The sequence below is a fragment of the Lipotes vexillifer genome, unplaced genomic scaffold (genome assembly GCF_000442215.2).
Source record: "Lipotes vexillifer unplaced genomic scaffold, Lipotes_vexillifer_v1.1 scaffold263, whole genome shotgun sequence".
Classification (NCBI taxonomy): domain Eukaryota; kingdom Metazoa; phylum Chordata; class Mammalia; order Artiodactyla; family Lipotidae; genus Lipotes; species Lipotes vexillifer.
This window is the reverse complement of record NW_006796752.1, coordinates 2,293,180-2,397,738: the sequence shown is the minus strand read 5'-3', so window position 1 is coordinate 2,397,738 and position 104,559 is coordinate 2,293,180. Positions and strand designations below refer to the sequence as shown.

General features: G+C 40.5%; 2 protein-coding genes and 1 non-coding gene across 3 annotated transcripts in view; all 3 read left to right on the top strand.

Annotated features, from left to right (window-relative positions):
- Positions 1-30,349, top strand: part of LAMP3 (lysosome associated membrane protein 3) — a 33,898-nt gene extending 3,549 nt beyond the window's left edge. Inside the window, exons 2-6 of the mRNA XM_007468925.1 lie at positions 3,953-4,683; positions 5,563-5,691; positions 15,355-15,412; positions 18,509-18,679; positions 30,216-30,349. Coding sequence (XP_007468987.1) covers positions 3,953-4,683; positions 5,563-5,691; positions 15,355-15,412; positions 18,509-18,679; positions 30,216-30,349 — 1,223 coding nt within the window. The remainder of the gene's footprint in view (positions 1-3,952; positions 4,684-5,562; positions 5,692-15,354; positions 15,413-18,508; positions 18,680-30,215) is intronic.
- Positions 30,350-38,682: 8,333 nt separating this feature from the next.
- On the top strand, positions 38,683-101,894 carry MCCC1 (methylcrotonyl-CoA carboxylase subunit 1). Its single transcript, XM_007468924.1, has 19 exons — positions 38,683-38,867; positions 41,228-41,274; positions 44,098-44,234; positions 47,240-47,335; positions 59,395-59,516; positions 60,149-60,296; positions 60,384-60,505; positions 68,850-68,961; positions 70,510-70,591; positions 78,438-78,565; positions 81,837-82,020; positions 84,239-84,348; positions 85,792-86,008; positions 88,063-88,149; positions 93,752-93,801; positions 96,759-96,896; positions 98,195-98,302; positions 100,675-100,746; positions 101,532-101,894. The coding sequence occupies exons 1-19, from the start codon at positions 38,779-38,781 to the stop codon at positions 101,658-101,660; spliced, it is 2,178 nt and encodes a 725-aa protein (XP_007468986.1). The 5' UTR covers positions 38,683-38,778; the 3' UTR covers positions 101,661-101,894.
- Positions 54,767-54,839, top strand: TRNAL-UAA (transfer RNA leucine (anticodon UAA)). The gene has a single exon. It is a non-coding gene; the product is annotated as a tRNA-Leu (tRNA).
- Positions 101,895-104,559: the final 2,665 nt, after the last annotated feature.

Sequence of the window (104,559 nt, the reverse complement as noted above, 5' to 3'; positions counted from 1 at the left end):
GGAAACCAAAACCTTCTCACGCCCCTTCCTGCAGTTCACCATCTAGAGGAATACAAACAAGGGGTTAAGGCTCTGGGGTACTCATTTGCTGAGTCTCTTGAATCCTGGAGAGGAGATGCTGAGGTTCTGGGAGTGGGAGCTTCGCAAATCAGTGTGTGGACTTCAGGCTGTGCTCTTCTGAGTAGAAGGAGAACTGAGAGAGTCTGAGCTGTGCCCCACCCTTGCTTCTGTCCACTGCCCACTTTGTGGTTTTCAGACAGACCAGTGAACTTGACTAAACCTGTAGGCCAAAGATCCCATTGAAAAACTATGACCCAGTTTTGACCAAGATTGGTCATATGTGTGTGGTCATAAACATAGATTTTGTAAAACAGAGTATTTTTCACAGTATTATTTCCATTGAGTACCTAACAAGCATATGAACTTTCTGGGATGTATTTCAATGCACAGCATAGCTACCTCTGTCAAATTTCCATCTAACTGCCTGCCCATCTTTTATACCCCACACTCCTACAGGGAGATGAGGAGAGGAGGGGAGGGACCAGAGTGGCGAAGGACAAGAATATTAGAACAATATTTCCCAGACTTGTTTAATTGTAACACACTCTGTTACTTTCAGTCACTTTTGATCCTGCCACCTACCAGCCCAGGCTCCTGTCCACTTCAAGGTCACATACCATATGGAGACACCATCACCTCCAGGCACCTCACAAAGACTTCCTATATACCAAGCACACTTGACAGTGTACCATGAGTCATCTTGTCCTGTTTGGGGTGCTGTGCATTCATGAATGGCCAATGTGCTTGTTTCCCTTACTTGAGTTCATTCATCACTGCTGAGGGAGGAGTTCTAATTGCATTATGAGGAAGGCTCCCCCTTTGAAAGGGTGTGCTACTCAGTTGAGGAAATTCTACTCAGTTGAGAAGGTTTGCTTTAGTTCATAAGCATAAGCTGTACACAGTGGGATTTTATCAAGGACCTAATCTTCCAGGAGAGCAAAAGTCAGGTGGTTCCCAGTCTCCCAGAGTTCTCTGCAGCAATCTTTGCATTTTACTACAAGATGTTCCTAGATACCACATCTGGGAGTGAATTCTATTTCTTCATAGTAATACTATGACCCTAACTGGGTTCCCGTCGGGTTCTTGACCCAGGAAACAGCAACTCAGGTTCAGCCCAGATGAATTATGCAAATAAATCTTCAACAACTGTCAACCTTCATAACAATCTTGAAAGAAAAAATCTTGCTCCAGGCTCTACAGTATGGGCATAAAGGCTCCACGTATGATTTTACAAAGATTTGTGAAGTAAATCTATAGCCCATAAAATCTGCAACTCTCAAATATCATACATTTCAATTGTCCAAGTAAACATTTTAGATACAAGAAGAGACTCTTTAGTAATAGTCTCAAGTAACTTAATGTCATTTAATAATGTCTTCTTTAAAGGTTATCAAAGGCATTTTGAACTGTCACTTTTGTCTTTCCCATTTTGCAAACCAGCTGTGCAGAAATAATTTATAAGTGTTACTACTGGGCTTAAAGTTAGCCTTTTCTTCTGGAAAATAATCACTGTTTTAACATGTGGGCCTTTGAAAGACTCTCTGAGGACGACCATTATGAGGGTTTAGTGAACTGGGGTCACTGGAGGGGCACCCTACGCTTCTCTCCTCTGCTTTTGTCTCTTCTCTTACCATTCTTCCCAGTGACACGCACCACCTCCACCCATGCCCAGATCCAAGGGCAGGCTTTGGTTCAGACAGGGGCTTGAGTCTCAGCTTCAAAATTTACTAGTTGTGTGATTACGGTCAAGTTAATAGAATTTTCTAAACCTGAGTTTCCTCATCTGAAAGACAGATAAAGATTGGTAGCCGTCAGAGGGTTTTTGAGGAGAGCTGGTGAAAGAAGACCCTTGACCTGAGGCCTGCCATGTAGTAAGTGTTCAGTAACTTGGAATTTTTATTGCTATGGGGAAAGTACCCACCTAGAAATGTGTTGGATGAAAGGGAGAGATAGTAAAGGTGTTTATGGATGACTTTAATTAGATATGAAATTCAGGACTCTATAAACACCAGCATAGAGTAATCTTCTTTCCCTTTTCCCCGTGTTTTTCCAAGTCACTGCCCAGCACCGGGCAGTAACAGCTCCAATGAGTGAATATACAATGTGTAAACATAGTGAAACCATAGCATTGAAGAGACAGTGCCATCTCTCAGTGTACCTGATCGTAAGCTCCCAAAGGACATCATCTGCAGTTGTCTACTTTCTGGCTTGCTCTGTGCTTGGAAGGAGACAAGGATAGAACTATTCTGGCTGAAAAAGATTCAGAGGCCTTCGGCCCTAAAGGGATGACCCAGGAGACAACCTATGACAATAATACACACTCTAGGTATGCTTAATAGTCCAGGAAGGCTTTCACTCAAACCACCTTGTTTGAGCCTGTTAATAACCCTAGGAAGTCTACAATGCTATAACCATCATTTACACATTCAGTTATTTATTCATTCATTCTGTATCCACTGAATACCTTCTATGCACAGACACTGGTGGTGAAAAAAATTACCCACAGTTCCCACCTTGAGGTTGCTTTTCATCTAGTGGGAGAGAGGCACAATTAATAAATAAACATATAATCAGGGCTGATATTCTGCTGGTACACACTGTCTGGACAGGCTTATTGTTAAATATTTGAATACCATCTCCTTATATAATTACAAGCTGTGATTAGTGCAGTGAAGCTGTGATGGAGAATTGTGGGGATGGGGAGCTGTTTCATGTGGGAAGGTTGGGGAAGACTCTTTGAGGAGCTGACATTTAAGCCAAACCATGAAGGATGGCACACCACATATATCAGAGCACTTATGGGTTAATTTAATTCCTTAGTTGGAAAAGTCTGTGCCACTCTAACGGTTAAGTAAGGGAATGACAGAAACTGGGGTACATTTTGAAAACTGATGGCGGGGCTTCGCTGGTGGCTCAGTGGTTAAGAATCCACCTGCCAATGCAGGGGACATGGGTTCGAGCCCTGGTCCAGGAAGATCCCACATGCCACGGAGCAACTAAGCCCGTGCGCCACAACTTCTGAGCCTGCGCTCTACAGCCCGTGAGCCACAAGTACTGAGCCCATACACCACAACTGCTGAAGCCCAAGCGCCTAGAGCCCGTGCTCCACAACAAGAGAAGCCACCACAATGAGAAGCCCGCGCACCGCAAGGAAGAGTAGCCCCCGCTCGCCGCAACTAGAGAAAGCCCACACACAGCAACAAAGACCCAATGCAGGCATAAATATATAAATTTATTAAAAGAAAAGAAAAGAAAACTGATGGTGAAATAAAAAATGGAAGGTAACTGAATCTCTTGTCATTGGAGGTAATTATGCATAGATTGGCGGAACACATGGCAAATATCCAACAGTACAATTCACACATCAGATTAGGGCTTGTACTAGATAATCTTTAAGGTCCCTTTCGAACCTGGGATTATATGATTCTCTGAAAACTATACAAGTCTGTGTAAATCTTTATTACTGTTATTCATGCTGCCCTAGCTCTATCAGGTCATCACAGCAGCACCCTACCCAGGAGCACACTCTATCCAGGAACTGTCTGGATTCACATTTGAAGACGGAAAATGAAGAGGCATTGGCACTTAGATATCTAGCTGAGCACGCTCGCTGGGGTGATAGTACCACACCACACACAGAGAAAGGGGAAGAATATCTCCAGTATGCTCACAACCCTGTAAAAACATGGGTGCAACTAAAACGTTAAAATTGTGGCCTTGTGGTAGAATTTTGAGTGACCTTCACTTCACTGTTATTTCCTTGTAAATTTCCCCCAAATCTGAAAAACACATGTTAATTTTTAATGAAGAAATCTTAAAGTGGAGTGGAGGAGGGCTTCACTCATGTGAGCCATTGGTTGGTGCATTAACATTTTTGTTTCCTAATTTGCAGTGATTTTGCATTATGGCGGTCATGTGAGAGCAAAAGCGTTTCCAGAGATCACAGGCTATTCTCCGCCTGCAACAGTACAGGCCACAGCAAAACCTTCTGTCCTGCAGCCAACAAACCGTGTGCCTCAGAAAACTTTAGCAGCAAGGTCAACAGATGGGCATGTCACCTCTCAGATAGCTGTCACAACATCCACCTCTGAGACCCTAACCACACACACAACCATAAAAATTCTAGCAACAGCTTCCCTGGTAACTGCAGACAGCACCCCCTCCACCAGCCCGACAGCCCACACCCTAGTCACGGCCCTGGCCACACCCAACAAGTCACACGCAGCTGCCCCAGTCACTGAGGCTACAATCAACCTCAGCACAGGTCCCAGTCCACCACCATCCACCGTCACCCCGCCAGCCCACAGAACTGGAGCCAGGCCGTCGACTGTCAGCCACACAACTGGGAAAGCCACCCAATTCAGTAACCAGACCACCCTTCCAGCAACGTTGTCCACCACACCACACAACAGCACAACCAGTCAGAAGCCTACTCAACCTACCCACACCCCAGGGCCCACCAATACAACCCACAGAGCCTCACCTGCCACCATAGCTCCCAGGCCCACCCTCGCACCCCAGCCATCGTCAGCCAAGACTGGAATTTATCAAGTTCTGAACGGAAGCGAGCTCTGTATCAAAGCAGAGATGGGGATACAGCTGACGGTTCAAGACACAGAGTCGGTAAGTCTGGCACAGGACTATAGCACTGCTTCAAAAAGTTTGAGTGGGGAGTGCCTTGCTGAAAATGAACGTTCCCCTGCATCCTGTGTCTTGGAATGAAATAGGTATCTGCGGGCTCCTCTTTCTCCAAGGTGCTCTGTTACGAGGTGGATCTGTTTTAGAACACATACAAAAATAGACACTGATAGCAACTGTATGAATGAAGAAAGGCACACACCAAAATTTTAAATATGCACACCCTCCACTTTTAGCCACCATGGGCAGAGTGTTGGATGTGGCCCGCATTGACCCCAGCCTGGCCCTGCTCCTCTGGATGACTTCCAAGCCTCAGCAACTTTCCTGTGAAATGAGAGGTTTGCATTAGACGGTCTTTGTGGTTCCAGCCAGCTGTGACATTAATATGAAAAATCCAGGTTAATGAGAAGATTGGAGGGGGTGGGAGTGGGGCTTAGATTATTTGATTTACTGAAAGAATCACTATAAAAGTTCTTCCTTTTTTTGCACAGTTTTTATGATTTCAAGTAAAACTTCCACATTTGGTTTTTATTTGAAACAGAAGTACATTAGATAGCAAAACATTTCCTGTAGCACCCAACATGTTTGCTTGAACAAAAATTAAATTCTACACGGTTTTTCAAGAATATACCTGCCATGGATTATCTATCAAGGAACTCCTCTCTGTGAGAGCACTCCTTCTTTAAAAAAAATCTTTTAAACAACAGTTTGGAAATGAGAGGTGTCTTCCAGGGACTTTGAAATTCTCCAGTGAACACCCACTAGCCTGGAGTTTCAGGCTCAATTACCAGCCTGTGCTTCTGGTGTCCCAGCTAGAGTTTTCTTCGACCTTCCATTGAGCCAAATCTATTTTATTTGGTTTAGGTTTTTTCACCTCAGAAATACTTCAACATCGACCCCAATGCAACCCAATCCTCTGGGAACTGTGGCTTCCGAAAATCCAACCTTCTCTTGAATTTCCAGGGCGGATTTGTGAATCTGACATTTACCAAGGTGAGGCTGAACTCCTTACACTAACCTGCTCTAGCATGGCTTTCCCTGTCCCTCACCCTGGGGCCCGGTAGTGCAATCCCACACTTTAAGTTCCAGGGGAAACAGACCTCAGAGCCGTTTGAGATATTCTCTGATAAGAATGAGGGTCATGGAGATGGAGAGGAGGCAAGTGTCAACATCTTCTGTTTGCTTTCTTCCCTCTTCAGCCTTCTCTGTGCGGCCCAAGAAGGGCTTTGATGCCTCTTGAGAGAGATGTGGCTTTGGGGAACCTGGCCGAAGTGCCATTTGCAAACCACCCCAAGGAGGAAGCTGTACCGATGAACAGACCCATGGAAATACCCAGTGGGCAAAAAGAAACAGGATTACTCTGAGACCAAAGTCAAATGTCACAATAGGTTCTTTCCAAGCACGGAAGGCAAAATTCAGGGACTAACCAGGGGCTGGGTTTTCCAGGCCATATCCTGGAGGGGGGTAGACAACTGAGTAGAGTGGAAAAGCATGGTCATGAGATCAGAGTCTTGGCTACAAATTTGACTCTGTCACTTGTTCTCCTTTTGACATCAGGCAGGCAACTTAATCTTTTTGAGGTTTGTTTATTTGTTTGTTTATCATTTGAAAAATGGGGAAAAGAATGAAAGATCACTTCCGTAAAGAGCTTTGTTCGATACATGGAAAGTGGATGCTCAATAGCCCGTAGCTGTGATTACAGTGACTGAAAAGGACAAATGTCTTGGGAACACACTGATGGTCAACCCCCTCTCAAAGGAGGCTCGCCCCTGCTTGGCCCAAAGTGTCTTTCAAATAAGCCAAGAGGACCCTTGCAGCTGGGACTCGGCGTGGCCCTCCTTCTTACCTGTCTAACGTGACCCCTGAAGTTAGAGGGTCTTGGTTAGCAGATCTTGGAGAGCAATGAGCACAGACTTTGGGATCAGACAAATCAAGATTAACTCACAGCCATAATACTTACTAGCTGCATGACCTTGGACTAGTTGGGGCATATTTCCTCATCTACAAAAAGGAACTAGTTATAGCTACTTAGTGGGACCCTTGGGAGAATTAGAAATGGTATATGTAAACCATCTAGCACAGTGTGTGATACATGCAATGGTCTTTATTGCATGGAGTTATTATTATTGTTAATGTTATTGACTTGGTCTCATAAGCTTTTTTTTTTTAACTGGAGTATAATTGCTTTACAATGTTGTGTTAGTTTCTGCTGTACAGTGAAGTGAATCAGCTATATGTATACCTATATCCCCTCCCTCTTGGACCTCCCTCTCACCCCACACCCCCATCCCATCCCATCTAGGTCTTCACAGAACACTGAACTGAGCTTCCTGGTCTCGTAGCCTTTATCCTTCTCATGATACTTTTCTCCTTAAGGTAGAAATGCCCCTGAGAAGTTGGTGGTTTCCTTTCAGTACTAAATGGAAACAAGCATAGTCCTTCACCAGAAGAACGTTCAGGGCAGAATAAACGCTCTATTCCTGCACAGCTGAAGTTAATCTAAAAAGGTGTCAGGGATTTTTTGAAAGTCACTTTGGCAAAATGGCAGAGGATAGGCATAAGCATTTATGCTTTAGTCTAGGGCTTGATCCCACCTAGCCCACTGCCCCTGTGAATGATTGCCTACAGAAAGGCGTCAGGAACCTCCAGTGTCTGTGTGGGGCACACAGTGGCCACTGCTGCCAGGCCGCAGGCAGAACTGCAGGCAGGAGTGTCTTGGCACCTTTCCATGTCTTTCTTTGCTCCTTTCCTCTGTCTCCTGGAACGATGCCTTCAGGCTGGGCTCTGTTTGACCAAGCTCCACCCAAGTGCCGAATCCCAGCCGTTCTGGAAATCCTCTGTGCCTCCAGAGGGTGGACAGGAAATGAGTGTCCAGTAGAGCTGGAAGGACCAGCAGGGCTCCCTGCCCCCGACATCTTCGGGAAGGAGCAAGGCGAGCCGCTCTCAGATCACGGCCCCAGGTGTTGCAACAACTGCTTTGCCTGGGTCTCACCAACCAAACTCACCCTATTCATTCCACTGCCAGCACCAAAACCCGGAGCAGGCAACCTTAGCTATGCCCCAAGAGAAAGCAGAAAGGCTCATAGAAAGTAAAAGTTCCCACCAGCCTTAGCCCTTCTGGGGAATTTATGCATTTTAAAAGAGAAGTTGTTTAAGCCAGAGCAGTGGCCACAAATCCAAAGATTACAGGGGCTAAGCATAGAACTTAATGAGTAAAGTAGTGAAAAAGTAGAAACGTCTTTTTCCTTGAAACGGGCAGCCCTTATTTTCTATTTTGACACCTTTGGGGAAGACTTTATTTCCCCATTAAATCTGCATAAGCAAAATGTTAGAGTAAGTGTGAGGTGACAAGTGGCAGCCTCAGTAGTGACGGGACAAGAGGGAGGGGCTGGGAGTGCCCGTCCTCCCTACCAGCCACTCCTCAGCTCCAGCTGGCGGGGTTGGTGGCGGGGCTGGCATCTAGCCCTGGGGACTGTCACTGTCCTTTATGGTAGGTGTTCATTCTGGACGGTGGGGTGTCCTGCATGGCCACTGCCCTACTGTGCCTATTAAATATTTACATATCACCTCTATCAGGTGGTAATAAGAGACCAGTGTTTGTCAACCTATTGTTCAAGAGAAGGTAGAAATCCCAATCTTTTTCTGAAAGCACATGACTTTTTAGTGTTGGCAACACATTTTTTAGACATTTGAACACTCCATTGGTCAAACAAAACGAAACACAGCTGTAGGCCCGCTTTGGCCTGTGGGTCCTGGCACTGTGCTTTCTGCCCTAACGGGGGAACTATGTGAAATGCATTTAGGCAGGAAAGATGTCTAGATCCTTCCACAAGAGAAGTGTGCTCAACAATTCAGTCAACCACTTTTCACATGTTGCTACCTTCTACACCAGTGCTTCTCAACAGCAACAGTATTAACACTTGAGTTTAAACAGATAAGTCTTTGCAGCAGGTGCTGTCCTGAGCCTTGTGGGATGTTGAGCAGCATCCCTGGCTGCTGCCTGCTAGATGCCAGTAGCAACACCCAACCTCATCTGTGACAACCCAAAATGTCTCCAGACATTGCTAAATGTCCCCTGAGGGGCAAAGTCACCCTCGGTTGAGAACCAGTGCTCTAGAGAAAAAGAGAGCCTTAGAAAATAGGAATACATGTTAGTTATAACATAATAGATGTTATAAAGAGAACCAAGTTGTAGAATGATAAATGGATGCTGGTTAGCAAGACTAATTTGTCAGCCAATTTACCAATAAGAATTTACTGAGCACCTACTTTGTCGCCAACACTGAGCTAGACATAATGGGAGAAATAAAAGAAATATAGGCTATAGTTTTAGGTTTCAAATCATGTACAATAATTTGTCATTTTTAATATTGAAATACTGCCAATGACAGAAACGTAAAGAAAAACTTGCCTCCTAAATTGTCACTAGATGTTGTCAGTCAAGACTTCACTTATCCATATTATTACTGTGTGACCATGGACAAGTCACTAGCTCTCTCTCTGAGCCTTAGTTTCCTCCACTATAAGATGGGACCAACCAGGACCTATTTTGTTGGGCCACTGTGAGGGTGAACTGGGCTGGCGTATGTGAAAGTGCTGAGCACGGCGTCTGGAGAGGTGGGTTTCTTGTCTCATTCCTCTCAGTTTCATTTTTTAAAGAACCAAAATCGTTTCCATATCAATGTCTCATTTGGTTAGGGTGACAGTGCTGAAAGCTGTTCAGACCCTTCAGCTGCAAGATAAATATATCTCCTTTCCCCCTACTCCCCACAACTTCCTTGTTTTAAAGCATAGTTTGTTTTAAAAACATCTTTCAGTAACTTTGTATAGAGTTTATGTTTCTGTTCTCAACACTATCCCTTTCTCATCCACCTGGTTGGAAGGGCAGTGCAAGCCTCCAGCGCCAGCTCTGGGACCTGGGAGAAATCAGTCACCAGGAGAGAGGAGCACCAGGGCAAGGCAATGAGTTGGAGTCGACGAGGTCTGGAAGTCGAATAGTGCCCACCTACCTGGTGTTTCTCCAGAGCCTTTCAGGGGCATTCGGAGCCCTCTTAGCTTATAGGCTCCTGAGGTCTGTTATCAGTGTTCAAATGTTAACACACTCAGAGTGCGCTGTTTAGAACTTGCCAAGTGTGCAGCACCATTTCCTGCCCTGTTTTCCCTTGTGGGGTTCCCTCTGCCTGGAATGCCCCTCCCACCCCTCATTCATCCTTTGAGATGAATTATCAATTCATCTTCACTCTGTGAAGTCTCCCCACCCCTATCCCCACCTCCATCCCAGGTAAAACTGGGACACTTTCTTCTCTTGGTTTCCTGACCCTCCATATATTCCCTGACCTCCATAAATGCACTTACCACACATTTTGCCATCTTGAAGGCAAGTCTTGACTTATTCACATTCCTCTCTCTAGTGCCCAGCCCTGACTTTATACATAGTATATCTTTAGCAAATGAATCCATAAAGGAGCAAATCTAAATTTCACAGAGAACTCTGGGGCAAGTTGCCAAAAAGTAGACCAGCAGCTCTAAGGAAATAGCCTCTTTGGCCTCTTTTTGTGACATTCAGAGCTGAGGTTTCTTTCTTTCTTTCTTTCCTTCTTTTTTTTTTAACTTTTTATTTTATATTGGAGTATAGTTGATTAACAATGTTGTGTTAGTTTCAGGTGTATAGCAAAGAGATTCAGTTATACATATCCCTGTGTCTATCCTTTTCCAAATTCTTTTCCCATCTAGGTTGTTACATAACATTGAGCAGAATTCCCTGTGCTGTACAGTACGTCCTTGTTTGTGATCCTTTTTTTTTTTTTTTTTTTTGCGGTATGCGGGCCTCTCACTGTTGTGGCCTCTCCCGTTGCAGAGCACAGGCTCTGGACGCGCAGGCTCAGCGGCCATGGCTCATGGGCCCAGCCGCTCCGCGGCATGTGGGATCTTCCCGGACTGGGGCACGAACCCGTGTCCCCTGCATCGGCAGGTGGACTCTCAATCACTGTGCCACCAGGGAAGCCCTGTGATCCATTTTTAATACAGTAGTGTGTATATGTTAATCCCAAACTCCCTAACTATCCTTCCCACCCCGCAACACACTTAGAGTTCATTCTCTAAGTCTGTGAGTCTGTTTCCAGAGCAGAGGTTTCTTGATGAAGTCGACAACATTGAACAAAAAAGGCCTGATTGATGTCCACATCCTGAACATCTGTGACTGTGAAACTCCCACGATACATTTTGCAGAAGTTGAGGAGAGGACCCTGGGCCTCACAGTCTTTGGCAAGCTGCATTCCTGGGCAGGCTTGACTGGCTGCTTGCTCTGGACCCTGTCCTTTGCTAAGGAGAGTGTTTAAGTTCCTTGAATTAAGACCTTTTGATGAGATATTGCAGAGTTCTCTTTAGACACTGGCGGTGAGGAGCCATGTTGTCAGCAGCCATTGGTTCAGTAGTGAGATGGTACTTCCGCAAATGGTCCCTTCACATGGACATGCTATAAGTGCTAAAGTACCATATTCAGCTCTTAGGAGTCCTTGGCCCCCTTTTGTCACTCTCCAACCTCAACCCCAAGTGAGAAAAACATCTGGCAGAGAGTAACCCCGTGGGTGTCAAAGGAGAACGCACTATAAATTGCAGAATATAAATTGCAGAATGTGTGGCATGTAATTTCCCTTGGGCTTTGGGTTAAATCTGACACCTGCTTGAAGCTCTCAACCTCCCCACCACTGCCTTCCTCTGCATCCACCCCATTCCCATCCCTGAGAGCTAAGGTTTCAGCCTAGTTCTTTAATCCATAGGGCTAGCTAAGCTTAGCTCACTGGTTTGCTCTCTCTTCCTTTCTGTTTGTGGTGGATCTGAGCTCTAGGATATAGATTAAAAATTATCATTTGAGGGCTTCCCTGGTGGCACAGTGGTTGAGAGTCTGCCTGCCGATGCAGGGAACACGGGTTCGAGCCCCGGTCCAGGAGGATCCCACATGCTGCGGAGCGGCTGGGCCCGTGAGCCATGGCCACTGGGCCTGCGCATCCGGAGCCTGCGCTCCGCACCAGGAGAGGCCACAGCAGTGAGAGGCCCGCGTACCACAAAACAAAACAAACAAACAAAATTATCATTTGATCTCAATGAGAGAGGTTTACTGGGAAGGGGAAATCTTTTTATTACTGTTGTTAACAACACTAGTTAAAATTTGAGCAAAGACTTTGTGATACGTTTTTTACATGATTCCTTCATTTAATACTCACATCAACCTAAGAGGCAAGTCTTGTTACTATTGTCCCCATTCTGCTACTGAATAAGAAAAAAAATTAAATTTTTGCAATGTTCACCAAGATTCAACAACTTAACCTAGGTTACATGGGAACAGAGACATATTTTTAAAATAGTGTTTAAAAATTCTTAGCAACACTTTATTCTCCCAAATAGGAGGTTAACCACTCTCTTTATAACATTTCATAACCAACTGATTTGCTCAGCAACTTTGTTCTTTATGGATGGTGTAGCCCAGGAGTCAACAAGCTATGCCCCCCCAAGCCCCGACCAAATCCAGCCCGCCACCAAAAAAATGTACAGTCTATAAGCTAAGAATGGCTTTTACATTTTTTAATGGTTGGAAAAAAAAAAAGAATATTCTGTGACACAGGAAATCATATAAATTCAAATTTCAGTGCCCATAAATGAAGTTCTTTTGGAATATGGTCACACTTATTTGCATATGTGTCATCTGTGGCTGCTTTTGTGCTAGAATGGTGGAGTTGAGTGGTTGCTACAGAGATCCACAAAGCCTAAAATATTTACCATATGGCTCTTTACAGCAAAAACTTGCCAACCCCTCATATAGAATAAACTTCAGCCCTGTTACCATTCAAATTAGGCCAAATTCTGAATTTCTGAGTCTAAAAAAAAAATGCTTTGCTCTAGTTTAAATAAAAGACAACTTTATTTTCTTTAACACAACTCCACAGAAAAACTGGGTACCATGGTCTAAATAAGACTCATTTGATATCAGCAGCATACATTATGTAAAACTTGGAATCTCAAGGAAACTAAACATTCCACTGACCTCTTGTTTACAAAAGTTCACCTAACAAATGCTCTTCCTTCACCATGAAGATAGACAGCAGTTCAGTCCCAGTCAACATCTGGTTAATTTTCACTCAGTCAAAACAGAAGGAAACCTGGATACAGGCTCTGGACTCAGCCCTGTTACATTATGAGATAAACTTGCAGTGAGTATGATCACTGCCATCTGCTTTGGAAGGCCTCACCTTGGGCATTAGCCCTATAAAGCACCAGTTCTGGTAGAGCAGGAACAGCCCTTCCTGTCAGGGCATGCAGCTGGGAGGGCCCATGCTTGCTTTAATGCTTTACCTCCCTCTTGGAATTCTTAATAATTTTTGATATTGCACTTTTATTTTGAACTAGGTCCACAAATTATGTAGCTGGTCTTGCTTCCTATAGATGATTATATATAGGCAAATATATTCCAGGGAATGTGAAAGAAAGTTCTTGCACGACAAATTTTTTCTCTATAACCACCCGTCCCATGAAGGAAAGTGTAGAGCAAGATCCCATAGACAAGATCATGCTTTGCCTCACCTACAAACAATGTGAATCAGTGGTAGAGGCCTACCTCCTCTGAGCTCTTTGTTCTCAGCTGTAAAATGGGCTGAGAATATTTATTCTGCCTCAAGGGGGTTGTGAGGATCAAAGAAGGCAGAAAAATGCACTTTAGTAAAGAAATACAAAGCACCCATTCCTTACAGCGAGGATAGCTCTAGGAGATGCCACAGGAGAGGGAAGACTTCAGGAGGTATCCCATGGAGCTCAGAGCTGGCCCATCACTGGTCTCCTGCTGCTCTTTAATCAATCTCTTGCTGCAGCCCAAGCAATTTCCAAAAACAAAGCCCTCATATCACTGCCCTGCTTAAAACCCTTCAATGGATTCTCTCTGCCCTTAGGATGGGGCAGGGTTTTTATAACAGTGACTGTGGGCCCTGACATACAAGTCTCTTATGCTAAAAGGGATCCCAAGTAAAGAATATCCTGGGAATTCCCTGGCGGTCCAGTGGTTAGGACTCTGCACTTTCACTGCTAAGGGCCTGGGTTACTGGTTGGGGAACTAAGGTTCCACAAGCCGCGCGGTGTGGCAAAAAAAAAAAAAAAAAAGAATAACTTGAATAAACTGTATGTAAAAGCAACCCAAGGGCCTGGGTCACAGTTGTTTTTCTCTAAAACAAATGGATGGTCCAAGCACATCATCCAACTTGCCTTTGAGACCCAAGACTGAGCACCTTGAATGAAGCATCTGGGTCTTATTCTTCCCCCAGGACCCTAGAGCAATGCCTGGTCTGGAGTGGATATAAGAGAAGTTAAAGGCTAGCCAGGTGGCTTGGGGTCATATCTTCCCCTGCCAACTATGAGGACTGTGACCTTGGGCAAGTCACTGAGCCTCCATTTCTTCTCCTAGTGGTTGTGGGGATTAAATAAGGTGAAGCACAGAGGTGCCTGCCACACAAGGTAAGAAGTGCCTGGCATGAGGTGAGAAGCCAGTGTGTGGAGCTGCTTCGGTGAACTGTAGGATCTAGAGTTCAGTGCATCGATAGCAGTCACCTCACTGGAACAGTTTGTATTTCTGGAACACTTATTGTGTAAGCAATCATCATTTCACCTACAAACAATATATAAATGGACTAGAATGTGGTCAAGATTATTATTGCTAAGTTCCTTTAATGACTACTAAAAGTAATTCAATTTCAGATTCTGATTTTGGTTGCTCTACCGTTTTTGGCAACTCGCAGATAGTTTTCTAATGAATGTTTAAAAGCAATAACATTGTAAATCACCTACTTTAAAAAGTAAAAACTCCTTTTCCAGCTTAACTTTCATATCTCAATTCAATTCGTTTTAATGTTCCATACCCTGATTCTCTCAGGAAGTTATAGGGCTGTTTTGTAGGGTTTTTTGGTTTGTTTTTTTTTTCCCAAAAGGACAGTCCCTGGATAAAACGTGGAGCACTGCTTTATAATTCTGAACACAACAACCTGGGGTCTTCTTCTAGAGAACAGCCAGTAATCTCAAGGTTAACCTTTTCTTTCCAGAATCCTTCATGGCCCCTTGTAACCATTTTGGAGACATGAACCCATTAATCTGTTTACAGTAATTGATACCCTATCCAGGAAAATCCACACACAATTTTGCATACACTGTTTTTCCCAGGGGGGTTTATGGACCCCATCAAATCCACCCACAGTAGCCTTAAGGATGAGTGGTCTCAGCTTGAATCCCTACCCTAAGATATTAATTACTAATAAGGGCTTAATGTATGCCCCCCCAGCCCATCCACCTTCCAGATGTATTTGCATTATAACAGGGGGAAACTTGGCCCAGCTGAAGGGACTCAAATAGTACCAGTGGAATTTGAATTTCAGGCTCTAGCAACAAGTATGCAATAGAGAAATTTTCAGCCAGCGGCAAGCCATTACTTATTATCTATTTATTGTATGATGTATTTACTTCTTTGGAAAATTTCAAACACAGTTGTGGCTCCATACAAACTAACCCAAACCCCCATATCAATGATTTAATAGCTGGAATCCTGCCTAAACAGTCTGTAAACTAGGATCATAAACATAAAAACAGAGATTACCCAAAAGTTGACACACTGCTGTTTTACAGGATGAAAACTCGTATTATATCAGTGAGGTGGAAGCCTATTTGACCATCTCAAATCCAGGTAAGTAGCTGGAGAAGCCTGTTCTACCAGCGATGATGCTATGTTTCTGATTAGCTCAGTTTTCACCTCGCTAATATGTGATGCTGCCTTTGAGAAACAGACTGAGAGAGCAGCCAGCAATGTAACTTTGAGGGAACTTATTATTGATGCATCTCTGTGTGCTTCAGTCTGCTTGTCTGCTCATGCAGCAAGTTGGCTACATTGTGTCAAATCAGCAACAATAGAGTTGAGTGACTTTTGGACAGATTTGCTGTTAATGGTGAGGTTTATTTTACACTCTCGGAATCATGCATTCATTCTACGGAAGTGTAGCTAGTTCCTGCTAGGTTCCAAGCCCTATAGTATATGTACTTGGTATCCCTAATTATCTAAACATATAGTCCCTGACCTCATGGAGCTTACATTATAGAAGTGGGGAGAGGACCGTAAACAGATGCATTAAATTACAATATACAGTTAAATAGTGCTAAATTCTATGAGCAAAAAAAGCAGGATGAGGATGGAGAGGTCTGGAAGGGGTAGTAGGGAAGCCCTCTGAGAAGAAAGCCCTCTCTGAAGAGGTGAGGTTTGAGCAAAGAGCTGTCCCCATTTGGGGACATCTGGGTCTGGGGAAGCTCTCTCCATGCGGCAGGAACTACAGGTACCCAGGCTCTAAGGAGTGAGCTTGCTGGGGCACTCAAGGACCAGCAGGAACCAGTGTGTCCAAGAGAGCAAGCAAAGCAGCCAATGAGGTCTGAGGGGCAGCCAGGCCAGAGCACAGACAGCCTGTGAGTAAGACAGGGTGAGGACTTTGGATTTTATTCTAAAGTGTGAAAAGATGCCATTGGAGGGCTTGGCGTAGGGAAATGATATATCAAATTTATATTTATAAAGGTTCACTTTGGTTTGCTATATGAAAAATTACCCAAAGTAGAGCAAGTTGAAAGAACTCCTACAATGTTCACTTCTAGGAAAGTAATGCTCCCAGTCAAGTTGAGGGAGTTTCTCAGAGGCCTCAGATGTTTCTCCAGAAAGCCTAGACTTCGATAACACACTGCTAGTGAGCACCTCCTCTGTGCCAGTTCGTGTACTAAGAGTTTTCATGTCTCTTTTATCCTCTTCAAAATTCTTTTGGACTGGCTTAAACTTATTCTTTTATTAATTAAGGAACTTATACTAAAGAAACTTGCAGAGAAGTGAAAATGTGAAGAAATATCTATTTTAAATATTAGCAATATTACATTGGTATTTTGCTCAAAAAATTGTTGTCAATGATTATCGGTTAAATGTAAGTAAGATGTCACAGTTGACCTTTTCATATGCATTATCTCAAATGAGTCTCCTCATGTCGACTGGGGAATAAATATTGTGCATGCTAACATAAAGCAGCTAATGTTATCACTGGATAAGGACCAAATTTTAGCTACTAATAGGGTAGTAACGTCTCAAGGGGCAGGAGAAGGGAAAGTCAGACCAGAAACTGATTGAGAGGCTGAGGGAGGGGAAAAAACAACTCTAGGTCCGCATGCTCAAGGCTCAGCAGTGGCAGAGGAACTGTCATACTCATAGTAATGATAATTTTCATATCGATGGTGGCAGTGGTGGTGGTGTGAGTACAGTAGTTAGTTGTAGTTACAGGGGTAGTGACCGTGGTGACGTTAGCACGAGCAGTGGTAGTAGACTACTCCAGGATATAACACAAGATACAGCAGCGTACATGGATAATTCAGTACATCAAGTAGGACATTTTCACGTATAAATGCAGGAGTCTGCAGTGAATACGACAGTAACAGGCAGGAGACACAACAGCACAGTAGTTAAGATAACAAGCTCAAGAATCAGACGGCTTGAGTCCGAATACCACTTACTAGATGTATGTTCTTAGACGAATGTTTTCAACTCCGTCTTCTCATCTGTAAAATGGTGACAGTAGTACCTATCTCAAAAAATTTTTGTGGGAATTAAACAGGAAAATGCACGTCAAGTACTTGCACAGCACCTGAAACACAGTGAGCCGACCCTCCGTGTGAGATGTTATGTCAGATGCAAGTGAACACACCCACAGCAGCAGGAGAGGAGGGAACTTCCGGACTCCCTCACTAACAGCCCATGGATGAATTCACTGAGGTCCATAGTCTGGTCCTCAGCCCCAGAAGCCCTCAGCGGCTGTTTCTTCAAGGAACCTGATGTTAAACCAAGGTTATAAAACTGGTGTATAAAATCAGAATGCCAGTTTGTTCATTCATCATGCTACTGCTTCTTATTGTAACTGCAAGGGGACCAAGACAGTTGGGTACTCTGCCAATGAACTTTCTCCCATTCAGGAAACCAAACTATATTCAGAAGGGTGCCTGGTGGAGGTGGAATTAGAGCAAATGGAGTTATTAAATTTTTTAAAACATCTTTATTGGAGTATAATTGCTTTACAATGGTGTAAATATTCTAAATGTTTAACCCCATGGGCCTTGAAGCACTCACCTCCTTGAAACGCCTGTTGCCTCTCATGAGACAGGGGCAGTCCTTGAGCAGGTTCTTCCCCCCCAGCAGCACTCAGATGGATGCAGATGGGCCTCTCCCTTCTCTACGCTTCCATGAATGATGCGACAACCCCTCCCAATGATGGGCTTAGTCCTTCCTTTTGCTATATTAATTCATTCAGTGTGGTGACATGCAAATACTCTACTTGGTAACTTTGCATGTCTCTGCTCTGATGCATTATGAGTTCATGTGATTTTTGTCTCAGAGAACAATCTTACTTCTTTTATTTCTGAAGTTTTCGTGGGCACTTTTTTGTGCACAAGCACTGACAATAGTCCCCATTGACTCTGCCCCCAGTGACTTAAAATAACTGAAGAAAAGATTCCGAAGAGTTTTTATTTCAATGTTATCATATTCTAATTTATGTGAGATTGCCCCCATATATGGCGAACAGAGCATCAGGAAAAAGTCCCCAGACAGCACCAGGGTGATGTTTCATGAGGCGAAGGTGTCAGAACTCTGGAGAACCACATCTAAGGAAGGCCATTTAACTGCACATGGGCCACCCAGCAACAGCTGGGGCTCAATGGATATTTGCCAGGACTCTTACATGTCGATATTTCACCTTTGTGTTTCCAGAGAAAGTTTACCAAGGAATGAAAAGTGCAATGGTGATGTTTGAGACTGTGGCCGGGCATTCCTTCAAGTGTGTGAGCGAACAGAGCATCCAGCTCTCAACCCACCTTCAGCTGAAAACAATGAATATCCAACTTCAAGCCTTTGATTTTGAAGGCAACCACTTTGGAAATGGTAAGTTAAGGGATCATCATGTCACAAACCTAAACTTCTGAGACCCAGGAGTAGTTTCAAGTCGTTTTTTGTTTGAAGCTTTCAAAGGGACAAGAATCACATGAACTTCCTAGAAGAGTATGATTCCACTAAGCTCTCAGGGTCAAGTTTCTCTGGCCAACCCTCCCTCCCACCATTGTCTGAGTCAATACCACCCTCAAAATCAGACACTTTAAACCCACTCATGTCCACCGCCCTCCCACAGCAGAATACATTCTTCTTGTCTGGCCAAGATACACATTCTGACTCACTTAAACACACACACACAGTCAATCAAAGAGTCAGAAAACGCCATCAGTAACCTCCCCTGAACAAGCTGTTGAATACTGGTAAACTCAGGTGTCTTTGGAGAACACCTTAAAAATCTTGAGTATTAGTGATGTCTAAAATTCAAGATTTCAGAATAGATTCTTTCCCACTTATGGAGGGAAAAGAGAAAGTTGTGATCATTCTAGACAGAAATACACTGTTGAATCCCCTCTTCTCAAATCCAAGCTGTTCCACCCAACTTGTGCTTCCTCATAGTTAGTCTTAGTTTCCATGCAACTCTACTTTGGGTTTTTACCACCACAGAGGGAAGCAGGTTCTAACAAGAAGGCCAGGGGCAGCCCAGGGTGACTTTCCAAAAAAGCCCTTTTCTCCCCACCAGGAAAACAGTACTACAAGGGTTTCTACGTATGGGCAAGAATTGAACTTCGGTTTCTAAAACATCTCTCTCATAATAAGTCAATGACATTATGAGTACTTCTCAGCTATCAAAAATAGATTTAGCTAGAGGTGTAGCTGTAAGTTAACTTTCTATAACATGAGTCTTATTTCTACTTGAATTCCACTGTAAAGCTGAAAATGTGTCTGGCAGAAAACTTCTGATATACCTGGTGGAAAGCAAATGTGTCACTTGCCTTGGATCTCCTGATATCTGTAGGTTTGGTCTGAGTCCTACAATCTCTATCTTAATTTTGGACCTTTACCAGAGTCCTAAGATTAAATATTAGAATTTGCTAGTAGGTATTTCCCCCATTCTGTCATCTTGTCTCAAAATACCCAATTTGGGAAACTCTTTTAAAAATTTATTATGAAGCCTTGAAAAACCTCTGTATTTAATCATGTGGTCTTACAAATAAGGCACACACTTTCTCTTCCTCCCCCTCAGAACCTGTATATAGAAGGAAGTAAGCAGGTCTGGGAAACCTTTTGGTGGCAGAGATGAGAAATAAAAACCTTTTAGCAGCACACCTGGCGGCTATTAAGCAGTGCTCACGAGGAGATGTAGGAAGCTATCTCTTCATTTTTTCCTCTCCTTCCTTCACCCTCTCATATACATAGTCACAAAACCCTATCAATTCTACCTCCAAAATATTTCTCTTGTTCATTCCACTGTCCCTGCTTCAGCTCAGCTCCTCATTCCCAGTCTTTGCACCTCAAATTTCACTAAAGGTACTCAAATGTGAAGTTGTATGTCATTCTGTAAATAATATTTTCTACCAGAGAGCAAGAGAAGACAGAAAAAGGAGCAAGTTAAAAAATAGAAGTTACCATACAATATGGCATTATAAAAGGCATAAGTACAAAAGACCATGGGAGTGCAGAGGAAGGCATGAGGAACACAGCGTTGCAGGAAGGGGGTCAGAGAAGTCCTGACAGATGGGTGACCCTTCAACAGGGGCTCAGAGAACTGGAGAGGAATCCAGCAAGTGTAACGCTCAGCCTTGTCAAAGAGAACGGTCATCCCAAACAGTAGGCCCCGTCAGGGGCTTTCTAAACCCCTTTCTAAACCCCAGGGCCCTTTCTAAACCCCTTCTCTCTAAAATCTCAGAGCCTGCAAAAGCTCTCTCTGGTACCAGGAGCCCAGGGTGTCCAGCAGTCCCTTCAAGAAGCACAGAGTTTAAATAGAAAGCTTTGGCCAGGTGATATGGTCCAGGTCTGTGTTTCCAACGTTGGGAAACAAGGCTACCGTGCTTACCCTGGCTTGAGAGTCAAGACACAATTCTGATCCTGACCCTCTGGACCTAACCAGTGTTCCTCAAAGTTGGATCTGCCTCCCAGCCGTATCACAATCACCTGGGTCCCACCTCCGACCCGCTGAATCAAAACTGCTTGGGTGCAGGGCCCGGGGATCTGCAGTTTAAGACACCCCTTAAGTGATCACAGGCACTGCAAGTTTCAGCCCACTGCAGTGACCCCTTCCCTTCTCATCTTCACCTGTCCATATGTCTGAGGCAGCAGGGACAGGTCCCGCAGCTCCATCTCCGCTCAGTTTCCTTCTCTGTGAAGCTGAGGCAGGCAGGGGCAGTATCACTTCCCAGCATTGTGGCCAGCCTGTAACACCTGTTACTCTGACTTCAATTACAGCGGACGAATGCTTCAGTGACAGAAACAGGAGAGAAATCCCTGTGGCCGTGGGCCTGAGTATCTCAGGATTGCTTGGCGTTTTGCTAACAGCATGCCTGGTGACCAGAAAGAGGCCCAGGAGAGGATATGAACGCATGTAAAGCCCCACCTTCCTCAAAATGTGCAAGGTTAAAGGCCTTGGGAATGCTGGCTGTATATTTAGCCTGAAGTGAAGGGATCAACTTTTCTAGTTGCCAACCCCACCCTCCAAATCCGATTAGGAAATTAGCATTCCACCAAAAGCCATCAGACTAGCTACAAGACAGCTCCCACCCCACTTCTTCCTGGGTCATATGGGGTTGAGTTCCACCACCCACACCTGATAATACAGGCCTGGCTGTGAGAATTAGGGACGAGAGGCAGGGATGTCAGCAGGGTCCTGTGAGAAGGAAAAAGCAAACACCCAGAGGGAAGATTGTGTGAAAGACATTTTCAAACTGCACTGATTTTTCGTATACATTTTAAGAGTCTCAATATCTAGATTTTTTAAAAAACTTTTAAAAAACCTATCCATTTCAAAATAAATTCTAAAGTGATTTTAAACTCCTGGATTTTGCCCAACTCCTGGTTTACTTAAATGATAGTCTTGATAGACTATCTTTTTTTTTTTTAGGTTGACTGAAGGTCTTTTTATTTTTTTAATAAATTTATTTATTTTATTTATTTATTTTTGGCTGCATTGGGTCTGCTGCTGCATGTGGGCTTTCTCTAGTGGCGACAAGCGGGGGCTCCTCTTCCTTGCAGCGCACAGGCTTCTCATTGCAGTGGCTTCTCTTGTTGTGGAGCACAGTCTCTAGGTGCGTGGGCTCAGTAGTTGTGGCTGGCAGGTTCTAGAGTGCAGGCTCAGTAGTTGTGGCACACAGGCCCAGCTGTTCCACAGCATGTGGAATCTTCCTGGACCAGGGCTCGAATCCACTTCCCCTGCAATGGCAGGGGTGCTCTCAACCACTGCGCCACCAAGGAAGCCCTGGAGGTCTTTTTAGACCATCATTTTTAAAAGGACGTATTCTACACTGTTATAATGTATTATTAGTAAAAAAAAAAAAAAAAACAAAAAAAAAAAACTAGAAAACTTCCCAACATTCCTTTTTTTTTTTTTTTGGCCGTACACCGGCCTCTCACTGTTGTGGCCTCTCCCGTTGCGGAGCACAGGCTCCAGACGCGCAGGCTCAGCGGCCATGGCTCACGGGCCCAGCCGCTCCACGGCATGTGGGATCTTCCCAGACCGGGGCACGAACCCGTGTCGCCTGCATTGGCAGGCGGACTCTCAACCACTGCGCCACCAGGGAAGCCCCCAACATTCCATTTTTTAATGTAAAGGATATACCAAAGATCTTAGCAAACAAAAGAGGCTTCATAAATGTTAGTTCTCCAGTCCTTCACCTTAATTTGTTGTCTGCCTTCTTAATACCTTTTTTCTGCTCTGTCTCTATTTTTCTTTGATTTTAGTGTATCCTTGTAGATTTGTTAACTTGGGCCATCGTGGGGGGCGGAGGTAGGCAAAGCATCTCAACAGTCAGAAATGGCAAAGAGAAGAGGTAGATCTACCCAGATTATTATCCACTTTCCTTTTTTAGCAAACATTTACCAAAAACAAAACAGAAAACAAAAAAAAACATAAACCAGAAAATTCCTGATTGGGAGTGATTGGTGTCTGGAGGAAAAGTTCTATTAAAATATGGCTTAGAATGTTATTCATGGTTTTCTACTACGTTGACTGTTTAAATAGCAGAACTGGGGTTGGTCTTTCAGAGAAAGGGGAGAATAATGGACTTCTAGATGTTTTTAACTGTTTTTACTAACAGAAACTGTTCTTGTGTTTCTGTATTTTCCAGAGGTGTTATTCATTATTTTTAAGAGGAAGTTTATGAAAGTTGGCAACCACTCTATAACCACTGCTTATCTAGGACGTGTACTGCTTTCCTTTGAGGTATTTTAGCTCTCTCCACTTTCTCAGAAGTGAGGGGGTGGGGAGAGCACACAGCAGTTCCAAGAGAGCTTCAAGAGCCCTTGAAGATGGCAGGAGGGTGAGGACGTTCCTGTTTCCTCCTTACACCAGGAGGTGTTGATGCAAATCTGGGATATGAGGACCCAGTGTTCCCAAAAGTGACTCGGGTTGAGCAGCAAGGGCTTGGCATTGGAGAGACGCCATCTGTCTCCATCTCCTTCCTCCAGTGGGTGTCAGCCAGTACCCACACTAGACTCCCATTTCCAGTTCAACCTCAAGTGTGCTTGTTAGGTTCTATACCACAGAGCACGGGTTGTTTATTCACCGTGTCACTAACCACCCTGTAGAATGACTAAAGGGAGGTTCTAGTATAGAAATTTCTCCCACAGCAGAGGAAAATGAAGTCGAATTAAAATCAAGAAGAGAGGGATAAGGCAGTTCGCTTGAGTTTAATTTTCCTTTCTACCATCTTCAATGAGTTCTTTGGAGTGACGGCTGCTGCTTAGACTCCTGTGATCTACCCCTCCCCACACACACCAATTATCTTTAAAATTGCTTTGAATTAACATTCTAGTAACCGAAAAGAACAAAGGTTTCCTTGGAGTGATTAGTAAATAAATGCCTGGATGCATTATTGCCTTACAGTTCTGCCCACTGTTGCAGTGATGCCCCAGGAGGGTCCTAGAGGGGAAAGTGCTGGGATTGGGACTGTGGTAGACTAGGCATCTGGAAGTGGCCTCCTCCGTGTCCTGGAGTTCCCCCCCCCACCGCCCCCCGCCAGCCCCGCGCTGTGCTGCCTCCAAGTGGTCTCTTAGGGCTGCAAGGCTTACTGAAGAGCACTGCTTGTCCCTTTCTGAGGTCGGGGCAGGAGGCTGCTGTGTAGGACTCCAGGAAGCCTCACAAGGGGCCTCTGATCCTCTCTGGCGGCACTGGGCCCTGACCTTTGGCTCTCTTGCTGCTTGCCCTTCCAGCAGGTTTCAACTCAGTTTCTCCCTTCTGCTGACAGTAGAACGCCTGAATTTACCCCTCTCTCTGCAACCTACCTAGAGACAGTAGAAACCTTCACTAATGCCCACGTGGAGATAACCTATCCATTGTTCATTTTGGTGTACAGTTGACCCTTGAATGATGCTGGGGGTCAGGGCACCCACCCTCCCACGGTTGAAAATCTGTGTGTATAACAGAGTTGGCCCTCCGTTTAGGTGGTTCCCTCTGTACCTGTCTTCCTCAACCACCTGCGGATAAAGTAGTACTGTAGTATTTAATGTTGAAAAATATCTGCCTATAAATAGACCCGTGCAGTTCAAACTGGTGCCCTTCAAGGGTCAACTGTATTTCCTTCTCAAGAATATTGTTTTACAAACTGAAAGCACACAGAGGACACAGTTTGGTATCCTTGTTCCATAAGCATTTCTCCATGCTGCTAGAGGTACAAAGTGTCATTACTATGGCTGCTATCCTGAATATGCTATCAACATTACACAATAATTTACTTAACTATTCTGTTATTATTGGGAATTTTTATTGTTTCTAGGTTCTCACAACGATAACGTGAATAAAGAATTATGTATGAATTACATACAAAACAGACATTGATTAACAAATGTGTATCAATGTGTGCCCGAATTTTGGGTTTGCTTCATAAACTGTTTAAAATGGTTATAATTTATACTTCACTACTAATTCTTACTTTTTAAGAAACAAATGGGAACAAAAACACATAGGTTGTGAAAAAAGTTTTTAAGCACTACAGAAATATATGAAATGAAAAATTGGAGTTAAAATAGTGACTAGAGGGGCTTCCCTGGTGGCGCAGTGGTTGAGAGTCCGCCTGCCGATGCAGAGGACACGGGTTCGTGCCCCGGTCCGGGAAGATCCCACATGTCGCGGAGCGGCTGGGCCTGTGAGCCATGGCCGCTGAGCCTGCGCGTCCGGAGCCTGTGCTCCGCAGCGGGAGAGGCCACAACAGTGAGAGGCCTGCATACCGCAAAAAAAAAAATAAATAAGTAAATAATAATAATGACTAGAATTTTCCTCACAGAATTTTTCTCCCTCATTGTCTAATAGATTGAGGGGGGAAAATTTTTTTTTAAAATCACCAGTAGCAGTCAAAAAGACATAACCTAATGCAATAAACATTTTAAACTGCTGAACAACAAAGATACAAGACTGAGAGGAAGAATGGAGAGGCGCAGCTGAGTGGGCTCCTAACCCTCCCCAGTACACCTACCCCAAGGAGCCATACTGTGAAAAAAAAACATCCTGTGAATGCTGACTACTCTTCCTAAAACTGGAGAGAAAAAGAGCAGCCACTTGGGACTTCCCTGGCGGTCCATGATTAAAACTCTACGCTCCCAATACAGGGGGCCCAGGTTCGATCCCTGGTTGGGGAACTAGGATCCCACAGTTCTTCAAGCTAGGTAGGAGTAGTGAAAATGGCTACTGCGGAGACAAGGCAGAATAAACACAGACTGCTGGAAATGAACTGGGGAGCCAGCCCCAAACCAGAGGACACCCCAGTCTGTAGCTAGTTCCCAAGGTATAGAAAAGAAAATAGAATCCAATTAGTTAGCTCAAGAGGAAACGAGTAAGATGAAAACAAATTACAAGACTACAGTGCAAAATTACTGCAGGAAAAAATAATATAAGATTAAACTAAATTATAGATTCAGAGTTTTCATTTTGCAAGATGAAAAAAGTTCTGGAGATGGATAGTGGTGATAGTTGCACAAAAATGAATGTACTTAATGTCACTGAAGTGTACACTTTAAAACAATTAAAATGGTAAATTTTATGTTATGTATATTTTACCACAATTTTTAAAAATTAAAGGAGCGAGGGTTAGAAAGGAATATAGTTGATAAAATACAAAGAAAACCTAACTCAAGGAACAGAGAGAAATACCTGTCAATTGTTTTTTTGACAATTAATAAGAACGTGAATTCCATATAACCAGAGCTCATAGAGGAGAAGTTATAATGAAAGAGTGAGATAAATAGGACATTTCACTCCTAAGAAAACAAATTGAGCATCAAAGCAACACACTTCCATAATAAATGGAAATAGTAAAAGGCAGAACAGATAGAGCTGAAAACTGAATTATCTTCATAGAGAAAAAGACTGAGTTAACCAGTTAATGAAAATTAAGATTATAATATTATAGGTAAGCTGCTAGGTATGAAAGCTATTCAGATCATCTAAAATAAGGATAACTGGTGCCTCTGAAGTACAGAGTTAAAAAATAAAAAGAAGATATATTTGATGATTTAAGAGGTTTTCCTTAAAATAAATAATTGAAGTTGCAGACTGAAAGTGCACAGTGTATCTATCCCAGGGTGGGAGGGAAAAAAAAACCTGACACAGAAAGCTTAACATTAAAATATATCCAAAGTAAGCCATAGAACTTTAAAGCTAAAGAATTCTTTACACATACAAACTCTCCCTTCCCCTAAAAAAAGCAAATCACCTATAAAGGGGGAAGGTTAAAATTGGCCTCAGATTTCTTTACAATAACATTTAAAGCCAGAAAACAATAGACCAATGTCTGCAAAATCCTAAGGGTAAGTGTGACCCCAAAATATAATCTGACTAAAAAGGTAATAGACCGATATCCTCAAACATGAAATAATTCAAGGGATACAGCACAAATGAGCTCTTCTTAAAGATACAGCTTGAAAACGAAATTTGATCAGAGAGAAGCCACATTACAAACAAGGATATCAGCAAACATCTTTCAGGAATAGAGAAAGCTCAGTTTTGTTTTGTTTTTTAAGGCATTTAATCTATTTGAAGAGTTAACTATAAAAAGCATTAAACAATTATGGATCTGAGATTTTATCATTCCTTCTCATATATAAAATGATATATGTGCATGCTTATTCATCACAGAATTATTTGTAATATCAAAAGATTAAAAACAAACCAAGGGTCCATCAATCTGGGACAGATACATTCCACAACAGAATACTATACAGTTATAAGAAAAGAATGAGAACATACATGTTTGTGTATGTATAAGGAAAGTTATCCAAAATATATTGTTAAAAAATGTGTAATGCATAATAGTGAAGAAAATGGGAAATAAAGTATATTTTCACTTTTGCTTATATCTGAAACATTGGAAATATATAAGAAATTAAGTAGTTGTCTAATATTGGCAGGGGGAGCTAAGAAGATGGCACAAGGGTAGAAATGAAACTTCTCAGTGTACAGCATTTTATATTATTTTGACTTTAAATAGTGAATGTGTTCTAAATTTGAAACGAATTTTTAGAAATTATAGGAATTAGGGCTTCCCTGGTGGCCCAGTGGTTGAGAGTCCGCCTGCCAATGCAGGCGACACGGGTTTGTGCCCTGGTCCGGGAAGATCCCACATGTCGCAGAGTGGCTGGGCCTGTGAGCCATGGCCGCTGAGCCTGCGCATCTGGAGCCTGTGCTCTGCAATGGGAAAGGCCACAGCAGTAAGAGGCCCGCGTACCGCAAAAAAAAAAAAAAAAAAAAAAGAGAGAGAAAGAAATTATAGGAATTACATTTATCAAATAGAATTGAAATATTGTAAACCTGAACAATGTTTCTAAAAATATGTATAGCTATTCAGAATTTGAGTTGGGAAGACCAGAAATAGAAGGGAATCTGTTAATGTTAATCTTTCAAAACAGAATCAATAGATGATGTCTAACTGGAAACAGAGTTTCGAAAACACGTCTCTATTTTATAACCTCAATGCATTTCATAATCATTTATTTATTTTCTACTTGTGTATTTTTGTCTCTTCTTTGAACCTTAAAGAGATCTTTTATGCAACAATATTTCCCATGGCAAAGACACGTTTATTTGAAGTGCAGTAATTCCTCTAGTTTTGTTTTAGTTTTTTTCTTCTGTGAAATTCAAGTAACATTAAAATGAACAATTTTGGTTAAAATAGCATTTGTATGATTCCATTTTGATAAAACCACTTCTATTTATTTTTCTACCCATCTATTCTTACAGTTGTAAAGAAAGATGCCTGAAATAATGTTTGTCCATGTTTTAACAATGATAATTTCTGGGTAGGTGGTTTTCAGGAGATTTATAATGAGCATATATCATTTTTAAAAATACAATGATTTTTCTTTAAGCATACACATGAGCACACACACACTCATACACACATATATGTACAGAGGAAACAAATGCCTCAAAGATTTATGGTGATTAATTCAAGTGGAAGAAACATGGTGGTTGGATAACTATTTTCTTTGTTTACTTTTCTGCATTTTGAAGATGTTTAAACAATGTCATATTAAATAGTATATAACTATATAGAAAGTAAAAGTTGCCTCTATTCCCATCCCAGTCTTCCCCCAGCTTCTTGTGTATTTTTTTGCTCTAGGCACCCATGCAGTGCTTCACAGATCTTAGGTAACTTCCCTGTCAGCACATGGAAATCTACCACATTCCTTTTGATGGCTACATCATAGTCTATTGTATGAATATACAACTGTAAATTTTTGATGGATATTTAGATTGTCAATTTTCCTCTCATAAAAGGAGATTATTATTACATATTTTTGTGTACTTTATGAATATATCTTCAGTCTAAATTCCTAGTGGTGGAATTGCTGGATTGATAGATATGTGCTTTACATTTTGTTTTGACAATTCTGTATTTTTTTTCCAAATTATTTTAACTTCTTAGATTATGTTCTTTCCTATCTAAGAAATATATATAAATATTTACATGTAATATTTAATATAACAAAATTATATATAATTTTAACAAATATGTAAATAACAAAATTATCATATACTCTAAAAGGATTCATGAAAAGCAACATTTCCCTGTCCCTCCTCTAAGAGACAAAGCACTTTAACTAGTTTTAACAGTTTCTTATGGTAACTATCTCCATAATTCTCTAAAAAATAATAAAAAGCTTATCCTACTTTTTCTTATTTATCAGCTTTAAACCTCTTGCTATGGAAGATAAAGATTTAATACTTCTTACACCATCCTTTTTATGGTTATATCACTGTTTTTTTTGTTAAATCAATAAGGTATGCATCATTATAATGTAAATATTGTCCACTGCCAAATCAAATAGTGGACTACAAGCACAGTTCCTGTCTTGTATAGATTTAGTTTTTTTCCCAGGAGTCTCTAATTACCATTCCCTCTTCCCTGGCCCCTCCTGATTCTTTTTACTTGGACCTCAGGTGAGAATTGGATTAATGGTGATTCTTGGTTCAGGACATAATTTCAATATTGGTTCATGGAAGACCTCAAGGGTATATCCTCTCATCTGTTCTTGAATAAGATATCGATATAGTTCTCCACTTATTTGTATTCAGTTAAGGTCCCTTTTTTTTTTTTTTTTTTTTTTTTTTTTGTTTTATGCGGGCCTCTCACTGTTGTGGCCTCTCCCGCTGCGGAGCACAGGCTCCGGACGCGCAGGCCCAGCGGCCATGGCTCACGGGCCCAGCCGCTCCGCGGCACGCGGGACCCTCCCAGACCGGGGCACGAACCCGCATCCCCTGCATCGGCAGGCGGACTCTCAACCACTGCACCACCAGGGAAGCCCCCAGTTAAGGTCCCTTTTATTCCCAGGGCCTTGCATCTTTCTCCAGTCAAGACTGATTACATTTTAAATGAACTGAATAAATAATCTCTAACAGAATAAAGAAAAAAGAATTTTGACAAATTTGCAAACTTTCACTTTTAAGCTATCATAAATAATTAGGTCTATTTTCTAATATTTTTGGCTAACTAAAAGCAATAAAACAGAACTGTAAGTGTGACAAAAATGAATGTTTTAAAAAGTGGAGAAACATCACATGTTTTCAAGAGATAAGGTTTACAGTGACGCAGTCTGTTTTACATAAGCACATCCCACTTTACAGAGAGCAACACCTGGAAGAAAACAGGACTAACAATTATTAAATATTAATTTCTGAGAAAAGAAAGTTATCTTATTTCATCCTCCAACAATTTTATATATTATTTGCTTCCTTTATAAATGAGAAAATTGCAGGGTTAAATAACCCTCCCAGGTTCACACAGTTAGTGGTGGAAGCAAAAGTCAAGCACAGGTCTGACTCCAAAGCTCATATTCTCCCCACTCTAGCCTGCTTTCTGGTCTGTCCTCACTAAACCTTAGTGGCTGTATTTGTTTTTTCTCTTAGTGGACGAATGTTCATCTGACTACACAATTGTGCTTCCCGTGATTGGGGCCATCGTGATTGGTCTGTTCGCAGTGGGTTTGATTGTCTATGGAATCCGCTTAAGGCGTGAATCTTCTGGATACCAGAGAATCTAACTGGTGCCACAAGGGAAAAGAAAAAGGTGGAGTTTAGAGAATTCTTTCATTGTTTCCAGGATGTTGAAGACTTCCTTGGAGTGTGGGTCCTTCCAACTGTGTAAACTACTATCTTTCACAAAAACCAAATTTCTGACGTAAGTTCAAGCAGTACATCAATTTCAAAATATTTTCTGTTCATTTTATGAAAGATCTAGTGAGCTGTTTAAGAATATTTTCTAGTTTCCTTGAAAATATTTTAACCAAGGTCAACATTTGAGATACATTAAATTAACACAATGTATGTAAAGTGGTATATGCTCCACATTATAAACCAAAGCATCATTTGTAATTAATGTTACCTGTGTTCACATTGGGGATTTTATTTTATCCTTGATCTTTTCCACTTTTAAAAATACTTCTGCTTTGCCTGTAAAATGTATTTTCTGTGCTTTTACTATCCATGTTTTGTAAGATGTATGTGTCTGTCAATTGACCTACCTCCTTTTCCACTTTAAATGTTTTCTAAAACTCATCAAAAAGAGCAACATATCATAGGTTGTCTAGATATTTGACGTGACACCAAGAGGAATAGATCAGCTTATATTTTAATCTTGATGACTCCTCCAGAATCACTAAAACTAAGAATTAGGTGGCTACAGACAACAGAATTAAATAATAAGCAAGAAACGATAATAATGGGCTTTCACTATTGAACAGATATGTGTCAGACACTAGGCTAAGCAGTTTATATACATCTCATTTAATTTGCACAACTTACATGTGAGTAAACTCAGACTTAAAGAAATTAATCACTTAAATGTCACCCAGCTAACAAGTGGCAGAGCCTGAATTTGACTTCCTGTTGGTCTGGTACCAAGGTCTCTGGTCTTTTCACTACACCAAATTGCCTACAAGAACAATGACAATAAGTGCTGCCTGACTGGCATATGCTCCCTTTTACAGAGGAAATTATTTTGTCCAGAATCACGAGAGATTATGGTACATGAAAGGAGGGCTTAATGGGAAATAAAATAGCCTATCTTTTTTTTTTTTTTTTTTTTTTCCCATATGTGGGCCTCTCGCTGTCGTAGCCTCTCCCGTTGCCGGACGCGCAGGCTCAGCGGCCATGGCTCACGGGCCCAGCCGCTCCGCGGCACGTGGGATCCTCCCGGACCGGGGCACGAACCCGTATCCCCTGCATCGGCAGGCGGACTCTCAACCACTGCGCCACCAGGGAGGCCCAAAATAGCCTATCTTTAATGAAGTTCTCTACTCCCTCGAAGAAAACTGAGAGGCTCTGTAAAACATTCGTTTCTCATTTTTATGGGATTGTTAAGCTGTGAGTCTAAGGATAAAGGAATGGAGTAAATTTCTCAAGGCATTTTTTATTTCTTTGAAAGAGAAATTAACTGCTAACCAACTTTTCTTTCTTGAATGTAGATCCCCCTCTTGTGGTAACTTGCTTCTTCTGCAGTTTTATGGCCACATTTTCACTCTAGTTCACGTTTTTCTGTAGAGCAGCCAAGAATTTTATTCCTCCTTGTTTTTACTACCAAAGAAATGTTAACAGAAAAGACCACACACCCCTAGCATTCATTAGTAAAGGAATAATTCGAGTCACCCTGGAGAACATATTCACTTTCCTGACTTGTTCTCTTATGGCTCAGTAGGGTTGGCAAGGACCTGCCTTTAGTCTTAATAGAATATTGAATTGTATTAAAAGTTTTTGTAATAAAAACTTACCTTGCAGATTTATGTCATTCGTTCCTTATAATTCAGTTTTTGTGCTATTAAAAATTTTGTTTACCACCTTAGTGGAGGTTGTTGCTTGAATCAGTAAGTTAAATCATCTTCCTAGAAATAATTTATTTTGTTCTATTCTCCACTCCCACATTATTACTAGGTAGGAAGACCTATTTGAGAGAAACTGAATTTCTGAGAAGATAAACCATGTTAAAGTTATAAATTAAATTTCTCAACTCTCAGTCCAGACCTACCTGACTGGGTTACTGGTTTATTTAAGTGCTGTCACAATTACCCATTCATTCATTCATCCAACCAACATCGATTAAGGACTTCCTAAACACCAGACAGTCTGGTAGGGGCTGAGATAAATCAGAAGAGGTCCTGTGTTAGTTATCTATAGCTGTGTAACAAATTGCCCTGAAACCTAGCAGCTTAAAACAACATTTATTATCTCACACAGTCTCTGAGGATCAGAAATCTGGGAGCAGCTTAGCTGGGTGGCTCTGGCTCAGGGTCTCTCACCAGGTGGCAGTTCGGCTGTTAGCCAGAGCTGCAGTCATCTGAAGGTTCAAATGCGGCTGAAGGATCTACTTCCAAGTTCACACCATGTGGCATATCCAAAGGGGTGCTCATAACATGGCAACTGGCTTTCCCCAGAGCAAGTGATCCAAGAGAGAGAGACGACCACCTAATCACAGAAGTGGCATGCCATCACTTCTGCTGTATCCTGTTGGTCACATTGACCATCCCTGGTACAATGTAGGAGCGAATACCAGGAGAGGTAGAAATCAAGGGGGGCTGTCTTGGATGCTGTCTACCCCACGTCCACTGTTAAGGTAGAATTACTGGTTTACTTCTGTGGGGAAACTCGGGTATAGAAATTCCAGTGCATACACAAAGAAAAGTGGTTTAATAGGAACCTATACAAAAGGTAATAGGGGCAGGGCTGATTCCAGCCTGCTTCCAACTCTGCCCCAGATGTAGCACACCCCCAGGAGAACAGCCTCTCAAGCCCTGGCACTGACAGTCTATGGACCAGCCACGGCTCGGGCTGACTTGCCTTTCTATGAAGGCTAGTTCTTGGCCCATGCTCTGTAATATTCATTTATAGCTTTGCCCCAGGAATTTGTCAACTCTCCTGTCCTCTGTCATGATGTAATCCAAAGCGATCTGGATTGCACAGACATCCCATGGAATATCATTGAACCACTACATTGATGACATCATGCTAATTATACAGGACAAGCATGGAGCAATTATTATGCTGGACACCTTGGTTAAACACATGTGTTCCAGGAGGTATGAAGATTCAGGGACTGACTACTTCATTGAAGTATTTAAGGACACAGAGGATCAAGGACATGCCAGAATATCCCCTCCAAAATAAAAATGATGTTTTTCATCTTGCATCCTTTCCACAAAGAAGGAAACACAGAGCCAGTTAGGCCTCTTTGGGTTCTGGTGACAACATTCTACAGCTAGGAAAATTCCTCTGTTCCATTTACCAGGTGACATAGAAAGCAATCAGTTTTGAGTGGGGCCAGATCAGGAAAGGGCAGTACAGCAACTCCAGGCCACAATGCAATCAGCCCTGCTGCTTGAGCCAGACACTCAGACAGACCTTACGGTGTTGGAGGTTTCAGCAGTGGGCAAAGGTACAGCACGAAATTTTTGGCAAACTCTAGTGGGAGAATCATAATAGGCCCTGGGCATTCTGGAGCAAGGCCACAGCCATGCCATTTGCAGCAGAGAAATATATACCCTTTGAGAAACAGCTCTTGGCATGTTACTGGGTCCTGGAACACTTGACCTTGGGACACTAAGTGACCATATATCCGGAATTGACCATTTTTGAGCTGGATTCTGTCAAATCCACTAAGTAATGAAGCTGGATGGGTCTAAGAGTAATCAATCGCAAGATGGAAATGGTACATCCACGATCAAACCCAAGCAGGTTCAGAGAGCATGTATAGGTAAGAGAATCTCTTTGTTTTAGGAAATACACATTAAAGTAGTTAGGAGTAAAAAAGGGCATCATGTCTGCAACTTACTTGCAAATGCTTCAGAAAAAAAAGTATGAGTATATGAGTGAGTGTGTGTGTGTGTGTATAGGTACATGGAGAGCAAAAGATAAAGCAAATGTGGTAAAATATAAACACTTGGGATTTATAGGTGAAGGGTACTATTCTTGTAGCTTTTCTGTAAGTCTGAAGTTATGTCAAAACAAATCCAAAGTATGTAAAAGGGTGTATAATAAAAAGCTGTCACTATCCTGCTATCCTGTCCCTGTCTTGGAGCCAACAACTTTTCTTTCCTAGAGGCCTTTGCTACATACATAAGCATGTATGTTTTTTCTTTCTCCTATTTTTACACAAATGATAAAATAATAACTACAGTTCTGCACATTGCTTTTTTCACTCATCAATGAATCTTAATATATGAGTACATATAGTGCTGTCTCATTCTTTTTTTAGTGGCTGCACAGTAATCCATTAAATGTATACCCGTACATTTATTTAACCAGTCTCTTTTAATTAGTTTGTTATTTCCAACAATGAAACAATAAGTTTCCTTAATCAGGCATCATTTCAAATATCTGTGAGTATATCTTGGGTGATTTCTAAGAAATAGCTTTGCTAGTTTCAAAACTTTGTGAATTTGCAATTTTGATAACTATTACCAAAGTACTCTGCATAATGGTACCAGTTTTCACTCAATAATGATAACACTCTCATGCCCCTAACTAATTACAGTGTTATTAAACGTTTGATATATGCTAATGTGACAGGTGAAACATGGTATATCATTATAGTTTTATTTTTTATTTTTTTGTATAAATTTATTTATTTATTTATTTATTTTTGGCTGCATTGGGTCTTCATTGCTGCGCGCGGGCTTTCTCTAGTTGCGGCGAGCGGGGGCTACTCTTCATTGCGGTGTGCGGGCTTCTCCTTGTGGTGGCTTCTCTTGTTGCGGAGCATGGGCTCTAGGCGTGTGGGCTTCAGTAGTTGTGGTGTGAGGGCTCAGTAGTTGTGGCTCATGGGCTCTAGAGCGTAGGCTCAGTAGTTGTGGTGCACGGGCTTAGTTGATCCGCGGCATGTGGGATCTTCCCGGACCAGGGCTCGAACCTGTGTCCCCTGCATTGGCAGGCGGATTCTTAACCACTGCGCCACCAGTGAAGCCCTATAGTTTTAATTTGTATTTCTTTGATTTGTAATAAGGTCAAGTGCCTTTTACATTTATTTACATTTCCTATTCTGTGAACTCCTCATATTCTTTTTTTTTCTTTATACTTGTTAGTTTCCCCCTTAGCTTTATTGAGGTATAACTGACAAACAAAATTGTATATATTTAACATGTACAATGTGATGAGTTGGTATATGTATACATTGTGAAATTATTACCACAGTCAGGTGATGAGAATACTTAAGACCTACTCTCTTAACAAATGTCAAATATACAATACAGTATCATAATTAGAGTCACCATGCTATACATTAGATCCCCAGAACTTATTCATCTTATAACTGAAAGTTTGTTCCCTTTGACCAGCATCTCCCCTTTTTCCCCCACCCCTCAGCTCCTGGTAACCACCATTTTACTCTCTGTTTCTATATGTTTGACTTTTTTTTTTTTAATTCCAAATATAAGTGAGATCATACAGTATTTATCTTTATCTGGCTCATTTCACTTAGCATAATGTCCTCCAGGTTCATCCACGTTGTTGCAAATGGCAGAATTTCTTTCTCATGGTTGAATTATATCCCACTGTGGTGTGTTTGTGTGTGTATAAACTTCATTCATTCAGTCAGTCAACAGATACTTATGTTGTTTCTATATCTTGGCTCCTGTGAACAATGCTGCAATAAAGGTGGTAATGCATATATCTCTTCAAGATACTGATTTTGTTTCCTTCAGATATATGTCCAGAAGTGGGATTGCTGAATCATATAGTAGTTCTATTTTTAATTTTCTGAGGACTCTGAATAATGATGTTTTCCATAATGACTGTCCAATTTCCATTCCCACCAACAGTGTACAAGGGTTCCCTTTTCTCCACATCCTCACCAACACTTGTTATCTTTGTCTTTTTGATAATAGCCATCCTAACAGGTGATATCTCATTGTGGTTTTGATTTGCATTTCCCTGATGACTAGTGGTGTTGAGCACCTTTTCATGTAGGTGTTAGCTGTTTGTATGTCTTCTTTGGGAAAATGTCTATTTGGATCCTTTGCCCATTTTTAATTGGATTATTTGTTTTTTGCTATTGAGTTGTATAAAGTCTCTCTACATTTTAGATATTAACCCCTTTTCAGACATATGGTTTGTAAATATTTACTCCTATTCAGCAGATTCCCTTTTCATTTGTTGATTGTTTCCTTTGCTGATGAAGCTTTTTAGCTTGATGTTGTCCCAACTTTATTTTTGCTTTTTTTGCCTTTGCTTTTGGTGTCATATCTAAAAAATAAAAAACCAATGTCAAGAAGCATTTTCCCTATGTTTTCTTCTAGTGGTGTAAGGCAGGGTACACTTTCATTCTTTCGTATGTGGATGTCCAGTTTTCCCAACAGTACTTATTGAAGGGACTATTCTTTCCCCATTGGGTGTACTTGGCACCCTTGTCAAAGCTTAGTTGATCATATATGCATGGGTTTACTTCTGGGCTCTCTATTCTGTTCCCTTGGTCTTTTCATATTCTTTGAAGCTTTTCTCTTGCATTATAGATCTTTTTTCTTATTGATTTGTAGGAGTTATTTATATATTAAGGAAAGTAGACCTTCGTCTGTGATAAGAGTTATAAAATTATTCCTAGTTTACTTTTTTTCTCTATATATTTTTAGTTGTGCAGATTTTCAAAAAAAATTATGTAGTTGAATTTATCAATTCTTTTTCTGTTATAGTTTCTGAGTATTGTGTTACACTTAGAAAAACCTTTTCTTCTTTAAGATATCCTATGATATATTCTAGCACTCTTATGATTTCATCTTATATATTTAATCTTTTATCCATTTGGAACTTATTTTGGTGTTAGGTATGAGGAGTGAGTAGGGATTCAACTTTTTTTTCCCCCAGAGGGCTTGCCACTTGTCCCAATACCACTCTTGAATTATTGAGTCTTAAAATCTAGAATGAATGTTGAATTTTATCAAAGACCTATTAAGCATCTATGAACATGATACAATTTTTTATCTTTTAAACTATTAATAAGATTAATTAGTTATATTAATATTGAATCTTCTTACATTTCTGTAATAAACCTTAATCATGGTGTATTACTCTTTCCATATGCTACCAGATACTTTAGTTAGTAATATTCTTGGGATTTTTCCATTAATATTCATAAGTGAAGAAATTGGACTATAGTTGTGTGTGTGTGTGTGTGTGTGTGTGTGTGTGTGCTATCTTTGTTAGATTTTGGCACCAATGTTATGCTCACCTCATAAGATTTTGGAGGACTTCCAATTTTTTCTGTGCTCTGGGTCAGAATTAATAGCATTGGGGTCAACTACTATTTACCATTTTGGTGGAGTTTCCTTGTGAAACAAGGTAAGTCACGTGCTTTGGGGATGGGGGTGAAGGTGGAAATGAAGGCAGTAGGAATGATAGGTCTTTGATAATATTCTCTCGTTCTTCTGTGGTAATGGTTTAATTAGATTTTCTATCTCAGGATCTATTTGGGTAAACTGTATTTTCTTATCTTGAACAGCATCCATTTCATCCAGGTTTTCAAAGTTTATTTGCTTAAAGTTGAGCAAAATAGTCTCTTACAAATTTATAATTTTTTCTATACCTGCACCTTTTCCCCACTTACCTTTTCTTTTTAATCATAACAAGTGTGCATTTCTCCCCTTTACTTCTGATTAGATTAGTCACTATTTTTTTTATTGATTTATTTTCTGAACTCCTGGACTTATTAGTGCTTCTATATTAGTTTTCTTAATTCATTTATTTCTTTTAAAAAATCTTTACTACTTTATTATGCTTTATTTATGTATTTTTTTTCTAACCTTTAAATTGGATGATTAATTTACGTTCACTATAGTTTTCCTATAAGCCCGGCTTTAGTTAAATCAAATAAGCATCTATATGTAGTGTTTTCAGTACTTTTGTTTTCTAGATGTTCTGCAATTCGGTTTTGACTTCCTCTTTTCCTCCAGTCCGTTAAAACACTTTTTTAAAAGCTCAGGGTGGTTTTAAATTTAATTTTAGTTATTTATTTTATTTCATCCATTCTTGAGGTCACTAGAGAATTTTATCTTGCTCTCCACTCCATTTGACTTTTTCCCCATGACTCTGCCTCGCCCACTTCCTTGCGGCTTTAATAATAATGGTCAGGAGCAGTGTTCCAGAACGAAGGAACGCCGAGGACCAAGGGAAGGAAACAGCGATCCGAGTCCAAGGAAGGCTGAGGACGTAGCCGACCCCTCCTCCGGTTGGCGCACGGGGCGGAGGGATCGAGGACCGCACCTCCGCGGCACGCGGACAGACTGGCCAATCGCCGCAACCCAAGCCCTGCTCTGTTCTTTGATTGGTTTTGGTGGAGACGCCCCCACCACCCTTCGGTTCATCTATTGCTTGGCTCTGACCTGGACGGTGGCCGGTGGAGGACAACAGGCTAGCAGAGCGGAGGCAAGGTTTTGCAGTGAGTGGGTCACAGCTGCTGTGTCTAAGCGTCGGAGAGTGACGGGGCTGCAGGGACATGGCGGCGGCCTCTGCGTTGTCGGTCCTGCTGGTGGCGGCGGAGAGGAACCGATGGCAGCGAGTCCCGAGTTTGCTGCTGCCGCCGAGGTAACGGCGGGTGGAGGGGCGGTGGATCAGTGTCGGGGCCGGGGGTGAATGGACTCGTGCGGCGTGTGAGAGGCGTAGAGGGACCGAGGGTAGAGAGGGAGGAGGGGAGGAGGGAAGAAAAACTCCAGCCCAGTCCGGGGGAGGTTCTGCTTTCAGTCTCGGCATCGGGAGGGAGACACACACTTTCTTCTCCCTTCCACACATCCAGCCTTCAGCATTCTGCCCATTTTTGTGGAGTGGGGGAGGGGTGGAGCTGAGCCTGCCGTCTCCATGCTCCCCTCGCCATAGGGGCAAGAATAACGCTTGAACAGCTCCTAATCATTAACACTGTGTTTTCACTGCATTCCCTCTTTGGGGAGCGTTGTTATGATCCCGCTTCTGGTGAAGTCCGAAGGGGTCAAAGACTTGCCCTAGTTTACACTAGTGGTAAGAAATGACGCCAGGATGCTAAAGACTCGGAGTTCTTTACCTTTGCTGAAATGAATCAAGTTAACAAAAGCAAATTTGTCTCCGGAGAGCTAAGAGGTTTTGTCAAAAGCTTTGTACACACAATTGAACAAAGCTATCAGATGGCTCACTCTAACTAACCTGACTCCAGATCAGTTTCAGATTTTAAGCTTCGGAGACAATTACTGGCAGTGAAGACACCCTCAGGTTTCCAGGTAGCAAGCTTCTTTAGCTTCCTTTGCCTTCTCTTCCCTCCTCCTCCATCATTCTGGAAACATAGTATAGCTTAGTGCTGAAGGGCACAGACTCTGCACTCAGAAGGCAGGGGTCTCAGCTTTGCTACTCTGGGTGTGTGAGTAACCTTGAGAAAGTTACTTATTATCCTCAGTGCTTCAATTTCTTTACCTAGGAGGAAGTGATGATACTATTCCTAGAAGAGATAATACTAGTGCCTTAGACTGTGTGTAAATTAAATGAATTAATATTAATGTGAAGAGGCTTAAACAGAATCTGTTGCATATGAATCAATCCATAGATGTAGCCTTTGCAGACTCAATGATTTTTCTTAAGTTTTTTTTTATTGCTTTTATTGTCCAAAAGTTATTGTATGGATGTAGATTTTCAGTTACTTAATTGTAGGACTAGCCCCAGAGAAAAATATGACAGTTGATGAAAGCAATGTTAGTGCTCTTCTTTTTCTCCTGATTTTTCTTTTCTTAGGTTTCCAGGGATCTTCAGGATATTACACAGACCCATTTTCAAATCTCCCTCTCAAATCTTAGCTATTATGTATAGAACCATTCTCAAGTGGTTGTCACCCTGGAAAATGTTAGAGTTGTTAATGGCATGTAGAATTAAAATCTTATCAGTATACAGTGTGTTTACATGTCTTTTTGTGTCATGATTTTTTAGTAACTCAGCAAAGAAATCTAGTCTAGTGGTGGAATTTTAAAAACGAGGAGAAACTGGTATAGAAATTCTTGAATCAGGGTGGAATAATCGCATGGAAGCAACTTCTTAATGTTTCTTAAGCCATTTTAATTTGTAGTGTAGATAATGGTGAAAAATGGAATAGACCAATCAGAACATTGCTGGGATAGAAGATTATAGTTAAGTGGTGTGTGTGGGGGAGGTGGTTGTCTCTTGGTTTTCACTGGAAAATGGCAGAAGAAAACTTTAGTTCAGCAGTGTCCTTAAAACTGAATCAGAGTCTTAAGCTGGATTTACCAAGAAGCAGCCATTTTATAGACACATTGCCCAGGACAGGCCTTGAATCTTATTGGTAAGCGTATCTGAAGATTGTGATGGGAAGATGCTGTGATTCCCCACCTACACATTGAAGATCAAGAAAGCGAGGTCAGTTGATTGGAAAGATGTGGGAAAGCAGTAGCCTCCTGAGAAAACTATCTTGTGGAACTCAAGTACCAAAGCTGTGGGTCTTCCCAGGACATTTTATTTAATAAAATGGAATAGAACAGGAACTATCGAAGCATAGGGGAAATTTTCTTTCATGAAACTTCTGTGTGTGTACTGGCTTGTGAAGTCAAACATAGTTTTTACTTTGGGTTCTGGTGAAAAAAGTTTGAAAACAAGCTGAGCTGGATGATCTTGAAGTACCTTGGCTTTCTAATTGTTTCTGACTCCGTGGTCATTTGCCAGCCTCAGGGATGATCTGCTCAAGGACACTTAGTACCAGGGAGAACAGCCAGAACTGTAACTTTTGATTTCTAGATTCGTTTTCTTCCCACAAAGTAAATCTTATTGAATCACTCTGTAGGCTTAAGGTTTAAATGTAACTAAAGTCATATCTAGACTTGGTTGCAAGTTTCTAAAAATTGAGATTCTTTTGAGAGAACAATGACAGATCTTACATATCCTGTTTAATCATAATTCCATTTGGATTCATTTTATAGGGGATGGACTTGGAAGCAAAGAGCCATGAAGCATGCAACTACCACAGGTACTGACACCCTCTTCTATTTGGCCTTGTTTCAGGTTATGAAGTAAGAAAGGGAAATGTTTAATTATTTAATGTGTGCATAATAGAATTCGTTTTTATATACTTTTGAAGTTTTGAATTTTCATGATTACTTTCTTAGTATTGAGTCAATGGTTTTCACCTCTTATGTTAAATCTCTCTTGCTTTTCAGTCTAAAATATATAGGTAAATAGTTAAGGACATTTTATGTTTATGTTGTTATTTGTTTGACCCTCTTTTGTGTATTGAATTGAAAAAGCATAAATATGATGGTCTAAATCAGTGCTTGAAAACAGTTCTTTCAAGTAGCAGGAATTTTTTTTAATTTCAAAAAAAGTGTTACGTGGAGTTCCCAACTGTAAACATTTAAAAGTGTAACTTCCGGTTGACTGAGAGTAGCCCCCTCCTCCAACATATACATGCATGCTTCACCCTAGCACCCCTTGTGACAGCTTGGGCTCTATAGATCCCTGTTGAAAAACATAGTTTTTTGTTTGTTGTTTGTTTGTTTTTTATAATGATGCTGAGCTTTTTCTCTTTTTAAAAAAAATATTTATTTTTTGGCTGCGTTGGGTCTTAGTTGCGGCACGCAGGATCCTTCATTGCGGTGCGTGGGCTCTTTGTTGTTGTGCACAGGCTTCTCTCTAGTTGTGTCACGCGGGCTGCAGAGCACACAGGCTCAGCAGTTGTGGCACGCGGGCTTAGTTGCCCCATGCCATGTGGGATCTTAGTTCCCCGACCAGGGATCGAACTGGCGTCCCCTGCATTGTAAGACCGATTCTTAACCACTGGACCACGAGGGAAGTCCCAAAAAACATACTTTGAAATTATATAAAACTTGATTTTTTGAGAAAAATAAATATTATAAACGTCAAAAACATTTATTTCATGGGTGATGATGGAAGTGTATTTTATTTATTAATACAATAACATGTCATATGACACTGATGCCAGTGAACTGGTGCAGTATTCATTTATATTGCAAGAACCACACACCCCTGTGTACAGAGGGATAGAGGCAGTGGAGCAGAGAGCTCACATTCTGGAGTGAAGCTAACCTGGGTTCAAATCCTGGAGCTACCATTCTTTTTAGCTCTGTGATTTCAGGAAAGCAGTATCTCTTTCAATCTTAATATCTTCATTTTTAAAATTGAGATAATAATAATAGCCTGTACTTCATAGGATGATTGTGAGGATTTAAGTCCAAGTTGAGTGTTTAGCAGAGGACCTGGGACATAGAAAATAGATATTAAAGTTTAGTTATTATTAACTGTGCTTTTTTTTTTTAGCTATTGTAATTTGACCTTTGACATAACAAAGCATCTTTTAATTTTATTTTAAATTGAAAAAGCTGAGTAAGAATTTATGTTAATAAGAGTATCTTGAATTTCATGACTTCTAAAGGCTTTTTAACAGCTCTCCTTGATCTGATCACACTGGCATTGATTCTAATCGAGGTCAAAATGGAAAGGCAGCAGAAACTAACACACCATTGTAAAGCAATTATACTCCAATAAAGATGTTAAAAAAAAAAAACCCACAATGAGGGGGTACTTCCCTGGTGGTCCAGTGGTTAAGACTCCACACTCCCAATGCAGGGGGCCCGGGTTCAATCCCTGGTCCAGGAGCTAGATCCTGCATGCATGCCACAGCTAAGAGTGCGCATGCTGCACCTAAAGGTCTCGCACATCGCAACAAAGGATCCCGCATGCCACAGCAAAGATCCTGAGTCCCGTAGCTAAACCTGGTGCAGCCAAAGCAAACAAAAAAAAAAAAAGGAAAGGCAAAGAAGATAACTTGGTTTACCCAGAGAGACAATCTGCAATAAAGACAATAGAGACATTATAAGTTAAAGTGACCCTATCTCTGCAAAGGTCTAACTTTACCCTACACAAGTAGCAACATCTACAAATATTGGACATTGAAAAGAAATGCACTGATATTAGCTAAAATAGTTATTTGAGGCTTTGTTATTCTGATTTTACCAAAACAAATGTTTATAACCTAGTTAATATGATAGAATATTTACATTTGGCCCTCTAGTATCCACAGGTCCCGCATCTGCAGGTTCAACCAGCCAAGGATCAAAAATATTTGAAAATTCCAGGAAGTTTCCAAAGCAAATCTTGAATTTGCTGTGCACTGGCAACTATTTATATAGCATTTACATTGTACTTACAACTGTTTAAGTAGCATTTTTTAAAATTAATTAATTTATTTATTTATTTTTGGCTGCGTTGGGTCTTCATTGCTGTGCGCGGGCTTTCTCCAGTTGCGGCGAGCAGGGGCTCTTCCTTGCAGCACACGGGCTTCTCATTGCAGTGGCTTCTCTTTGTTGCGGAGCGTGGGCTCTAGGCATACAGGCTTCAGTAGTTGTGGCACATGGGCTGAGTAGTTGTGGCTTGCGAGCTCTAGAGCACAGGCTCAGTAGTTGTGGTGCATGGACTTAGTTGCTCTGCGGCATGTGGGATCTTCCCAGACCAGGGCTCGAAGCCATGTCCCCTGCACTGGCAGGGAGATTCTTAACCACTGTGCCATCAGGGAAGTCCCTGTAGCATTTATATTATATTAGGTATTATAAGTAATCTAGAGATGATTTGAAGTAAACCGGAGGGTGTGGGTAGGTTATATGCAAATACTACACCGTTTTATATAGTATTAGTATTTATGCATCTGCAGGTTTTGGTATCTGCAGGGGTCCTGGAACCAGTCCCCCATGGATATTGAGGGACAACTGTATTTTGCATTCTCATTCCTTAATTCCCCGGTAACATTTGTATATGGTTTTCATGGTACTTTAAACAGGACGAAACATTACCAAGGTCGTCGTTGCAAACAGAGGAGAAATTGCCTGCAGGGTGATACGAACAGCCAAAAAAATGGGTGTACAGTCTGTGGCTGTTTATAGTGAGGCCGACAGGAATTCCATGCATGTTGACATGGTACGTTGTTAAAAACTGGAAGTCAAATTTTGTAAGTGATTGTATTTGTTTATCGTGTCAGTATTTTACTTCTTTGTTGACGGTTTATATTTGCTAGTATTAACAGTGTCTAAGTAGGTAAGTTCAAACTGTTCACTAAAAATTTATCTTGGGAACCTTTTCCAAACGTAACACCAGTGGAACTACACTGTGTGCCTAGTGGTGTAGTTGACTTCTAGGCAAGGTCCTGTCTCATCAAGGATTGGTTAAAACGGTTCAGAGAATGTGGCTGACCCACAGATCACACTGTCAGTGGTGCACATCCAGATCCCTGATGTACCAGGAGAAGGATCGAGGTCAGTCTTAGCAACTACCAGTTACTGGCCAAGGGATCTTAGACAAGTCATTTAATGTTTCTGAGCCTTGGCTTAACTGTAAAATTATGACCAGCTTCACCTGGGCTTTCCACACTGCCACTTTTCCCTTGAATTCTGTGCAGGGACTATCTCAAACCAATTTTGCTCCATTCCAACCTCTGAATCTCCCTGTACCACCTATTCTCAGCAGATGATCTTGAGTCACAGAGGATGTAGAATTGAGCTTCCTGCCACAGAATCTGCTCGCTGCTTCTGCATCTTTCCTCTTCCCGTCCAAGGCTAGTTGTCTTCCTGTGCTGTGGATTCCTTCTCCTCTCCCCTGTTAAGAATCTTCCATTTTCTTCTTTTCTCACTGTATACTGTCATTCTAGATCATATCATCAAGTCCTGTGGCTTTGCTAAAAACTTCCAAATGTCTATTTCTAGCCCAGACTTTCTTTTGAACATGATACATGTCTATCTAGCCTCCCACTCAACACCTCCACCTGGATGGACACCAAATCAGTATGTCTGAAATTGAACTCATCACCTTTCATCTGTACTGAGCATGCTTTTCTTGCAGACTTCCCTAACCCAGTAGGTGGCAACACCATCGCTCATAAAAATAATAATGCCAGAGATCTGGGAGTCTTTGAATATCTCTCATCTTCCTCCCCTGTCTACATCCTTCCCTTCCCCATCTAGACAATCTCCAATTGCTGTTAATTCTGCTTAAACGTTTCTTGCCACTTCTTTCTGCCCTCTTCCACCTGCACCTTAAGTCAAAGCCGCTGTCATCTTTGCCTGGTCAAATGCTGTATGTAGCCTTGTATGTGGTCTCCCTACTTTACCCTTGACCCCCTCCCACAATATTTTCTACACTTCAGCCAGACTGATAGCTTAAAAATCAGATTTTTTCATGTTACTCATATGCTTTAAATGCTTTAAACCTTTTTAACATCCTCCAGATTATCAATAATTTAAAAGATGGATAGTATTCAGTGTTAATGTGGTTAGAAATTAAGTTATTGATGGAAATGTATATTAGTGACACCATTTCAAGGGATGATTAACCAGGAGCGATTAAAATGTCATATCTTTCACCCAGCCCTGCAAACACTCCTCTAGATCTCTGTCTAGAGACATACACATATGTGCACCTAGAGGCATGCACAAGATGCTGCCGGCATCCTTTTGCCATTACAGCTTAAATGTCCATTTAGAGGTACCTGATTAAATGAACTATGGTACCTTCATACTGTGGAACATTATGCAATTGTTATAAAAAAACGAGGTAGACGTGTGTACTAGCAAGGAAAGAGCTCTCAAGACATGCTGTTAGTGAAAAAAGCAATTGCAGAAGATGACTCTAGAGTTTGATCCTAAAACTGTTGTATGTTTATATAAATATATTCAAATAAATAGGAATGTGGATATGGAAAGGTATGTCCCAAATTGATCATAGAGGTTATATCTGGAAGGAGTTTAGAATGAGGGGGAGGGGCAATGCCAAAGGACTCCTTTGCTTCTGTATTATTGTTCACAGTCTTTAGAATGAGAATGGATTTGTGTATTGTGGAATTAAAAGTTTAAATTAAAAACACAAAAAGTCTCATCATGTGTCCCCTTGGGAGACAATCCAAAGCTTTAACCTCCCACAAGGCCCCCTGAAATCTGCATCCCCCTGTCTTCCAGTCACATGTCTGGTCCCTGACCCCTTATTCATTGCTCCAGCCACAAAAGCCTCCTTCAGTCCCTCAAATGAGCCAGGTTTCTTCCCACCCCAGGACCTTCGTATGTGTTGTTTTCTCTGCCAGTGAGGCTTGCCCCCATCTCCATTCTTGTTCCGAACTCCACCCCCTCCTCCTGTTTGCCTGGCCAGGTCCCAGGTCAAGGAGCCCCTTGACCTTCCCTCCCAGCCTTTCCCTGACCAGACTAAACCTGATCCTCTTCCTCTTACCTGCATTGTGTCCTCTGTTTTTCCTTCTTGGCCTTTATCACAGCTGTCATTAAGTGTGTAAATGTATGTTTGATGTTTGTCTCTTCCTCTAGATAGAGACACTTGTCCTATTTACTGATGTAGAGGCAGCTTCACCTCAAAGCATGGCACATAGTGGGCATTCAGTAAGTCTTTGAATGAATGAATGAATGATATTGTGTATCTGGTCTGCCTCAAGGGGTGCTATGATTATATGAAAGTTTTAAGGGACAATATAAAAATAGTTCATAAATGTATAGAAGGGGTATTATCATACTCTAATAATTATATAAGGAAACTTTTATTTCTTACTGTATACATCTGTTGTATATTTTGTCTCTGTTGTCAAATTGTACATTTTTGGCATTAACTACATTTAAGGTTACTATTGTTGCTAACAATAATACTGTGACTAATGCCTCTTGCCTTCTAACCCAAGGCACTTTAATTTCACTCTGTGTGTTTTATACATAAAAGTCAAGTTTTGGTACCCTCCTCCTGCGAAAGATTCCAAACTGGCTTATTTTTATAACATAGACATGAGCTGCTGCTTCTGTTTCTCAATTCTTGCATTGTTCTTAGGAGCCAGCATTTTTATTTATAATAATAAGATGACCCAGCAGCAGTTCTGTATAGTGTACTAGTGTGTTCCAGCTGTGTGGTCTTTTAAGCATGTAATATTCCTTCAACAGGCAGATGAAGCACATTCCATCGGCCCCGCTCCCTCACAGCAGAGCTACCTTTCTATGGAGAAAATCATTCAAGTGGCCAAGATCTCCGCTGCACAGGTAAAAGAGTCATGAAGAAATTTGCATTGCAGGGACTTCCCTGGCAGTCCATTGGTTAGGATTCTGCGCTTCTAATGCAGGGGCCGCAGGTTCCATCCCTGGTTGGGGAGCTAGGATCCCACATGCCACGTAGTATGGCCAAAAAAAAGAAGAAATTTGCATTGCAAAAGAAATAAGTTTTGTTTTTGTTTTTGTTTTTGTTTTTTTTGTGGTATGCGGGCCTCTCACTGTTGTGGCCCCTCCTGCCGCGGAGCACAGGCTCCCGACGCGCAGGCTCAGCGGCCACGGCTGGAAGGCCCAGCCGCTCCGTGGCATGTGGGATCCTCCCGGACTGGGGCACGAACCTGCATCCCCTGCATCGGCAGGCGGACTCTCAACCACTGCACCACCAGGGAAGCCCCAAGGAATAAGTTTTGTACAGGTTACACAAAATTGCTTATTATTTACAGAACTCGTTCTCTATGTTTAGCTGTTTCCAAGATTTTTCCATTTGATTATGGGATTGTTATTGTAAAGTAGGCGTGTCGCTTCTCACTCCTCAGCCACGCTACCATCTTACTGAGTCCTGTGCACTTTAGATCTTTGGGGAAACAGGTGGAGGGAGGGTTTAATTACAAATTTAAATTAAGAGGGAATTCAGCTCTTCTACCTTCAAGGCTAGATCCTAGGAACATCAGATTCTTTGGGAGAAATAGATGGTGCTCTAAATTACAAGGAAAAATAGAATCAAGAAAGAAATCCTTTTCCCTCTTGACTTCCCAGTCTCATTCTAAGGCCCCGCTCCCTGTTTTTCCAATATCCCAGACTCAAAAGTTTGCTGTTACTGTATCTGTCATCCTTCAAAATAAGATAGGAACCAAGTTGTGTTGAATCTTTCTTTGAAATGTCTCCAGAAGTTGTTCTTTTTAATCACACAGCCAGACCTTATGATCTCTTACCTGGATTTCTGATTCTCAGCTGGTTTCCCCACTTCTAAATCCCTTGCCCATCCAATGAGTTGTGCTAGATAGATAACTGCTAGCAGTTGTTTTTACTGCAAGACAGATGTTTCTTAAACTCTTGTTTCATTATTACCACCTGCTCTTTTTATTTTTTCCTCAATAACTTCACCCCTTTCTCATCCTATTCCCCAGTGAGTAAACCTTTTGTGGTTACAAGATAAAGTTCAAACTCTTCAGCCTAGCCTTTAAGAGTTTCCAGTATTTGTCAAAACTTATTTCTCATCGCCACTTGTTTCTAATGGTTGCAATGAACTTTTCTCTGTCTTTACACATCATGCTTATTTCTCTAGGCATCTGCTTATATTGTTCCGTGTACCAGAAATGCTCTTTTCCTCCTTCTCATATCATTCATGCATTTATTCACTCAGCAAACGTTACTTGGTCTCCTTTGTGCCAGCTTCTAAGCATGTATGCAGGGACTTCCAGTGGTAAAGTATCCGCCTTCAAGTGCAGGGGACATGGGTTCGATTCCTGGTTGGGGAACTAAGATACCACATGCCATGGGGCAACTAAGCCCATGCGCTCTAGAGCCCATGTGCCGCAACTATTGAGTCCACGTACGCTGGAGCCTGCACACCACAACTAGACAGAAGCCTGAGCACCGCAACGAAAGATCCCGCATGCCGCAGCGAAGATCCCGCGTGCCGTAACTAAGACCTGATGCAGCCAAATAAATAAATATTCTTTTAAAAAGCATGTATGCAGCAATGACTAACACGGTTTATACCCTATGTCTGAAGCTACACTCTTGTAGGTGAGGCAGAAAATAAATATTGGGTTGGCCCAAAAGTTTGTTCGTAAGATGTTACGGAAAAACCTGAACGAACTTTTGGGCCAACCCAATATTTAAACGAGTAAAGAACTAATATAACTAGGAATGTTATAAGTGGTGGGAAGAAAGTAAAGCCAGATAAGGGGGTAAAGACTGGTTAGGAAATGCTTTTAAATAGGGTGATCAGTGGAGGCCTCTTTGAAGAGGTGACACTTGAACAGGAACCTGCCTGATGAGAAGGATCCAGCCATATGAAGCACTTGACGAGAAAGGTTCAGTCACATGGGACTGCCAGGACACTGAGATGAGTATAAGCTTGTGTTCAAGGGACAAAAATATTCAGTGTGGATGGAGTGAAGGCAATGAGGGGCTGTGTCATTTAGGATCCAGTTAGTAAAACTGAAATTCCATTAGATATTTCAACAGAGGGAGATTAATTTAGGGATTAGTTCCACCAGTGTTAGAGGACTAGAAGAGAAAACAGTATGTTGAAATTACCTAATGATAAAACTACAGATACTGATAACGACCCCTTGGGCTGAGGAAGATGTTGGAGGAAGGACCTTCTGCAGCTCTTGCTCAGTTCTCTATGGAGGGGCCCTACCTGGCTGCAGGGAGCATAATGAGGCTGGTTCTGGAAGTTCCAAGAGAGACTAAACACAGGAACTGCTGCTGCCCAGGGTGGAAGAACAGGAAGCTTCCCTGGCTTCCAGTTTCCCTGCAGTGACCCCTGCTGGTGGAACCTGATAGGAAACCAACTGGCAAGAACAGTAATTTGCAGGGCCCTGTCACTAAACTCAGTATGGAAGGTTGGGTTTTGAGCTGGAAAACCAACTGACACAGGAGGAAAGTGGTAGATGATGAAGCTGAGAGTGGTAGAGGCAGAATCATTTAGAGCATTATAGGCCTTAGTAAGGAGTTTGCATTTCATTCTAAGTAGCTATTGGAGGATTTTAAGCAGGGGAGGGAGGTGATTTGATTTATATTTTACTAAGATCATGTGGCTGCCCGTGGGGAATAGGCTGGTGGCATGGGGCAAAGGTGGGGTGGTAACAAACACAGCAGGCAGAATAATTAGGAGTCAATTGCAGTAGTCTTACCCTTCACTGGCACTAGAATTCCTGCCTCTTACAATTAGTTTCTTGACTCTAGTCACACTGGTGTCTCCCTTTTCCTTTAGCATTTGCTTTCCTGTTCCAGTCATCTTTATACTTAATTAGCCATTTTCTTGTTTAACAATTTTAATGCATATCATGACTCCTCAACTCAATTGTGCTCCGTTTAAGAGAAGAACCCACAACTGAGACTTATTTTCTCTACCTCCTAACATTCCCATGACCTAGCACAGAGGGTCATTAATTTGAATTAATGAATATATGCGGTTGTTTTGTATTTATGTGTTTCTGCATCTGTGTTCTCTTCTTTAGGATCAGAGTTTCTAGACTGAACAATGTAGGCACTAATTTATACACACAGGTATTTAAATGATGCTTGTTTCTAAAGCTTTTTAGTTATCATTTGGAGTAAAAGGCCCTGAGGAATCCAGGGACTTTAACATAATTGTCACTTTGTACTTATCGCATGTTTGAGCTTACATTAGACAGTATTATTACCGCCATTTTACAAATATAAACTGCACAGGATACGTGATACCCAAAATCATCTAGTCTCACTACTCAAAGTGTGGTCCATGGCATCATTTGGTAGAAATGCAGCTTCTTAGGCCACACTCCAAGCCCACTGTAATTTACATTTTTATGCATAATTTGCATTTTTTCAAGGTCCTCAGGTGCTTTGAAAGCAAAACTCGTCTCATCATTGAAAGAGAAAGAATTAAACAAAAGTATCCTGACTCTCAGCCCTATTACCTATGTCTTTAAGAACGACTCTATAGCAAATTTATGATATGTTAATTCTGGAGAATTTGTGAACTCTGTCTATCTGGATTAGTATTATGTTAGATGTTATGTTAATAATACAAACAATGAGAAAAGAGTAAATAATTTTCACACATTTTGCCTGGATATTCAGGATTTGAGGTGACTTGCAACATTACAGATAGTGGTTAAGACTAAGATAAAAGCAAAAAATAAGTAATATGGGACTATTATTGGGGCATAGTGGTTGGAATTAAGTCAGAAAACTTAGGCCAAGGAAAGCTTCTTTAGTTCTTCCTGGCAGCCCTGATCAAAAAGGAAATTTGGTGGGTTACAATTTACAGGGCTCTTTAATAAGAGGATATTTATCAATTAAGGGAGCAAATCTTGCCCTCACTTTGACTTGGAAGAAGAATCATATTGATCTTTCTAATAAAGCAGCGGTCCCCAGCCTTTTCTGACACCAGGGACTGGTTTCGTGGAAGACTATTTTTCCACAGACCTGGTGCAGGGTAGGGGGATGGTTTGGGGATGATTCAAGCACATTACATTTATTGTGTACTTTATTTCTATTATTATTACATTGTAATATATAATAAAATAATTATACAACTCACCATAATACAAAATCAGTGGGAGTCCTGAGCTTGTTTTCACTTGCCACTCACCAATAGGGGTTTTTTGGTTTTTTGGGGTTTTTAAAAATTTATTTATTTAGTTTTGGCTGCGTTGGGTCTTCGTTGCTGTGTGGGCCTTCTCTAGTTGTGGTGAACGGGGGCTACTCTTTCATTGCGGTGGCTTCTCTTGTTGTGGAGCACGGGCTCTAGGTGCAAGGGCTTCAGTAGTTGTGGCTCACGGGTTCTAGAGCGCAGGCTCAGTAGTTGTGGCGCATGGGCTTAGTTAATCCGCGGCACGTGGGATCTTCCCGGACCAGGGCTCGAACCTGCGTCCCCTGCATAGGCAGGTGGATTCTTAACCACTGTGCCACAAGGGAAGCCCACTGATAAGGTTTTAATATGAGTCTGCAAGCAATTGATTTATTATGGTCTCTGTACATCAGTCCACTGATGATAATCTGTATTTGCAGCCACTCCCCAGCTAGATCCCTCGCATGCACAGTTCACAGTAGACTCTAATGCCTGCGCTGATCTGACAGGAGGTGGAGCTCAGGCAGTAACACGAGCAATGGGGAGTGACTGTAAATACAGATGAAGCTTTGCTTGCTGGCGCCCCCCCCCCCCGCTCACCTCCTGCTGTGCAGCCTGGTTCCTAACAGGCCATGGACTGGTACCAGTCTGTGACCCAGGGGTTGAGGACCCCAGTAATAAAGGACATTGAATGACATGTGCATAGTGATTTTGAAAGAAGTTTGCCAAAAACGTAGAATTCTTTTTTTATATACAAATACAATTTTTAAAGGGTATGTTCCATTTACAGTTATTACAAAATATTGGCTATATTCTCCATGTTGTACAATATATTCTTATAGCTTATTTTATACATAATGGTTTATACCTCTTAATCTCCTACCCCAATTTTGCCCCTTCTGTTTTCCCTCTCCCCACTGGTAACCACTAGTTTGTTCTCTATATCTGTGAGTCTGCTTGGTTTTTTGGGGGCCGTTCAGCACGGCTTATGGGATCTTAGTTGCCCAATCAGGGATCGAACCCGGGCTCCTGGCAGTGAGAGCACCAAGTCCTAACCACTGGACCACCAGGGAATTCCCTGCTTCTTTTTTGTTATATTTGCTAGTTTCTTGTATTTTTTAGATTTCCTCATATAAGTGATATCATAAAGTATTTGTCTTTCTCTGTCTGACTTATTTCACTTAACATAACGCTCTCCAAGTCCATCCATGTTGCTGCAGATGGCAAAATTTCATTCTTTTTTTATGGCCGAGTAGTATTCCATTGTATACATATACCACATCTTCTGTATCCAGTCATATATTGATGGGCACTTACGTTGCTTCCAGATCTTGGCAATTGTAAATAATGCTGCTATGAACATTGGGGTGCATGTACCTTTTCAAATTAGTGTCTTTATTTTTTTCAGATATATACCTGGGAGTGGAATTGCTGGGTCATATGGTAGTTCAATTTTTAGTTTTTTGAGAAACCTCCACAGTGGCTGCACCAATTTACATTCCCACCAACAGTGTACAAGTGTTCCCTTTTCTACATATCCTCGCCAATATTTGTTATTTCTGTTCTTTTTGATGGTAGCCATTCTGACAGTTGTGAGGTGATATCTCATTGTGGTTTTGATTTGCATTTCCCTGATGATTAGTGATGTTGAGCATCTTTTCATGTGCCTGTTGGCCATCTGCATTTCCTCTTTGGAAAAATGTCTATTGAGTTCTTCTGCCCATTTTTTAATCGGGTTGTTTGTTTTTTTGATGTTGAGTTGTATGAGCTGTTTATATATGTTGGATATTCATCGCTTATCAGTCATATCATTTGCAAACATTTTCTCCCATTCAATAGGTTGTCTTTTAGTTTTGGCAATGGTTTCCTTTGCTGTGCAAAAGCTTTTACGTTTAATATGGTTCCATTTGTTTATTTTTGATTTTATTTCCTTTACTTTAGGAAATGAATCAAAAAAAATATTGCTGCAATTTATGTCAAAGAGTGTACTGCCTGTGTTTTCCTCTAGGAGTTTTATAGTATCTGGTCTTACATTTAGGTCTTTAATCTGTTTTGAGTTTATTTTTGTATGTGGTGTTAGAGAATGTTCTAATTTTATTCTTTTACATGTAGGTGTCCAGTTTTCCCACCACTTATTGAAGAGACTGTCTTTTCTCCATTGCATATTCTTGCCTCTTTGTCGTAGATTGATTGACAAGTGTGTGGGTATTTTTTCTGGGCTCTCTATCCTGTTCCATTGATTTGTGTGTCTCTTTTTGTGCCAGTACCATACTGCTTTGACTACTGTAGCTCTGTAGTGTAGTCTGAAGTCAGGGAGCATGATTCCTCCAGCTCTGTTCTTTCTCAAGTTTGTTTTGGCTATTTGGGGTCTTTTGTGTTTCCATGTAGACTTCTAAATGTGGCCATTTTAATGTAGGCATTTTTATAGATGCTAGAGTAAAATTTACACTTGAGCTAAATTTCTGGTGATTGCCTGGTAACATGGCTGTATTGAGAGAATCTAAAAGATGTAATGGTAAGCACACTCATTAGGCTAGTCCTCTTGACAGTCAGTTTTCTCAGGCCTTCTCTGGCTGGGAAAAAGGTAGTAGTAGTAATTGCTGGCTGAAGATTAGAATCACTGAGGAGCCTTTTAAAGAGAATGTTGATACAGTACTGTGGGAGGGGCCTAAAGTCACCTGGAAGGGAGCTTTATGCTCTCTGGTGGAAAGCTAGTGATTATTTTTTGAACTGAGTGTTGTCTACACAGGTGTATTCAGTTTATGAAAACTATGTTTATAAAAGCTGTATACTTATAATGTGCACTTTTTTGTAAGTATATATTCTTTAGTGAAAAGCTTTTGCCAGACCTCACTTATTCCCTTAGTTATCTGGATTAGCTTCTGAACATGAACGTTTTGTAAAAGTGCTCCAGTTTCTTTTAATGTGCCACCAGGAATGAATAACTTTGTTTGAGATGTTTCAAAATCACTGACAAATAACTTTAATGAATGTAGCAAGTTATTTAACTAAATACTGGTCATCTGTGTGGTTGACCAAAAGGAAATCCAAATGTCATAAGAATCACAGATTGGGGTAGGAAGTTCTTGGTAATAAGAATTTGAAAAAAAAAAAAAAAGAATTTTTGAGGGAGTTCCCCGGTGGTCCAGTGGTTAGGATTCCAGACTTAAACTGCCGGGGGCCCAGGTTTGATCCCTGGTCGGGGAACTAAGATCTTGCAAGCCACGCAACATGGCCAAAAATAAAAAACTGTTAAAAAAAAAAAAAAGAATTTGAAGAGTATGGCTTGTCCCCTCCACCACAGAAAGGACACATCTCATTTTTGCTGAAGACAGAGCTAATAACAACAACAACTTTGGACCTGTGCATGTGCTTGAACAAACACAGAGCAGAATAGACACAAACTAAAAACATGGAAGAAATTATTTTGGCAGAGATTTAAGGGTAGGAGATGATGCCAGTTTTCTGTCTTTATTGTTAAAGGCATATTAGTCCTATGGGATGAACAATCTAAACAGGCTTACGATCCTGTGATCCACTAGGGTGATTTGGCAGCTAGATACATGCCTGATGGCTTGGAATTAGCCTGCTGGTAATAGTAGTATTGTTAGATTTCCTTTTTTTTTTTTTTTTTTTTTTGCCATACGCAGGCCTCTCACTGTTGTGGCCTCTCCCGTTGCGGAGCACAGGCTCCAGACGCACAGGCTCAGCGGCCATGGCTCACGGGCCTAACCGCTCCGCGGCACGTGGGATCTTCCCAGACCGGGGCATGAACCCGTGTCCCCTGCATTGGCGGGCGGACTCTCAACCACTGTGCCACCAGGGAAGCCCTAGATTTCCTTTTTAATCCATTCAAATGCTCGAGGATACTGTGGTTTGGATATATTAAAGTGTTCACCCTAAGAGAAATTAGTTAAACTTCTTGAGGCCATTCCCATAATGTGTTTGAATATTATTTTTTGCAAGGAGACAGCTGTTTTTCTTCTTAGTAATGAAGGGAGAGTATTTATCTAGTTAATCAGGGTTCTGTCAAATTAAGTATCTGTTCCAAAAGAAAGGAGGCTAGCAACCAACACTTTGAAAATGAAATTAAGGAAACAGTTACATTTGTAATAACATCAAAGAAAATCAAATACTTAGTAATAAAGTTAGCAAAAGCAGTTCAAGACCTATGTACTGAAAACTATAAAACATTGCTGAGAAAAATTAATGAAGACTTGTACATGCATGTTTATAACAGCATTACTCATAATAGCCAGAAACTGGGAAAAATCCAAATTAATAAAAAACAAAATATGATATATCCATACAATCTGTAAACAAATGTGCTATATTCATCCATGTTGTGGCATGCATCAGTATGTCATTTTTCGTTTGTGGGTGAGCCACAGAAAATTATGCTAAGTTTAAGAAGCCATACATATAAGGCTATGGACTATAGGGTTCCATTGTTTGAGACTTCTAAAAGAGGCAAAATTATAGAGAGAAAAAGCAGGTCAGTAGTTGCCTGGTTCTGTGAGCAAGGATTGACCATTTATGCACATGGGTACGTAGGAACTTCTGGTAGAAGTGTTCTAAAACCGGATTATATTTGTAGTCCAGTTATAGTACAATTGTATAAATTTGCTAAATTCATCAAACTGGAAATGAGTGAATGTTATGCATTGTAAAGCATACCTTTAAAAAAGCTGTTAAAAAAACAGGGAGGGCTGGGATGTAGACCTGTTTTACTTTGCCTAATATAAATAGTATTTGACATTTCATGAAAAATGACTAAAATTAAACTTTGGTTTAAAAGGAGCAAAACTCCAGGCTGACATCAAACTGTGATTATTTAGCATTTTATTCACTATCTAGCATTTTGCTGTTTGCTGTCACTAAGATGTGGGTTTTTCTATTCACATGAGTTTCCCAGACATCTGAAGCTTACTGATTTTATTTTGAAATGTTCTTTGGATATAACTATTTTGAAATAGGGTTGGATACGCTTTTTATTTTTACATTCTCTTGGTTATAATTAAACATACTTAATTATTATTTTAAAAGAACAAAAATGCCCTCAGAACTATTGAAGTTGGAGAGTTGCCTTATTCCTCACTAAACCATTTAAGCCTTTTTGCTTTCCTCTGTTTCCTCCCTTTTCACTGTCAGCATGTTTCTCTTAGCAGTCTTGCTGTCATTCAGTTACTGATTTTCCTCTTCTGTGGCCTAGAAAGCCTACTAAATAAATTCCTTAAAACTCTGAGTAAGCTGCAAGTGATTAGGTTAAAATATGAGGGGGGTCCTCTTTCACTGAAGTATATATAGACTTTAGTACTCTATGAATTTTTGTTTGCTTCTTAGCTTTTTTTCTGGAAAGGTAACATCGGCAGATAGTGACCTGAAGCTAAATGAGTTAATATTATGCTAGGGTGCTCTTTTCAGCTTTTGGATATGTGGTTTCAGTTCTAGGCCAGCTTTATATGGAGACATTGCAAACAGCCACCCACTCCCCTTACCACTCTGAAGCCCTTTACTCCTGCTTGCTGATATTACTTGACATTTCGTGTATATTGGGCTGGCCAAAAGTTTCATTCGGTTTTTTCTGTAAGGTGGCTCTAGTAGCACTGAGTTGTCTTTAACTTCATTTGAAACAATTTTGTTAGATTGTATGTGACAGCTGTCAAATCACCGTGCATTTAAAAAAGATTTATCGGGCTTCCCTGGTGGCGCAGTGGTTGAGAACCTGCCTGCCGATGCAGGGGACACGGGTTCATGCCCCAGTCTGGGAAGATCCCACATGCCGTGGAGTGGCTAGGCCCGTGAGCCATGGCCGCTGGGCCTGCACGTCCAGAGCCTGTGCTTCGCAACGGGAGAGGCCACAACAGTGAGAGGCCTGCATACCGCAAAAAAATAAATAAATAAATAAAATAATAAATAAAAAAGACTTATCAAAATTGCTGAATTTTTGTGTAGCCATTTTAATACTGAAGGTGGAAGAAAAATAGCAACATTTTCGGCATATTATGCTTTATTATTTCAAGAAAGGTAAAAACGCAACTGAAACGCAAAAAAAAGATTTGTGCAGTTTATGGAGAAGGTGCTGTGACAGATCGAACATGTCAAAAGTGGTTTGCCAAACTTTGTGCTGGAGATTTCTCGCTGGACGATGCTCCACTGTCGGGTAGACCAGTTGAAGTTGATAGTGATCAAATCGAGAAATTAATTGAGAATAATTAACATTATACCATGCGGGAGATAGCTGACATACTCAAAATATCCTAATGAAGCGCTGAAAATCATTTGCACCAGCTTGCTTATGTCAATCGCTTTGATGTTTGGGTTCCACATAAGTTAAGCAAAAAAAAATATTTTCGCATGTGATTCTCTATCTAAACGTAACGAAAATGTTCAGTTTTTAAAACAAATTGTGACGGGTGATAAAAAGTGGATACTCTACAATAATGTGGAACAGAAGAGATCGTGGGGCAAGTGAAATGAACCACCACCAACCACACCAAAGGCCAGTCTTCATCCAAAGAAGGTGATGCTGTATATATGATGGGGTTGGAAGAGAGTCCTCTATTATGAGCTCCTTCTGGAAAACCAAACGAGTAATTCCAACAAGTACTGCTCCCAATTAGACCAACTAAATGCAGCACTCAATGAAAAGCATCCAGAATTAGTCAACAGAAAACGCATAATCTTCCATCAGAATAACGCAAGACCACATGTTTCTTTGTTGACCAGGCAAAAACTGTTACATCTTGGCTGGGAAGTTCTGATTTATCCACCATATTCACCAGACATTGCACCTTTGGATTTCCATTTATTTTAGTCTTTACAAAATTCTCTTAATGGAAAAAATTTCAATTCCCTGGAAGACTATAAAAGGCACCTGGAACAGTTCTTTGCTCAAAAAGATAAAAAGTTTTGGGAAGATGGAATTATGAAGTTGTCTGAAAAATGGCAGAAGGTAGTGGAACAAAAGGGTGAATACGTTGTTCAATGAAGTTCATGGTGAAAATGAAAAATGTGTCTTTTATTTTTACTTAAAAACCAAAGGCACTTTCTGGCCAACCCAATACCTAAAAGAATTTAAAGCAGGAACTCAAACAGGTATTTGAACACCAGTGTTCATAGTGGTATTATTCACAATAGCCAAAAGATGGAAACAATCCACACGTCCATCAACAGGTGAATGGATGAACAAAATGTGGAATATACCTGCAGTGGATCATTATTCAGCCATAAAAAGTAATGAAATTGTGATACATGGATCAACCTTGAAAAACATCATGCTAAATAAAATAAGCCAGAGACAAATGGACAAATATTGTATGATTCCACTTTTATCAGGTATGGAGAATAGGCAGATTCATAGAGATGGCAAGTAAAATAGAGGTTATCAGGGAATGGGGAATTACTATTTAATAGGTATAGAGTTTCTTTGGGGGATGATGGCTGATGGTAATGGTTGCACAACATTGTGAATGTACTTAATGCCACCGAGCTATACACTGAACAGTGGTTAAAATGGTAAATTTGATGTGTGTGTTACCATAATGAAAAGAAATATAGATATTTCTGGTTTGGGTAAGGCTTTAGAACTTTAGTATTAAAGTTCTAAAGAAACCTCTCTTTAGAAACATATTCTGATAGAGACCATAGTATACCTATCACCAGTATAGGGAGAGGCCTCCCCAGAGGAAGCTTCCATCACCTGCATCAGAGTCTGCCAGTGGAGCACTAGAAGGTTTATCCTTTCATTTCTCCTTTCTAGGCTATCCATCCAGGATATGGTTTTCTCTCAGAAAACATGGAATTTGCCGAACTGTGTAAGCAAGAAGGAATTATTTTTATAGGTCCTCCTTCATCAGCAATTAGAGACATGGGTATAAAGAGGTATGAATTTATATCTTTTTTTTTTTTTAATTGTGGTATGCAGGCCTCTCACTGTTGTGGCCTCTCCCGTTGCGGAGCACAGGCTCCGGTCACGCAGGCTCAGCCGCCATGGCTCACGGGCCCAGCCGCTACGCGGCATGTGGGATCTTCCCAGACCAGGGCACGAACCTGTGTCCCCTGCATCGGCAGGCGGACTCTCAACCACTGCGCCACCTGGGAAGCCTGAGTTTATATCTTTTAAATACAGCCATAGGAAGACTAATTGAAATGGTTTAACTATAATAGACATGTTAATTATACCCTTTTGTCATCATAAGCAAAAGTTATTTATTTGCCACTACAGTGAGTTACAGAAAATATTCAACTAATTAGTGTTTCTAATCAATATGTTAATCAGTTTTGGGGGATTAAAAACAAGGTGGGATGAGCTACCACATGAAAACTGGATTGAGAAAACTAATAGATATTTTAACATTTGTATTAATATTTGTTGTCTCAGACTGTAGTCCTTTTACCTATGGAATGTTTTATTTTTAAAGTTCCATTGTATTTTATAGACTAGGAAGTATTTGTGTTTCTCTTGTATGAAATAATTCATAGATTTAGGACATCTTGGTTTTTTTATTCTAAAGCACAGCCAAATCCATCATGGCTGCCGCTGGAGTGCCTGTTGTGGAAGGTTATCACGGTGAGGACCAATCAGACCAATGCCTGAAAGAGCATGCTAGGAGAATCGGTTACCCCGTCATGATTAAAGCCATCCGTGGTGGAGGAGGAAAAGTAAGATTGCGCATGCTTGTGTTTTCCATTTTGGGCTATCTAATTTGTGTTACTTATGTTGTAGTCGTAACTATCGTTCCATATTAGGGTATGAGGATCATTAGATCCAAAGAAGAATTTCAAGAGCAGTTAGAATCAGCGCGGAGAGAAGCTAAGAAGTCTTTCAATGATGATGCGATGCTGATTGAGAAGTTTGTGGACACACCAAGGTGGGTTTAGCTTTTTTTTCCTGACTCAAAAATCTTTTAATTAATTAATTAATTTTTGGCTGCGTTGGGTCTTCGTTGCCGTGCGTGGGCTTTTCTCTAGTTGTGGCGAGCGGGGGCTACCCTTCGTTGTGGTGCGCGGGCTTCTCGTTGCAGTGGCTTCTCTTGTTGCAGAGCACGGGCTCCAGGCGCCCGGGCTTCAGTAGTGGTGGCACGTGGGCTCAGTAGTTGTGGCTTGCGGGCTCCAGAGCTCAGGCTCAGTAGTTGTGGCACACAGGCGTAGTTGCTCTGCGACCTATGAGATCTTCTCGGACCAGAGATCGAACCCGTGTCCCCTGCACTGGCAGGCGGATTCTTAACCACTGCGCCACCAGGGAAGTCCTCAATTCATTTCTTGTTGATGGAATTTAGAGTCTTTTCAAATTAAAAAAAAATTCTTGTAAGAAACTAAGCTTTATCTTACAGATAAAGCATCACTTGAGATGCTAAGAAAATGGTAATCGTTAGCCAAATTGAATTATAAGTGATATGTTAACAAATATACTAATAGCTCACCCTTATATTGCACTTAACCATGTGCCAGGTTCTAAGTATTTTACATATACTAAGTAATAATCTTGCTATCCTTCTATTTCTAGTCTAATTCCTGCAACAATCCCATTAGGTGGACCCTGTTCCCATTTTTCCGGTGAAAATACTGAGCAACAGAGTGGTCATCTGACTTGCCTGATGTCTCCCAGCTGGGAAGTGGTGAAGCTGGGATTTGAATCCAGGCAGTTTGACTCCAGAATTCACACTCTAAGTGACCACACCGAACTGCTTCTCTGGGTACCACTATAGCAGATACTATGTGGATTTCTAATTTATTTTATTATCAGGAATTTTATTTTCATGTGTATTGCTTAAAATAAGATATTGATTATAAAAGCTTCTTGTTTCATAGATTTTGTGTTAAATACACACACACACACACACACACACACACACACACCTGTAAGTCAAGTGACTTTACAGAGAAAAATTCATTTGGGGACCATGACCAGAGAGAGATTTACCTTGAAGGTAATGAACTAAAGCTTCAGGCCCTTCTCTTGCATGAACCTCTTTGAAGAACCTGTACCCAATTTTGTACTCATCTTAAAGTGGGCTCCCAAGTTGTTTTTGTTTCAAGCCCTACAAAACTTAGAACTGTTCCTGAGCATGGCACAGTAATTAAATTCATTTAGAATGTGATAGTTAAAAAAAACAAAAAAGTCAGTCTCAAAATAGGCCAGTTGGTTAGGAGAGCACAACGTATGCCACCTATTAGCGGGAAATAAGGCAAAAACGGAGGAAGTTCTAAGGTAAATTGAAGGTTCCTTTCCACAGTAGCTTTCAGAAAAGGATAGGCTAACTATCCGCATTGGCATGCTCTTGAGTTAAAATTGTCGTGGAGACATCAGCTAGCTATTTCAGTGACTGTAACTCAATGCCTGCAACATTTTTGAAGATGTAGATTCTTTACTTGTGAAATGTTAGCTAAATATTACCTCACATTGTAATTTATACTCTCAGTACCTGGGAAGCTCCTGGGAATCAAGGACCTGGTAGTTTCTTTCTTTTTATTTTCCCATATATATTACCTGGCATTACTTTCTTCATGATAGGCATCAGTAATATTTTTTTTAATATAGAAATAATATGAATACATTACAAACTTGGAAAATACAAGAGATGGGAAACCAAGTCAGTCATAAGCTCATTCTCCTAATATAAGTATTAGCATTTCTACATATTTCTCTTCTGTGTTTTCTAGTAATAACATTTCAATATCATGATAATCACTATTTTATATTCTGCTAAATAATTATCTGTTGAGTTAATGGAGTACCAGAAGATTGTCAGGGTGGTGCTGATAACTGACAAAAGTAGAAATCAAGATGTATTATATAATAAATCTGATCAGAACTATTGAGCTTATCTGAAAGGTTGGGATAGATAACAATCTTCAAAGTGTACTACTTTAGAGAATTTTTAAAAAATCAGATTCCTTCCTCACTTCATATTCAGTGCACATTCTAGAGGGATTAAAAATGTGGGAGGGTATCATGATCCCTGTTACAGATGGAGAAGCAGGGCCAGAAGGTGGAGTATCGACCAGTTCTCAGAGGCACGTCTGCCTGCCGTTGCCTGTCTGGCTGCTCCAGGGCCTCCAGTAACTGACCTTGTATAGCACCTTCATGAGCAGAAGACTCAGATCCAGCTCCTGACCTAACACACATGAATCATGAGACCAGGACCCATTTCCCAGGCATGTGACCTGGGCAGTTGCACAGGGCCCTGAGCTCAGAAGGGTCCATACTTGGTTTAATACCCCGTGGAGGCATCTTTTAAAATTCTTAATAACATTTTAAAAGGGGCCCTGCATTTTCATTTTGCAATGGATCCATAAATTATGTAATGGGTCCTGCATGTGACTTTGGACGAGAAAAGGAACAGATGAGATGAGGAGATCTGGCTGGGGCAGCCACAGAGGAAGCAGAGGCCAGGGGTTGTGAGGGCCCTCTCTTCTCAGTTCTCAGCAGATCCCTCCATCCCCTGCTTTGGAAGGAAACAATGGCTCCTGCTTAAGAGGCTTAACCTCCCCAGCCTTTTGGGTAAAGCAGATTCTGCATATGAGTCATATCATATGATATTTGTCTTTCTCTGTCTGACTTCACTTAATATGATGGTCTCTGGATTCATCCATGTTGCTGCAGATGGCATTGTTTCATTCTTTTTGGCGGCTGAGTGATATTCCATTGATATATGTACCACATCTTCTTTGTCCATTCGTCTGTTGATGGACATTTGGGTTGCTTCCATGTCCTGGCTATTGTAAACAGCACTACGGTGAACACTGGGGTGCATGTATCCTTTTGAACCATGTTTTTCTCTGGATATATGCCCAAGAGTAGGATTGGTGGATCGTATGGTAGCTCCATTTTTAGCTGCTTGGGGAGCCTCCATGCTGTTCTCCCTAGTGGTTGTGCCAGTTTACATTCCCACCAGTAGTGCAGGAGGGCTCCCTTTCCTCCACACCTTCTCTAGCAGTTACTGTTTGTGGATTTTTTGATGATGGCCGCTCTGACCGGGGTGAGGTGATGCCTCATTGTAGTTTTGATTTGCATTTCTCAATTGCACTGTTTTTATGTGAAAAAGAAGTGGGACTTTTTTTTTTTTTTTAACCTTTGGGTAAAACCTATAGGGAGGTCTATTTTAGTTAGATCTTTGTAACACAGCAGGTGAGGGAAAGTTTTGCGAACGTTTTTAAAGACAGTTGAGAGGGGGAGATGTTTCCAGAGGGTTGTGGAGTCTCCTCTGGGCTGAACCCTGGCAGCCACACAGGCCACTCCTGCTCTGTCCAGTGGAAGACTGGCTACTGCACGTCTCTTCATCTTACTGATAAAGCTTCTAGGAGGCAAATATTTGTCAAAGCCAATGCCATCAATGCCATGGGGCTTCCCTGGTGAAGAATCCGTCTGCCAATGCGCAGGACACGGGTTCAAGCCCTGGTCCGGGAAGATCCCACATGTCGTGGAGCAACTAAGCCCGTGTGCCACAACTACTGAGCCTGCACTCTAGAGCCCACAAGCCACAAATACTGAGCCCATGTGCCACGACTACTGAAGCCCACATGCCTAGAGCCCGTGCTCCACAGCAAGAGAAGCCACCGCAATGAGAAGCCCACGCACCTCAACGAAGCGTAGCCCCGACTCGCGGCAACTAGAGAAAAGCCCATGCACAGCAGCAAAGACCCAACGCAGCCAATAAATAAATAAATAAATAAAATCTATTTTAAAAAACTGTGAATAGGAAAATAAAAACTTCAGAACTCTTAGAAAATATCAAGGCATTCCTACTAGAAACCAGCTCCATCTGTCTATCTAGCCAGACCCCAGCAGTGGCTGAATTGGAGTGACTGGGATTTGATGTACTTCTTGGTTCTCAGACACTGAGAATCTCTAAGTTAGATAAAGCAACACAGAAAAGGATCATCAGAAAAAGGAAAATAACAAGAGTGATTTGACAACCGCAGAAATCCTAACAGAACACAGATCCTCAATGAGCTTCCCTTGTAAACAACCAAAGGAAAAGTGTTTCCAACTTCTGAGAAGTCAGGAAAGAGCTATGTTGTGCTCCTGGTGTGGCCCCCATATGTTCACTTCAGAACCTAGAGTTCCTGCTCTAGTTCCTCCTTCCCTGGAGCAGCTAAAGGATAAGGGAGAGTCAGTGGATGTGGTAAAGTTTTACAATTGGAATTTGAAAAACAAACAGCTCAGCTCCAACATGCAAAGAGCATAGAAGTTGTTACTCACACCCAAAAAGCAAGTAAAAATCTGAACAAAATAAAAATCAATGAATTTTAGACCCATCAGAGAACTGAGGCCACAAGGCAAACCACCACCCTGAAATCTGGGCAGGCAAGTGAAGACAGCAAATCACAGCCAAGATCAGCTAACCTGGAGCAGAAGCTGCGGGAGCCATAAACTGATAGGGACACTTAAATGGGAATTTTGACAAATTACTAGAGGCTGCATGTGGACTAGCTTGATGGTGAGGGCCCAGTGTTAGGGGGAACCCCAAATTTTCATAGGTTTTTCCTCCAAGGACACCACCAAGTTCTCAAAGTGAAAATCCAAGAAAAATTCCCTCACATTTTGGGGCAGGAGGAGGAAAAAAGAAACCATTCTGAAATAGGCCCAGGGCTGTCTGTTCTCCCTACCAAAGGCCAGCACTCTAAGGGAAACTTTGCCAGAGCCTTTTCTGTTCCAGGGGAAGGGCAGTTATAGCCAACTCTAGTCTTCCTGTTTCACGTAAGGGAAGAAAAAAAAAAAAGCTAAGAAACAATTCTGAGGCACACAGGGACACAGTCCCACTGAAAGACCGAGATTTAATCCTAAGATTATAGAATGCTTTCCCTCGCCCACACCCTACTGCCATGTCACCAGGGCTCCTGTATAATAACCAGGTTACAACTGAAAGAGCTGCAAGACACAGACTCTGATTAAGGAGTTCTTAGGGAAACCCGAAGACAAAAGGAGAAAAAACAAAACAAGGACACTAGAGGGAACCGAAGCCTCTGGCACCTGTAGCTACTGCAGACATTAAACACAGCCTGCCTCCTAGCCAGGCGAACATAAAATCTCACATGAAAGTTTTGTTCACCTCAGTTCCTGTTCTGTGACACATTATGCCTGGCATTTAACCAAAAAAAATTACAGGGCGTGCTAAAAGACAAGAAAAGCATGGTCTGAAGAGAAAAAGCAAGCATCAGAACCAGACTGAAATATGACACAAATTTTGGAGTTATCAGGTTTAGAATTTAAAGTAACTAATATGTTAAGGGCCCTAATGGAGCAGCAGGTGACATGCAAGAACATATGGGTAATGTAAGCAGAGAGATGGAAACTCTTAAGAAAAAGAATCAAAAGAAAATGCCAGGAATCAAAAACATTGTAACAGAAATGAGGAATGCATTTGATGGACTCAGGGTAGACTGGACACAGCTGAGAAAAGAAACAGTGACCTTGAACTTATGTCAGTGGAAACTTCCCAAATTGAAATGCAAAGAGAAATAATGAAAACAAACAAACAGAACATAATATCTGAGAATTGTGGGACAATTTTAAAAGGTGTAATATATGCATCATTTGAATACTACAAGGGGAAGAAAGAAAGAGGCAGGAGAAATATTTGAAGTAATAATGGCCAAGATATTTCCAAAATTAATGACATACACCAAATTATAGAACCAGGAAGTTCAGGGTATACCAAAAGCAGGATAAATGTCAAAATTTTTTTGAATCATATTAAAACTGCAGGAAACCAAAGACAAAGTCTTGAAAAAAGCTACAAGGGAAAAACACCTTATCTATAGAGGTGCAAGGATAAGAAATACATCAGACATAGCTAGTAGGAAGCAGCCACATAGCACAGTGAGATCAGCTCAGTGCTTTGTGACCACCTAGAGAGGTGGTATAGGGAGGGTGGGATGGAGAAGCAAGAGGGAGGAGATATGGGGATATATGTATACGTATAGCTGATTCACTTTGTTGTACAGCAGAAACCTACACACCATTGTAAAGCAATTATACTCCAATAGAGATGTTTAAAAAAAAAAGAAGAAGAAGAAGAGGGCTTCCGTGGTGGCGCAGTGGTTGGGAGTCCGCCTGCCGATGCAGGGGACATGGGTTCATGCCCCGGTCCAGGAAGATCCCACATGCCGCGGAGCGGCTGGGCCCGTGAGCCATGGCCGCTGAGCCTGCACGTCCGGAGCCTGTGCTCCGCAACAGGAGAGGCCACAGCAGTGAGAGGCCCACATACCGCAAAAAATAAAAAAATAAAATAAAATAAAGAAGAAGAATAGTGGGTCGTGAACAAATTTTTTAAAAAAAGAAATACATCAGACTTAAGAATAGAGTGGACTGTTAAAATAAACACTGCATATTTTCAAGAAAAAAAAAGAGTAGAGTGGAGTAAAATATTTATAAAGGGTTGAAAGAAAAAAAATCAACCTATAAATTCTGTGTCCAGTGAAATTATCCTTCACACTTGAAGGAGAAATAAGGACTTCCTCAGACAAGCAAAAATTGAGGGAATTTGTCACCAGTAGACTTGCTTTACAAGAAATGGTTAAGTTCTTCAGGGAGAAGGAAAATGATGCAGGTCAGAAACTTGGATCTCTTTAAAGAAAGGAAGAGGGATAGAGAAAGAATAAACAAAGGCAAAATAAAATCTCTTGGTTTTTTTATTCTTAATTGATCTCACTGATAAGTTTATTCAAAATAATAATAGCAAGAATGTGTTTGGTGTTAGTAGCTTAAGGGTAAGTAAAAATAGGAGGGAAGATCAAGGAAGCACATCCAAAAGGAAGAAATCAGCTTCTATTATTTTGTCAAGAGAATATGTTGGACAAGTTGGGAAATTTTTAAATGGAACATTCAGTAGAAATGATATATCAAGAAAAAAAATTCTTCCAAGTGGTTTAATGAAGTGTTTCATGAGATAAACAGAAAGGAAGAGAAATGAGCCACTGTGCTGAAATAGGACATTTATAAGACTTTCTGGCTTTTAAAAAATTTCTTCTATGTTTGACAATTTTTATTTTAAAAACTCAACAGAAAAAAATGTTTGCTGGTCACTCATTTCTGTATTATGGTGGTGAATGTGTGAGGTGAACTACAGTGTGAACATATCAGAATGAATCTCCTGAGAAGAATGCTTTCATGTTCACCAAATGGTCTGTGTTACCCTTATTTTCTTAAGTGTTATGCGCATTTACTCTTTTTTTAAAAAATAAAGTTATTTATTTATTTATTTTTGGCTGTGTTGGGTCTTCATTGCTGTACACAGGCTTTTCCCTAGTTGCAGTGAGCAGGCTTCTCATTGCGGTGGCTTCTCTTGTGGAGCATGGGCTCTAGGCACACGGGCTTCAGTAGTTGTGGCATGAGGGCTCAGTAGTTGTGGCGCACAGGCTCTAGAGCACAGGCTCAGTAGTTGTGGCGCATGGGCTTAGTTGCTCCGCGGCATGTGGGATCTTCCTGGACCAGGGCTCGAACCCACGTCCCCTGCATTGGCAGGCAGATTCTTAACTACTCCGCCACCAGGGAAGTCCTGCATTTACTCTTAATATGATTTCTGATCATTTTACTATTTTATACTCAACGTTAAAGTTCTTTATTTAGTTTTTTATGATTTAATGTTAGTATATTCTTAAAAAACGAATGATCCATATAAATTTATTTCTTAACCTTTCTATGGATGAGCCATTATAATTTCCAGTCTACCTTAGTTTATAAAATCTGACTGTAAGAGTTGGTGTTTTTTTTGTTTGTTTTGTTTTGTTTTTCCTTCGGTACGCGGGGCTCTCACTGTTGTGGCCTCTCCCGTTGTGGAGCACAGGCTCCAGACGCGCAGGCTCAGCGGCCATGGCTCACGGGCCCAGCCACTCCGCGGCATGTGGGATCTTCCCAGACCAGGGCATGAACCCGTGTCGCCTGCATTGGCAGGCGGGCTCTCAACCACTGCGCCACCAGGGAATCCCCCAAGAGTTGCTTTTTTAAAGTCCCCTGATCATTAAAAATATGTTTTCATTGACTTTTTGAGGATACATGAATTGTGACTGTAACTTGTAATTCTGATATATTCAGAGTTATCAGTCTTTTCCTTGGCAGTTTGTACTTGTGACTTGCCCCTACTGTGAGGTCATAAATATGGTCTCCAGTGTTTTCTGTCTTTTCTTATTTCTCACTCATTTCATATATATAATTTTTTTTCTTGAATGTTCAACCTACAAATGGAAACTTCTCATTGGGTTTTTAAATAGGCATGTGGAAGTCCAGGTGTTTGGTGACCACCATGGCAATGCTGTGTACTTGTTTGAAAGAGACTGTAGTGTACAGAGGAGACATCAGAAGATCATTGAGGAGGCCCCAGGGGTAAGGATCTTGTAAAGAAATTTGTCACCTTCTGTATATTGTAAATCTCAGTCACTGACTTTTGGGTCAGGAATCTGTGAAGCTAGTATTCCCCCAAAGTCCTGCTGCACAACCATTCCCCAGTAGTAATACAGCCTCACTGCAGTGTTGGGGATGAGGAAGGGTTGATATTCTGGGGCTGCCATACTGAGGGCGCACTAAGACCATGATCCTTCTGGGTGGTATCTGATCCAAGTAGTATCTGACTTACAGTGAACAGCTACCATTTCCATGCAGATTTTAAATTGTAATTAACTAGCGTGTTTGAGGAATGGAATGGTCTTGTTAATTGAATGTATTTTTTATGAAGAACATTCTTTTAACTGATATTTCAGATGTTCCTAAAATATATTAGTCATCTTCCCAACTTAAAGGTTATGTTGTATAGAGGAGAGATTTGGATTTGCTCTCATTTGGCCACTTTTGCCCCCTTATAATTGTTTACATCTGAGTCTACCTCTTGATTGACTCAGGTTGTCACCCGGGTCAAGGCCTACTCCTAGGATTACCTATTTTCAGATTTACATTTCTTTGGAATCTGCTACTGCCGTAGGCCTCTTGTCCAAAGTTATATGCATGTTTTTTTCAATATGTATTTCTAAAAGGTCAGAGATCTAAGTTTTCTGATTAATCAGTTAGTTATTCTCATATTGTATTCAAAATTCAATTTCTGTTGCAGAGTATATTATACCGTCTGAAGTAAATGTCAACAATAATTTCAATAAAGCCTTATTTTCAAGCAGTGATTGCTTCAATAAAAATCTGTAGAGAGCCATTTAACAATGTTAAAAGGCTTTGCCTACTTATTGATATACATTTTATGAACCTTTTTTTTTTGGCCGCGCCATGCATGGCACGCGGGATCTTATTTCCCTGCGCCCCCTGCAGTGGAAGTGCGAGATCTTAACCACTGGACCGCCAGGGAAGTCCCTGAACCTTTCTTATTAACTTGTAATCTCAACGTTTACCATTATTCCAAGATAATTATTTGGCATATGACCCAGATTGCTTTATCATCTTGAAACAAATAGAGATTATTCAAAGTTTTTGTATTGATATACGTAATTTTAAGTGGACATATGATCATGAGAGTTATTTGGGGGAATTCTGTGGCAGTCCAGTGGTTAGGACTAAGTGCTTTCACTGTTGTGGGCCTGGGTTCCATCCCCAGTTGGGGATCTAAGATCCTGCAAGCCGCACAGCACGGCCAAAAAAAAAAAAGAAAAGAAAAGATAGTTATTTTGTAGGTTCAAGGGACAGAGATATGTCATTATGCTAAGTAATATCTGCAATTCATAGAAATTACTAACAGAATCATTAAACTTTGGTATAGGGACAGTTGAACTGTGGTATAAGACAGTATTTCATGATGAAATGTACAACATTAGATATTTATCCTTATCTCTTTAATGCAATATTTGATACATAGAAATATACTATTGAATCTTAATGGAAACTTCTAGTAGAACAAAGTACTAATGGAAATTTATTTCAAATATTTTTTCATAGCCTGGTATTAAACCTGAAGTAAGAAAAAAGCTCGGAGAAGCTGCAGTCAGAGCTGCTAAAGCTGTAAATTATGTTGGCGCAGGTATGTCAACATTGGCTTCTAACAGAGGAGGAGGAAAATTCATTTGTGTTTTGAAAGGCAAATGAAACATACAGCTTTGAAATCATTGGCTTTCAAACTTTTTTGACTATATCCACATTAAGAAGTACATTTTACGTTGAGAACCAGTATGTAAACGTGTTTATGTTTATATACATGTATATTGGAGGAAAAATGTCACTAAACAGTACTTAGCCTAATTCTGTATAATGCTATTTGATATTTTCTATCCTATTTTGAAATAAAATCGCTAAAATGATTTTTTTGCATTTTTCAAAATTAGTAAACTTAAATGTTTTAGAGCAGTTTTAGGTTCACAGCACAATTGAGCAGCAAGTTCAAAGAGTTCCCACACCCCGTGTCCCCCCACAACATAGCCTCCCCCACTGTCGACATCCTGCACCAGAGCAGTGCTTTTGTTACAACTGATGAACCTACATGGACACATCATTATCACCCAGGGTTCATTACATTAGGGTTCACTCTTGATGTTGTACATTCTGTGAGTTTGGAGAAATGTATAATGACACATGTCCAACATGTAAACACCATTGTAATATCTTACAGAATAGTCTCAGTGCCCTAAATATGCTCTTCATTTCTCCCTGCCTCCAACCCCTGACAACCACTGATCTTTTTATTGCTTCTATAGTTTTGTCTTTTCTAAAATGTTACATAGTTGGAATCATACAGTATGTAGCCTTTTCAGGATGGCTTCTTTCACTTAGTAATATGTATTTAAGTTTCCTCCATATCTTTTCATGGCTTGATAGCTCATTTCTGTTTAGTGTTGAATAATATTCCATTGTCTGGATGTACCACAGTTTACTTATCTTCTGACCTACTGAAGGACATCCAAGTTTGGTAATTATAAATAAAGCTACTATAAACATCTGTGTACAGGGTTTTGTGTAGACACAGCTTCAATTCATTTGGGTAAATACGAAGAAGTATGATTGCTGGATCACATGGTAAGAGTATGTTTAATTTTGTAAGAAACTGCCAAAGTGTTCCAAAGTGGCTGTGCCATTTTGCATTTCCACCAGCAGAGTATGAGAGTTCCTGTTGCTCCACATCCTCACCAGCATTTTGTATTGTCAGTGTTCCAGATTATGGCTATTCTAATGCGTGTGTAGTGGTATCTCAGTGTTTTAATTTGCATTTTCCTGATAACATATGATATGGAGCATCTTCTCATATGCTTACTTGCCATCTGTATGTCTTTGGTGAGGTGTCTCTTCAGGTCTTTGCCCATATATTTTTTTTTAATTAATTAATTAATTTATTTATTCTTGGCTGTGTTGGGTCTTCGTTTCTGTGCGAGGGCTTTCTCTAGTTGCAGTGAGCGGGGGCCACTCTTCATCGCGGTGCGCGGGCCTCTCACTGTTGCGGCCTCTCTTGTTGCGGAGCACAGGCTCCAGACGCGCAGACTCAGTAGTTGTGGCTCACGGGCCTAGTTGCTCCGCGGCATGTGGGATCTTCCCAGACCAGGGCTCTAACCCGTGTCCCTTGCATTGGCAGGCAGATTCTCAACCACTGCGCCACCAGGGAAGCCCTGCCCATTTTTTAATTGGGTTGTTTGCTTTCTTATTTTCGAGCTTTAAGGTTTCTTTATATATTAGATAACAGTCCTTCATCAGATGTACCTTTTGCAAATATTTCCTCTCAGTCTGTGGCTAGTTTTTGCATTCTGTTGACATTGTCTTTCGCCAAGCAGAAGTTTTTAATTTTAGTGAAGTCCAGTTTATCAATTATTTTTTTCATGGATCATGCCTTTGCTGTTGTATCTAAAAGGACATCACCGTGCTCGAGGTCAATTAGGTTTTTTCCTGTGTCGTCTTCTAGGAGTTTTATGGTTTTGTGTTTTACATTTAGGTCTTTGAACCATTTTGAGTTAAGTTTTGTAAGGTCTGTGTTGAGATTTTTTTTGCATGTAGTTGCCCAGTTGTTCCAGCACCGTTTCTTGAAAAGACTGTTTTTTCTCCATTGTATTGCCTTTGCTCCTTTGTCAAAGATCTGTTGTCTATATTTATGTGGGTCTATTTCTGGACTCTCTATTCTGTTGCACTGATCTATTTGTTCTCTCACTGGTACTTCACTGTTTTGATTACTGTAGCTTTACAGTAAGTCTTGAATTCAGATAGTGTCAGTCTTCCCATTTTGTCATTTTGTCAGACTGAGTTGGTTATTCGGGTCTCTTGCCTCTCTGTATAACCATTAGAATCAGTTTTCTGATATCCACAAAATAACTTGCTGGGATTTTGATTGGGGTTGCATTGACTCTATATAACAAGTTGGGAAGAACTGACGTCTTGACAATGTTGAGTCTTCCTACCCATGAACATGGAATATTTCTCCATTTATTTAATTCTTCTTTGACTTCTTTTACCAGAATTTTATAGTTTCCTCATGTAGATCTTATACATATTCTGTTAGATTTATACCTATTTCATGGGGGAGTGTGCCAATGTAAATAGTATTGTGTTTTTAATTTCAAATTCAACTTGTTTGCTGGTATGTCGGAAAACAATTGACTTTTGTATATTAACCTTGTACCCTGCAACTATGATATGGTCACTTATTAGTTCCAGGAGGTTTTTTTGTCAACTTTTTTGAATTTTTTATAAAGATGATCAAGTCATCTGTGAACAGTCAGTTTTATTTCTTCTTTCCCAATCTATATACCATTTATTTCCTTTTCTTGTCTTACTGTATTAGATAGGACTTCTGGTATGATGTTGAAAAGGAGTGGTGAGAGTGGACATCCTTGCCTTATTTCTGATCTTAGGGGGAAGGCTTCTAGTTTCTCACCATTAAGTATGATGGTAGCTGTAGGTTTTTGTAAATCTTCTTTATCAAATTGAGGAAGTTCCCCTCTGTCCCTGGTTTGTTGAGAGTTTTTATTATAATTGGGTACTAGATTTCATCACATGCTTTTTCTGCATTTCTTGATATGATCACATGGTTTTTCTTTAGCCTGTTGATGTGATAGATTATGTTAATTGATTTTCTAATGTTGAACCAGCTTGCATACCTGGGATAAATCCTACCTGGTCATGGTGGGATTTTTATACATTGTTGGATTTGATTTGCTAATATTTTCCTGAGGATTACTTCATCAGTGTTCTTAAGAGATATTGTTCTGTAGTTTTCTTGTAGCATCTTTGGTTTTGGTATTAAGGTAATGCTGGCCTCATAGAATGAGTTAGGAAAAATTCTGTGTTCTGGAAGAGATTGTAGAAAATTGGTATAAATTCTGCCTTCAGTGTTTGGTAGAATTTACCAGTGAACCAATCTGGGCCTGCTGCTTTCTGTTTTGAAGGTTATTAGTGATTTATCAGTTTCTTTAATAGATATAGGCCTATTTAAATTGTCTGTTTTTTGCTTGTGTGAGTTTTGGCAGATTGTGTCTTTCAAGGGATTGGCCCATTTCATCTAGGTTATTAAATTTGTGAGCATAATGTTGTTAATAATATTCCCTTATTATCCTTTTAATGTTCATAAGGTCTGTAGTGATGTTCCCTTCCTTCATGTCTGATATTAGTAATTTCTGTCCTCTTTTTTTCTTAGATAGCCTGTCTAGAGGCTTATCACTTTTATTGATCTTTTCAAAGAACCAACTTTTGGTTTTGTTGATTTTTTTTCTATTTTCTGTCTTCAGTTTCATGAATTTCTACTCTATTATTTATTTTCTTCTGTTTTCCTTGGAATTAATTTGCTTTTCCTTTTTTAGTTTCCTAAAATAGAAGCTTAGATTAATTTTAGATCTTTCTTCTCTTCAAATATATGGATTCAATGCTATACTTTGCCATCTAAGTACTGCTTTCTATGCATCTCACAAATTTTGAAAAGTTGTATCCTCATTTTCATCTAGTTTAAACAATTTTTAGATTTCTTTTGAGATTTCTTCTTTGACACGTGTTATTTAGTAGTGTGTTGTTTAATCTGCAAGTATTTGGGGATTTTTTTCCAGCTATCTTTCTGTTATGATTTCTAGTTCAATTTATTGATTTTTAGTTTAATTGTGGTCTGAGAGCAGACATTATATATTATCTATTCTTTTAAATTTGTTAAGGTCTTTTTTTATGGCCCTGAATGTGGTCTGTCATGGTGATTGTTTCATGCAAGTATGACAATATGTAATCTGCTGTTGTTGGATGAATTAGTCTATAGATGTCAATTATTCCATTTTATTGACTGTGCTATTGAGTTCATCTATGTCCTTACTAATATTCTGCCTGCTGGGTTTATCCATTTCTAATAGAGGGGTATTAAAGTCTCCAATTGATTAGTGGATTCATCTATTTATTCTTGCAGTTCTTAGTCTTTACCTGATGTATTTTGACACCCTGTTTTCAGATGCGTAAACATTAAATATTGTTACGTCTTGGATTATTGACCCTATTTCATTTCCTTCTCTACGAAGAACTTCTTTTAACATTTCTTGCAGGGCAAGTCTACTGCCAATAATTTCTCTCAATTTTTGTTTATCTAAGATAGTCTTTATTTCTCCTTCACTTTGGAAGGATAACTTAACAAGGTACAGAATTATAGGTTGATGATTTTTTTTTTATACTTGGCTGACTTTATAGATTTTTGAAATTTATTTATTTATTCATTTATTTATTTATTTTTGGCTGTGTTGGGTCTTCATTGCTGCACATGGGCTTCCTCTAGTTGGGGCGAACAGGGGCTACTCTTCGTTGCGGTGCGCGGGCTTCTCATTGTGGTGGCTTCTCGTTGCGGAGCACGGGCTCTAAGCACACAGGCTTCAGTGGTTGTGGCTTGCGGGCTCTAGAGTGCAGGCTCAGTAGTTGTGGTGCACGGGCCCAGCCGCTCTGCGGCATGTGGGATCTTCCCGGACCAGGGCTCGAACCCGTGTCCCCTGCATTGGCAGGCGGATTCTTCCATTGCAGAGCACAGGCTCCGGACATGCAGGCTCAGTGGCCATGGCTCATGGGCCCAGCCACTCCGCGGCATGTGGGATCTTCCCAGACTGGGGCACAATGCAGGCTCAGCAGCCATGGCTCACGGGCCCAGATGCTCCACAGCATGTGGGATCTTCCCAGACTGGGGCACAACCCCGTGTCCCCTGCATCGGCAGGCGGACTCTCAACCACTGCGCCACCAGGGAAGCCCTTGATGGTTTTTTTAGACAACACTTTAAATAGTTCACTCTGCTGTCCTTGGATGCACGGTTTCTGAGAAGTCAGATGTAATTCTTATCTTTTCTCCTTTATTAGTAAGGTGTTGTTTTTCCTTGGGTTCTTTCAGGATTTTTGATTTTCTGTACTTTGAAAATGATATTATAGGTATAGTTTGCCTAGGTGTAGTTTTTCTGGCATTTATCCTGCTTTGTGTTCTCTGACCTGCCTGGATCAGTGATTCAGTGTCCAACATTAATTTTTAGTCATTATTGCTTCCGATACTGCTTTTGTTCCTTTCTTTACTTATCTAATGGTATTCCCATTATGCATATGTTACACCTTTTCTAGTTCTCCACAGTTCTTGGATATTCTATTCTGGTTTTTTTCAGTCTTTTTTCTCTTTGATTTTAATTTTGGAAGTTTCTGTTGTCATATCCTCAAGCTCAGAGATTCTTTCCTTGGCTGTGTGCAATCTACTGATAAGTCCATCAAAGGCATTCTTCATTTCTCTTATGGTATGTTTGATCTTTAGAAGTTTTTTTTTCTTTCTTAAAATTTCCATGTCTGGGCTTCCCTGGTGGCGCAGTGGTTGGGAGTCCACCTGCCGGTGCAGGGGACACGGGCTCGTGCCCCGGTCCGGGAAGATCCCACATGCCGCGGAGCGGCTGGGCCCGTGAGCCATGGCCACTAAGCCTGCGTGTCCGGAGCCTGTGCTCCGCAATGGGAGAGGCCATGACAGTGAGAGGCCTGCGTACCGCAGAAAAAAAAAAAAAAAAAAAATTCCATGTCTACTTATATTTAACTGTTCTTACATGTTGTGTACTTTTCCATTAAAACCCTTAACATATTAATTAAAGGGTTTTAAAATTCTTGTTCTGATAATTCTATCAGATAATTATGATAATTATAATTCTATCATATCTGAGTCTGGTTATGATGCTTTTTCAGTCTCTCTAAACTGTGTTTTTTGCCTCTTAGGTTGCCATGTAATTTGTTCTTGATAGCCAGACGTTGATGTACCAGGTAAAAGGAACTGTGGTAAATAGGTCTTTAGTAGTGTAGTGGTTAGGTACAGGGAAGGTGAAATGTTCTGCAGACCTGTGATTCAGTCTAAGTCTTTTGGTGAGCTTGTGCTCTGGACTGTGAACTTCATCAGTGTTTTTCAGTTGGTTTTTGTTTATTTGTTTTTTATTTATTCCCTTCTGTGGGACAGAATGGCTGGAGTTGTGTATTTCTCTTCCCTCAGTTACATTAATTAGGCCCTGATAAAATCCCAATAGTTTAGGCTCTAATAAAATAGTTTCTCTTAAGGACGGATCTTGTTCAGAAGAACAGAACTCTGGCATACTTCATATGGTTCGTTTTCCCCTCCCACTGCTGGGAACTCAAGGGGTTTTTTCTCCAGTGTTCACTGTGAGGACCTGGTAGAGCTTCTGGAGGTAAAACTTATAAAAGTGTTTGGAGCTCCCTATAACTTGGTCCCCCCTGGAGTTTTTAACTCTTGGAACTGTCCACACTGAGCCTCCAGCAATTTGTCGATTACAGTCCAGGTTTTCCTTCTCCAGTATGTGTTCCCACAGAGGGTTTTGCTCATGGGTTTCTGTTCCAATAAGTTGTGAATCTCTGTTTTCACCTTTCTGTCTCTCTAATTTGGGGGGCAGCAGTTTGCCTTGTAACCTCATGTCTGTGATGCATCTAAGAAGAGTTGTTGATTTTTCATCTTATTCAGCATTTTCTTGTTGTCAGAATGGAATGGCAACTTCTAAGTTCCTTCCATGCTGGGCCAGAAACTGGAAGTCTTCACTAAATTTTTACAATCCACTAATAGGTTGTGATCCACAGTTTGAAAAGCAAAGTTTTAAATTATATGGAATTAGCCTTAGGCTAAGTGAAAAAAATTCAAACACAAAAGACTGTAGACTATATGATTTCATTTATGTGACATTCTAGAAAAAAACTGTGATAGAAAGCAGACCAGTGATTGCCTGGAGCTGGGGCCTGGGGAAGGGACTGACTGCAAAGGGAACAAGGGAATGTTTTAGATGATGGAAGTATGTTGTATTTTCATTGTGGTGGTGGTTATATGACTGTATTCAATTGCTGAAACTCAGCACACAATATTTAAAATAGATAAATTTTACTGTCTGGAATTATACCTTAATAAAGTTGGGGGAAGTGTAGTACTTAATAGAATGTCACTAGATAAGACATTAACATAGTGTTTAGTTACTAAGTAATCTCCCAGTGGGTGACTAGAAAAAGGACTTTTAAAGACACTTCCAAAGCGCATAGTCAGGAGAAAAAAATGTTGTGTTTTCCTCCACAGAGTTAGAGTGAGAGGGGATGTCACAGTGAGGTTTCCAGGGATCTTGGTACACAGAAGCAGTAACACATGGTCCAACCATGTTCTAACTGCTACAACAGTTGAGACTGATTCATAACCTGGGCTTACCATTTGCTTAAAACCCCAAATATACTTTTCTACTGTTAAATTTCATGTGGCTCCATATTTCTGATTGAGAATCATTTGCTGCTGCAAAATGTGAGATGTTTTCTTCATGAAATGCAAAATGTTTACCATTGAATGAAGGCAGCTGTAAAACGATATAATCTATCAAGAAAGATTTTGATTCCTACTGATTATATATTGTTGAAATGTGACCACTGTATTTTGTATTTAGGAACCGTGGAGTTTATTATGGACTCAAAGCACAATTTCTACTTCATGGAGATGAATACAAGGCTGCAAGTGGAACATCCTGTTACTGAGATGATCACAGGAACTGACTTGGTGGAATGGCAGCTTAGGGTGGGAGTATTTTTTCTGTCAAAAATCAGTGTCGAGGGCTTCCCTGGTGGCGCGGTGGTTGGGAGCCCGCCTGCCGATGCAGGGGACGCGAGTTCGTGCCCCGGTCCGGGAGGGTCCCGCGTGCCGCGGAGCGGCTGGGCCCGTGGGCCGTGGCCGCTGGGCCTGCGCGTCCGGAGCCTGTGCTCCGCGGCGGGAGAGGCCACAGCGGTGAGAGGCCCGCGTACTGCAAAAAAAAAAAAAAAAAATCAGGGTCGAGGGGCTTCCCTGGGGGGGCAGGGGGTGAGAGTCCGCCTGCCAATGCAGGGGACACGGGTTCCTGCCCCAGTCTGGGAAGATCCCAGATGCCGCAGAGTGGCTGGGCCCGTGAGCCATGGCCGCTGAGCCTGCGCATCTGGAGCCTGTGCTTCACAACGGGAGAGGCCACAACAGTGAGGGGCCCGCGTACCGGAAAAAAAAAAAAAAAAAAAAGTCAGTGTCAAGAATACATTCCCTTCTTAAAACCTCTTAAAAGGAGGCATCGCTTTGGACAAGGGTTCAATTCTTAGTGGTTGTCATGAGGATAGGAAAATGGGAGGTTAAAGGTGGCATTACATTTGATGCACTTTATGAACCCAGATTCCTAATCTGTCACTTACCATCTTTCCCCCTTAGACATGGGGCAGCCAGCAGGCGAACTGCTGTCACTGAGGCTTGCTTGTGACCACTCTGTCTCAACACAAAGCCTTGTGCCCTGAGACCACATCATTCAGGTCCAGGCCATCATGAGATTTTAGAGGTAGGACAGATGCTAGCCAAGGTGAAATAAGCTAAGGAAAAGGTGGGAATGAAGAGCCAAGGGAAGGGTCTAGATTAACAGAGGGGTCCACGTGCAAGTGCTGACAGACTGTTGATGGCCCATGAAGGGATAAATGTAGCCATTCAGAGTAAATGTTTAGAAAATTTTAAAGCACTTAACATTTCTGTGACACATCTACTGAATTTTACTGAAGTCTTTAGTCTACAGCTTTTCGTCAGTGGCCTGAATCTGAATTCTACAAGCTTATTCCTTCAAATATTAATGATAATAACTTAGTCTGTTTTGTTCTCTTTATTGAAAACAGTAGATTTTTACCACCTGTTGTTTAATATAAAAAATGTTTTTAGGTAGTATGAATATTCTTGATCTCTGTAGGATTCTTGGTTCTTTATATATCCTGAAACGAAATTATTTTTTCCACGTTGTGATGCTAAAGTCGTGATTATTTTGATAATTTTGTCTTTGCAGAACTTCTGTGGACAATAATATAATGTTCCTTTTGCTGGTTCATTGGGGATGATTGGTGGTTTTAATTAAGCCATAAGATTCTTATGGGCCTTCTGGGCATTGGGAGCTAATGAAAACCAGGCACATCAGGCTAGTAAGTGTTAGTAGAAAGAGTGCTTATGTTTCCAGAATTCAAGGAAAAGAATATTTTTTTCTGAAGTGGTAACCATGAGAGTCCAGAATTTTGAAATCATGAAGGATAAAGGGTTTCCAAGGATTAAAGAGAAGAAAGCTTTTGGACATTAGGGGGACCAGCAGACATTTATTTCTGCAAGTCAAGAAACTGTAAGAGCTTTAGAAAGAGAAATAGGCTTTTATCATCTGGGGAGGGTTTCTAGAACTTAGGGATGCCATTGGACCTTGTTTACAGTGTTCAAGGTACTTTGGAGTCTGGCTTCCAAACAGAGGTAAAACAAGGGGTCTCTCCATGTGGTGAGGCAAGAGTTCAAGCTCCAGGACCTGTCTCTGGGGTCACCAGCGTCTTAGAGCAAGGGTGCAATGATGTGAGTTCCCAGGCTGCAGGTTCAGATGGTTAGTAGTTTCAGGAGACGCTGGTGAAATATCCAAGGTCCAGGGCTTCCAAAGAGTCAATGTCTAAGCCCCAGAAAACTCAGATGGTACAAATTTCTAAGTACCCAGAGGCATGGTTGGGCTAGTCTCTTCTGGGCCCATATAGAAGCCAACTTCAGAGGAAAACAGATAGGCAAAGATAGCCAGGTTGAAATTGCGCTATATAGTCAGCAATAAGATCACATCTTAGAATACGGACATATGGTCATTCTTTTCCTTTTTTATACTAAAACAAATAGAATTCTATTTTTTTTTGAAATAGAATTCTTTATTAGAACATTAAAGAGTATTTTATTATAAAGGATAAGAATGAAATAATAATAGCTAACACTTACATAGTGCTTACTTTATGCCAGGCATTTTTCTCTGAAGCATTAAGAGGTTACAGAAACTTACCCAGAATATGAGTACGCCCAGAACGGAATAAGTATAGAGACAGAATTTGAACCCAGGCAATACGGCTGCAGAGTCTGTGGTTCCAAACACCATGGCATAAAGCCATTCAATTTAGTCCATTTTCCTTTCATTTTCACTGTTGTGGTTGCTGATTTTTCTTATCTACAGATTTAAAGAGATGAGACTTTTGCTTGTTTTACACTTGTTTTACACCTGTCTAGTTCAGTGTGCTGCTAAGTTAGAGATTTTCCCTGTATCTTTTGCCATCTCAGTTTGTTATTTTCTCATCTTGGAGGAAAACTTAAGGGAAGAGAGAAGAGAGTGACAGTGTGCCCTCTAATAGCCTTTTCCAAGTTATATTAGTTGAAGAGAGAGATTTGTTGTATTAGTATATAAGAGCCAAAATAATAATAATTACAGTAGTGGTAAACAATGCTGATCATCCTGTTTATAATCTGGTATCTTGCAATATACATAAACATAACAAAATTTTAAAAACATCATGTTCCACTCTTTGTTTTGCTTGATCACTTGGTGATGAAGATGACAAAGATGACTAATGCCACGCTTTAGGCATAGCTGTGAAAATAGTCCTAAACACCATCTAATAATTTACTATAAAAAAGCTTGATTTGGTAACAGTGCTAATGTTTTAAATGAAAACTGAGAATATCTTGCCAGTAAGAAATTTCAGTTTTCATTATATTAAAAAAGCACTGATACTTATATTTGTGATTTAGTCATTGGTTTGCCTGTTTTCTCTATTTAAAAATTCTAGAAACCCATTGTAATTAGTACAGTATTTTCAAGCTGCATCTGTTTTTTAATCTACTTTTGCTTTTGCCCAATACTCGAGTAGGTGGATAAAATAAGAGTTTTTATTTGGCTTCACTATAAAGTCCTGATGTACATTTTACATAGAAAAGGATAAGACCGTCGACTAAGTCTCATAGCTGCTAGAAGGTGGATATTCATAAGAAGCACATACTCTTCTTTTACCAGATTGCAGCAGGAGAGAAGATTCCTTTGAGCCAGGAAGAGATAACTCTGCGAGGCCATGCCTTTGAAGCTAGAATATATGCAGAAGATCCTAACAATAACTTCATGCCAGGGGCTGGACCATTAGTGCATCTCTCCACCCCTCGAGCAGACCTTGCCACTAGGATTGAAACTGGAGTACGGCAAGGTAAAGTGAAATAAAGCAAAAAGTCTCAGTGTTTAAAAATTGTTAGTACATTATTGGCTTTGTATGGGGTCTTTTCCCTGTCTTGTGGATATATCTAGTGTGCTTTAAAAATAAAGGATTTAATTGATTTCTCTGTAATCTTTACTTTTCCTTCTGGAATAGTCATTTTTAAATAATAGTATTTTTAAGCAGTACTACTCTCTTTTTTGAAATGCAGCAGCACTTAGTGAAGCCTAAGCAACAAATATTTTGTGGGTACTGTTTTATATTTTTTACTTTGCCTAGTTCCAAATATAATTTAAGGTGACTGATAACTGCTATGTCCAAGGCACTCTGCCTTCAAGGTACTGAAAGTCAAGCTGAAAAATTAATAAATGAATTTAGTGCAAGCTAAACAGTAATAACTAAAAGAAAGAAAAGAAAAAAATGACAGTGCAAGAACTATCACGATTCACATATGATGAATAATGATGGTCATAACAGTTATTTAGTACTTACTATGCACAGGCACTGTTCTAGGTGATTTTTCTACCTGGGCTCCTTTAACTATGAGAACTACCCTATGAATAGATGTTATTATCACTCCATTTTCCAGATGAGGAAGCCAGGGCACAGAGAAGTGACTTGTCCAAGGTCACTCTTGGAGCCAAGATTCAGACCCAGGCTTCTGGCTCCAGGTTTTATGCTCTGAGCCACCACTGTCTACTGCCACCTTAACTTTAGTTGCCAGAGAAGTTATACAGATGGTGAGTGATAAAATACAGCAATTCTCAGGAATAACAGGTTATGTTAGGCTGGTATAATCAGGACACGCTTCTAAGAGGAAGTCTGGAGTGGATTTGAGTAGGCAGATTTAACAGCCTACAGAAAGGTAAAGAAAAGAGGATTTAACTAAAGATGTGTTTGAAGAACTGTGAGAAAATATGTGGCTGGAGAAAAGGGTTCAGGACAGTGAGTAGTTGGAGATATGGCTGGAGATACATAATGAAAGCAAATTGTATAGGGTCTGGAAAGCCAAAATGAATGAGGACTTCTTAATGATAAACTGGCAGCATTTTGAGAATTCTGGCTAACCCACAGCAAAATTTGGTAGTCAGAAAATTTTTTCATATCAGCGTCTCATCATAGAGAGAAGAGGGAACTTGCAATAGAAAAAAAAGAATCTGTGAGGCAAGCAAAGCTTGCAATATACTTTAATAAAGGTGCTCAAAGGATAACAGAGATATAATTCTAAAACAGACTCCCAGATTCACATCCTGGCACTGAGGAGGATAATCTAGTCTAAGAAGCTTTCCCCAACCCTGCTCTTTTGTGTTCCCTGAGTCCCTTGTGTATTCCTTGGGCATTGCCCTTTTATATTATCTTATGATGATCTTTTACTCGTTGTCTAGCTTCTCCATTAGACTATAAGAGTCTTAAGAGAGGGACTATGTCTTCTATGTTATAATTTCAGGACTTTACTCAACCCTAGGCCTAGAAGGTGTTCAATATGTGTTGGTAGGTGGGTGGGTGGATGGATGGGTGGATAAAGGAGTGTGATCTAACCCCTTGATTCTACAGATGAAGACTCTGGGGTTCAGAGGGGTCCAGTGGCCTGTCAAAATCACAGAAAGGTCCTAGAACAGTATTCTATGTAATACACCACATCCTTTTGTCTTGAACCATTCTAACCAGTGAGATGTGCATGGTTCACATTCTTGTTCTCTGAGACTCTGGTCACAGTAATGTCAGCTGCTATTTGTTTATCAGCTCTGCCAGGTATGGCATTTGGCACTTGATTGTCAATCCTCCCAACAAGCATATAGGATAGAGGAATTGTCCTTTTTTTCTGATGAGGAAACTGAGGGGGTGGAGGGAAGGAAATGCCAAAGACAGAAGTGATTGTGATATGAGAGGGTAGAAGGAGTTTGTACTGACTTCCTAAAATGAGAAGGGAAAAGAAGCTTCAGACGAAGATAAGATGAGGAAAACCAGCCTATGTGTCATTGAATGACTGTTTGGGGCGTGGTGCTCTTGGATGGCCACACCCTCCTTAACAACTTCTGTTTTTAAACCCCCAGTGAGCCTCAGTTCCTAATGAATAAAATGGTGGTAAGGATATCTGTGGTGCAGGAGTTTGTGAGGATTAAGTGTGAAATGTACATAAAGCCCCAGGAGAATGCCTTACTTAACATATTTTCTCTCTTTAACTTTGGTTACTGTGGTTTTTCAATTTCAGGAGATGAAGTTTCAGTGCATTATGACCCCATGATTGCAAAGCTGGTTGTGTGGGCTGAAGATCGCCAGGCAGCCTTGACGAAACTGCGGTACAGCCTTCGACAGTACAGTGTGAGTGACCTGGGGCTGTGTCAGTGGCCCTGTTGTTCTCTGCATCTCTACAGCCAAGCGTGACTGTCACGATTGGTCAACTTTGTCCTTGTCAACTTATTTCCTCCAATTACCCATATGTCACGAACAGAATAATTTCACATGGGAGAATTTCCCATGGGTCAGAATAGAGTTTGAGGACTTCTTAATTTCAGCTAGAAAAGAAAGATTGCAAGACTAAAACTATTAGCATCAGCGTTAACCTCAGTATGAAATTTCTATTCATCCTGTAGATGAGGCCAAGACACGCGTGTGGCCTATCGTCTGGTGTTATTTTCTGTGAAGGAAGATCAGTCTTATCCATTTGAAAGAGTTTGTTGCTTTTCTGTAGCCATTCATTTCCTTGGTGCAGTAAGTCCCATACCACATTGATTTAGCTTCATAGAAGGACTTCTTATTAACCCATGATATTCAAATTATTATATATTGTGAATTTGATCAAACCTCTTTTTTTCTGTGGCTCCACCCACACTGGCCTCTTTGCTACTCCTTAGACACCCCAGCATGGAGCCATGTGTTCCCGTTCTCCCTTCCAGAATATTCTTCCCCCACATGACTGCCTCCTCACCATCCTGAGCCCTGCTCACTGTGACCCTCAGAGTCCTTCCAGGCCACCCCACAGAACCCTTTGCTGTTCTCTCTTCCTTTAGCCAGCCTTCTTTTTCTTCATATCACCTGCCATTATATTAGATATTTGTTTATAGATATTGCTGTCATCTGTCCCTTGAATGTGGAGGCAAGGACTGTGTTTTGTTCCTCACTGTGTTTTGTTCCTCACTGTGTCTGCAGTATCCAGGTCAGGGCCTGGCACCTAAAAGGCACTCAGTAAATGGCTATAAAATAAATGAATGAATGGATGAATGAGTGAATGAATGAATGAACCCAAGTCTTAGATAGCAGTTTTGCCTGGGATCCTATTTATTGGGTGGATTTGGGTTAATTTTATACCTTTTTAACTTTTTATATCAGTGTCAAAGTTGGATTTTAGTGTTGGAAGGAAGCTCTTTTCAGGTCGTATAATCCTACCCATCCCCAGCGCAGCAATCTTACTCTGTTTGCGGTATTCCTATTTCGTGGGTGTGTTCTGAGCAGCAAGTCTTTGATATCTTGCAAGTAAATCTCATTTAAGTTTCTTAACGTTTACTGGCTTTCCTAACCTGAGTCAATTAAACATCTCCACACTACCTACCCAACCCCATTTCCTACATTGTCTTTATCATAGTAAATTACATAGTGTTATGTGCAGATGTATAGTGATGGTGAAGTGGGTTTTTTCGTTTTGTTTTTTCTGAGGGTTATTCATAGTAGAAAATACTTAGTAGAAAGAGCAGATGCCATAGAAACGTTTTTCTGAATATGTTGTTTTCCCCACTCACTGGGGACATTGGCTTTTTTTTCCCCTAGATTGTTGGGCTGAACACCAACATTGACTTCCTCCTCAAACTGTCTGGCCACCCAGAGTTTGAAGCTGGGAACGTGCACACCGATTTCATCCCTCAGCACCACAAAGAACTGTTGCCCCAACGGAAGACCACAGCCAAAGAATTTTTATGCCAGGCAGCTCTGGGGCTCATCCTCAAGGAGAAAGCTAGGACTGATGTTTTCAAAATCCAGACACAAGGTATGGAATGCTTTTCTCTTTCTTCTGCTTATCAAGATTTTATGAATAATCATTGAATATGCTTTTTTTTTTTTTTTTTTTTTTTTGGCTGTGCCACACGGCTTATGGGATCTCAGTTCCCAACCAGGGATTGAACCCAGGCCACAGTAGTGAATGCCCAGAATGCTAACCACTAGGCCACCAGGGAACTCCCACTTTTCTTTCTTTATGCCACTCCTACCTCCCTTTTCTTCTGTCAGTGATTGACACCTTCCTCTGCTAGTGTTTTTTAGTGTGAAATAGAGCTCCTCACGTAACATGGATGCGCCCATCAACACCCTTTAACCCATTAAATATAACTTATCACCTAACAGCGTAATGTAAAGAAGGAATTATTTTCAGGCAAACACCAGTTCTCCCCGCATCCCTTGCTGATATCCCTTCCAACTTTTTTTTTTTTATTTATTTTTCATTTCCTTCCAACTTCTTTTATTCACCACTCCTTGTGGCCTACTTTGTTGTATCCTCTGTACCTGCAGCAACTTCCTTGGTCCTGGAGACTAAAGACAGAGTGCCAGAGATGCTCAGATCCCCTTGGGTTACCCATGATTTATTGTTGAGTTAGTTCCTCCTCTCTTTTTCTATTCTGTGATCAAATTTCTGACTAGCTAAACACCTAGGTACTTCATTGTATCATAGAATCTGGGCACGGGGGGTGCCTATGACAGATTCCTCCTGGCTGCCACACGCGTGCATCCCTGCTTCAGCATCCCTGCTGAGTTGTTGCCCAGCCTCCTAACACCTCAGGAAGCTGGAAATTCATAATGAAAATTCGTTAGTTAATTACAGTTTCAGTCAGTTCTCCATTAAGAAGTTCTTCCCTCTAAATTGGCAAAATCTGAGCTCTCCCAAATTTGCTCCATAATGTTTCCTCAGGCTGTCTCTGATCTTTGGAGCAAACAGAAAAAAAAAAATTTGAATCCATTTATCCCTTCATTGTTATTAGGATTATTATTATAGGATCCTGTTATTGGGATCTTTAATTTCTAGATTCATTCAAAAAGGTTACATTGAAAGCTTAAAATATAAAACTATATTTGGAGATTTGTGCTCTGTCCTCATTTGGTCCTTTTACATTAAATAAATGCATCTAACTATACCCCATCTGGTATTCCTAAGCCTGGACTTAGCATTTTTAGAATGGAGTGTCCTCTTACTCTCACTTTCCTTTTTAAAATTTATAACCAGCACAGTGAGGAGTTTCAGAATAAATTGCTTCAATTTAGCTACTCTGTAGCTCCTGGATATTGTCTAACAGAGGGTGAACACACAGATGTCTGGGGCAGACCAGTAACAGAGATGAGTAAAAGAGGCCAGGTAAAAGAAAAATAGTGAGTGGTGAGGATTTGGGTGACCTGGAATGCATTTGTCCTGTCAAAAAAGTGACCACTGTGCAGTTTACGTAACCAGAGGATGAGAGTTGAGGCTGCAAATATTCTGATTTTCAAGAGAAACTGGGATATTTTTCATATAAAATTTCCTGAGCTGTAAATGAAAGTGTCTAATTTAAATTTAAAGCAATGAGGGGGCTTCCCTGGTGGTCCAGTGGTTAAGAATCTGCCTTCCAATTTGGGGATATGGGTTCGATCCCTGGTCAGGGGACTAAGATCCCACATGCCACGGGGCAACTAAGCCCACGTGCTGCAACTACTGAGCCCACGCGCCACAACTAGAGAGCCCGCATACTGCAACTACAGAACCTATGCACTCTGGAGCCCACGAGCCACAACTACTGAGCCCGCACGCTCTGGAGCCCACGTGCCACAGCTAGAGAGAAGCCCGCGTGCTGCAACGAAGGATCCCACGTGCTGCCACTAAGACCCAAGGCAGGCAAAAATAAATAAATATTTAAAAAAGGAAAAATAGCTTTTAAAAAAAATTTTTTTAATAAATTTAAAGCAATGAATAGAACAAAGAAAACACATTTCAGCTGCCAATATAGGACCTCTTACATTTTCTTTTGTTAGTAAGCTTGATGTTCATTAATTTGTTGTTGAATTTTAAATTTTTTCTAGATCAATACTCTCCTTTTGTATCCAGCAGTGGAAGAAGACTGAATATCTGTTATACCAGAAGCATGACTCTTAGGGATGGTAAAAACAGTAAGTAATGTTTTATTAAAAGAGGAATGTGCTTCGTAGAAATATAGCATATTTACCTGAAAAAATAGGATTCAGTCTGGCCACTATCAATTACATATTTTAAGATCCCTAGCCTAAACATTGGAAGGAAGCATGCTAAAATAATAGAATTGATTGGCTCTGGGTGGTAGAGTTAATGATTTTTTTTTTTTACACTTTTTCTATATTTGGAAAATATTTTTAAAATACGTCATAAAACGTACATAGCAAAATGACAAATGAAATATGACAAAACATTAGTGAGATTACCGTTGGATGGTGGGATTTGAAGCAGTCTTTTTTCCACCTCTTCTTTGTACTTTCTTTGCTTTGCAGTTTTTCTTCAGTGAGCATGTGTGACTTTTAAAGAAGAAAAACAATAACCAAAACTACTCCAGGGAAGAAGGATTGCCCAATGTTCAAACAGCGTTAATGAAGGGGAGCCACTGTTTTACCCACCTAATGATGGTGAAACTTAGGCATAGGAGGTGCAGTAAAACTTACTCAAGGCTAGTAAGTGGCAGAGCCAAGATTGATACCCAGTCTTTCTGACCTTGGCCCCTGTGCTATTTCCACCACTTTTCCAGTGGAAACTTGAGTTTTGATTGCAAACTAATTTGAATAGGCTCAGGAGGGGGCCTGATTTCTTGTAACTTAAGTCAGGAAGGGCTGACACCTAAGCCAGAAGGTGGTTTATAAACTTATGGCTGGAACAGTGTACCAGAGGAGCCAGAATCCTGTGATAGCAGGTGGCTGCATCCCTCTTGCTGCAGGACAGTTTGCCTGGCAAGCCAGATGTGCAGAGTCAGGGCTGGGAGGACCGGATGACCTTAAATGTGAGGTGTCAGTGAACTGTGATAACTCCGTTATCAGAATGTGCCTACCAGGTAGAACAGAATGCTCCTGCCAGCTCATCACAGCACCCTCTGCCCCAAACAGAGTGGGATTTTCTGTACCTCAACTCTGTGTAGATATCCAGTCACTTACTAAAAGATTCTTTGTTCACAGAAGTTGATTGGGTTATAGCTCTTTAGGTATTTTTTCATTCTGAACCTAGATGGTCATTGCCCTAAGTGCCTTGAGTACATGGAAAGAAAGTTTGCAAACATCCCTTATAAAGTAGCATTCTGCAAATGGTCAACCTATCCATTTTATACTGGTGTATTAATTCATTTAGTCCTAAAAAACAGCCTCCAAAATCTGGGAATATCTTACTCTAGACTCCTGTATGCTGAGCACAAGTATCAGCAGCAAAGTTTCAGTGACCTCTTCAACCTAAATTAAACAGAAAAATCACATGTGTGATTGTAATTCAGATGAGCCAACTGTGTTATTTGGCATGGATCTTCACTAAGGCTCTGAGCAGTGTTTTGAGTTATGCTGCATTTTTGGGGATTTTGTTTTTTTAATTTTTAAAGTAAATAAATATATAATTGAAAAGCCAATATGCATGCTGTTCACTACATCCTTTTGGTAGTATTTTTCAACAATAATCCAGGTCTGAATATAATAGCTTTCAGAACGTTATGGTGAGTCTCTAATATAATCAGTAGTGACCATGGTTGAATAAGAGAGTGCTCCAAACAGGAAGTCTAAGAGCCCAGAAGCATTTGTGAATCTAAAGTAGAACCAGAGCTTCCCTGGTGGCGCAGTGGTTGAGAGTCCGCCTGCCGATGCAGGGAACATGGGTTCATGCCCCGGTCCAGGAAGATCCCACATGCCGCGGAGCGGCTGGGCCCGTGAGCCATGGCCTCTGAGCTGCGTGTCCGGAGCCTGTGCTCCGCAACGGGAGAGGCCACAACAGTGAGAGGCCCGCGTACCGCAAAAAAAAAAAAAAAAAAAAAAAAAAAAAAAAAAAGGCATAAAGTAGAACCAACTCCTAATGATCTCAGTAAGAATGACCCAGCATTTTAAATATTCAGGGCTTGATAAATAATCTTCCTTTGTTACTATGGCCATGTTTCACAGAACCCTGCCCTACCCTCAATAATAATGGCTAAGATTTATTGAGTGTTTGGTATATATCAGACACTTTGTTAAGCTCGTTCCATGGATTATTTCATTTGCATTTTCAGAATAGGCCAATGAGATCAGTGTTATTATTAGTGTCAACTTTATAAATTGAGAACCAAGTCTTAGAGAGATTAATAGTTTTCTTGAAGTCACACCAAAACTAATTGGTGGAGCCAGAATTTGAACCCATGCTCCAGGATACATGTGCTTACCTAACACTGCACCATGCTAAACTTATATACTTTATTAGAGGATATTAAACATATATTAAATTTATAAGAGGATGTTTAAGGTTCTCTCGTGGGGGTCAAGAGATACCTAGAGGAGGGAGAAACAAATTCAGCTACCCTATAATATATAAAAGAATTTAGAGTTTTCCTGGCAATGTCTTTACTATGATTCTTTTTTTTAATTTTTAAAAAATTTATTTATTTTATTTTTTTATTTTTGGCTGCATTGGGTCTTTGTTGCTGCGCGCAGGCTTTCTCTAGTTGCGGCAAGCAGGGGCTACTCTTCGTTGTGGTGCATGGGCTTCTCATTGCGGTGACTTCTCTTGTTGCAGAGCATGGGCTCTAGGTGCGCAGGCTTCAGTAGTTGCAGCATGTGGACTCAGTATTTGCGGCACTTGGGCCCTAGAGCGCAGAGGCTTTGGTAGTTGTGGTGCGTGGCTCAGTAGTTGCAGCGCCCAGACTCTACGGTGCGTGGGCTCAGTAATTGTGGCTCCTGGGCTCTAGAGTGCAGGCTCAGTAGTTGTGGCACACAGGCTTAGGTGCTCCACAGCGTGTGGGATCTTCCCGGACCAGCAATCAAACCCGTGTCTCCTGCATTGGCAGGCGGATTCTTAACCACTGAGCCACCAGGGAAGTCCTTTACTATGATTCATTCGGCATTCGTGTCAGTTAAATACTTTTCATATCTTATAAATTGAAAGAAAACTGATGTGGCATAATTGGATGTATTTTCTTATAAGAAAGTTTAGAGATATTGGTAAGATATATGGGGAAAGTTTCATTCATTCATACATTCAGTACAAAGTTTTTGAAAAAACAGATATTCTGAGTAATGTGAAGAAGAGAAAAAAAGATGTAAGAAATTTACCATTTGGCAAAGGAGAAGTGTATATGTTGGCAAGACGGGTGGTGTAGTGGTTAATAATGCAGGCCCTGGAGTCAGACTGTATGGGTTGAATTCCGCTCCCCTCTTGTCTGTGACCCTTGGGCAAGTCACACTCTCTAAGCATCTAGTGTCCTCAGCCGTAAATGGGGATGGTGATGGCAGTTACTTCCTTGGGTTGTTGAGTGTATTAAATGCGGCAACACCTATAAAGCATTTAGCTCATTGAATGACCTAGAGCAAGCAGTCAATAAACAGCTATCATCATCATCATCATTATTAAATTATCCCCTTGCTACTATGAAAAGAAAAAAATAGATATGTATGTCACATGTTAATTTTTAAAAGTTGGTTGCAGAACAATATTATAACAATATCCTATTTTTATAAAAGAAAAATATAAATTTGTGCATTTGAAAAAATCTAAAAGCATTCACACATTAAATATTTAATAGTACTACATCTGGGCAGTAGAGGGAATTTTTAGTTTATGAACTTCAGTATTTAACTTTTGTGAATATTTTTATTTTTGCAATTTTTAAAAAATATATTTTTAAATTTATTTATTATTTTTGGCTGCATTGGGTCTTCATTGCTACACACAAGCTTTTCTCTACTTGTGGTGAGCGGGCTTCTCATTGCAGTGACTTGTTGCAGAGCATGGGCTCCAGGTGCCTGGGCTTCAATAGTTGTGGTGCACGGGCTTAGTTGCTTTGCGGCATGTGGGATCTTCCTGGACCAGGACTCGAACCCGTGTCCCCTCCATTGGCAGGCAGATTCTTAACCACTGTGCCACCAGGGAAGTCCTATTTTTGCAATTTTTAAAAACAACTGATAAAGAGAAAAAACACTGTCATATAAAACTGGATGAGGGGAGAATCATAATGGTATTTTATATGCCGAAGTCTTAATGTTCAGAGGAGAGAGAATTCATTCCACCTAGGCAGACTCCTCCCAAGGACAGTGAGTGAGTGTGATGTGTCAGTTGGTGTGGCTGAGGACCAGCAAAGTGTGAAGGAGGAGCATGAGCAAAGAGGCACAATTGTGGGCAAGGCTAGAGGCATATATGGAGAATATTAATTGGCCCATTTTTCCCATTTGTTTGGAACACAGGGCTATGTAGAATAGTGGGAAACAAGGCTGGGAGTTTGGTGCCTTCCATACCAGGCCAAGTATTTTGAATGTGGTGGGGACATGCTACGGAGTATCAGCTGGAACGGTTGAAACAGGAAGCAGGAAGTTTTGGAAGGACCTCTTTGGAGGCAGCCTGGCCAGAAGCTGTGGGACTGAATCAGAGTAGAGCGATGGGAATGGACAGGAGGAAGTGTAGAGGACAGGTCCTCCAGGGGAAGAATTTGGCAGCTTTGTGGTGACTCTTGGAGGTGGAAAGCAAAGGAGAAGGAGAAGGCAAGAATGATAGGCTATAAACCTGGATGACAAGAAAAATGGTGTCAGTCATGGAGCTCACAGGTCAGGAGGGAAGGCAGGTGGAGTGGGGAGGTGATTTGTTGTCTCCACCATGTTTATTTTAAAGTGCCAATGGAGGATCCTGCTAGGAGTGACTAATTAGAGTTTTGGAGAAGGAAGGTCAAGGCTGGAAACAGATTTGAGCTGGCAGCATCAAGATGCTGGTTGATGTGACAGGAGTAGATGAAATGACTTTGGTCTGCATTCTCTACCCCACAAAATTTCCATCTCCTAGGATAGTCTTTAACCTATTCTGTAGTCACATAATGATATAACTATATTGCATATTATATTTGTATAGTCTGCACTTTCACATTTATTTATTTTTAAAAATTTTTTATTTTTTTGCGGTACGCAGGCCTCTCACCGCTGTGGCCTCTCCCGTTGCGGAGCACAGGCTCCGGACGCGCAGGCTCAGCGACCACGGCTCACGCTGGCCAGCCGCTCCACGGCATACGGGATCCTCCCAGACCGGGGCATGAACCCGTGTCCCCTGCATCGGCAGGCGGACCCCCAACCACTGCACCACCAGGGAAGCCCTCACATTTATTTAATCATTTACATTCTCATACCCAGTTGATGGGTCAGAATGGATCAGAAAAGCAAGATTTTAAATGACTTGGTCAAGATCACAGAGGTGATCATGCCACAGATGGCAGATTTGGGTCTTAAGCCAGAACTTCTCTTTCCCAATTACTTACATTTTCTACTATGACACTACAGCCTTTCTTGTTGACGGGAAAGTATCTGAAATATCCTATAAACTTAAAAGAGCTAAAACTCCAGTTTTAAAAAAGAAAAGTTTGAAATTCACCTTTATTGAAACCTGATTTTTAAATTTTTTTAATCTTTATTGTCAGAGAGTTAAAAAATGTTGATATCCCTAACAACTAGTTATCCTTAGGTTGAAAGTGAGGTTTTCAGAATCTCAGTTACTGAATAAATGAATGTCTTCTAATTTTTCTTCAATTTCCCCCCTTTCTCCGTAAAGATGTAACCATAGCTGTAACATATAACCATGATGGGTCACATAGCATGCAGGTAAGCCTTTTTGGTTTTGTTCTACAGCTCAGAGCTGAATCTGATCTCTGTCATACTAAGTAGAGTATTTTTTAACTCTACTTTCTTTTAAGCCATTGATTATTATGACTATAATTAGGAGAATGTCATGAGCTTTTATTTCAGACCAATTTGGAGAAATTACCCCCTATACAGTTTCTGATTATTTATTCAGTTTGGCTGTGGGGTTTCTTAAGAATAAAAGATTGGTAAAAAAAATAATAATAATAGTTTTGAATCAGACACGTAACAAGCCTCTAAATTATGTGAATGTATTTATATCTAAAGTAGTAGTTCTCAAATTTTTTGGTCTCAAGACCTCTGTACACTCTTAAAAGTTATTGAGACTCCCCTAAGAGCTTTTGTTTGTATTAGTTACATCTATTAATATTTACCATTTAGAAAATTACTGAGAAAAAAATTATTATTCTTTTAATGTACGTTTTTAAAATATACATAATATATAATTTACCATTTTAACCATTTTTAAGTGTACAGTTTAGTGGCATTAAATACATTTACATTGTTGTGCAACCATCACCACCATCCATCTGCAGAACTTTTCTCCTCTTCCAAAACTGAAACTCTGTACCCATTGAACAGTAAGAGCCCACTCCCACTTCTCCACCCACCCCTCCTCCAGCAATCACCATTCCACTTTCTGTCTCTGTGGATTTAACTACTCTAGGTACCTCATATAAGTGGAATTATTCAGCATTCCTCCTTTTGTAATTGGCTTATTTCACTTAGCATAATGTCTTTGAGGTCCTTCTGTTGTTGTAGCATATGTCCAAATTCCCTTCCTTTTTAAGGCTGAATAATATTCCATTGTATGTATATACCACACTTTATTTATCATCTTTCAATGGACACTTGGGTTGCTTCCACCTTTTGCCTATCGTGAATAATGCTGCTATGAACATTGGTATACAAATATCTCTTTGAGACCCTGATTTCAATTCTTTTAGGCATATACCCAAAGAAGTAGAATTGCTGGGTCATATGGTAATTTTCTTTTTAATTTTGAGGGGAACTACCATACTTTTTTCCGTAGTGTCTGTACCATTTTACATTCCCACCAGCAGTGCACAAAGGATCCAGTTTCTCCACATCCTTCCTTGCCAACAGTTATATTCTGGTGGGGTTTTTTGTTTTGTTGTTGTTGTTGTTTTTCTTTTTTTTTAAGAAACCATCCTCAGGTGTGGAAGTGTTATCCGACTGTGGTTTTGATTTGCATTTTTCCATAATGACTAATGATGTTAAGCATCTTTTCGTATGCTGATTGGCTATTTGTTTATCTTCTTTAAAGAAATGTCTATTCAAATTATTTGCCTTTTTTTAAAAACAGGGTTGGGTTTTTTGTTGAGTTGCAGGATAAACGGAGAAGATTATTACAAGCACACCTTCCATTAGCCATCAGAGCAATAACATTATCACGTGTCCTGCAATCTCTAGAAAATTCCACTGTATACTTGAGAGAATGAGGGTAAAAAAAAGACAAATAACATTATGTTATTATGAAATTGTTTGACTTTGTGGAACTCCTAAAGGGGTTTTGGGGACCCCAAGGGATCCACAGGTCATACTTTCAGAATCTCTAGTCAAAATTTTTATGATAGACCTCAATTTTTAAAAGTCCATTATACGGGCAAAATGAAATGCTAAAAGGGTTAAAAAACACTATGAGAACTCAACCAAATTCCTATAGTAAGTATATATTCAGAGAATAGAATAAATCATTTTTAGTACGAGCTAAGAGATTTCAAATCCTGCAAAATGAATTTATCAATGATGCGCTTTAGATTACCCAACGCTTTGAGACACATTGATTTTTCTTTCTCTGAGATTCAGACAAATGATGGGAAATCTACTTACTTTAGTATGTGAGAGTTGCAATTCATATTGGTACCTCTGGTTTAGGAACCCCTTCTTATCCCTTGGTAAATGGTAAATTGAATTGCAGATTTGTTCTAATCTCTGCTCATGGAACTACATTCACGAACTTAGAATGTGCTTCTGTAGATCTTTAAACAAAACTGTTCCCAATCTAACCTTTATGTCCTGAGAATTCCACAAACATTCAAATGGCTGTTTTAGTAGGTTACAAAGCAGAGGAAAATATCATATTTTTTAACTTAGGATAGATAAGAACCATGTATAAATACTGCAGTGTGACCTATTTCACTTTAGCCTACATAATATATTTGAAAAGAATAGCCACAGGACTCTGACACTAACATGGGAATTGAAATGAAAAATAAAGAAAGAAGATTTAAATGAATTTTCTGTGTGTAAGGGAAATCTTTTTCTTGAGTGTGTATATGAGAAAACATCCTTTTAAACAAAAAGGTTTCATGTCCTTTTGTCAGCTTCCTTGGAAGATTAAGTGTGAAATCTGTTCTTCGGTACTCTCTCTCTCAGAGTAAGAAAATTGTGGTCAATCTCCAGCTAATTTATCTTCTTAAATCATAACTGAAACCCATGAATTGGATCTACATGTTGGTGAAATCTATCCAATTATGGGGTTCTGGCTTTTTTCGTTACTAACTTTGGCACAGTAAAACTAAATTTGACTTTGGGTACTCAGAAATGAGTACTAACATGTAATATACTCAACTGAATTTTAATAATTTTGCTTACTTTGATCTGTATTTCTATTTCACTTTTTTATTGCTATTCTTAAATGAACCTTTATCTGTAGCAGTATGGTGCTATAGATATGTTCTATAACTTTTTTTTCCTTTTAATTATCTTACTGCTATTTCTTTCTAGAGTATTTTGTTTATGAATCTTAGGAGGAAATTTCCTACATGACTTTAAAAAAAAACATTTTACCTATTACCTTTTGAAACTTACTAGTAAAGAATTGATTTTGATTTTAATTCTGTAGGGTTGTTCATTTATTTTATTTTAAGGATCTTATTTTTCTGTTTTTTCAGATTGAAGATAAAACTTTCCATGTCCTTGGTGATCTTTGCAGTGAGGGAGACTGCACTTACCTGAAATCTTCTGTTAATGGAGTTGCTAGTAAAACTAAGCTGATTTTCCTGGAAAACACTATTTACTTATTTTCCATGGTAGTGTCTTTTCTTTATAATAACACTGTTGTGGAGATTGGGAGAAAATTGCTTGACCAGAGGTATTCCACTGAGATAGTAGAAAGATCCTGCTTCCTTCTCTCACTGCTGTGACCTTTTCTCTGTCTCCCTTTCAGTCTGTTTCTTTGTCACATTTCCACCTTCTCTATTTCTCCATTCATCCCTTTTGTTCTCACAGGTTCTCACTGACAGACACATATCCGTTTCTTCCTTTAATTCTCAAACACCCTTACCCCCTTCTTGTCAGAGCGAATCTCCCTGCTCAGGGGGCAGTGTTCTCTCAGGGATGTGTGGCCTGAAAACTTGCCCCAATCACCATCCTCCTAGCACTGGGAATCCTGGGGACTTGGGAGGGTGACCATTGTGGGAGGAATCTGTGGACCAGATACTCCTTATGGGGGAGGTGGGTGGGGTTAGTGGTGGTCTCGTGGCAGTCAAAGGATGGTTGGGGTAGGCTTGGCATGGATTTGGTTAGGAGCTTGTTAGGAGACCTTGGTGTTCTGCATGGGCGAAGAAAGGGAATGGATTATCAAATATACTGTGGCCTCTTCAGAGTCTTCTCACATTTGGGAACCATCTTCCAGACCACAGTCCTTTGTGCTGAGATGCCTTTAGTATTCCAGTAATTAAACTACATATTTGGAGTCAAGGTTGATCTCATTTTACCAGGCATTTCTTGCCATAGTCAATGTGGTAGAACAATATGATGGCAGAGGCCGTAGAGTGGAGTGGTGAAGAGCATGAGTTCTGGAGTATGAAGCTACTTGGGTTCAAAGCCTAGCCCTACCAGCATCTGCTTGACCTTGAGCAAGTTAAACTCTCTAGGCTTTAGTTCTCCCATCTATGAACAGAAATAAATAAATAACAGAACCCAACTCATAAGGTTGTTGGGACCATCAATGACATTATATATTCATATAGTTGTTAAGAAGAGTTCCTGGCTTAGACTAAGCACCTTATAGTGGGGTTGCTACTAAAAATGGCTTCCAGACAGTGGCTGTCTTTTACCAGCAGTTATATACTTTAATTCTTTTAATTCCCTGTGAGGCATGTATGCCATCACTTCTTTACAGTGGGAAACCAAGACTGAGGGGTTTAGTAATTTGCTCAAGGTACAAAGCTAAATTAGAACCCTGGTATTAAAGATGACTGATATTTAACAAATAGTTTGAAAATAATCATCACCTCAGGTCTATTAGTAAAACTATAGTGGTCTTAATTTCATTTCTGATTTATGTTATAAATATATACCCCATAAATATCATTTCTATTTATAGGATGGAAGTATTCAGATTGGCATTCCAGTCCCCAGATACTTGTCTTCAGCGAGCTCAGAAGGAACCCAAGGAGGTGCCATAGCTCCTATGACTGGAACTGTTGAAAAGGTAATGATGTGAACGTATGTAGAATGATGTACAATAAGTCCTAATAAATGTCTTTGTTGAACTTTGTTGTATATTCTTTTCCCCCTCTCTAAATCTTGCTCATAGGAAAGCATCCATTTCAAGAAAACAAAAGGATCTATTATAGATTCAAGTTCTATATTACAGTGAAAATACCATTTACCTAATTTTTTTTTTTTTTTTATGGCTGTGTCGGGTCTTCGTTGCTGCGCACAGGCTTTCTCTAGTTGCAGCGAGCAGGGGCTACTCTTTGTTGCGGTGCATGGGCTTCTCATTGCAGTGGCTTCTCTTGTACGGAACATGGGCTCTAGGCACGCGGGCTTCAGTAGTTGCAGCACACGGGCTCAGTAGTTGCGGCTTGCGGGCCCTAGAGCACGCGGGCTTCACTAGATGAGGCGCGCGGGCTTGGTAGTTGTGACTCCCGGGCTCTAGAGCACAGGCTCAGTAGTTGTGGTGCACAGACTTAATTGCTCCGCGGCATGTGGGATCTTCCCGGACCAGGGATCGAACCATGTCCCCTGCATTGGCAGGCGGATTCTTAACCACTGTGCCACCAGGGAAGTCCCCATTTGCCTAATTTATGATAAAGACTCTTCTTTGAAGTGGGAATTTCCATCAGAGTACAAATAATCAAGGTTGTCTTTATATGATTAAAATGACACATTCACCAAGCATTATCCAAAATTTGAAAGGTGTTGATGAAGAACAATGTGGTTTGGTGTTGAATGCCACATATATTCAGAGTTGAGATCTTCCAATGGTGGTAGATCAGTAGTCTCCTTTTATATACTTACATATAGTAGAGTCCCCTAAAATGTATTTAAGTCATAAAAATTCAACTGTATGTTCTTGGTACCCATAAATAAAAGAAGAAAACAACTATTTAAATAGTGTGAGTAATTTCACCCGCCATTCCTGTCTGGAAATGTTTGCCCCAGAAGGGCAACAGACTTGAGGGACTTGGACCTGCCTTTTGCTCATTCAGTCTCAGTTCCCACAGGCCTCTTGTAATATGGACATCCCTACTCAGGGTGTACTTTTAAACATGCACTTTCTTCCCCCACAACTGACCTAAACCCAGATCATTGATCTCATTGAATGCTACTAAAGTTATCACCCAGCACTGGGTGATTGTGCGGCTCTCAGACATGTTTCTCATTTTTCACAGTTTTGACTGTACACATTGACTTCAGAACCTAACTCTACTGTGTGATGTTTCTGAAAACTACTTGATAACCATGTTAACCAAGAAGACAGTAAAACCATATGGGATACATGAGTTCATTTATACTTGAAAAAAGGAAAATAGAGATATTTTTCTGTGTTGCCAGTAAGTTTAATTCTTTCACATGAAGATTGTCTGTGCATTTACTACACAAGGCCCTAAAGACTTGAAACACTATCCTAAACAACCTAAAAACTAGAAAACCAGGCAAGACCCTCCACCCTGCCTGTCATGAAAACATTTAAGTGTAGTACAGGCATACAGCAGAGAGATTGCAGGTTTGGTTCCAGACCACCACAGTACAACAGGTCACATGAATTTCTTGGTTTCCCGGTGCATATAAAATTATGTTTATACTGCACTGTAGCCTGTTAAGTGTGCAATGGCAGTATGTCTTAAAAAAAAATGTACATACCTTGATTAAAAAATACTTAGATATATGTATAACCGAATCACTTTGCTGTACGCCTAAAACTAACACAACATTGTAATCAACTATACTCCAATATAAAATAAAAATTTTAAAAAAACTGTATTGCTAAAAAATGCTAACCATCATCAGAACCCTCAGTGAGTCATAATCTTTTTACTGGTAGAGGGTTTGAAATTTTGCAAGAATTACCAAAATGTGACACAGAGGCACAGAGTGAGCAAATGCTGTGGGAAAAATGGCGCCCATAGACTTGCTTGATGAAGAGTTGCCACAAACCTTCAATTTCTTAAAAAGAAAAAAAAAGAGAGCAATATCTGTGAGGCACAATAAATGTGCAGAGCAATAAAACGAGGGGTACCTGTAGTCAGTCCTTCCCCGTTGGTGATATGTCTTGTCTGTATATTCGTGAAAACACAAAAGGATCTTGAAATACATTAAGTGTATTCATCTGATTCAAGGAAAACTCAGTGGGTTGGGGGGCAGGGATGGGTAGCTAAGGAGTGCCCCCCACTGACCACAGTGCCCGCAATGCCAGACTGACCTATGGGTCTCTGATTTGTGCCAGTATGTTTGTCTTTGGCGGACAAGACAACCACATAGACACATACTTCTGCTGTGTACATTTATATACCAACTCTGTGGACCACAAAGGACCTCTGTGTTTTTAAATATTAACCTGTCACTCTGACTCTCTAGGTGTTTGTGAAAGCTGGAGACAAAGTAAAAGCTGGAGATTCTTTGATGGTTATGATTGCCATGAAGATGGAGGTAAGTGAAATCACGGGTTCACTTGCCAAATAAACTTTGGGAGCTATCAGTCCCAATCATTCTTTTGTCTTATTTTGTAAATTAAGACCATTTTAAATATTAAACCATGGATTGATGAAGCATTAACTGCAGGAAACAAAACCAAACCATCCTTCTCTTACATTTTCATTTTCATTTTGTGAGATTGTGCCTGTCATTTGTGATTCTGAAATTATCAATAGCTTAGATTCAGGCAGTAACCCAACAGAATATTAGCTACTGGTATTTTCTAAGGCCACACCTAGGATGCCAAATATCAGTATCAAAGTGAAAACCTCAGTCAAGTTAAATTAGCTGTTTAGGTTTTTAGGTGGTTAGAAATTGTAGGCCATTGGTTCTGAGCCCTGGACACAAATTGCACCAGGGAAGCTTTTTGCAAAAGTACCTCCCAGACCAGTTGAACTGGGATTTCCTGTAGGGGAGCCCAAGGATCAGTAGTTTTTAAAAGCTTCCCAGGTGAGAGTCTACTGTGAAGCTTGAGCTGAGAATTACTAGCTAATTCAGAGCTTCCCAATTATTGACCAGGTACATCAAGGTAGTGATTCTTCTCAATCCCCAAGCGCACCATAAAACTGTTATTATTTTCTCTGTGTGCTGTGATATGAGAAAGGTCGGGAAGCACTGATACATGACAAAACATCAAAATAATTGGCTTCATTTTATACTTTTCATGTTTCTTGACTTGGTGTGTGCTCAACCCTCATTAGCATCACAGCCATTGTTTGTCATGCCTTTTGTCTTTGCAGCATACCATAAAGGCTCCAAAGGATGGCACTATCAAGAAAGTGTTCTACAAAGAAGGTTCTCAGGCCAGCAGACACGCTCGTTTAGTCGAGTTTGAGGAGGAAGAATCTGACAAAAGGGAAGCAGAGTAAACTTCATTAAATAAGCAGCCAGTTAAGCAGCCTCTTAAGTGTAGTATCTCTACACCAAAATGGGAAAGTGCCTTCCTGCTTTTCTCGGGGTCTGATGACCAGCACTTTTACTAAATGATTGTATGATTGCGCTTAAAACCGTTTCGTATTTAAGAATCATGTACTTGGGTCACAAATACAATAAATTATCTCAAAATATTTCATACTAATAAAATTATACTTTTTTATTGGGAGACAATATAGTTTGTTTCTGCCTCAAATTTTATACAATGTAGTGTTTTTAGGAAGGTGAGCAGCAACTTGATCAAAGGAGAACAACTGAAAGAGAAAAGGTCATTTAACTAAATGAATTATTTCCTAGTCACAGTCATGACGAAAATGGACAGTAACGTATTTCAGAGACAGATGCCATAGCACTAAACCTAAGAGGTTTTTGCCAAAGAGTAACTTCTTAGGTAGTTTAAACACATGGATGCTATTTGTTTCTTGTTTTTGTGATTGGAAAGTTTCTATCTAGACTGCCTCTGCCTTTATTGTACTTTCTAAGCTTGTATAAATATATATACACACACTTATGCTTTTGTGTATATGTATTTTATACACCTACATATTATATATTTAAATTGTATGCTAGAACATATTTTTTCTAGAAATGCACTTTCAGTCCCCTGCATTTTCAGGTATCTACTGAAGTGTTAAATATTTGTTGAACTGAGTTCTTACTGCACACATGAGATTATGTTAAATGTTGTAGAGAATACAAAGAAATTTAAAAATATGGTCTCTGTACTTTTAAGATACTGATGATTTAATTGGGAAAATAAGACATAATCATGTCGAAAGTTATGTGGGAAAACAATCAAATCCACAATTAAGTAATTCCATTGTCCAGAGAGTGGTGAGAAAGGTACCAAATACTAAATTTGGAAACACTGAGTTCTCAAGTAAATCTGATCACACAGCTTAGTTAGAATGTCCATTTTTCCAAAAAGGCAGCATGAAACCTAGCACACTAAGACGTGGATAGGGGTGAAGGCTGATGGCATATGACTGGGGCAGGACATGTCTTCTAGGAGCTGGGGGGAAGAGAGTCCTGTGGGCAGGTGTGCTCAGGGTAGGTTTCATTAGGAAGGAGAACCCAAGGGCAGTAGCAGGGGTGCAGGGGGGTTGCAGACTAGAAAGGAAGGAGCTGTTGAAAATGAGTAAGTTGTGTTCTATATCCGGGAGCAGATCTGCCCAATTGGAGTAGGAGGTGCTTGGGGGTTAGGGAGGGACAATAAAAGAAAAGGTATGAAATTTAGGTTGGGACCAGATTTTAACTGGCATGGAATGGCAGGTTTGGATTTTATCTTGCAAGTTGTGGTTACACTGAATTATTTTTCAACAGGGAAAGCAGTGATTTTGAAAAAAATGATCGGGCTGTTAGTGCCCCTTTAAAAACAACTTTGACATTATTTCACAAGGTTGAACATTTGTATACCCTATGACCTAACATCCCAGTTCAGAAATGCACAAATGCACTTGTGCACCAAGAATGTTGATAGCCACATTACCCATGATAGCAAAGCACTGGAAACAGTCCGAGTTGGCTGGCAGGAGGAGTAAATAACTGGTATGGCACACGGTTGAATACTATGTAACAGCAAACTAAACAAGAGCATCAACGTGGACGAATCTTGGATTCATAGTAGTGAAATAGCATGTACCAGGAGGTATACACAGCATGGTACTATCTTTACAGTCTTCCCAAATCAGCAAAATCAACTATATTCATATACGTAAAATAAAGCTGTATTCTTTCTCTTTTTTGATTGAGGTATGGTTGATTTACAATATGGTGTCAGTTTCAGGTGTACAGCAAAGTGATTCACTTATGTATCGTTTTTCAGATTCTTTTCCATTATAGGTTATTACAAGATATTGAATATAGTTCCCTATGCTATACAGTAATTCCTTGTTGCTATTTTATGCATAGTAGTTTGTATCTGTTAATCCCATACTCCTGATTTACCCCTACCCCCTCCCTCTCCCCTTTAATAAAACTACATTCTTTAAAAAGTAGAATAAAAAATTTAAAATTAAAGACAGTGATTAACTCCAGGTATTTAGCAACGGGTTGACATGCGCGAAGCATGTACAGGTAGATGCAAGTTACTGTTAATGTTCTAATTGTGGGGCTGAGTGTTTGGTTGGTTATATTTATTATGCAATTATGTTACAAAACTAACATGTTACATATGATTCAAATAATGTTTTAGAAAATTTCATCTGGCAGTAACTTGCAAGTTGAATGGAGGAGGGGAAGACTAGAGGCTTGAAAAGCAGTTAGGAAGAGGTGCTTACAGATAGATATTTAGGCATGAGGCAGTGAAGAGGCCATCTAAAACCAGTGCTTTTTGTTTTCTTTTTGGCCACGCCACAAGGCCCTGGGCAATGAAAGCACGGAGTCCTAACCACTGGACCACCAGGGAATTCCCTAAACCAATGCTTTTAACTATAGTTTTAGCAGCACAGTCTTCTGCCCTGCCCAAACAAAACAAATTTGTTGACAAGAGGAAGAAGCAGAGGTGCTCTGGTGGAAATTTGGGGTTGCTGTATGCCCCCTTTCATATCCTTCAGGGGAACAAGATAGTTATCCTCTATGTCATTGTTAAGAGGCTATGTAGATCACAGGTAATAATGTGTAGAGAAGGAATTTGAAGCCAGCCATCCCAATTACCCACATATTGGCGAAATTCTTTGCGATCATCGCTGTGGTACTGTTTGAGCAGAGTTCCTTTTGCACATGACTGCATCTGTTTCTTCTAAAACATTCAGGGCATTTGCTGTATACCAGGGCCTCTGGAAACAAAGATGGTTAAGAAGTGGTTTTTGCCCTTGCCTCAATTAAAGGGAAAGA

What these genes read in the sequence shown, in the direction of transcription:
- MCCC1 (XM_007468924.1), top strand. Translation starts at nt 38,779, where the DNA reads ATGGCGGCGGCCTCTGCGTTGTCGGTCCTGCTGGTGGCGGCGGAGAGG. An exon ending in CCAAGATCTCCGCTGCACAG is followed by an intron (nt 47,336 to 59,394) that starts GTAAAAGAGTCA and finishes TCTCCTTTCTAG; the next exon opens with GCTATCCATCCAGGATATGG. An exon ending in TGACTGGAACTGTTGAAAAG is followed by an intron (nt 98,303 to 100,674) that starts GTAATGATGTGA and finishes CTGACTCTCTAG; the next exon opens with GTGTTTGTGAAAGCTGGAGA.